Source organism: Ascidia mentula, chromosome 6 (assembly GCF_947561715.1).
Source record: "Ascidia mentula chromosome 6, kaAscMent1.1, whole genome shotgun sequence".
NCBI lineage: Eukaryota > Metazoa > Chordata > Ascidiacea > Phlebobranchia > Ascidiidae > Ascidia > Ascidia mentula.
The window spans coordinates 12,752,046-12,869,712 of NC_138571.1; the positions used below are offsets into that span (position 1 = coordinate 12,752,046).

The 117,667-nt window shown below is 38.2% G+C and overlaps 15 protein-coding genes across 18 annotated transcripts; 7 read left to right on the forward strand and 8 right to left on the reverse strand.

The window, feature by feature from the left end:
* Positions 1–3,729: 3,729 nt before the first annotated feature.
* On the reverse strand, positions 3,730–5,170 carry LOC145907219 (2-amino-3-ketobutyrate coenzyme A ligase, mitochondrial-like). Its single transcript, XM_082994649.1, has 5 exons — positions 5,109–5,170; positions 4,448–4,530; positions 4,217–4,388; positions 4,034–4,152; positions 3,730–3,848 (listed from the first exon to the last, which is right to left on the reverse strand). Exons 1-5 carry the CDS (start codon positions 5,168–5,170, stop codon positions 3,730–3,732), a joined length of 555 nt encoding a protein of 184 aa, XP_082850775.1.
* Positions 5,171–6,115: 945 nt separating this feature from the next.
* On the forward strand, positions 6,116–7,283 carry LOC145907220 (transient receptor potential cation channel subfamily M member 6-like). The gene is made up of 2 exons (XM_082994650.1): positions 6,116–6,194; positions 6,376–7,283. The coding sequence occupies exons 1-2, from the start codon at positions 6,116–6,118 to the stop codon at positions 7,281–7,283; spliced, it is 987 nt and encodes a 328-aa protein (XP_082850776.1).
* A 598-nt stretch (positions 7,284–7,881) lies between these two features.
* On the reverse strand, positions 7,882–9,696 carry LOC145907221 (uncharacterized). Its single transcript, XM_082994651.1, has 5 exons — positions 8,868–9,696; positions 8,688–8,797; positions 8,454–8,620; positions 8,179–8,383; positions 7,882–7,954 (listed from the first exon to the last, which is right to left on the reverse strand). The coding sequence occupies exons 1-5, from the start codon at positions 9,156–9,158 to the stop codon at positions 7,882–7,884; spliced, it is 846 nt and encodes a 281-aa protein (XP_082850777.1). The 5' UTR covers positions 9,159–9,696.
* Positions 9,697–10,741: 1,045 nt separating this feature from the next.
* LOC145905424 (2-amino-3-ketobutyrate coenzyme A ligase, mitochondrial-like) lies at positions 10,742–15,407 on the reverse strand. 2 transcript variants are annotated; one of them, XM_082992617.1, is made up of 10 exons: positions 14,367–15,405; positions 14,216–14,309; positions 13,844–14,056; positions 13,304–13,448; positions 13,087–13,222; positions 12,136–12,422; positions 11,768–11,850; positions 11,315–11,486; positions 11,128–11,246; positions 10,742–11,062 (listed from the first exon to the last, which is right to left on the reverse strand). In XM_082992617.1, the coding sequence occupies exons 1-10, from the start codon at positions 14,385–14,387 to the stop codon at positions 10,911–10,913; spliced, it is 1,422 nt and encodes a 473-aa protein (XP_082848743.1). In that variant the 5' UTR covers positions 14,388–15,405; the 3' UTR covers positions 10,742–10,910. The 2 variants fall into 2 exon arrangements, with proteins under 2 accessions (XP_082848743.1, XP_082848742.1); XM_082992616.1 differs by having other exon boundaries at positions 14,216–15,407.
* A 503-nt stretch (positions 15,408–15,910) lies between these two features.
* Positions 15,911–21,551, forward strand: LOC145906092 (uncharacterized). 2 transcript variants are annotated; one of them, XM_082993477.1, is made up of 13 exons: positions 15,911–16,368; positions 16,493–16,662; positions 16,920–17,067; positions 17,182–17,366; positions 17,434–17,581; positions 17,747–17,789; positions 18,538–18,706; positions 19,457–19,617; positions 20,120–20,300; positions 20,364–20,431; positions 20,561–20,744; positions 20,973–21,075; positions 21,153–21,551. In XM_082993477.1, the coding sequence occupies exons 1-13, from the start codon at positions 16,317–16,319 to the stop codon at positions 21,278–21,280; spliced, it is 1,740 nt and encodes a 579-aa protein (XP_082849603.1). In that variant the 5' UTR covers positions 15,911–16,316; the 3' UTR covers positions 21,281–21,551. The 2 variants fall into 2 exon arrangements, with proteins under 2 accessions (XP_082849603.1, XP_082849604.1); XM_082993478.1 differs by having other exon boundaries at positions 21,156–21,551.
* Positions 21,552–23,963: 2,412 nt separating this feature from the next.
* On the forward strand, positions 23,964–27,058 carry LOC145905350 (2-amino-3-ketobutyrate coenzyme A ligase, mitochondrial-like). Its single transcript, XM_082992525.1, has 8 exons — positions 23,964–24,178; positions 24,889–25,033; positions 25,209–25,344; positions 25,451–25,737; positions 25,909–25,991; positions 26,092–26,263; positions 26,450–26,571; positions 26,634–27,058. The coding sequence occupies exons 1-8, from the start codon at positions 23,992–23,994 to the stop codon at positions 26,783–26,785; spliced, it is 1,284 nt and encodes a 427-aa protein (XP_082848651.1). The 5' UTR covers positions 23,964–23,991; the 3' UTR covers positions 26,786–27,058.
* Positions 27,059–28,622: 1,564 nt separating this feature from the next.
* LOC145905818 (AN1-type zinc finger protein 5-like) lies at positions 28,623–37,701 on the forward strand. Of its 2 annotated transcripts, none has more exons than XM_082993112.1 (7): positions 28,623–28,710; positions 32,285–32,431; positions 34,201–34,243; positions 34,826–34,903; positions 35,522–35,612; positions 36,193–36,301; positions 36,631–37,701. In XM_082993112.1, exons 1-7 carry the CDS (start codon positions 28,638–28,640, stop codon positions 36,777–36,779), a joined length of 690 nt encoding a protein of 229 aa, XP_082849238.1. In that variant the 5' UTR covers positions 28,623–28,637; the 3' UTR covers positions 36,780–37,701. The 2 variants fall into 2 exon arrangements, with proteins under 2 accessions (XP_082849238.1, XP_082849239.1); XM_082993113.1 differs by lacking the exon at positions 28,623–28,710 and adding an exon at positions 31,491–31,626.
* A 1,181-nt stretch (positions 37,702–38,882) lies between these two features.
* Positions 38,883–45,397, reverse strand: LOC145907471 (nucleoporin 88-like). The gene is made up of 13 exons (XM_082994874.1): positions 45,150–45,397; positions 44,698–44,867; positions 44,118–44,357; positions 43,686–43,865; positions 43,074–43,275; positions 42,659–42,803; positions 42,221–42,360; positions 41,745–41,902; positions 41,291–41,443; positions 40,917–41,108; positions 40,490–40,622; positions 39,765–39,973; positions 38,883–39,286 (listed from the first exon to the last, which is right to left on the reverse strand). Exons 1-13 carry the CDS (start codon positions 45,363–45,365, stop codon positions 39,223–39,225), a joined length of 2,202 nt encoding a protein of 733 aa, XP_082851000.1. The 5' UTR covers positions 45,366–45,397; the 3' UTR covers positions 38,883–39,222.
* A 10-nt stretch (positions 45,398–45,407) lies between these two features.
* LOC145907473 (uncharacterized) lies at positions 45,408–46,844 on the reverse strand. The gene has a single exon (XM_082994876.1). It carries the CDS (start codon positions 46,474–46,476, stop codon positions 45,667–45,669), a length of 810 nt encoding a protein of 269 aa, XP_082851002.1. The 5' UTR covers positions 46,477–46,844; the 3' UTR covers positions 45,408–45,666.
* A 644-nt stretch (positions 46,845–47,488) lies between these two features.
* Positions 47,489–48,838, reverse strand: LOC145907472 (uncharacterized). Its single transcript, XM_082994875.1, has 2 exons — positions 47,785–48,838; positions 47,489–47,549 (listed from the first exon to the last, which is right to left on the reverse strand). Exon 1 carries the CDS (start codon positions 48,739–48,741, stop codon positions 47,845–47,847), a length of 897 nt encoding a protein of 298 aa, XP_082851001.1. The 5' UTR covers positions 48,742–48,838; the 3' UTR covers positions 47,489–47,549; positions 47,785–47,844.
* Positions 48,839–50,443: 1,605 nt separating this feature from the next.
* Positions 50,444–57,663, forward strand: LOC145905817 (centrosomal protein of 89 kDa-like). The gene is made up of 19 exons (XM_082993111.1): positions 50,444–50,483; positions 50,703–50,770; positions 50,959–51,103; positions 51,376–51,467; positions 51,559–51,628; positions 51,734–51,801; positions 51,961–52,074; positions 52,375–52,549; positions 52,757–52,837; positions 53,123–53,295; positions 53,526–53,636; positions 53,989–54,014; positions 54,076–54,191; positions 54,261–54,441; positions 54,515–54,578; positions 54,695–54,798; positions 55,203–55,434; positions 55,706–55,875; positions 56,328–57,663. Exons 2-19 carry the CDS (start codon positions 50,741–50,743, stop codon positions 56,422–56,424), a joined length of 2,049 nt encoding a protein of 682 aa, XP_082849237.1. The 5' UTR covers positions 50,444–50,483; positions 50,703–50,740; the 3' UTR covers positions 56,425–57,663.
* Positions 57,664–58,121: 458 nt separating this feature from the next.
* LOC145907222 (uncharacterized) lies at positions 58,122–72,816 on the reverse strand. Its single transcript, XM_082994652.1, has 27 exons — positions 72,563–72,816; positions 72,028–72,137; positions 71,662–71,770; positions 71,135–71,274; positions 70,318–70,472; positions 69,512–69,705; positions 68,650–68,805; positions 67,798–68,278; positions 67,406–67,502; positions 66,990–67,339; positions 66,645–66,788; positions 66,130–66,192; positions 65,868–65,981; positions 65,278–65,491; positions 64,851–64,932; positions 64,467–64,571; positions 63,869–64,062; positions 63,349–63,466; positions 62,781–62,880; positions 62,390–62,537; positions 61,993–62,155; positions 61,554–61,692; positions 60,929–61,053; positions 60,577–60,703; positions 60,125–60,245; positions 58,793–58,931; positions 58,122–58,227 (listed from the first exon to the last, which is right to left on the reverse strand). Exons 1-27 carry the CDS (start codon positions 72,814–72,816, stop codon positions 58,122–58,124), a joined length of 4,248 nt encoding a protein of 1,415 aa, XP_082850778.1.
* An 11,813-nt stretch (positions 72,817–84,629) lies between these two features.
* On the reverse strand, positions 84,630–99,870 carry LOC145905361 (ral GTPase-activating protein subunit beta-like). The gene is made up of 29 exons (XM_082992535.1): positions 99,654–99,870; positions 99,421–99,467; positions 98,976–99,181; positions 98,645–98,811; positions 97,941–98,127; positions 97,336–97,467; positions 96,983–97,146; positions 96,602–96,708; positions 95,815–96,073; positions 95,310–95,532; positions 94,305–94,463; positions 93,701–93,815; positions 93,401–93,548; positions 92,899–93,021; positions 92,669–92,787; positions 92,413–92,598; positions 91,493–91,650; positions 90,674–90,891; positions 90,384–90,465; positions 89,959–90,136; positions 89,439–89,509; positions 88,929–89,079; positions 88,607–88,735; positions 88,031–88,199; positions 87,211–87,458; positions 86,806–86,938; positions 86,253–86,316; positions 85,950–86,092; positions 84,630–85,637 (listed from the first exon to the last, which is right to left on the reverse strand). The coding sequence occupies exons 1-29, from the start codon at positions 99,790–99,792 to the stop codon at positions 85,396–85,398; spliced, it is 4,467 nt and encodes a 1,488-aa protein (XP_082848661.1). The 5' UTR covers positions 99,793–99,870; the 3' UTR covers positions 84,630–85,395.
* A 1,300-nt stretch (positions 99,871–101,170) lies between these two features.
* Positions 101,171–107,560, forward strand: LOC145906360 (gonadotropin-releasing hormone receptor-like). The gene is made up of 8 exons (XM_082993779.1): positions 101,171–101,892; positions 103,495–103,711; positions 103,941–104,047; positions 104,890–105,012; positions 105,396–105,615; positions 105,884–106,053; positions 106,688–106,818; positions 107,031–107,560. Exons 1-8 carry the CDS (start codon positions 101,755–101,757, stop codon positions 107,086–107,088), a joined length of 1,164 nt encoding a protein of 387 aa, XP_082849905.1. The 5' UTR covers positions 101,171–101,754; the 3' UTR covers positions 107,089–107,560.
* A 1,101-nt stretch (positions 107,561–108,661) lies between these two features.
* LOC145906329 (organic cation transporter protein-like) lies at positions 108,662–114,246 on the forward strand. Its single transcript, XM_082993748.1, has 12 exons — positions 108,662–108,700; positions 109,323–109,568; positions 109,705–109,781; positions 110,234–110,494; positions 111,076–111,230; positions 111,704–111,872; positions 112,038–112,174; positions 112,282–112,459; positions 112,707–112,921; positions 113,158–113,266; positions 113,741–113,871; positions 114,056–114,246. The coding sequence occupies exons 1-12, from the start codon at positions 108,662–108,664 to the stop codon at positions 114,244–114,246; spliced, it is 1,908 nt and encodes a 635-aa protein (XP_082849874.1).
* Positions 114,247–117,667: the final 3,421 nt, after the last annotated feature.

The following is a 117,667-nucleotide window of genomic DNA, read 5'->3' on the forward strand; positions in this document are numbered from 1 at the left end:
TTCATAGAGTTAAGAATTATGTAATGGATTTTGATATATGTAATTAGCCTCTTGTACCATATTAGTTTTGTGTATTTATAAACGGATCTGTATGTTAAAACCTGAAATTAAAACCTGTTTATCAAATTTTCAAAAACTGATTTTCTGGCACAAAAACCAACTTACATTGTAGTAAACCAAAAGTTTGTCTGCGATGCGGCGAGTCTTCATCAGGGCTGTGGCGCTGTGATTCAAAAATGGATTACACAAAACACCGAAAACACAAGGATAATGAGCGCACACACTTGCACGGACACAAGTTAGGGAAAATTGCACAAAGGCGAAACATTTGCAACAAGTTGTTGTAAAATACAGGAAAATAAACACATTCTTATTATGCCTGTTTTTTTGCTCTCCTATTTATAGAATTAATTTTTTTTTAGTACGCAATATTCATGATACAATTGCATATTGAAAAAGGCTTAGGTACGTTGTGCTCGTTGCATTGAACGAAAAGCAATTACCCTATTGTTGTCATGAGCAGTTTTGCACAATTGTTAGTCGTATATTAATACTAGACTGTCAGATTGTGGAACGGTACAACAGGACGAATTGGAAAGATGAAAATAATTATCAGCACAATATTATTGCTGATTGCGTTGACAGAAAAAATTAAGTACGTTTTCGCTAATACATTTTCGACTCACCGATTTGTAATGTTTAGTACATAAGGCTGCAAATGTCTAAAATGTAGTATTGCCTTCTTTGTGCAAAACGCTTTTGTGTTCCACTGAGCAAAAATATTAAACAGGTTCTTCCACGGTTTGTGAAATTCCTACAAGATATGCGTCCATGTGCTAAAACTGTTACGACTTGTGCAACCGTTCGATGGACTTTTAACAGCACCACAAGCAACAACGTTCGCGCTTCTATCCAGGATGGGGAAATGGCACCGGGGGATTATTGCAATGTAAGTTTTTAGTGCAGGTTCTCTTAACTTGTTAACTTTACAGATAAAAAGTTGTACTAAGCTGCATACAGTGCATACTATTTCGACCTGCGAGGCAATAACATGAATATCCTCTCAAGAGTTCGCAAACGTTTTACCTGTAGGTTTACGGCGCACCTGACGGAAACTTGCTCGGTCGACTCGAAGGTGACGGTTCAAATGTTGGTGCACTACTTTCTGATACCGGCATTGTGACGTTTCAATGCAACAATAGTCTCACAGCTGGGTTTTTCAGACTTATAGCATACCCATGTAAGTATGACAAATGATTTAGATTACGGTTTGTCAACTTGTTCGTACATTTTTGGGGAAAATCTTCTGGACTTCTTTGCTATAGACAAGTATGGAACTTATGTGTTCGCAGACGACCCAGAGGCCTGCGTCACACACGATCCTGTTGCATTCCAGAGTAATATTACCTCTCCTAACTACCCGCTAAATTACGAAAACCACTTATTATGCATTCGCAAAATATCAACGGGACGGCGACAAACCTTCCAATTTAATGTTATTGACATGGTATTGGAAGATGGTTATGATAACCTATACGTAAGTTCTGCTGATAGGAAAACCAGCGCAGCTGATACATATCTTGTTGTGTACATGTTTGTTACAGTTTATTTCTGACGAATCAGGTTCCAACTCGATAAAATTGACTGGGGAAGGCGCCTCTGTTTTTGAGATGACCTGTACTAATATTTCTGTGATGTCTACAACCGACCAGTATACTACAGACACCGGGTTTCGGCTTACTGTTAATACCGGTAACGTTTTGGGAGAACAATTGTGGTCTCCATATATGATACAAGCCGTTTTCTTTGGTTTAACATGGCTTTGAGCAGAAATATTTTTACAAATATTCAAGATGTTTGACTGTGGCGAAAAAACATATGCATGTACGTATATTGCCAGATACTGAAACAACAGCTGAATGTGCAGAGGAAATGACAATCAAGTAGGCACATATTGTTCTATTATTGTTACATATACAGTACGATTGTTTCAGAGAGCCTAATAGTTATCAAACAGTGGGTGTTAATGACTAATAATAAACCAATTCAAGCAAACATTTTACACCAGTGCAATCAGACACGTGGAACTTGATGTTTTTAAAAAGGTTAGACTACATGTCGTTGCTGCTTTGCAGTCACCGTTAATACAGTGGTAACTTACTGCGGATCATTCTGTATCAAACAATTACAACTAAAGATTATTATTGTCCAATAAGTGCCCTGCTTGCTCCTTATACTTCAAGGTCTAAACTAGATCTAGATCGTTCTACAAATGAGTTTTACCCCTAGTGGGTGAAGTACTTCAATAATCTTCAAGCCCGTCATGGATATGCTTCGGTATATGCAATCAATTGTTATAGCCATGCCAAAAAAGGCTTGGTATGTGTGTAAAATAAAACTTGAGCTTGCGTTTAGAATTGCAAACGCTCAAGACCTTGACTTACGAAAGTGGAGATTCTCTCTACATTTCGCCTCAACACAAAAGCAACCTCGATGACATTCTATCACGGTCAACAACGCCTTCTTTGCATCGACAAGTAATTCCTTCACAAGCTCTACTTTACTAATTTGTTGCTGTGTTCTTTAGTTTTTTTACACTAATGTTTGTTGAGAATGTTTTTTCGTAAACCTTTTTCACTGTAGCGAATTTGACGGCACACAAGGCGCTCGCGTCAAAAAAATGCATTGTTTACATAGGAGAATCCACAACTTACGTTACCTCAAAGGTCAGGACAAGGTTTTACATCATACAAAAATATGTCACTGTGACGTCACAAACCAAAGGCTTATTTGTCCCTGATTATCGGAAGACCATAGGGTATAGCAGCAACGACACTACCCTGCACTTTGATAAGACGGGAATGGTGCGTTTCTTTGCTCAGTGACATTACATGACGTCATTTTGGGTGTGATGTCATAACTTTAAGCTCACCTTTGTGTTGACTTTAATTTGATGATTCCAACATTTCTAGTTACAACTATATTGCGAAAAATACAGAATTGGTTGATTGTGGCGAATTAATCAAATCACTTATGACGCGAACTCGTAGGCAATGCTACTGCCAGGCAAAAAGTGGGATAATGACAGAATAACAGTGTTGCATAATCAGCTAACTTGGTCGGTTTTTCTCGGCGGTCTTTGCCAGCCTCAAAATTCAATTCTTTTGTCTTTTGCTGTGAGTGGACAAAACGGCAATGCTTAATTAACAGTTTGTCTCTGTCGTGTTTTCAGAATTTCATGCATCACGTTAGCGATCATAAATGCTTTAACAACAAGAACACCCTGCCCCAGTTACTGTTTTATCATTACGCAATAAAAAATAATTGGTCGAAACAGCGACCATCTGTCTGCAACTGAAATTAACATCAAAATCCGTTTCTTGCACTTGTTTACTTGTTGTCCCCTGTTTAATGCAATACTATACTAATCCAGTTTTACAGTGTTTTCCATTCCTACGCATAAGGCTTGCTGCCAGCACTCGCACGGCTAAAGCGCCTTATATGACGTCACGCAACAATAATTTCGCTTTCTCACGATTTCGTTTGCAGCGGTAAAAATACGACTTTAATCAGCTTTATCTCAGAAACCAGTCGCCGTGTCAAGCTACTTTTTTTGCCAAAAATGTTTTAAAGTTATGACCATCTCTTAGTTTAATTATTATTATGTTTTATTTTTCCGTGACACATGCACTTTAATACAGCACCAACGAGCACACGACATTGTCGAATTCATGGCACGACTCCATGTTTTCTTCCAGATTTGATGAATGTGCCAACAGCTTTGTCGATATCTTCCAATGTATGCAGCGCAGAGATTTGAACACGGACTCTCGACTCTCCTAGTGGAACTATCGGGTAACAGATGGCTCTTGTATAAATACCTAAACACACTGAAAACGTTTATAAATCTGACGATAAGGAAAATTACGCGCCGTTCGCATAAGTGACGCCTTTTGCAATAACAATACGCCAATATTTACTAAAAAAAGTTAAAACAAAATCACCACTAAAAATTCAAAAATTGAAGTCAAACCCTCGTTGTGTAGGTCGTTTATCACTTTCATAATTATTTTTTCATCAATCATCACTGGGCATATTGGATGACTACTACCGCGGATTGTAAATCCTGCTTCACTCATTTGGTGTCTAAACCTTTAAAACGATGCAAATATGAATAATTTTGCTTGCTTCAGGCCTGCCAACATTGAAATCCAACCTTTCGGCCTTTTCCAAAACATCTTTTGCAAGTTCCTGGTTTTCCATGAGTATGTCGATACTTTTGCTAGCACAAGCTGCGATTATCGGCGGCAGAGTGTTTGTGAAGAAATAGGATCGGGATTTTTTTCTCAAATACTCTATTATGGGCTGTGGTCCCGTTGTGTATCCGCCTAAGAGTAAATTTTACCTTGTGGCATATTGTGTTATGTCAACAGAACTCGGTTCCTACCCGCTCCGGAGCCGATAGCCTTTCCCAGAGTCGAATTGATTAAAGTTATTTTGTCATTAACGCCAAACAGTTCATGCGTCCCTCTGCAAAAAAAATGATGACCAAATTAAGTAAGTTTTTGCAACACTATGGAAAGAATGTTTTTAGCAAATTATACCAACAACATTTTGTTTCTACGATATTCTAAAAGAAAAAATTAAGTACGTTTTCGCACAAAGAAGGCAATACTACATTTTAGACATTTGCAGCCTTATGTACTAAACATTACAAATCGGTGAGTCGAAAATGTATTAGCGAAAACGTACTTAATTTTTTCTGTCAACGCAATCAGCAATAATATTGTGCTGATAATTATTTTCATCTTTCCAATTCGTCCTGTTGTACCGTTCCACAATCTGACAGTCTAGTATTAATATACGACTAACAATTGTGCAAAACTGCTCATGACAACAATAGGGTAATTGCTTTTCGTTCAATGCAACGAGCACAACGTACCTAAGCCTTTTTCAATATGCAATTGTATCATGAATATTGCGTACTAAAAAAAAATTAATTCTATAAATAGGAGAGCAAAAAACAGGCATAATAAGAATGTGTTTATTTTCCTGTATTTTACAACAACTTGTTGCAAATGTTTCGCCTTTGTGCAATTTTCCCTAACTTGTGTCCGTGCAAGTGTGTGCGCTCATTATCCTTGTGTTTTCGGTGTTTTGTGTAATCCATTTTTGAATCACAGCGCCACAGCCCTGATGAAGACTCGCCGCATCGCAGACAAACTTTTGGTTTACTACAATGTAAGTTGGTTTTTGTGCCAGAAAATCAGTTTTTGAAAATTTGATAAACAGGTTTTAATTTCAGGTTTTAACATACAGATCCGTTTATAAATACACAAAACTAATATGGTACAAGAGGCTAATTACATATATCAAAATCCATTACATAATTCTTAACTCTATGAAAATATCGGCTATGGAGGCTCATGTATGGTGGCCTATGAGTGCCACCCCCAAAAAACAACAATGGACATAAATACAAAATGAAAAATGATTTGCAAATGAAAAATAAATTGTAAATATCCAATTGCAAATGAAAAGTAATTCGCTAACGAAAAGTAATTTGCAAACAAAAATCAAATTGCAAATGAAAAGTAATTTGCCAACGAAAAGTAATTTGCAAATGAAAATCAAATTGCAAATGAAAAGTAATTTGAAAATGAAAATGATTTGCAAATGAAAAGTAATTTTTAAATGAAAATGATTTGCAAATGAAAAGTAATTTTTAAATGAAAATGATTTGCAAATGAAAAGTAATTTGAAAACGCAATGTGATTTGAATTTTTTTTTTCGCTGTCTCGACGTGGCCGAGACGTGCCAGTGCCAAGTGTTTCCCAATTCAAAACCCTCACTTGCCATTTTTCCCTTAAAGTCGAACAAGTTGGAAGTTTATTGAATGCGATATTTATTTGAACGAGCAGTGATAGCTATTAAAGTTAAAATATACAATTCAACATTTATTTATAATGTTTTTGTGCTGACTGTGCCTTAACCTTAACCTAAATCTAAAATAATTTGGAAACACGATATGGTGAAGTGCGTGTTACGCGCGAAGGTTATTTCTTGATTTTTCTACATCATCGTATGTATTTTTCTTCTGCTTAATTGTCTAAAAATGGCCAATGCATGGCATAAGTTTAAAGAAGAGATGAAGCAGAGGCGGTCGAAGGATCCCGAAAATAAGGCACCAAAGGGTAATTACGCACAGATTGTGGAACAGAAAATGTTTAACAGTACAAAGATGTAGCCCTGAAGTTTCGGGAAAAGCCCAAAAATATTCCAAGATTGGAGCTCGGGAATTTGTTCCTTACTTGTTCGACGAAATCACCATTGAAAACATTAAAGAGGCTTGTAACAGACATTTTTCCTTTGAAGATCAAGGTTTGACTTGTGACATTTTAGCTGGAGAGCAAGGCCCTTCATGTATATTGTTGAATCAACTTCCTAATTTTCGAGTTCTACACATAAGAGCAATTTGCAAGCAAACAAAGTTGTCCTGCAATGATGATGATGAAGTTTTAAACTTGTCATCAAATGACAGTGTAGAGTTACCAAGCATGAAAAGAAGGAAAATAGTAAGTGGGGCTACAAATAACCCTAAACCATGTGTGAAAAATGAATCTATCATTCCAAAAAGCCTCTCAGTATTAGATATGATCAAATTAGGTTGTGCAATGGAAGCAACCACCACTAGAATTAAACTTTCAGAATTCCATATTTCCAATTTCATGTGGAGTACCGAAAAGGAAGTTGATATTCAAGTTGAAAAAAATAGTTTTAGTGAAGGTGGCTTCAGAAAAACTTTTAAAGTTCATTCTCCAAGTGACATTTTGCCCGGGACTTGGGTTTTAAAAAAGTATCTGCCTGCCACTATAGAAGCAATAAAGGAAACAAATCAAACTCCTGAAGAACACACTCGTAAGATTGTGCAGTCCCATATGCTAGCAGCGAATTTTGCAGCACAACTTGCTCAAACAGTAAAAGGCTTGCCGACTTGTATTTTTGGATACGTGCCATCATACACAAAAATTTTCTTGGGTAAGATTTGTGAAAAAGATGAACAGTTTGTCACTTTGGAAGAGTACATTTCTGAAAACTTTCATAAGTACACATCAAATGATGGTACTGTATGTGGCAACAAGCAATTAATTGTCTGGCAAAAAGCTTGCAGCTTGGCTCATTACAGCTATCAACAGTCTGGTCAGCAGCTTCTTTTGACTGACATTCAAGGTGGAACACTAGTGTACACTGACCCAGAGATTGCATCACTTGAACAAACATGAAAATGGAGCTTGTTTGTTTTGCACTAGAAACTTATCAAAAGTAGCAATTTCAAATTTTATAGATCAGCAAGAGTGTAATGATTTTTGTAGGCTCCTAAATTTGTCAAATGTAAAATGATTCTTCGATTTGTCTTCACTTTTTGTTGTAGCATTTACAATTATCATGGAACTTCTTTGTACTCACTCACTGTATGTAAAGTAAATCCTGCCATCTTCAGTTTCAGTGTTTTTTGTAACCTAATTAGTATTTTTGGTACTAAAACAAATTTGTTAACTGTGAAGTATGATTAGTTAGTTTGGTATTAGCTTGTATATAGTGTTTTTACCTCACATGACAGCATATTTGTTGGTACAACAAAACTATAAATGTAGTACTTTACTTTTTGCCTGTGAGTGACCTTGCATGAAACCACTGCCTCATTGTGTACATTATTCATTGTCTAAAGACTTTATTTATCCTAGTTTGTAGCATGTTCCCTTTCTTGCTATTCCATTATCAACCAAGAAGCCCAACTTCAATGTTATACCCAATTACCCATGTAAATATATTTTGTACTTGCATGTTTCAGACCAACTTATGCAATATATTATTCAATGTTCACTCTCTCATTTCAGCGAATTCAATCATGTCATTCCTTCGACCGATTGGTCTGTTAGTGGTACAATATGATCTGATAGTGGTAGAATATGATTGATACTGGCAATATGAGTTAGACAATACTATATTAGCACAGTCAGTTGATGGTGACAGTGGCGCTTTTTATTGAGACAATACAAAAGATAATGTTTGCATTTAGCAATCAGTCGCAACCGATGGTCATATTAAAAAAAAACACTGTTGGTAGCAAATACCTCATTATAGTTCAATGCAACCTTGTACAAAGTTTAAAAACACAAAGGATCTCTGTTTAAATGAGAAACAATCTTTTCCTTCAAGAATAAGTATGCATCTGTGCAATCTGACGCATGCAACTTTTCAGGATTGGGTATATAAGTTTGTAGTAAATCCTGCTGGCGGGAAAGTAAATATTCTGTAGGAACATCCAGTACTCCTGATAACTCAGCAACTTCTTTTAGTTGTTGTTCACTTACAGTCAAGCCTGCAGATAGTTCCTTGTGGATTTGGATATATATATATAAGGAAATCCAAAACATTGATTGTTGCCTTACCACATTTTTCAAGCCCGTATTTTTCTGGAAAGTTATAAATGTGATCAGGAACACCATCAGGGAGATAGGTGTCTTTTTGGTATCGAATTCTATGTGTGTTCCAGTTTTCCACAAATATTTCCATTTCCTTTTTTAAGACAGGTATATACACAAATGCAAGTACATCTCTGTTAACACAACACACACAATTATTTTGTTTTTGTCACAAACAAAAACAACCAAGAATATCATTACCTATCCAAAGCCATTTCAGGGTTGTAATGACCCCTATCCTTCAAATACATTAACTGACTTTTGAAATATTTTTCAAGTCTCTCATGCAATTCTTTCCACCATCTCTCAATCTGTAATTAAATATATATATCACATGTCCATTTCATAAACTCTTAACCTAATTACAATGATAAATTTCACCTGATTGGAAGTTGATTTTCCATAAATGACAGTAGTACTTGCATCACTGATGTCACCATGAAAATTTCTTAGATATGCATGCATTGTTGCCATTATACCAGTCTCTGTACCTTTGTCAAGTCTAATATATGATGACATAGTTCTTGTTTCATACAAATAATCCAAATAAAAACGACCTATTAACTTAGGGTCACAATTATCAGTCCACACTCTGAGCCACAAAATTCTTCGACTTGCTGTGTCAATACAGCCATACACAGCTAAAGGAAAAGTGCTTCTTTGAAATCCCATTAACTTGCAATGTCCATCCAGAGAATGCACCCAATCAGATCATTTGCTTGTAAAATAACCTTTTTTTGTTTTTCTTCTTGCGTTACATGGATTCCTGGTTTGAAGACCTTCAGGATCTAATTCAGACATGGCAGCATACACTAAATCTCTAGGCACATTCATTCCATGTTGTTTCCTCAACTTCTGGTGCATGGCTCTATATCCCAAACACTTTCCTGGGCCACTTACTTCCATATTTACGGCTGTCACTACTTCATGTACACCAACTGAATGATCGGTGTAAGAAATGTCAAAATGCTTGAGTCTGCGACATAACGTTCGCAAGCTCCAAGCATATCGAGGAAAATCTCGTTTCACAAAATCTAGAATTTCTTCTCTTTTGATAGATTTTCTTACATAATCCTGCAACGTTTTTGCCAACACCGCGTTGTCTTTCCAATCATAATCTTGCGAAGACATTGTCAATTTTCCTTAATGACAGATAACCCGCAACATTAGTAAATCGCCAATAACTATATGTTTTGTATTTTCCAATATAACTGTGTCAAAGCGGTCAAAGTTTAAGCCCGACGCAACCGACCATAACGCGCGATAGTGTTTTCAAACTATTTTAGTCACAGACATCGTGAAGCTTTATCACTAAACGTTAAATTGTATATTTTCACTTATCAATCTTCTTTAACTTCAAATAAATATGACATTAAATACATTTTAAATTTTGTTGACTTTAGGGAAAAAGTGCAAGTGAGTGTTTTGCTTTGGGAAACACTTCTGGCACTGGCACGTCTCGGCCACGTCGAGACAGCGAAAAAAAAATTCAAATCACATTGCGTTTGCAAATCATTTTCATTTCAAAATTACTTTTCATTTGCAAATCATTTTCATTTTCAAATTACTTTTCATTTGCAAATCATTTTCATTTTCAAATTACTTTTCATTTGCAATTTGATTTTTGTTTGCAAATTACTTTTCGTTGGCAAATTACTTTTTATTTGCAATTTGATTTTTATTTGCAAATTACTTTTCGTTGGCAAATTACTTTTCATTTGCAATTTGATTTTTGTTTGCAAATTAATTTTTGTTTGCAAATCATTTCTCATTTTATTTTGATGTCCATTGCTGATTTTTTAGGTGGCACTCATAGGCCACCATACTCATGCGGCTCTTTCATCTTCCGTTTGGGCTCCATAAGGTGGTAGACTGAGTTAAAAAAAAACAACAATTTGACAATTAACGCTTTGCGTTTGGATGTACTTGAAGGTTTTGTGGGAATTTCATTAATTTTAGTCCTGAAAATGTAAAGCGACTAATATTTTGCTTCGCGTGCGTCAAAGGATCAAAATAGCCCCCGCCAAGTTTGGTTTTGCGGCAGCAAGTATGTTTCAGTAAAGACGTTGTTCACAGACTCTCTACCTTTCTTTTTTAAAAACGGTAGTTTATTTTAAAATTGGTCAAAACTGTTATCTCTGTGATTGGTTTTGGGTACGTATTCTTTGTACATGAGTTTAAACGGTTGTCTTCAAAACGTGTAACATGTTAAAAATAAGGATCCCCTTACAATTGCATATTTTGTCAAATTATCTGCAGCAAATCAGTTGTTTTAAACCTTTTTTGAGTTGTACAGATAAATACCAAGTTATTTTAAAATAAAGTGAAATGCGAGAATGCAAAAAAAATAATATACAACACTTTAACGTAGCACATTATGATGTACTTGCATGCTACGAAAAATCATAAAACAGGGGTTTAAGTTTATTTCAAGATTTCTTGATTTCTTCCAGCTTTAATAAAGGCCTCAATGACTTTGTCAATTTCTTCCGAAGTATGCAACGCTGAGATTTGGACACGGATTCTCGATTTACCAAGAGGTACAACAGGATAGGCCATTCCCACAACAAAAATACCTGCATATGATAAAACAGTGTTTTAAAGTACTTATTACTGATCGGATACAAACGTAAATACAAACCCTCGTTGTGGAGGTCGTTTATCACATCAACAATTTTCATTTCGTCAATTATCACCGGGCATATTGGATGATCTGCGCCGAGTATTGTGAATCCTGCTTTGGTCATGCGATGACGGAATCTTTACATATGAAAAAATCGTATTTACGATCCGCAGGTTTTCTTATGGCAATTTTTGCAGTAATTAACCTTTTAGAGTTTTCCATAATCACCCTTGCAAGTTCATTGTTATTCATGAGCAAGTCGACAGCTTTGCTCGCACAAGCAACCACCACGGGCGGCAAAGAGACTGTGTAGAAATACGAACGGGATCTTTTTCTTAAAAACTCTATGATTGGTTTAGGTCCCGTTGTGTATCCGCCTTCAAAAGATGTAATGTTTTTGTTTGTGTTAAGTAACATATCTGAATAAAAAGTCAAAGCTAGAATGTTGTTGATCATATTACATGAAGTAGTAGACGTTTTGAACTCTAACTGGGTTCATCATCAGTACTAGAATAAGCTACACGTAGCAAAGCGTCGAAAACGTCTATACTAGGCTGCTTCATGTAATATGATCAACAGCATATTAGCTTGGGTTTTTTTATTTAGATTAATTAACTCCATGTTTTTTGCACTTATGTAACATAATTTTGGCAGTAACCTGCTCCAGAACCAAATGACTTTCCCAAGGTCGAATTGATCAAACTTATTTTCCCATTAACACCAAATAGTTCGTCTGTACCCCTGCAATGAAAGCAGAAAATATTGGCCGGAAAGGGTATTATTTGAACTGTTTCATTTTCTGTTTGCACAAAATGTTACATTGTTCACCCAAAATTACGCTTGTAAAGTAATTTTCTTGTTTTGAAATAAATAACTTGTCTGAAACGGTTTTTGTTTTTGCAAATAGGATTTCATGTAACTCTAATAACTGGTTGTTACGACAAAATTAAGTACTTGTCAAATCACGTCACGAATCTTCAGAAATTTGGAAAACCCTCTCCCAAATCTTACAAACTTAACAATTACCTGCCAGTGTCTCCGACGAAACCGGTAGCGTGACATTCATCAATAAACACCAGAGCGTCATATTTTTCTGCCAAATTGCATATATCCACCAATGGAGCAAAATCACCATCCATAGAAAAAACACCATCAGTTGCAATTAGACGATGACTGCATTTTTCTGCATCCTTTAGTTTTTGTTCGAGATCCTCCATGTCGAGGTGCTTATATTTGTACTTGGTTGCCTTGCAAAGACGAATGCCATCGATGATGGATGCATGATTTAGCTCATCAGAAAAAACAGCATCTTCCTAATAATGATTTGCAACCGTAAAGTTTCTATTTTCTCTACGAGGGGCGATTACCATAAAAAAAACACTGTGACGCAAAAACACACTGTGACCCAGACAAAGTACGCTACTAATAAGCAAAATTCAATCTCAACACAACACTATACATGCAATGTGTTATGGCATATTTTAGGGTGATGATCGCCCCATTGGCCCCACATGGGGAAACACACACTACAAACATAGCTCAAGATACTGGATCGGATTACGGTCTAGTTTTGTCCTTGAAATAATAACATTCACATTTTATGGGATACATGAATAACGCTAGAAACCCGAATGTACATTTTTGTTTTACCCGCCGTATTAAGAGCTAATGATTCGTATTTCTGTCCCCAATTTTGGGCCCTACATAAAAGTGGCCAGAAATAAAAAAAAACGCAATGTTTTGAAACAATTCTCCGCACCTGTCCACCTGTTGGTTGACTCTCAGCCGTTTGATACTTACACTAACGATGAATACAGGTGTGTTTAAAACGTTTGCCTAACATTGTAAAGCTGCAGCATCTTGGTTTTGCCTTTTTTACATATACATACAGCGAAAACAAACTATGGTCTTGTTGACAAACAGAAAGGAAAATACAATCTCCCTCTTTAAAATGTTGTAGTCATCTAAACGCAATACCTTAGACAACAAAGCTTGAAACAATCCAACATTTGCTGAATAGCAGTTCATGTACAACATTGTGTCCTCTGTACCATGGAACTCGGAAATCTTTCCCTCCAACTCTTTGTGTATACGATGAGTTCCACCTGTAAGGCTACGAAGTGTAAATTTGGTTAAATTTATGTTTCTTATGAGGCCTATGAAATCACTTTACAAAAAACACTATCAGACTTACCGAGCAGAACTTGCACCAACCCCGTAATCTCTCCAAGCTTGTTCTCCAGCAGCCAATACATCAGGGTGGCAGGACAAACCCAGGTAGTCACTGCCACAAAAGTTCAAAAACTCACGGCCGCCATTTTCAAATCGCAATACCCCACCTGTAAATACGTTTTTCTTGCAATAATCAAGGTATTCGACTATTTGGTGATGCATATTGTGACGTAATAATAGAAGCAGGGCCCTTGGATTCAAAAATATACACTGGCATATATGTTTTATTTGGACATTCTCATAAAGTAACTGTATTAACTTTAAAGCACTTAAAGTTATTATCATTCGACGACTAGAGATCTGTCGTCTGAAAACCCGTCTTTTTTATTTCTGTAAATACCAATTTGCTGTAGTTTTTCCGCAGCTGATTCTGGAAACAAAAAGTCTGGCCCATATTGTCGAAAAAATGTGGATGCTTAATTTATTTAGTCTACAACTGATGCCATCATTAGTTCAATAAAATGGCTTGCTCTGTTGCACGGTTTTAACGTTTTGGATGTACCTTGTTTCCTTGTTGAAACATTCTCCTCAAATAACTGAACTTGGTTCATCTTTTTAAGAGAACTGCTGATCTGTCGTTTCAACTTTTCCTCACTCGCATTCGCCGGGTGGTGTTTTGATGAAGAAAAGCATCTCCGCAATGCACCAACTTTCCACAATATGCTGTTCCCAACAGTTTTGTTGAAAACCATGTCTCGAATTTCTACCTGCTGCCCTATGTAAGTTCACTTGTTAGCTTTGTAAGTGACCGTTATTTGCATTTTTTGTAAATAACGTCGGTGCCACCGGCCTACTTATGCATCTATTTGCATCTGCCTACTTGACACGTTCACGTAGTGTAAGTAAACTAATTAAGTATCGTGTGTAGCCTCACTTTTTAAACTTCTTTTGCGACGTCCGCAAGTAAGTTGAAGCGTGTTGTTGATCGCATACAAAGCATCAACACGTAGTGAAGCACGCACTTCCTTCTGGGGAAGCACCAACGAATGAAAGAGCCTTTCAGCACATATTTGCACATGACGTACTTGATGTATGTTTATAACCATATGCCAGAGGCTTGCGTGACTTGAAAAGCAGTCCGTCTCATCAAAATAAATATGTTTTGATTGATTTCTTATTCAGCGGAAAGCAACTTGTTTCAATGGTATTCGTTTGACAAGGATTTTTAATGTACAGATGTAGGCTAATCGGATAATTTACTTTGCTTATCCACGTTTGTCGCCATGAGATCTTTTTTTGCTATAATGCAGTGACTCTCATAGAGGGGCCTGAGGATTTCAAGCACACCCAAGTTGGTATATCGCCAACTGTGATATTTGTCTTAAATACTTTACTTGCTCTTGCTTGACGAGGTGGGTTCGCTAAACCGCAAGCGCCTTTGCTTTGACTATGGCATATACTTACTATAACCACTGCCTTAGCTGCGATGCCCAAAAAGCCTTAATGCCCAAAAAGCCCATGACCTCGAATCTTACAACTCAGTAACCAACATTAAGCGCAGTTTCATTGACATTATTAACGAGCAAAGCTGCAAGTTTTCACATAATCTGAGCGTGAATATTTCATACCAGATATAATTAATAACAATAGTGGGGTCGTGGTCATAATAGTTTGACAACAACTGGTCAAAGCATGTGCGAATGTGATTGCAAACCGGATCTGATGAACGCGTTTGATTCATTCGTCCCTATTACCACTAACACGAAAGCTTTGCGTTAATCAATCACTTGTACGTTTTGTTGTTTTTCGTGCGTAACCATGTCGTGATTTGAACCCCGGATATGCTTGCCACGAATTCCAAATCAGGCTTAATTGCACCGCCATCAATGCTTACGATACCAAGGGAAGATAGACACCGCGGTTTGAACGATTAACTTTCAAACCCGCTGAGGCATAACCACATCCACTGATGTACAACCTCAACCACTGCTGTATAACCTCAACCACTGCTTTATGCCTCAACCACTGCTGTCTAACCTCAGCCACTGCTTTATACCTCATCCACTGATGTATAACCTCAGCCACTGATGTGTAACCTCAACCACTGCTTTATACCTCAACCACTGCTGTATAACCTCAGCCACTGCTTTATACCTCAACCACTGCTGTGTAACCTCAGCCACTGCTTTATACCTCAACCACTGATGTATAACCTCAGCCACTGATGTGGAACCTCAGCCACTGCTGTATAACCTCATTACCACCAGCCTTTACACCACAGACTTGCCTTTACACCACAGACTTGTTTACAGGGAAAGTATTTTATTTACACCAAAAAGCAAAACCCATTGACAACTTGCATTTGTGACGTCTTACAAGTTGCGCGATCGTGTTTACAAACCGAGTCCACGCCGGCATATAGACCGCAAAAACTTTCCACCATAGTTATTGCCTTGTTACAACATGGGGACGCGTTGATCAATTCGGGCCTGGAAAAGGTTAGCGGCTCAGTTTCGTTAACTTAACACAATAAATCATAAGGTAACGTTGTAATTTATTCTTAGGCGGATATACGACGGGGCCACAGCCAATGATAAACGCTCTGCCGCCTGCAATCGCAGCTTGTGGTAGCAAAAGCAAAATTAAAACCTGTATATCAAATTTTGAAAAACTGATTTTCTGGCACAAAAATTAATTAGATTTGTAATCAACCAAAACCTCTCTTCAAGATTAGGAAAATTGCACCATGGCGAAACATTTGCAACAAGTTGTTGTATAAAATGCAGGAAAATAAACACATTCTTATCATGTCTGATGGTTTTGGCTCTTCTATTTACAGAAGCAAATCCTTTTAGTACGCAATATTCCTCATACAATTGCATAAATAATAAGGCTTTAGGTACGTTGTGCTCGTTGCATTGGAACGGAAACCAATTGTGCTATTGTTGTCTTGAGCGGTTTTGTACAATTATTAATCGCATATTAAATACTAGATTGTAGGATTGTGGAGCGGTTCAACAGGACGAATTGGAAAGATGAAAAGTATTTTCTGTACAATATTATTGCTAATTGCGTTGACAGAAATATGTAAGTACGTTTTAGCTAATACATGTTTAGTACATAAGGCTGCAAAGGTCTAAAATGTGGTATTGCCTTTTTTGTACAAAACGTGTTTGAACGCTATATACCCACTCTGCAAAATATTAAACAGGTTCTTCCACGGTTTGTGAAATTCCTACAAGACATGATACCATGTGCTCTACAACAACTGTAACGACTTCGACTTGTGCAACCTTTCGATGGACTTTTAACAGCACCTCCAACAACAATGTTCGCGCTTCTATCCGGGAAGGGCAAATGGCACCGGGAGATCATTGCGATGTAAATGTTTAGAGCAGGTCCTCTTAACTTGTTACATTTACAGAGAAAAAGTTATACTGAGCTGCAAACAATGTACACTATTTCAACCTGTGAGGTTTCATATGCTGTGCACTGTCTGCAACTTACTGATCTTCATGGCTCGTATGCTTCTATATCTACATAGTTATGTATCCCACTACTATAAAGCCTCGTTAGTTTATTGCGCTTGACAATAACATGAATATCCTCTCAATATTTCTCAAACGTTTTACCTGTAGGTTTACGACGCACCTGACGGAAACTTGCTTGGTCGACTGGAAGGTGACGGATCAAAAGTTGGTGCGCTACTTTCTGATACCAGCATTGTGACGTTTCAATGCAACAATAGTCTAACAACTGGGTTTTTTAGACTCATAGCATGCCCATGTAAGTATGACAAATGATTTAGATCAGGGTTCAATTTGTTCGTATTTGTTTTGAGGAAAATCTTGTGGACTCTTTTGCTACAGACAATTAAGTATGGAACTTTTGTGTTCGCAGACGACCCAGAGGCCTGCGTCACACGCAATCCTGTGGCTATTCCAACTAACATTTCCTCTCCTAATTACCCGCTAAATTACGAAAACCACTTACTATGCATTTGGAAAATATCAACGGGACGGCGACAAACCTTCCAATTTTATTTCATTGACATGGTATTGGAAGATGGTTATGATAACCTATACGTAAGTTCTGCTGATAGGATAACCAGCGCAGCTGATACATATCTTGTTGTGTACATGTTTGTTACAGTTTATTTCTGACGAATCAGGTTCCAACTCGATAAAATTGACTGGGGAAGGAGCTTCTGCCTTTGAGATGACCGGTACTAATATTACTGTGATGTTTACAACCGACCAGTATACTACAGACACCGGGTTTCAGCTCACAGTTAATACAGGTAACATTTGGGATTTAAAGAACAATTGTGGTCTCTCTCTCTCTATATATATATAATACAAGCCGTTTTATTTGGTGTAACATAGCTTTGAGTAAAATGTTTTTTTACAAATATTCAACATGTTTCACTCTGGCGTTAAACATATACACGTACGTATATTGCCAGATACTGAAACAACAGCTGAATGTACAGAGGAAATGACAATCAAGTAGGTTTAATCAGTTACCTATTGTTCTCGATTTACTATTTGTTCTCAAAACGATTGTTATAGAGAGCCTAATAGTTATTAATCAAACAGTAGGTGCTACTGACTAATAGTAAACCAATTCAAGCAAGCAATCAGACAAGTGGAACTAGATATTTTGAAAGACTACATGTCGTTGCGTCGCTGTTAATGCAGTTGGTAACAAGTTACCACAGCATCATCCCTGTATCAAACAAATCAAAACAATTACAACTAAAGATTATTATTGTCCAACAAGTGCTCTACCTGATACTCATACTTTAAACCAGGGGCGGGCAACTTCTCCAGTCGGCGGGCCTGATATGGATAAATGAAGTACTTGGCGGGCCGGATTCCTGAATCGATGCATTAATCGCGTATTTATCCACCTATACAAGGAATAAATCGTATTTAACTTTTAGTTAAAAGCATAGAGACCAAAAACAGTATTTTTTTGACGTAGTAAGCTAGTAGTGGGGGATTGAAGCAGACTGTGGCTGCGGGCCATGTAAGACCGGAAACTGTCTGCGGGCCGCTCAAAATCCGGTCGCGGGCCGTATGTTGCCCGCCCCTGCTTTAAGGTCTACCCCAGATCTAGACCGTTCTTCAAATAAATTCTACCACTGGGGGGTAAAGTACTTCATAAACCTTCGGTATATGGAGTCAATTGTTAGAGCCATGTCAAAGAAAGCTTGTTATAAGTGTTTAACATGAAACCTTTGCTTGCGTTTAGAATTGCAAACGCACAAGACCTGGTAGACTTGGCTTACGAAAGTGGAGATTCTCTCTATATTTCGCCACAACACGAAAGCAACCTCGATGACATTCCATCGGTTTGCAAGAGCAATGCTGATATTCCTTCCTTCCACTTCAACCTAACGGAATGCAAACACACCAGCGAGGTTCATACAGTTGTATTGCTTTATTTTTATTGCTTATTAGGTCTCCTGCGATGTAAGAACGGTCGTGATTTTTTGATGACTTATCGTTTTAATGGTGGGGGAAATAATATGCTACAGTTTAAATATTCAGAATAGGATAATATTCATTTTATTCGAATTTGTATATCTGGGGATTACGTTAATAATAGGGATGCACCGAAAGTTCGGTTTTCCGAATTTATTCGGCCGAAACTAAGGTTTTTGCAATTATTCGGTTTCGGCCGAATATTTCTGCAAAATTCGGCCGGAACCGAAACTTTTTTTACTGCATGTAACGCTGAAGTTTAGAAAAGGTTAATCATTGTTTAAACTGTACGAATGTGTTCGTTTCATTTGTTGACTTTCACAAAAACGATGAAAATCAACTTTAAGCAGTTGGCACTGAAGACGACATTATTCTTTATAAAGAATATAAGCACCAAAAAAGTCTGCATGATATAGGATTAGACCCAATCCAGTACATGTTTCGTTTAAATTTATTGCGTTTGAAGAGATGGATACCAAAATTAGTTTCGGTTTATTCGGCCGAATTGCCGAATATTCGGTTTCGGCCGAATATAAAAATAGCTGTTTCGGTGCATCACTAGTTAATAACTAAAAAATTAACTGAAAACGTGCGAATTTCTGGGACAGTTCTTATGTCTTCTTGCAACACCCTAATTTGTTGCAACTTAAATATTCAACAAAGTACTTTTTTTTCTAATTTGCCAGAATGGTGCAGATCACGTAAATATTACATTCACCGTTCGAAACGCAAAGGCACTGGATGTCAGCTCCCCGATACAAGTTTATTCGTCGCGCAGTATCGTCATTACCTGCAGATACAAGGGATCTTACACTATTACATCCGAAGGTTTAAAACCAGTTGTTGGGTGAGTTATATAACGCTGTTTCTTTTCCAAGTGTCTGTAATTTACGTAATGTATGCGATATGATCGTTTGTAGAGTTACTTGACATTCTTTGTGGTAGCAATAAAACATAAATAGTTTTAATGCAAGACCTGTGTTGGTATTTGGGGGGTAGGCTATAGTCAAAATTATTGCTAAGCTGCTGCCCATAGGCAAATCTGTCTGTTGCTCTTAGGCCAGTGGTTCTCAATCTTTTTTTCTCCCTACATAACACAAAAAAAATACAGCATAAAAAATGTTTTACTGATTTATTCACATATGTTAACGCACCATTTATATATTTTTTTTTACATCGCTCCAAATAATTAGCCTATATGGGGGTTGCGGTTTTTAGGGATCCAAAACTTTCCGGGCTATATTAAATTTCAAAACGACAATCTTATTGGCAGTTTGTTTGATAAGAGATATTAAAACTTGCAAACTTGTATTGGATCGTCGAAAGACAACATGTAAACAACCTTGCAGAACTCTCGAGGTCAACAAAAAGATCCAGGATGCCAGGTTTGATTTGACCCTAGCAGTCTACAGCGATGAAGCTTACAGTAGAACTTTGGATGAAAATACCCCCATAACTGTCCCAAATTACCTATTTGTCAAAGTCACGATGAACGGAAATTTTGAAGGAAATACTGACCTAATTGTGCAGGTAATCGACCTTTTCACCAACGAATATTTCAAGTTTAGAGATTAACCAAGCACTTTTTTAAAGGCCGAAGAGTGCTGGGCATCGCATTTGCAAAATTCCAACGATCCATTCTTCCCCATTATTGAAAACGGGTAATGATTGCATATCTTCACGTAAAACAGCTAACTCTGTGTTTCATACCCATTGAAATAAACACTTGTGTGTTAGTTTGGTTGTGTATCAACCGGAATTAAGACGATTGCCTCATGCTTCAATTGCAGGTGCAAAGCTACATCCATGGGAAGTCCCATCAACATAGTGGTAACACGCAACTACCAGGCCATCTATGCCACGTACAAACTACAAAGTTTTGTGTGGACAAATGTGTCAGACGACCAGCAAGAAACCTTCCTTCACTGCAACATCTCAATCTGTCAAAATTCGACCGGATCATGTCCTGAAAAGGTTATCATTGATTTAAAAAAGAATAGTTTAAAAGCATACGATGCATATGGAGTTTTTATAGTATTTCCCGCAATTGGTTTTTGTTGCATCGATACATCGTGCATTAGGTTAAAATGTAATACCTCTATTTTTTTGGTTTATCTACTCAAAACTTCTTCACATCGCCCTATAAGAAGATATTACGGGACGACTAAGAGCATTAAACAGACGGCGATATGTGTTTTGTAGATCTGCGACGCTCGCAAGAAACGATCTGTGTATGGAGATCACTACATACATGTTGGATCTGGACCTATTCGTCTGATTAAACCAGAGTCCATAGAGCTCGAAGGTACCGAAGCACTATATGATATAAGTGTGATTTTAAGCGGATTTCATTAGGTATTGCCTAACAAAATATGTTTGCAGAAGTAATGGAAAACGGGGTGGATGGCATAGAATCGGAGATCAGCATGTCCGTCGTGACCTTGTCGGTCATTTTTATGATGCTAGTGTTTCTTGTCGGGGTAGGAATGTACTGGAAGGTTGAGAATTAAAAGTAATCAACAGTTTTTCGCGTGGACACCCAACATCAGATTCACGTTCCTACAATTAAATAAATTACCAACTAACCAATACATTGTCGGATTCCGCAGGTTCCCAAACATTGCTAATTACCTTTCTGCAAACAATTGGTGTTTTAAATTTCTTGGAAACTTTATCGCCTTTAGAGATGGTTGGTTGTATGCGTGTATGTTTGTATATAAATTTGCGCAAAATGCCTATACTGGGGAACTTTTCAATGGGTATTTTGTCCAGAAGTTTCAAAACCTGACGGCCCAATAAACGGTATTAAATGTTGGTCCTGGTTTTTGGAAGTAGTGGTTTGCAGTTGTGTGGCCAAGGAGGGGCCAACTGGGCCATGCTGGCCCCTCCAATATAAATAAATTAAAGATTGACATGCTTGCGATTGGAGTTGAAAATTTGTGGGTAAAACTACCTGCCCCAAGTGCGCCAAATAACGGCAAAAATTGCAGGCATTTTCCTACTATCACTACAAATCTACACGCAACAATGTTTTTTACGAGTACCAAAATTGTGCAGCCCGGCGTCAACAAGTGTGTTTTGTCAAATACTAAAACAACATCTTAATACAGAGGAAATAACAATGAATTAGTTTTGACAATTACCTATTGTCTTCTTATTGTTCCAACTTTGATTGTTTTCAAAAAGCTGGGTAAACCAGTTATTGTTGATGATTAAGCAATTAGGAACAAATTTATCGTAATAAAAAGTGTCAAAATAAAGGTAGTTGTGATGAAAAAACATTGGACGTGGTTAAGTTTGTAGATTTACAACAGAAGTTTGAAAAATTACCCAATTTCGGAATATGGCATGCAAAAGAGGAGCTTGTATTCTGTGGTCGATGTTTAAACAAAAAACTAGTTTTCGTAATGGTTAAACTCAATACCACTGTTACGCTGCCCTCGGCAGTGCGGGTGAGCGTGACTCCTGCGCCCGGACACTGCAACAGGGGTTTTTCCACAATAGTCGCAACGCGCAACCCACTTCCGAGAAAACGAACAAATCCGCTTTATTTTGAAGGAGCTGCGGTTTCTACATAAACAGTTGTAGAATTAGCGACCAAAAAGCATACACAGAGAAATAAGCAAATTCTGCTTACCGAATTATAGCACCATGGCAGAGTCACAAATTTCGGGAGGTTTCAGATCAACCAGTCAGCGGAAAACAATGGCACTTGAATTATCCTTATGCAATAGGCTCATTCAAATAGAATATAAATTTACAATAGGTCAGCAGCACTGGCAGATCATAACAAGTAGACAGCAGTGGCAGGCAGCGGTGTTCCACTAAGACAAATGTTCGTGTGACGCAACAACGGCACATTGAGATGACGTCAAACTATCACAACATAGAAAACACACACACATCATACAAGTGGCGATGCAACAACCACCATTAAAACGCAAATATTATTTTGTAGATACCATACTACAGCATAAATTTAACTTCTCCGTTCAAAATTGCTATCACGTGTAACAAAGCCCATCTTTTGATCCGCCCGCAGACAATAAGATGACGTAACAATGATTCGCGACAACTCGACATTGTGTCGTTGAATGGAGATGCGCTTTCTCGGTGAAAACAAAGTTGCTGGATCTTGTCAACGGTTTGGCTACTAGCAAATGTATAGTCTACTGCTAAGTTTCAGCAAAATAACAAACAAACGTTTGAGAAATAATTATTCTTTGAGTCTTGCCAGCTGTTGATTAACTATTAGAAGAAACTGCCACAAAAAATTCAGTTAAAAGGTAGTGTCGCCTAATTGTTATAAAAAATGTGACACAGGGCAGTCCAGTGTAAAAATTGCAAGCCACTGTGGCCACCGCTTACTCATCATTTGTTTACACGCAGTGACGTACCTCTGACTATATGTAATGTTCAGTACGTTAAAGGAAGTTGTCGTTAGTAAAGCTTGCTCGCCTTTGCTACTGGTTGCTTCGTAGGTAAAAATGTGGTGAAATTTTCATGTGTATCTTTGGTGGAAAATCCTTTTAATAAGAAAAAGTACTGTAGGTTTCACTATTAAGGCTTTACTTGTATACTTAAGCTTTAGAAAAGGCTTTTTCTAAGTAGCAGGTTTAATGGGTTGCAATTTCTAGCACTTATTGCAGAGACTGCGATTAAAAGATAGCCTTGCACGAACATTTTCAGTTTTGTGCAAAAGCAAAACGCAAAAAACATGCGTCACTATGCGTGTGTGACAGAATTTCCGGCGTTACTCGAAGCGTACAACGAAACGTCTTCAGCAGCAAGACATTAAATTTACAATATGTGTAGTTCTTTGCAAAAACAAGCTATAATAAAATGATGAACTGACGACTATGTTATCTCAAATGCTGATTGGTCAGAGTAAATGGGCGTGTCCAGGTAACGGGAGGCGCGGAATTACAGCTTGGCGCGCCGGCGCGGTTTTGTCCTCAGTGAAAGCCTAGCTATCTTTTGTCAAAACAGCGTCCAAGACATTTAAACCCCGGAGCACTCAATACGTTTAGCCTCGAGCGAAATATGTGCGGTGGCATTTGCTACGGTGCCTGACGGTTATTGATAGATTTATATACTGAACTAAAAGTACCCGCAGTTATTGCCTTTGCAGGTGTTTTAAGAACGAAGCAATTTAAAGCGAAGTCAAATACAGACCTAATAGTAAACAGATATCTTGCAGGTTCAGGGTTACACAAGCATAATGATATCTCAAAAGTTGCTGCAAAACTTATTTCGTCGTGGATTCGTACATAGCCGCTGCTTTTCTGCAACTCCTTCTGCGTCGAATGCCAGTCTGGATAAGGTGCTGAGCCACGTAAAATCCGAGGTTGAAGCGATCAAAGAAGCCGGATTGTACAAATATGAGCGCGTAATCACCACAAAGCAAGGTTTGTCCGTTTTTTGAAAGCAAATCAAGTTGAATATTGTAGGCCTGTTATTGTTTTACTCACATGGGTGGGAAAATGCATAGTTTTGTTAGATCTACATGATTTCATACTCTACTGCTTGATTTCAAGAGTAGTGTTTTGAAAAAGATAAATGCTTTTTCTGCAAGAAAAAAACATTTTATACAACCTGGGGTCAAATGGACTGACGGCCATGGTTATACCCTTCCAGGGATAAAAATAACCTTTAATGCGTTGCAATGAGTTTTGGTCATTAACTGCACCCTCTAGAGCAGTGCTTCCCAACCAGTGGGTCGCGAAGCATTTCTTAGTGTTACAGTGTTCTATTAGATCATGAAATTATTGCATTATCATTACATAACATCGTTTTGGTCAGGGTCGCACAATAAACAATAAAAAACTTGCATTAAAAGTGGGTCGCGAACTAAAAAAGGTTGGGAAGCACTGCTCTAGGTAACCATTTGTGATTTACCGTATGCAAATTTTTCTGTGAGGTCCACATTAATTTATCCCAATAATTCAATTGCCACTCGTCTGCTAAACTATATTGTAAAAATAAAATTTTTTTGTAAATAAAAAATAATGAAAATGGTGTAGTAATCAGAAATGAATTATGGTGCTTAAAATGGTGTAGGTGCATAAAAAAATATTGAAAAAAGTTTTCTTTAATGTACATATGTTTTCTTTTATAGATACCCATATTAAAATAGAAAATACAGATTCTGATATAATTAATTTTTGTGCCAATAATTATCTTGGCCTTTCAAGTCATCCTGATGTTGTGGCTGCTGGTAAAAAATGCTTAGATGAATATGGTGCTGGATTAAGCTCTGTTCGGTGAGAAAAACAAATTTGTTTTTATTTTGTTTGAAAATAACAACAAAGTTAACAGCAGTGTACACAATTAGGTCTAATGAAACATTTTTTATCTCTTGGGATCTCTAGGTGTTAAAATATTTTTTGAAAATTGTGCCTGTTTTTATACCTAATTAACATAAATGAATTTTCACAGATTTATCTGTGGAACCCAAACCATCCACAAAGATCTTGAGGCTAGGATTTCCCAATTCCACGGCAGAGAAGACTCAATTTTATATGCCAGCTGTTTTGATGCCAATGCTGGGATTTTTGAAACTCTTCTGTCTCAGGTTAAATCTGATTAGTGAAGCAAATTAAATGGAATATCACTGTTTGATTCATTTCTAATAATTCTTTGTTTTAAATTTTTGTCACAGTTGAATTATGATTTTTCAGGAAGACGCAGTTTTATCTGATGAGCTAAATCATGCCTCCATTATCGATGGCATTCGTCTTTGCAAGGCAAACAAGTACAGATACAAGCACCTTGACATGGCTGACCTTGAACAAAAATTAAAAGATGCACAGAAATGCAGACATCGTCTAATTGCAACTGATGGTGTTTTTTCGATGGATGGTGATGTTGCTCCATTGGTGGAAATATGCAATTTGGCAGAGAAATATGATGCTTTAGTGTTCATAGATGAATGCCACGCTACAGGATTTCTTGGCAAAACTGGCAGGTCAGTGCTTCTTTCTTTCTTATCACATATTTTATTAAAAATGTCATCTGTTTATTAGAAGGGTATGTTTCCTTCTAAAACATTAATTTTGTCCCTAAGACGGTTTTTGATTTGGATTCTCTTAATAATCAAGTCAATAACTACAACTTACTATTCATTCACTGTGTTTAGAGGAACAGATGAACTACTAGGTGTCGAAGACAAAGTCGCATTAATCAACTCTACTCTTGGAAAGGCCCTTGGTGGAGCAGCTGGTATAAATATTTAGGAAGCATTGAGTAGTGCAGTATAAATTCACTTACCCTTGCAAAATTTCTTGTCGGAAAAGCCAATTTAATATACATTTGCTTACAGGTGGATACACAACAGGCCCAAAACCAATTATAGAACTGCTTAGGAACCGTTCAAGGCCGTACCTATTCTCAAATAGTTTACCGCCTGCAGTTGTTGCTTGTGCAACAAAAGTGTTTGATATTTTAATGGATGGAAGCCCTCTTGCACAAGAGATTAAGGATAAAACAGAAAGGTATTATATCAAAATATATAAAAAATCACAGGTCACTAAAATAGGCAAAGCATAATAAAGATTGATTATGCTTCGCCCTTTTGAATGTTTGGTATTTTTTAGAAAATTTTAAAATTAACACTTGGCCTTAATTCGATGTTTAAGACACAAATTTTAGATTTTTTTTTAATGGTTACTGTATCTTAGGTTCCGTGGACGCATGACTCAGGCAGGATTTAAAATATCAGGTGACAACCACCCAATATGTCCTGTAATGCTGGGTGATGCCAAACTTGCTGCTGATATGTCAAATGACTTGTTGAACATGGGTAAAAAATTTAAATTAAAGCACAAGTTGTTGCTGTTTACCAATGGTTACCTTTACGTGCAGGAATTTACGTAATTGGGTTTAGCTACCCTGTGGTCCCACTTGGCAAGTCCAGAATTCGGGTACAAATTTCAGCGGGTCACTCCATGGAAGATGTTGACAAGGCTGTTGATGCATTTATAGAAGTTGGAAAGAAACACAAATTCATATCATAAAGTTTTTTTGTTAACTGCAAAATCAGTTTATAAAGTCTGATGTTCACTTTACTGCTCGAAGCAAAATATTGTAGTATTACTTTTATTCCATTTTAAAAACATTTTTCTGCACTTATCTATTTCTTTTACTCCAAAAAGTTGCATTTGGTTATGTGTTGTTCCTAGCACTTACTTTTTGTGAATCATTGTCCCTTTTCATTGCATTAATAAACACAAGAATCATTTTTTGCAAAAAAAATTAACGTATTATCAGATAAGCAGATAAAAGTTGACCTTGCATGAAATGTTACCTTTACAAATTCACTGCTTTTGTTAACAACTGTTAAACTTCTATTTTATCATTTTACAATACAGTGCAGCAAGCCACTTTGTCTGAAAGTAAATTGCATTTATAAGATTAATTAAATTATATAGAAACCCATTACTTTTGAAAAAAAAACATCCATGAACTAGCTGGAGTTTGTATCGCTTTGCAAGAAGTCAAAATAATGTCACCGTATTTCAAATATTCGAAAACGTATTCCGAATAATCCAATATCATTAGTTTAAAAAGCGCCCTTGCAGTCAAAGCGTGATAAACCTGTCGCAACAATACCTTTTCAACAATTTATTCCTGACAAAATTTACAACAAAAACAGCTTTACCCACGTAAATACATTTACTTCACCAAAAGTACAGGGAATTATTGGTGATATTGCATAGTCAAGTACCAATTAATATGCGTTGCAACAAAATTAACGCTACAGGTATTGCGCGTTGTAACAAAATTGACGCAATGATAAAATTTTAAAGTGACGCAAGTTCGTCAAATGACCAGCAATGCGTATGTAGATCTTTCTTATTACGTCACAATGGAGTTTTAACACATACTACCTAGCACGTTGAATTCAACGCACATTTTGAGAATTGGATGGCTGTAACATGTGTTTCAAATGTGTTCCTTTGAAGACAAGTTATACCGATTTTCTGAAAGGTAAGCTGTGTGTGGTTTTGGTTATAGAGCAGTATCGTGACAATATATACGTCAATGTGTTGGGGTCAACAGAACTGTACATTAGATTAAGTTGATGAAACCAATGGTCAGTTTAAAATTTATCGATCGAAAACGTAGCGCAATTGCTAAAAATCGCCTTTTTTAGAAAAAGCAAGCCGGCGTTAGTTACCGTTTTTGGTTAAAACTAGAAATTATTAAACCCTCTACTAATCAGTGGTAGCTCTTATGTAAACCCATGCTGAGAAAGTCTGCTGTGTACAAAGAGAAGATGCGATATCTTTATGGTGTTGGTTTCATCGACTCTTTTAAGGGTCAAAATGGCCAGCCAAAGTGCTATGTCGGAAGGTTGCACCTCCTAAAATCTTCACCTCCGGGCTAGCTTGACATGCGTTCACAGGAGGCGCTGCGCAGAAGTTTTTTATAGTTTTTAAGTGAAAGTGTAATGCGACCTGCTGGGGTAGCAGTTGGGCCAACTGTTGTATTTCCGTTGGCTAGAAACCAACTTTGTGTTGAAAGTCAAATTGGTCCCTTTGTGCTCTTGCGGTAGCATTTCGTTTGATAACTATTTTACTTATCAAAACAACGCAATCAACGAACAAAATTGCGCCTTAGTAATATTGGCAAGATATTTAAGTATGATTATTTAATTCCAACATTTTTATACAAATACCGGTATTACATTTTCTTGCACAATAGTGGCTGAATTTCTCTCATCAGAAGCAAAATTACAGACTTTCTAAAAACGTCACGTTGATGTCAGTAACAAGTGCGTGGTAGATTTAAACAAAGGAACTATATTTTATATTAACGATATTGCTCTGTGTATTCACGCAGATTGATGGCGCGACAAACTGCGCAATGAAGCGATCATCCTCAGACGAAAATGACGTCACAGATGACGCGAAGCGCTCGCGGGAGAATTTAGCGGAAGGTTTGGACATACGCTATTTCAGAGCAAAGCTCTTGCAATAAAGTATTCTAAGCAACCTGTCGTTGCGCGTATTCGCCGTGCGGGTCGCTATCGTATTTTACAGCTTGGCGTTAACGTTCTCCCCGAAGGGCGTTGGTGTGTAATTGTTGCGCCAAAGAGCAGTATGAGATCGTTCCGTGAAGTGGTAAATGATGTATTATCACCTTCAGCTGACTCCCCTGTGCTAAATCGTTTCTGGATTATGGTTTGCGCTTGGACTGGCAAAGGAGTGTGTAGATTAGTCTGTCAGCGGTCAACGTCTGTTTCACAGCCAACAGATAAAATCGCGAGCTTTAATAGGACAGAGTGTTCAGGGCCAATAGAGTTATTGGCAGCAATGTGACTTTAAACAAGTCCAAGTTGCAATCAGACTTTGTAGAAACAGTGCTTTAGTAAAGCAATATACACTTGTTACTGCGGTATCCATACAAGGACTAAACAAAATCGATAATTCAAGTGAGCTGAACAAACAATGTACAGAAAATTGAGGCAAACTTACAAAATATTTATGCGATAATGGTTCAGTCATCTGCGATTACCACATTGTCGTGATGTATGGTAATTTTCAACAGATTTATATCACAGAAAAACGTGTCAGAACAAAGCAGTATCGCGGCAACACATTTGAAGGTCGAATTCGTGCCATACTGTGTTGGCTTGTACTTTGTACAGTGGCCAAAATAATTATCATGGCTGGAATAGGAACAGTATTTTTCATGTCATTTTCGACAAAACTGTGCTGTAAGCCAAGTATTTTTGCTGTATGCTAGCTTATAAGTTGCTGATTGTTTTCACGTGAGTCTCAAATGAAGTGAATGTGAAAACACTGAGTGAGTATTGGTTGGGAGGTTAGTAAAGTTACAGGCGATTATGACGTGTGATGTCTAATAACAGCTTTTGCTTCGTCATCAAAACTAAACTGCGACCAGGAACTCATATAATTGCATCACAAATGGCCTTTTCTTCGAACGCCATTACTCAGTGGCACATGACTCGCAGCAACTACGACAGTGGTATCGCCTACGTCAACATTAAAGTGAGGAGAACGTGCCGTGACGCTCCCGTCGAACGTGACGTAACTTTGCGCCAAACCATGCGTGACGACTCTGACACTAAAAGTCCAACTAAGTTATTTCCTTACTAACATGAAATAAAGGTAGCCTTTCAAGAATTTAGGTTGTTTTAAGTGCACACTAGGGTTTGCAAACGCCTTCTTAGCAAAATGAAGGGTCAGTTTAGTGCTAAACAGTCATCCGGCGACATCGATTCTCAATTACTTGCGGCGAAATGAATAGTGATAAATTGACACTGTGTGACGCTTCGGGACGCATTGTGACGTCACGGGACACAGCGACGGGTAGGCTGGGTTTCTTGAAACAAAGAAATTGTCAGCAAGAAGTCCGATTCTACCGGCGTTTCGCAAAGAAATTAGTTTTAACTGCGAAAACGGCTGCCTTTGCAGTACTGAGTTACTTTTTCAGTTTGGTTTGTTGTGTTTTTGACAAAGGATTCGGCCTTTTAACAATATTGAGGAAGTTTGTCTAAAAAATGTCTGTATTATGGGTATGTGAACTTCTGTAACTTATTGTCATCAGTGTGTATATTTGTGAGACTCAAATTGTAAGTTGTTATAGGCCTATATCTCTTTTAGGCAGGATTTTTATCAGTAGTTGTAGTTTCCTAAGCGAAAGCCTCGTACTGGCAAGTCAGTTATGTAACAAGAACAAAATTTAGGTTGGTCATTGATTCTGTAGTAAGATTGTTGCCTTCAACATACTAGTTTGTCTACATGATAATACTTGTTATTTGTTGATGTAATATATTTCTTTGGAATTTGTCATCTTCAATGTCATTATACTTATTCCCTTTAGTTGTTGTCAGCTGTCTTGTAACAAAGATTTTGCCTGCATTTGTATGATTATGTTAACAAAAAAATCTTTGAGTTAACTAATTTGTTGATCAAACATTTTGACTTATTTTTTAACTGACATCCTAACCGATGCTATTAAAATTGTGTGTTGTTTGGCAAAAGCCTTATGTAAAGTTGTGTTTTATTTTTTATACATGTTATTTTAATGATACATGTTGACTGTGCATCAAGCCGACAGTTTTTAGTAACTGTTCCCTTGGCCTCAAGTAATCATAGTGTATATGTGGGTGGTAAATACTGTCTTTTGATACTTTAAACTATAAAACGAACAACAAATTATCAACAGCTTAAATTTTTTAAAAAATATTTGTTCGATTCTCTCCAAAGTTTGTGCCGGTTTTCATACTCCTGATTACGTTAATAATGCTTATTGGTGTTCTGTAAAAAAATAACTTAAAGCAGTCCAGTGAGCAAGGTTTCCAATTTTCTTTAGTGTTGCAAATTTGCTTCAAAATCGTATAACTTCAAAATCAGTTTAAAATACTAAAAACAATGATTTATTTTGTCTTTGTAATTATTTATGTATTTACTATAGTTAATACTTGGTAAAAAAAATATAAAAAACGCAAAAAATGGTTACAAACCCTGTTACAAAATTGCTATAGTTACCAAACAGTGCATATTGTGTAACCATTTTACCTGAATTCATTTTTGCATACAATTTAATTTAATTTGCTGTGATGTGAATTATTATTGATAAATTTTTATGGGACCAGTAAGCTTTTAAACAGGTCTACACCAAATAATCACCCCGCTGGGTCAGCCATTCAGTTCGTAATATTTCGATTTGGTATATACCTTGTTTAAATTATTATCTGTGTATTCTGTACAGAACAGTTAGAGACACTTTGTGTAGCGTACAAATAGACAGGTTTTGTTTCTGCAATTTATTGTTTTGTTTATCATTGCCACCTGAATTCCTTGGGACTTGCTGGTCAACAATAAAGGTTTGTAAAATGTGTTTCTCTCGACTTTTAGGTATATGTGATTTGAAAGTTATTTCTTGTTTTGCTGGTTTTGTATTCCATCAACTAACCATAATATATGTTAAATAATCATCAAAGAAGAATATTGGGTGTATAGATGTATTTTGATTGATAGTTTACATTTATATAAATCAATTAAAAAAACTATATTTTGGGCGGTTTGTAGTGTTCAGTAATAATCAGGGATATTTTTATTGCTGTGAAATACCGAACTGAAAACTGTATTATGTACTTCGTACACGGAAATGTTTTAATAGAATTATATGTGACAAAATTGTCTTTTTTGCCTAAAATGGCATTTAAGTGTGGTTACACATATTAAATAACTTGAAGTTTTTAATTTGTTTAAACTGTTTGTTCCTCTTTTGTGGATAGAATCAAATGTCCCAATCTTGTAATGTATACTTTAAATTGTTGTGTTGTATGATAATTTTTTTGTCATTTGAATCAAATTTCTGCATATTTGTTTATCTTACAAATTGTGGTATGCATAAGGTTTGCTTTAAACGTCACACATCAATACCACCCAACAAATTTTGGAAGGTTGTCACTTACTGTCTAGTCCGATTCTGACATTTTCAAACATATAATAGATTGTGACACTCTTATGTTTGTGCAGAAATGGAAGGTCCAAGTCAGTCAAGTCAAGCACAGCGATGCAGAAACGGCTGTGGATTTTTTGGAAACCCCAAAACCGATGGAATGTGTTCTATTTGTTATAAAGACACAGTACAGAAAAAGAATAATTCTGGACGAAAATCACCAGGTACAAACTGCCTGAAGTTGTGTATAATGTTAACATTGACTTGTGTGGAAAAATAATCATCTTTTCATGATTTTAACAGGTTTTTGATGTGATGTGTTTGTTCGTATTCACGCGCATTCATTTGTTTCTTTTTAAACATAAATATCAGCGTTAAATATCAAACACATTGAAATTGCTGCTTGTTGACAAATTTTTTAGAAATTCCTTTGGCGAAGCAGACTTTTCTGTTTAAGTAGCTCTTCATTTGAATAATATAAACTTGCCATTACATGACTGATGGTGAAATGTTGCAGTGACTCATGTGCTATCCTCAATAACCATTTTTCATGATTTTTGTTCGAGCTTGGGTATTTTGAATGCAGTTATCTAAATATTGCCAGAAATTCACTTCCTTGTTCACAGCTGTAGCAATTCGTAACTTGGCTATTTAACTAGCAACATTATTGAAAGTCACACCAAAGCTGCACTGAAGAGACCTATCAGCTCCAAACAGTGTCCTTTATGCAGTTAACTTTAAAAAATATCATTGGCTCCATTGCTTATACCTAGTAACTTTGTTGCCAGGTTACAGTTGTTTGTTTCTGTGTAAATGTGCTTTTTTGGTGATACAAATTGACTCTTGATTGTTTATAACAGTGTCATTTAGCTATTATTTTGCAAATTTCAAACCTCAATTAGCCACAATTAAGCACTTGCCTCGAAACTGACTTAGCGTTATTATAGCATGCTGTGCTTGTCGTTACTCAAAAGTGGATGTAAATACCTGTGGTGTAATTTGCCGACTTCAGACACTGATACCATCTTTGCCACTTTTTGTGGGTTTTTAACAATGTCCAAGGTAATGCCAAGTAATTTGTGAGCAATGGCTTATGAGCAGGTTACTTGGTTTTCCTAATTCTTTTTTCGTAAAATTGAGAAAGACGTTTTACACATAGGACATAACTGGGTGGCACTTCACACAAGAAGTGGTGCAACATACTGGAGTGGACAGCCTGTGCCCCAGGCAGTACTCTGTGCTACCATGATAAATTATTTAACTGGTAAACACTGTAATTTACTGCTAGCACTGCAGTGCTGGGTGATAGCAAGGTCCTCCGGGCAGTACTGGTACAGTTTGTTTATTCAGCAAATATGTGCATGCGTGCCTGGCAGCTGATGTAAATGCCTGTCATTGACTTTCTTTGGTTCCAGTTTAAAGATCTGTTTTATGTACAGTCGAAACTTATCTTACCCACTGAGACCATTTAATTCCTTTTTTTTCTGAACAATATTTGTCAATGTTAAGGATTTTTTTGTTGCTTGTTGTTGGGCACATTCAGTCCAAGTTTTAAACGTTTTTTTTATGAATTAATTATCAAGAAAATAAAGTGCAACATAAACTATAGTTTGTTTAACATGAAATGAACGGAAAAATCAAAATGTTATTCATCCACTTTTATGAATGCTGATCATGTGAATAATTTCATGATTCAAGTAGTTAATGTTTAGATTATCATTGTCTGTGTGTGATTATAAAGTGTAAAAACATCAGGTTTTAAAAAGCAAAGGTTGAATATTAGCTGCTGTATTTTCTTTCCATCTGTGTTAAGAAAACATCATGTCTCAAAAGAAACAGATCTCAGTTGGTCCTACAGTAAGAGATGTTTTGAACTAAAAACAATTTCGTTTTGTGTGCCACATCTTTATGCAAGTAGTTCTTCTGTTTAGTAAATACCTCAATCTCCATATGTATGCTAATTTGTAAATTGTATATACTTCTGTTTTTACAGGCATCACCCACGTCGCAAGCAAACCTGTAGAAATGTCAACCAGGTAGGCTTTTAGTTTGTACACAGTTCCCACTCCCAGCATTATCCATTCATTAACAGTGCAATACGCTGTAATTGTGTTTTTAAGGCGAAACTTTTTCCGGTTACATGCCATTGACAAACAAAGTAACTGTGCAATGCCAGAGGTGTCACATGTCACACTATAGGCATAACAGTTGGCCAGCAAATGTGCCACTGTTGTTATGACAAAGTCTGCAAACAGACTAACTGTAACTGGATTGCTAGTATTGGGGTCAATCCCCAATCCAGACAGCCATGGACTCAGAAGTATTGACCAGAAATTCTGCCTTCGAAGGCTTTTTGCATTCAGTATGTGAAACAATATTGATTGTCAATAAATCCTTCTGTACAGCTTGATTTCACAGTGCTGCCTGTAGTTTTGTTGTTTTCAAGTCTGCAATTTTTTACCAACCCTGCACTTCACACTTATTTTTTATTTAAAGTTGAGACTAAAAATGCAGAATGTTTCCTGCAAGTCTGTTCTTACATGTTTTTGATAAGCTAGTTTTTTGTTACCTTAATTCCAAATAACGAGTTTTGTAAAGTATTTTCTCTTCTTTAATAGCCCCGTGACAAGCAGAAATGAAGTGGCCAACTCAATGGCTTCCCTTGCAACAAGTGATATCCCAGTAACCTCGATCAGGTAACACCACCTAATTGCATGACACACTACAGTTAAGTTCACTATTGCCAAACCAAGAACTTTATGCCCTATTCATCACCTAACCTATGCTATAAACCAGTTACCTTAACCAAAGCCCTAAAAGCATCATTTTTGTGGCTCAATCATTATGGTAAAAAAATCAATGCCCTTTTAAATGGAACAGACAAAAATTGCTTTCACTTTAAATTGCTCTGTGTAATTTTGTTGCATCTTTTTGAAACTCTCTAAGGTTTTATTTTAAACTAGTGTTGTTTTTCTGAGTCTTCGTTTGAACTTTCTGATACATGGTTTCACATTGGGCTCTCACACTAAAAAAGAAAATCACGGCTATAAAATTTTGTTATTACGCGCATCATAAAGTAATAAAAAGGTAAACTTTTTTGGTTCAATAACCAATATGGATCCTATACTTCTCAACAGGAATGATAGGTTTCTTTCAGATGTGTTATTTTCTGTTAGTCAATATTCTGAAAACTTTAACAAACCCACCTGTAAAAATAAGTTATCTTGTTAGGGGCATTTCGTAGCCAAGCAACCTCGTTTCTAATCTATCCTATCAAATAGTAGTTCATTTGCTTACCCTCAATTTTATTGCAGCCCGATCAAGGGCAGCAAACCGATGAGTTCGCCCATTGCCATTCCATCTGCTACAAATCCCAATATATCCCTTACATCCCCTTCACCAAAGGTAAGACCACTTCCCGCTACAATCCTCATCTGTTTTTTGTTTTTTTTATATTATAGTGGTGTTTTATATGTATATGTAGTCACCAGTATGTTTGGGCTGTAGAACTTTATGGTAACTTGTAACTTGCATAATACAGTATGTGGTGCAAGTTTGCCGCGTCCTTGTGGTTATGTAAAACTTGTTTTAGAGGCATGTTAACCATTGCTTCCTACCTGTTGGCCGTGATTTAATGCTTACATAGGTAATCAATTTCTAGTTATTTTTCACATAACCTGATGTTCCCATACAGAATTCCCATGAATTATCAGTTAGTTCTAAGCAAAAACTTTTGTTGTAAAGTTATGCAAGTTTTTACATAACGGTAGTGATGCATTGGGGTTTTGTCAACTTACATAACATTCCAGTGTACAGCAAAAAAGGTGAATGAACACTGTCACATGCTAACCTAAAAACTTCCCCTTTAAAACCCCCTTCACAGGGAAGTTAACTGTCCCTGGTATATGTTTAAAAAGTTTTGCGTACTTGGCTTGTTTTTTGTTCAACACGGGAGCAACAGTTTCATGCTTATTTTATTGTACAGAATTCCAGCTTTGACGAAGCGGGTACCTCGCTAGATGATAGCCAAGCCTCACCATCAAAACCCAAGAAAAACCGCTGTGCTTCTTGCAGAAAGAGGCTCGGCCTAACTGGTATGAATTTTTCATCAGTTAAATTTAATTTTGCCATAAGATATACTGTTTCGGTTTCAAGCAGTAGAAGAAAATTGAAAAAAAATAGATGCTATTGAATTAGCTGGCAATTGAAACAACCTATTTGCTTCCATCTTTTCATGTTAACCAAACATGTAAAGCAATAATTGATGCTCTTTGGCTTTTAATTAATATTAGTGTTTTTGATGTTTCCAATCTGTTTATTCAATCCTCGAAATGGCATTTGCTCGACCATTAAAAAAGTTTTTATCCAACGCAAAAAGTGCAATTCCTAGTTTGACTGATCAGTGATTTTCCGGTTTTAACAGGGTTCAACTGCCGTTGCGGGAAGGTTTTCTGCGGCCTCCACCGATACTCTGACCAACACCAATGCGAGTTCGACTACAAGGCCGACGGCCAAGCCAAAATCCGAAAAGAAAACCCGGTCATAGTCGGCGAAAAAATTAACAAAATCTAAACAAAGGAAAAAAACTCCCTAATTTTTACACGCGCCCCCGTAAAAAACCCTTACCCTTCTTATTTTGTCTTCTTAACCCCCCTCTTCATGATTTTTCGGGCTTTCGCACGGGTGCGCGTGGCTTTTTTTACGCCCGATAGAAAATGAACGCGAATAATAAACCTCGCGCATGTATTATCATTATTGTTATACCCTGTTGTCTTCGATGCTTACGATATGATTCTGAATTTTTTCGGCTCGCAAAAACGCACAGCGCGTATTATGAGGGAGTTGCGAAAAAAACAACACCGGCACCTGCAAGATGGTCGCTAACCAGTACTTACCGTTATTTATTTTTAGTGTCTTATAAGAGGCCGGTTAGCTGGCCCAGCGCGCAGGTGGACTTTCCCCGCACCCCTGTCCGTTTTTAGCTGTTTAATTTTGATTTCTATGTCGTCGTTTTGTTTGCCTGGTGTGCCGATAGGGTGGTTGGGCTTAGAACGGACCGTGTCAACGTCCCTTAAACTGAATGGTCCCCTTTTTTCTTTCGTTGTACGGCTGAAATATGCTTCCTTTTCTTTGCATGGTCGCGTCCCCCGCCTTTTGGGCTAGGATAATGATTTTATTCTGCATAGCGTGTTTGTTATTGTTCGTTCGTCTCCTTCTTCGTTTCTATATGTACAGGCCCCGCCACCCCAAAAGCACGTATTCCGTACCTTGATTACCCGGAAACCAATCAAAATTAATCCAAGATAGCATCCGCCCCTTAATGTTCCACTGCACCCGCGGTTCGAAACACACAAGTACAGAAAACATACGGCGCGTTTCGACCCGTCGACCCGCGTGACGTAAAGCCGCGTCACTTGTGACATCATAATTGCATGTACAGCGAGCGTGTGTATGGAGATGCTGAATACAATACGTGTAGAACAAAAGGCGTCCTCTGTGTTCTTGTCCAGTTGAAGATAGTATCCCAGTCAACTTTTCAATTACAGCAACAATTAGGGCAATATTTAACTAAGATTTTTACGGTTTCTGGTATGTGGGGATTTAAATTACCCAATCTGATTCTGTAATTTTTTGCTGATCTTCACTACGTACCAGAAATTAGATAAGTTTTGAGCAGTTGTCATTTAACAAGGCTCCGTCAGCGTATGCAGAAAATCAAATTGCGACGCAAATGTGGACTGGAGAATTCGGTTACGAATTTCTTCAAACCCGAAAATCCTGGCCCGGTTGAAAATGCGTGTAATATTCTTTGAATAATATTGTTAGTTTTGACAGGTAGAGAAACGCAACAGTAGTTTTTTCAAAATCTCTTATTTTCTTTTACGTTCACCAAAAAAACGCATCGAGCTGTCGCCAACCATTGTTACCGAACAGTTGCATGGTCACCGAACATGTGTAATTTTTCGTCAATACAAAACGAAATGCTTTCTTTTTCAGTGGGTTTGTCATGTCGTGCTAAACACGTTGCGAACATGAGGTTTTCAGGCTTGGCAGCCTAGCTGGATCAGCAACTTGTACCTGACGTTTAATAAATCAAGCTCCCGGTAAGGTTTGAACTCACTACCCTGGGCTAACTAGGTCCAACGCTCTACCAACTGAGCGACAGGAGGTCAGTGGTTTCACGGGGTATATTATGGCCAAGGTACGCTGGTGCGCTTTAACGCATATTCAATTCTTTTTTTTGATTATAAATATATTAAAGACCTATCTTCCAATGTAAAAGTAGTCAAACTACAGCACAAACACTCGCATTCGAGTGTTCCAAAAAGTTACGCAATCCGCTGTTTATGGAACGATTCGCGCAAATATGGGTGTTCGTATCAAGAAAAGATCGACCACAATGAACCTGAATTTACCAACGGTAAATGGAGGAATTCCCCTCAAATTTTCGACCCATCCAACTATGGTACGAAATACTGACGTTATACCGGGCTATGAGGAACCCATGCAAGGCGGCTGCACAATCACTTGAGAGTCGAATTTCCTGAAACTATTGCGTTCATTTTGCTCGGAAGTAATTTATGATTATGAAATTGAGACTGACTGCCAAAGTTAAGAACGTTTTTAATGATGATACCAAACTAAGATTCTTTGTATTTATCAATCAGTTGCAAATGTATTTAGTGGTCACTTCACTTTAGTTTGAAAATCTGCTATAACGATTTTTTGAAATTACTAAATCGATACTTGCATATGCCCATGCATATATTCCCCACTGTCATATTGGAAACCACAGTCCAGAAAAACTGCTGATTTGTTCAACAACACAGAAACCAAAAAAAGGGAAACAGGTGGGGGTCAATACGAAGGTAAATACAGGAATTGATTCGCGATTCCACAATCCGTCAATATCGCCACCTGGCAGTAGAAGCCGACATAACAAAGCTCTTTGCGACGCTTTCGCCAATTCTCATGGTCACTTAGAGGTCAGACTTTATGTAACAAGCCCGCCACGTCACAACCCAGCCTGCACGGTCAAATTATTCAGTTTTTTGATGAGCTCGTGGATTTTGTCACCCCTGCAACACAAAAAAAGGATCTTAAATAAGAAACCTGTGCGTCCTTTTTTACATAAGGTACTTTAGCATCAAGAGAATTTGATTCAGGTTATGCAATTTCAGCACCACCTAACACCAGTAAACTAAAGCATAAGGCAAGGTTTAATCGATTTTTTTTTAGATATCACGCCGTTTTAGGTGTTTGGTGAAGCAGTAAACCTTTTGTTTGCTACTCCACATTTTTGATTGTGATGCACTACTACGACTTTTATTCTTACTTATGCTAAGTAATTGGACCCGAATAATTTCAATAAATTCGCTTCTGGCTATATGTAACCTACCTACTTTTGTTTTATTATCTCTGGGTTACATAACATGTCACTTGTAACCTTGCAATGCGACATAGGTCGGCCACCCCTGGGTTAAACGTCTATGGGTCTGGATAGGGGATTGTTAACAATAAACTAAATGGCACGCGAGACGTACAAATAATACTTACTGGTCGATAATATTTTGTTTGAAATGATCGACTTGCACAGAGTGACTTGAACTTCCACCGCCAGCGGTAGGGTTTAAACCACCCTGGTTGGCCTTGGTCAACTGCTTCGCTTGATACTCATGCTTTACTTTGAGCTGCTTGATGCGGTTGTCGGTTTGCTGCAGTTTGTCATTGATAGATTTTAATTCCTTGCCCATCGTCACTTCTGCCTGTAATGTAAAAGTATTGGTGTGATATTGGCCATTAGTGAGTACGCTGAAATAACTGAACGTTTACATCAGTTGTTTTCAAGCTAGCAACGTCTGTTCCTGGGGTTCGAGAAATGGTTAGTGATTTTATAAGGATGTTAACTTTAATGAAGGTTAAAAATCACTGGCGTAATTGGATATGGTGAACTAATAAAAAAACACAAAAATTTTGGAAGAAATAAATTATGATTTGGAAATCAAGGTCTTTGAGGCGTAATCCAAACCCTAGTTTTGTGCAAAAGCGTGCAGTTTTAAAAACTTTTATATTTTTTCTTGATATTGTACATGAAATGGATCTAAATTTTTAGCCTATGGTTCCAAAATAAATAATCATCACAATAATTTAGTATTTTTTTTTCAAACAAAACAAAATAAAAAACAAGATTACACATCTTCTAAATGCAACTACAAAAAACATTTAACATGATTGATAAAAATATGCTGTCTTGTATGCTATATTCAAAATTACAGACTTACCCTTGACAAGACAGGATCACGATCCTTTATCAACTTGGTGACTTTCTCCAAGCGCGCCATAAGCATGTCCTGTTTATCTTTACATTCTTCATATTCTTCAGCGATGCTCTCCGCGCCCGCAGTTAGACTCCCTCTACAAGTGGAATTATTTTCAAATGTAAAAATACCACAGTTTTTGGTGAAAATTAACAATGTAAGTCCCAACAACATGGATGAGTGATATTGGTATGGTAAAAACTGCATAAGGTACACCGAGCCTTTTTTTTTACTCTTTAACATCAGATAATCTTAATGATCACATTTAACCCTATATGGTATGTATTATTAGAACATTTGAAAACTTTCTTTCACAATCTTCAAAAAGTGGAAATATACAATACAAAAACTGTTTTTTTTTTATAACACAAACACAGTCCTAGGAATCTACCTTAAACCATCCAATTCCTCCAAATCTTCCAGTTGTTGTTGCTTTTGATCGTTTAAAAGGGCAACTCGACGGAGGATGGCATCCTGTGCCAATTTTTGCTTTAGAAGATATTCACTGCGCAAAATTTGCGTCGCCCTGGTAACAAGCTGTAGACACTCACGCTCACTAGAGGCATTGTTCCAATCCCCGGCCCTAGGAAATTTGTGTAGGTTGCAAAAACAAACATATGCATACAGTGTATAAATTGTCGCACTCCTTTGATGTTTCTTAGTTTACTGTTTACATAAATCAAATAACCAGTGTTAGAAATGCTTTTCGATTAAACAAAATAATTTAATAACTAATATTTGTAATGTAATGAAAAAAATAGGCACCTTATAAGTGGTTGGGAGAGATCCCGCTTCAACAGAGAGCGGACATGTGATTCAAAATCAGTATCTCCAACCCGCTTTAGTGGTGACCCCGTCTCTGCATCATCATCCTGCTGAGCAGAGAGTAGAGGTGGTGCTTGTCCTACATGGGTGCTCCTGTCATAAATAGAGTTTGGAGATTTGTTTTATGTTGCAATGAATGAGAAGCAACATTTGTTGACAAGTGGCTGATGTTGTTGAATCAATGTTTCTCAAAAATGAATGAAAAATAGATTCATGGTTTTCAAAAGCTATGTGACTAACAAGAATTCCGACTGAAATTATAAACACACAATTACGAAGGTGTATTTATTCCAACAACAGAGAACATATTTTCCGTAAAACTAACCCAGACTCTTACAAGTAATTTTAAAATTTCAATTCGGCATTTGCCATATAATTTGCAAAACTAACTTACATCAATGGTAGAGAGGTACATTGGCCATCTGCTGTTAGACATAATAATGCAGGTCCAAACAGGGGATCGCTGGCAATGCTGAAACCTTTTATGAAGCATGGTGGTGCTGAAGATGTGCTTTTAGTACACAGGATGTGCTCAACAACGCAAGGCTCATCCTGCAAAATTGTTTTAACCAACACATGGGTCTAAAAAATACTTTACTACAAAATAAAACAGGCATATTCGTTTGTATTTGTTGTCTTTGGAAATGCATTTGTATGTAAGTGCAACACAACAGCCTGTCTGGGTACCTTGGTTCGGCAATATCAAAGTATTATAAACAGGCCAGCAAAATTTAACTACACTTACTGTAGTCCCCATGTATTAAAATCAAGATCAAACAGGCATCATTTAGGCAATTTGCACGCATTGTTTTCTAATAGTTCTACAGATAAATCAAGGAATATGTCAAATACAAAGTTGCAGCGTGATACCTGGGTGAGGTCTTGTGGCAGGCCATTGTTTTCATCATCACCCATTTGCAGAAATTCATCCATTTTTATCAGCCAGGGGAGGGCGATAGAGTGCACCCCAACAGATGTGCAACAGTGATAACGGGAAGGCAAGACTGGATCTACAAAAAATTAAACCACTGACATCACAATCTCATAAAAAATCTTACAGCTGTAAGCAATAGACAGACAGGGACACTATTAAGACCTATGCAGCTTAGTGACTGGTGATTGTTTGCAAGCTAAATAGCCAGACGAAGACTTGTGGTGGCTCTCACCTATTTGGTACCAAACTAGATTATATTTAAACAAACAAATTTTTACACATAATATAATATACATTCGTATTATAATAAACACACAAGAAAATGTTTGAAAACAAAAAAAACATGTGTACAACAACTGTTTAAAACAGAATACCTCTAAACAAATCAATGAGATGATTTTCAACGTCATCTTCCATAGTCAAGTCCATTTCCAACTCAACTGTCTCGTAAACATACAGTGTTGGTGGAGTGAGATCGTCGAGGATGTTTTTTATGCGGGTGGATCTTGACCGTAGAGACTGTGATAATTGAAGTGGTCAAGTTTTAGACAAACAATTAATTTCAAAACTTGCGCATGAACAAAATCAAATTTTTGCATGTCCAGTATAAAACAATGCAAAAAAGTATACATGTGATAAATGCTTTTCATTAAGAACTATACAAATTGTGAGTCTGAACTATACAAAATGTACAGCAAAAGTATAATTTGCCAAAAGTTTTACTTCGAAATGCTCAAAAAATTGTTTTCCTAACAAAACACACACTATTTAGTTGGTAACTTCTGCAACCTGTGTATCTATCATCGTATCTTCACTGTCTCTATCATTCGTCCACAGAGCGATGCAGTGGTGGAGAGTGCCTTGGGATGTTGCTATGACAACAGTTGTCGGTGTGGTGGACATGACATGAATGGAACAGGAGTCGACGCCGTAATTATCTTCGGCTGCAGGCAACATTATCAGTGGACCCTGCAGTTTGCCTTTGCTGAACCTGCATGAAAGGCAATAGTCATTGAGTTTTAATCACGTCTAACACATTTTTCAGTATATACAGTGGCCAATCTATGGGGGGGTGTTTAGGTGTCAGAACACCCCCCTCAACATGATAGTTGGTGTATTTTAGCCTAAGCAAAACGCGATAATTTGCGTGACCAAATTCGGACACCCCCACCTCATTTTTTTTCTAGATCCGCCTCTGGTTAAATATGTTAATATTAAAGTTGTATTCAGCAGAAGTTGTTTTGCTTGCAAGACCGATATTGTGGTGGTAAGAGTTTACCACTTTTGGCAGTTTAAACTAAGGTGTCCTATCCTACTGACAATCTGTAATCAGACCCTCACCAAAATGTTGGTCACTTTATATCCATAAATAAACATAACAGCAGCAAATTAAGGACCTACCGGTTGTTGGTGAGACAGGTAAATAGCAAAAGCACATCTCCATTTCCTTGCAAGAGGTAAACAGGCTGAAGTTGCACACTTTCTGTTTGTTTGGCAAACTTTTTCTTTGGCGTATAATCAAGCGTTGCACCGAAATCAAATGCGATTACTGTTTCTCCAAGTCCTGACGTGACTGAATACCTGGTAAAATGAATTAACAGTTGGTAGGCACAGCTACAAAATAGTCAATAGGAATGGTGCAAAAACTAAATGCAATCTCAAACATACATGATGCTCGGTGACACCAATTTTTTAAATAAATTTAAAAAATATCAACACATTGCTTCGCAAGCACATAATAAAAGAGCAAACACAAATTAAATCCATTACAAATATCTATCTAAAAAATTAAAAATATAAAAGCATTTGAGGTTTCTGTAACGCAAAACTCACATAGAGAGAAGGGATATCCTTGAAGCGTTCATGGACAAGTTGTTGTCAATGGGAGAAGTCAGTTTATGTGTCTGCAATGCTGTTTGTGGGTCTGCGTGGATGTTGTAGATGCGGAATGTGTTGTCGGATGTCAAGACACAGATGTGAGGAGAGGGACTGGTTGTCATGGGATACCATGATGCTTGCACCAGTTGCACAGAAATATTTGTAACAAAAAACCTCTCAGCAATTGGAAAGTTTCTGCAAATTGAACAACACTTTGTTAACCTAAGCATCATCTTGCTTAACACAGTATTATTTGCTGATATAATCCAGATTAGTATTAAAAATTACTAAGTATTTAAGTTTTGTTTTACTTGAAAAAATAACAAAATGCAAAGCTGACATCTAGTGATATGATTGTTAACATTAGAAAGTTGCCGAAATTGAAAAAAATCTGACAGTAGGTTAGTCACCAATACTTCATTTTACAATAGGGCAGACTGCAATATTAGCGATAGAGCTGGATCGAAGCCACATAAGCTCTTGGTAAAATCTGCACTTACAACCCAGAGAACACAACTAACAATGTAGTCCTCACTTGCAGATGATGTGATCTTTTCCTCCTTCGAATTCTGCATCTTTTCCCCATCTTGGTGGAAGAGCAAGTATCGAAACTCCTCTAGCTCCTATCAAAGCCACATGTCCACCTTGTGGGCTGAACAAGATTTTATGCACTTTGAACAAGGGAGGGTTTTGGCACATCAGGACCTGCACAAACAACATACGTAGCCACAAAGTTAGTTGCACCATATTGAAAAGTTTAGAAACCAAATTTTATTATGCTTATACTTAGCTGCATATCATACATAATTTATATATGCCGAAATCTAATGCTTGAATAAAAATAACTTCTTCGTTAACAAGTTAAAGGTCAACGTTATATTCAAAATCAATTTGTTTTTGGAAGAAAATAACCTACACCAAGGCATTAAATCATGTTTTTAAACAAAGATTTGGTTACTCAGGTCAGTAATAACTATACATTCTTACCTGCACATATTCAGACTCAGGTTCATTGAGTGTCGAGCGCAAATTAGTGACAAGGAGGCAGCTTTTTGGGTCATTCCAAATAAACAAATTCCCTCCATGTATGTGTAACAGCTGTTCGGTGCCTTCTAGGTCGACTTGGTCTCTGTCACGATCACTCACATGCTCGAAGATTTGGTGGTCGGCAAGCAATCGGTTTAACTTTTGTGCACCAAACATTTCTTTTAAATTAAGTAAACATGCCCCGAGAACCTTATGGAAAAAGCAAATGTAGAAGGAGGGACATGTATGTACTGTATCGACCATTACAAAATGACAGTAATTCACATTAATAGACAATAAGGTTAGTTTGTATTTCCACAAATGTTGTTGTAATAATTATATTTTAACTGATCAATTTCAAATATATGCAAAACATGCAAATATAGACATCTAAAATCTCCAGCTTCACCAGTGAGTGTTTACTGACATCAAGACATTCACGGTTAAATAAAATTTGCCGACAGATAACAAACGTAGCTTAATTTCCCCTGTCCGAGTTGTCTGACATTTTTAAACGGATGTAATCTTTGGACATTAGGTATAGCATTGCGACAGGGTGGTTAGGGTCTGTGCCATACAGAAAAGTGAATGTGATAACAGCCCCTGCAACCATAATGGCAAGACAGGCAAGGGCCACTAACTCAACTTTCCAGTACCGCTTTGGCTTTTGTTTATGGGTTGGAAGCTGTGGCCCCCCACCACCATGTTCTCTGGAATGTGACCAATATTCAGACCAAAATGATGAGTTGATATTTTCCCTCATGCGGCGTTTTGCTCTACTAGTGCCATAGGGGTTGTGGTAGTCTGTCCACCGATCAGCGACTTTGCGTGCTTCGTCATACTGTGCATAAGGGTTTTTATAGTCGTTCGATCTCATTGGATTATGCACATGGTCACCAGCTCTCATGTTGCCAATGCCACCTTCGTGTTTTGATTTGTCGAATACACTGGAGGATACAGGCAGGCCAGCATCATATAATCTTTTTAATCTGGGTTTGCTTAAGATTGAGTATGCCTCTCTGACAGCAATAAACTCAGCCTCGGTGTTCACATTTTGGGGTGCAGAGTCAGGGTGTAACTCTTTGGATTTCATTAGAAATGCATCCCTGAGCTGTTTTGTAGAGGCGTCCCTTGATACACCAAGAGTGCTGTAGTGGTCTTGCTTGGTTTGGTCAGTTTGAACTGAGACCCAACGAAGAACATCTACTTTGCTTGGGGTAAATGCATGCCGAGGTAACAGAAATGTTCGCAACATTGTTTTGAATACATCGTACTTAAAAATGTGCATTTCTGAAAGAAAATAAAACAAAATAGATCAGACGCAATTTTAATACAACCACCAATAGAGTATGCATATAAATATTGTGGTTGCTATAGATGCATTTATTTTTGTGGTTTGTGCCTGAGAAAAGGTAATAACTTAATGCATTGGGTGGATTAAATTAATTTTTACTTGAGCAACTTTGCTGGAGTAGATGGTGTATTACAATGACATGTCCCCTGTTATAAATATATGCAGATTTAACCCATAATAATAATATATTATGGTGACAAAACATTTTGCAAAAATGCAACAAATGTTCAATACGATTTGTGCATAGTAAACGTGTCATGAATTGCCTTTACATTCAGGCACCATAATGCAGAAATACTAATTTAAACTCTACCGAATGCAAAGCAGTCGCACACAGTGAATTAAGGGCGAGTAATATGACATAAATACCAGAAAAAGTTATTTCTTTTCGATGGTATTTTGTGCATGGAGTTGCTGACTTTCGCGAAATAATTTCAAGCGCTGCTGATTGCGCAAATAAGTTGAATATTCCTGTCTCATTAATTCTTCCTCGCTTGGGCGTTCAACTGGTGCCCTCCACAAGAAACGAATGAAGAATAGCATGTGTATGATAACAATTAATAGAGTGAGAGGAATTATTTTGTATTTTAACTCTTTCCGCAGTTGACGGTTTGAAGGCATTTTTGTCCATCCCATGCTGTTGAGCTCCTCATTCCGGGAGTAGTGAGTGTTTTTAAAGTTGATCCCAGATATTGATGGGTGGCTGTCATATATTCTTCGCGATTGGGGGTTGCTCAAAACCTTGTACGCTTGGTTTATTTTTACAAAGTCTTGATGGGAGTTGTCCTCTTGTTTACTGACATCAGGATGAATGATTTTACATTTTTCAATGTAGGCTCCCTTGATTTCGTCCATGCTGGCTGAGCTAGAGACACCGAGGGTATGATAATGGTTCATTAAAACCCAACAAATGCTTATGCTTCGTTGAGGAGAGTTATTTGAAGGCAGATTTAACAGCAATTTCATAACCTTCCATTTTTGCATCATTTTGTGTTTTTTTTCATTACCTGTTGTTCGAAAAAAAACAAGTTTGGCAAAAACATAGCACATAAATTTGGTAAAATCTACGTGAATCAATGTTTTGAATTTGGGTAGCACAAAAAGTACTTTCGTATTTGCAGGGAGCACATATTCAATTTTACTGATTTTCACTTGTTCAAACATACTGTTAATACAACAAACTGAATCAAAAGTACACTGGTTTGTTACTTGTTCCCAAAAATATGTGGACACAAAACTTACATGTAATGTTGCATGTTTTTACTAATATTTCCTAATACACCCACATCAGCTATAATAATGTCATGCTTCTTCAAAGTTTGTATCACCGCCATCTTTAGGGGGCCTTTTATTTTCAGGTTGAGTTTGTTTTTGTCGGACATCATAATATTCAAAATCATAGGGCCTGTTGTTGCTGCATAAACTGAGGTAGGCACGGATTGCAAGAACAAAAAATATTGTTAGAAGAAATACAGATATTAACGATCTCTCTTGCGCAGAAATAGATTTACTGTATGGATGTGAATTATGTTTATGGCTGTTCCGGCTTTGATTGTACACGGATTCCCAGTATTCGTTAAGGCGATCCCTGCGTACACGAGGGTCATTGTACACTCTGGAATTGTATGAACTTCGTCTTGATCCTGCTCCATAGTCTCTGCCATTGTAAGTTTGATACCCCTTGTGATATGAACTTTCATTGTTCTCATGCCATGAATGCCACCCTTCTTGTCTTGCCCTAGTATGAGCATTGTTTTGCCATGTCCTCCAAACATCTTCAGGTTTAGCCCGGGTGTGTGCGTTGTTCCAACTATATGTGGATTTTTCATGTCGAGCAAAACCTTGATTTCTCATATCACGATATTGCAGGCCATGGTCATAATCTTTTCTTGCCACTGGGTTGCTCAGGGTGCTGTAAGCTTCCCTAACCTGGACAAACTTTTCATGCATACCAGCATTTCCGTTATGTTTATCAGGATGGTACAGTTTACACTTTTCCAAATATAGTTGCTTTATTTCACTGGCAGAGGCATTTCTTTTTGCACCCAGTATCTCATAATGGTCCAATTTTACTTGTGAAGAGAGGTGCACAAGACGAACAAAATAATTTGATGTTAATAAAGCTTTTTCAATTGAAGCAGTAATTTTCCTTGCTGGATATGACGGTCCAAAGAGTTTTGCAGCCACATGTTGCATCATCAGTGAGCATGTTATTTGAGCCAATCAACCCAACTGTATAGAAATACCTAACACTACCACTTTTTAATGAGAAAAACAGTCCGCATGGTTGTTGTCCGTCCCTGGCCAATAAAGTACACCAAAAAATTAGAATGCTAAATCACAATGCTGTAGCCTACCATGTTTAATGTTATCATATAAAAGCAAGAACATATATTAGGGTAAACAAAAACTTGACTGCAAAAAAACGCAAACTTATAAACAGGCAAGTTAATTTACAACAAGAACGTTGTCCGTAAACCGATCTGCGTCTTTTAATAGTACTGCTGACCGACCTTCTCATTTCTCAACTCATGCCAAGTTTGTTTTGAACTAATCATGCATGACGTAGAACGAAGGCCGGGTGATCGTCTATGCTTACGGGCATTTGATAATTTGGATTAAATAAGCTGCTTGTTTGTTAGACACATTTGAGGCATAGTTTGGGAAGTTTTAGAAAGATCACTTAAAACCATTTTTGCATTTTGGAACTGAGGTCCACGAACGAGCGACACCACCCAGGACAGGGATATTGCGGGTCGGCAACCCCTTCAGCCATCACAATCTCTTTGCAAATAGTAGTAGTTATTTGACTCGCTGGGTGCTATTGCAGTATGAAATAAGAACAAATTGCATAAAATGTCCCCAATTAGTTCACTAACAGTCATGGAAACAAACGGCCAACCATCAACTTTCAGAGTTTGGCTTCGGGTCGCGGCTAATGAAAGGTTACCGACTACTGATTTAGAATGCTCTATTGACAAACTAGAAAATCGGAATAGGGCCCATACATACATCGTCTGAATAACCTTCACAATATTACTATGCAGCTACACGGGCAGGGTCCTAGGAATTGTAGTGCGGCCCGATTAGATAAAACTGTAGGGAATTCGGTTTGTCATAATTGGAAACATTTTTGATATTTTTTTTGAACTTGGTCTTCCGAAACCGCTTTCCACTCTGTGACGAGCATAATAGCAGCAATTAATTATCTCTTTGTTTTTGCCTCGTCCTTAATATCGCCCTATATATTTGCGACAACGGTGTCAGAATGTTACTTTCTTGACAGACTTGATGTTAGGTCGCAGTGGTGCAATTCAAAACATTCCAACAAACCATCTGTGTCCCTTCAAAACAATACGTGGCCCAGTGGACACCCGTAGTCTAAATATGATGCTTCATCTGACAACAATGTCATTACAATTTTCCAAAACATAGTCAGAGATGTGGCCTTTTTTGATATCCGTGATAAATTGCGAGCTGCCTTGTTTGGCTGCGCAGAGCCCACTTTCCATTTGGTCATCGGTCAAATGTTTCAAATACGTTACTAGATATAAGCTCGTGACTTTCTGTTACCTTCTGTGGTTGGTTTACGGATTAGTTTGCGTACTCAAAACACATCTGTGACAATTTGCAATGCCATTACCTGACTTTCAATTGCTGGTTCCATTCCGTAAATATTTAACTATTGAAGCAATTTATTGAATGCATTTCCAGAAAAATACCGCCAAAACATTACTTTTTTGAGCAAACCGCAATATTAAAGCTTATCAATAAAAATAATACTAAAATATTGTTTAGCATTGTTAACAGCTGGAAATAGGGCGTTCCTGAAATTACGTCACAGTATCCAATGACGCTATGCGTAAGAAAATATTTCAGAGGCTTGGAATGCGAAGAACTTAGTTGGTATTTTGTGAACACAACAGTGCGCAGAGACTTTGGTAACGTTTAAAGTTTTGCTCGATATGTCTGTTTAAAGTTTTTTTTAAGCCAGCTGTCGGGTAACCATGTACACAATAAATTATTTATTGTTTGTTAAATATACCTATACAGAAAAAGAAACAGATGTGCAGTTTTTTTCTAGTCACAGCCTGTCACAGGCCATCTAGTTGTATTCGCATAAGCATTACATGATTTAAATATTTGAAAATTGTCTTTAGGTCTTGTCGGTGCTATTAGTTATATCTACTTCAAGGTGATGTCTATATTCAAAAAGAAAGAGCAATATGTAAGTAACTATGGACTAGTTTTGTTACTTTTAATATAGCCCAAGTCAAACAATTTTTTCTGGGCAAATTACAGTTGGATATTTTGTATCCTGCCAGCCACTCTGTAGTTAATTTTGTGTTGTACACTTTACATTAGTGTCAAATTCTAAGTTTACAGTAGGCATTTAGCCATTTTTGTATGTTCCAGAGGCACATTGGTGGTGCGCTGGTGCCACCTGCTGCATTTGTGGCAGTTCCTGACAGCCCAGGGCCCGTGCTTCCATCCAAGAAAAAGAAAACAAAGGTTGTTGCATCACCTGTGGTTCCCATGGCTCTGTTTGCCCACAAGACAGGTAAAGACATACTCTAACGTACAGGTTTTGGCTATTTGACAAAATAATGAACCAGCAATACCAACATTATATCACTGTAGGCTACATACCAGTACTATTACTACAACAATGCAATGGTTTCAGGTAATTTGTTTAAAATCAAAGGTTTACAGGTAATATAAGATTTCAGGTTATGTTTATAAGAAAGTGGTACTAAAAAAAAATTTTTTTAAGCTTCAAGTCCTTGTTAAAGCATTCGTCTTTCAAATAGGCATATTTGGCATGTTTTTCAGTTTCAGCAATAGCAATGGGCAAAAGTGCAGCCGATGAGTTTGAAGTAGCATATGAGCAGATGAAACAAGCTCCTGGCACTTCAACCCATGAGGTAATGAACTGGGGAAGTTTGCTTCATCATGTCACAGTACTGTAGGGTGTTGTTAGTTGGCTTAACTGTGTACAATGCTTTGTTTGTTTAGGGGGAGGTTTACGCCAGCATCAAGAAAAAGTCACAAAGACAGAAGAAGGAAGAGCCTCATTTCATAGAGGGTAAGGGTAAACTAGTAGTTTTTTTTATAACTATTGTTGTATGTTATGAAACATTGCTGCAGGATAATATTCGTTGACTAATAAATTTAAATTAAATTGTTTTAGAACATGTTGTTCCAACCCGTATTGATTCAGCCCACCACCTACCACTCCATTATTCTCCTTCAGAACACGTAAGTGGTGAATGTAAGTTCAAAACAAAGCAGACACATCCATAACACAGTTTGATCATTGCAGTATTGTGATTGCTGACTTATTGTCTATGAAAGTGTGGATCGCAGTGTAAAAGACCAGCATCAAATTGTTTTCAAAATTTTTGCATTTCTGTTTAGGACACTCGTCACAGTTTTAACAAACCACCAAAGCAAGGTGGCAGATCAATAAGTCGCAAGAAACTGCTTCCGAAGGAGGCAGAGTTTCCCCTACAATCGCCATCACCTGAAGATGTAAGTTGTGTTTTTTGTGGTAGAATGAAAAAAAAATACTGTACAATTCGAAGTTGTTGTTACACTTTCCACCGAAATGTTGACGTATTTTGTAGTTTATTTAACATAGAATGAAATTTATTTGTTCAAATGCATTAAACATTAAATTAAACTATGAGGGTAATGAGTCAGATATGCACCTCAGGTTAAATTCACCCTTTTGTGCCTAACTTTGTACAAACCACGCTCCACACATGGCATTGGGATGAAACCAGTACTTATAGAACTAGGATATCAAATGTAAAAATTTATATTTTACAGGACTACTTTACTGATGAACAACCCATCAGCAGTTTGTCTGGCTCTCCTAGGGGTGTAAAAGATGTTGTAGAACGGCAAGAGGCTCTGGAGGAAGAAATGCGACTTCGGGATGAGCAAAATAGAGAAATGATCCTGCAACTTATGCGAAACCAGCAGGAGTCTTCTTCCATGAGAGGTAAGCGGACATACTTTCTCGTTAGAGTTTTTTGTGTTCCCACTGTAGCTGCCAGATGTTAAAAGCTTTACTGTGAGGTTTGTAAAACGTTGGTTACACTAAAAAAAGCTTGTTGCCAAATGGGCGGTACCTGGTAAGTTTTTTGAGCGTTGCTGTAATACCGTATGACCTACGCATACTAAATGACTGTTTGATTGAAATGTTTAGATCATGATGGGACACTGGAAGACTCAAAACATCAAAGAGAGACGGATAAGTCTCGTGTTGGCGATTATCTAAAAGACCACAGTAAGAATGATTAGGATGATAAGTTTAGATAAAGTCTTACATTTAGATTCGTTTTATTATGGTTGACTGGACCGCATGTTCAACTGGCAAAGTGTGTTGAATTTTATTGATAATATTTCAAAACGGCAGAGTTCCCAACTCTTTCAAAAGCCACCACGATATACAACTTTTTTATCCAAAAACTTTAATCAAGCTTTGCTTGGTGAACTGGAAAATAATTTACTTAATTTTTTAATAGTTTTATTTCGCAGAAAAATTCATCGTAATAATAACTTGGTCTTGCAGGTTTCGCAAGTGCCGAGGAGGTGGTTCTGAAAGACAACTTGCAGGAACTCGTAGACGAAAATCAGGTTCTCAAGGAGGCCGTACACCGCCTTAACTCCGAATTAGGAAAATATGTGGACAAAAATGCCACCATGAGATTCACCGACCAATTGTCATTCGACAATGAAAATTTGGTAAGAACAAATTGGTTTTATGTAGTCTATGGCCTTCGCGAATTTTCTTTTTAAACCCATTAGTAATGGATATTTTCACACGAGCAGTTTTAAAAAATACAACATTACTTCCATTACTGATTGTATGGAAAAACAGACAACATATGACGGTCTTTAAGACTGATATTTTATACACAAAAAGGAATTATGATTTTGTAGCGAATCAAGACCCATAACTTAATCTTTTCCAGTCGGATTATCGACAGCTGTTGCCGCTCTTTGCAAGCTACGATAAAAATCTGAAAGACAAGGATGAGAAGATAGCTGGCTACGAAGCGAAAATGGGGATTATCCGCAAACAGGTTCGATCCTTTAGTGACCCACGACATTTGGTCTGAATATTTCGTTTCACGTTTTCCCGAAACTGTTTTCTTTCTCCTGCTGCTAATATTAAACAGACATCTACAACTTTTACTTCTGCAGTTAAAAAGTTTTTAGAGAATAACGATTGTGGCCCAGTGTTATATCTACAGTTATTGCACAACTAAATATTGTGCCATAAAACCTAAATGTTGCGCAATAAAACCTAAATATTGCGCAATAAAACCTAAATGTTGTGCAATATGTTTTTTGGTGAAAAAATTTGCTAAAAACTAGTAAAACTTCCTAACAACAAAAAAATATTTTGCTTACGAGTGTTCGCTTTTTTACCAGGTTGGTTCGGATGCACCAGAAACACTGTAAGTTGCTTTAAAACATCACACAATGCAACTTATTTGACGAGCTTCCAAATGTATACAGGGCGAATCTGAAGGACCAGAACAACCTGATGGTGGAGGAAATCCACCTGCTCATGGAACAACTTGAAATGATGCAAAAACAAGCGAAGGACATGCACGTAAAGCACGTGGACGAAGGTAAAGAACACATTGTCCAATAACACTGCTCCAAACAAGTGTTAAACTTTGTATATTACGAAAAAACAGTCGCTCGGCTATCGAAGAGGCTTGCACACACCGACGCGGAGCTGGAACAGGCAGAGCAAGATCGGAAGGTACTCAAGGAAGAGCTCTTCGACCTCCAGGAAAAATTCGACAAGCTGAAGATCGAGAGCAGCGAAAAAGTACCGGCCCGCGACCACGTGTCAGCTCTTGCCAGATGCAAAACGTAAGACCTGAACTTCGGCGACCGGCAAAGGTTAAATTGAGATTTTGTAGTCTTAAAACAACGTTTTGCGCAGAGAAATTGAAGATCTCAACGAGATGCACATTAAAGAGATGAAAGAAATGCTAATCAAACTAAAGGTAATAATTTAAGGCCCTTTTGTTTTCCATAGAAACAGACAAATGTACAACCTCTATTTTCAGCCTATTTTAAACGATTACGCTATAGCCTTGACGTTTACTTTCAAATTGTCCAGGAGGCACACAAGGAGAAGAGCGAGTCATCGCTCCGAGAAGCGGAGGAAAAAGCCGAAGTTAAACGTCTTGAGGGAGAACTGGACGCACAAAAAGCTGCCAGAATGTATGAAATATTCTTGCCTAATTTTTAAACAAAGAACAACACATTCGCCAAGCAGTGAAAGATGTAGTGTAAATATAACCGACTATTGTGCAAAGAATGTGGATTTAATGACTGACGCTGTCCCTAGACTTGTTTGGTTGCGATTTCAGGCATGTTAGTGTAGCCTCTTTGCCGGTTTAAGGGTTATTCCAGCGAAAAATCTCTTGCTAAACACTTTATTGGCAGTGCTACCAGACATGTTACGCATCTTAAGGACCAGAATTATCAAAATAGGTTCCCTGAAGAGCCCTTTGCTCCAAAACCTCTTGCTAATGTACATGTATCGTGCGGCATATGCAACAAAACGTCAAGGGGCTGTTGACCTTTTCTGTGAACTCGTCTGACGATATGCTCTTTATGTGCAGGAAATTAAACTTTGAAATCGAACAACTTCGCGCTTCTCTTGAAGCTACCGAGACCCGTGAGATGGAATGTCAGCTGCACCTTGCTAACGTCATAAGAGTGGCCGAAAGAGCGAGTTGCGAGAGAGCCACCATCGCGTCGTTGGCTGAAAGGGAACAGAAAACGGCCCACAATGCACTGCGGCAGTCCATGCGTGAAAAATGGGAACTCGGTAAAATGGAGCAGACATTAAAGGTCGGTGGAATTGCGGTGAAGTTTGTTGGGGGTGCAACCCTTTAAATAATATAGGATTGAAGTTAGTTAAAGTTATGTAGCATTTGGACTTTCGCCTTTTTCGTAAAAGTGTATTTTTTTGTACCACACCGGGGTTTGAACCCAGGACATCCTGGGCACGAATCCCGACCAGGTTTTCTTCTTAGTGTGTGTGTGGGGCGCTTGACCAATGCTGTCAATCACCTGCCTTTGTTTTTATTATAAAAAAAAAAGTATTTTTCAATTTCGCCAGCAATGCAAGGTTGAACTAGCGACGAGAAACAAAGATATCAATGACCGCTTGAGGGAAGTGGAGGACACGCATGCCGGCCACATGATGGAGCACGAGTTGGAGGTGGCTCGCCTGCGAAAGTTGCTGCAGAAGAAGCAGAGTGACCTGGAGACTATTGCCCGGAGCAAAAAGTAAGGCGTTTTAGGCATTTTGGATAGAACTGATTTATTTACGGATGTTGGGTTTGTGCAAAATGAAATGTTTTTTGTGTTTTTCACGCATTGGAGATTAGTAGAACTTTTGCGTTTTGTCTTAATTAGATTAAAAAAAATAATAACTTCCTATCTTATGAATATGCAATCACTTTTTAGCATCAGCATCGACCATATTGTAGTTAATTTGCTTGTACAGATTTTAAACACTTTCAGCAAAATGTCTACGCTAAATTAATATCACGATGGCTTGTTACGTAATATACCATGCCTTGTTTTGCAAGACGAGTGCTACATGCTACAAACAACCTTTATTTAAAATTGCTATAGTTGCCGTGGCAGAAAAAACAACATCGCAAAATAGTAACTGAATATGAACATAACTAGATCAAAACAAATATTAACTTCAAATCACGTTAATTTTTTTGCAGACAAATGGAGACGGAATTAGAAAACGTTTGGCAAGCAGCTCAAAATGAGAACAAGCGAATGATGGAGTCTCTTCACAAGTCGAAAGTCGTCTTTTAAGTTTGTACCATTGAGCTGACCTTGAAAACCACATCCCTCATATATGTGTATATTGTGCGGTGCAGTCTTTTTTCGCTTCGGCCGTTACTTAAAGCAAGTTTGGCATCCAAATTTTGATTAACTTGGCCGAACAGACATTTTATCCAAGCAAACAATGTTGTCTACACTCTATTGGCATATATTTTAGCAGTATATGTTAGACTTATTAAATGGTAAAATGGCCTCTAGGATTATTTTAAGGTATAGAAAACTGTCGTTTGAGGTGCGAGAAAACAGCATCAGGTGGTTTCAAAATATGTTTTGCTCAAAACTTGCGTCCAACCCATTGTTAAAACCGCCCATGTGAACTTTTTAAACGGAGTCCAAATTTTGTTCCTCATTATTTTGTAACCTCCAATTCTTCACCCGTACTGAAACAAACACTTGTGATTCGGTGTTGTACAGTTAACTGCTTGCAGCTCGTAATATTCGCGCTTACTTGCTCTCCGAGATTATTTTATATCCGTAGCTATTGGCTAATTTTTTTCGCTCGTTGTTCAGCAGTGTATTTTTCGCACACCCAGTTCGGCATCCTGATGGTCCACCCGCAAAATGTATGTATGTTTTTTTTACATATTGCTCCCCACTAAATTTTATAATTGTTCACTGTAGGTTCCTTAAAAGTACCCTTAGAGGTCATGTGATTTTACGCTCCGTCGATCGCGTCGTTTGCACTGCGCCCAAATCGCAATCATATTTTAACGCCGCTCGTTTAGTTTTCGTCTTGCTATTGCACACTTGTAAATTTTGATTCACTCGCAAATTTTTTGTAGTTAATCTTCGGCGTTTCGTCCAATTTTGATTGTAGTGTTTGCATTGGCGAGGCTTATACGAAAAATCCCCAGCCTTTTTAATTCCGCCCAATTCATTTTCGTGAACAACAAAATTGCAGTCGACTGCAGCACTTTTACGCAGTTACCGCAAAAATGCACCCATTCTAATACATACAGTGTATGTAAAACAATAATACAGCTTAACTTTTTGCACATCACCAATGATATAATTCCCAAACTTACTGGTTTTATACTGATTCGCCAATACTTGTTGTTTTCACTGTAAAACGTCGTTTTGCTGTGTTTCTGAACTCCGCTGTGATTGTATTCGTTATTTACGCTGAAGAAATGCAGTCGTCTTGTTACTTTGGTCGTACGTTACTGTATGTCTGCGGCGCTGTCACTTGATGCTTGCGTTTTTAATAAACTTAAATTACTTTTAAGTGTGCTGGGTACCTGAAAATAATCAAAACACTTAAAATAAGCAAAACATCAGCAGAAATGTACAACAAGACCTCTTGATCACTACAATGTTCCATCACGCCTTGCTCAAAAAACTTTGTTTAAATAGTTTATCGCAGTGATTCCCAACCTTTATGTGGTTGCGTACCACTTGGAGGTAAAATAATTTCGACGCGTACCACCTAGTTAAGTGTTACAAAGTAACATAGGGGATGAAGTAACGAACATTTTGAGATTTTAACATACGATTTTAAAATTCGAACTAGATCCGCAAATTACTGAAAAGTGCTCGCGTACCACCTGGTGGGAAACACTGGTTTAACCCCTTGTTACGCCGTATAGTTAGCAAAAGACGCCGTATTGTCGACAAAAATAAGGTTACAAAAACAACAACTGGGAAAAAAGAATAAAAATTTATTGGCATTATTCGATCAAATCGCATTTGACTCGGAACGCTTTTTTTCTCTCTTCAAGATCGATTAACTTCGGATCCGAACCTTCCCGAATGACGTTGACGACCTTCGCCCCCCTGTCACGAAAAAACACGACATTTTTTAGGTGCTATTGCCAGATATATTGTAACCCGTCGTCCATCCGATACTGCTTTATGCTTTATGTCTTTGTGATACGCGGCTATATAGGGGAATAAAAAGCTATTCACCATATTTTCATAATGTGAGCTCTGTATCTAAACAGCGTTAAAAAAATTTTTTTATCGAAACTTCTTGTTTTGTAGAAGTTAAAATTCTGCGACTTTTATCCGATAAACGCACAACTAAAGATTTTTTTTTAATAATGCTTGAGTGAGCTACCGACAAGGCCATAGTTTCGAAATATTTAGTCTCATCAGTGCAGCTCAGTGACCGGCGCCGGACTTCTAAGCAGCCAGGCGACGACTTTTAGACCTAATAGGTCAAAATAGTGGCCTTGCCTGCATCTCACTCATCATAACAATCACTTTAGTCCGGAACGGTTGGAAACAAGTCATTAAAGTTTGTCTTGTATACCTTATAGCTCAATTGCAACGAAGTGCTTAGATTTGAACGAGTTAAGTTTAAATCACCGGTAAAAACATGTTTGTTCGGTCTCACTACCTCGTCCACACGTTCATGAAGAGTTCTGCGTCATCGTCGGTCTCAGGGTCTCCCAACCTTTCTACCAGTCTTCTTCTCGGAGGGAGAATCAATTTCAAGCCGTGTTCCAGCGTGAAGTGGAGCGTGGGCGGATCGCTGTCTGTTGAACAAAAAATATAAAAAAAATTTAGAGAAATGCTTTTCAAAGAATTGGTCATGGAAATTGTTCTCTGTTATAATTGTTTGTTTTTTGTTTAAAAAAATGTTGTAAAATGTTTTTACTTCACGAAATCAAAACCTGAACATCAGCAACAATCTTTTGACGTGACACAAGTGAAATTTCAATGACAATTTCAAATATTACTTTTATAACGTTGAACGCTACTGTTTTTAGAATACATGTTTCGCATTATGCTTGATGTTGCTCAATAAAGCAAAACACGTATTCGAAGCATGTATTCTTAAAACTGTTATAATTAGAAACTAAATTTAAAAGTTAGTTTGTTTCATTTGTCAATATATACACTGAATGTAGCAATAAAATGTTTTTACTTCATGAAATCTACCTAACCAGCAGCACTTCTTTCACGTGACACAAGTTAACCATCAATTCAATTTTAAATGTTACTAGAACAACTTTGTGTCCACGCTTCTAGTTTTAGAAAACATGTTTCGCTTTTTATTAAAGCATCTTCAGTTCTACAAACAAAATAAACAGAAAAGACATAGTTAGACGCTAAAAATGATAAAACGATAAAAACTGGCCGAACAGTAGAAACCTCTGGTGCTAACATACTGCACGACGCTCTGATCAGAGCGGTTTCTACTGTTCGGCCAGTTTTTATCGTTTTATCATTTTTAGCGTCTAACTATGTCTTTTCTGTTTATTTTGTTTGTAGAACTGAAGATGCTTTAATAAAAAGCGAAACATGTTTTCTAAAACTAGAAGCGTGGACACAAAGTTGTTCTAGTAACATTTAAAATTACACTGAATGTACTTTGAGGGTGCGGAATATCCAGTCAGCCTTCTTATAATCAACAATCTATAAAATACAAGAGTCAATCGAAGTTTTTGTTTCGCCTGGTACAATATTTCACATAGAACGGAATAAAGTGTCAAACGCTCGCTTTGCAGAGTCGGTGCTGCATCAATAGCATTTTTTCAGCCGGACTGAAACAAACGTCACCGCAATAAAAAAAAGCAGTAGAAAAAACTAGGCCACTCACAAGGTACATAATGTGTAGGTGGTAACTCTACACATTATACCAATCTTTGATAAGGGTGAGAAGGGTTTAGCCAAAGGGGTTACCGAGTCAGGCTGAACGCATTGACGAGACGTAACAGTTACTTACGGAGAAGTCCTTTCACACGTTCATAGGGCTCGCGCGTCTTTGACAACCCGTTCACATAATCGGGAAATCGAGAACTGCTGCTCTCACGGGGAACCACCGATTCAATAGACGTGGTCGAAATCTGCATGAAATCATTCTTTGCAAAAAGCGCCAGATTCGAAAAATTATTTGAAAAATTATGTATTTAAAAGAGTGAAGCATTATGATTACAGTTGTTTTGCCATAAAAATCTTTAATTTGGCTGTGAAAATTCTTGCAAACAAAGGTATACAGTACTCAGTAGTCAGCAATTTCAAAAAAAAGAATTAGGAAACTAATTACCACATGAAAATTCTGCCATAAACTATTTATCGATACACAATACACATCACATGGTAAGTTTATAGACCGTATAAAAGAAAACCTGCATGTTACACCTGCCAACATCTTTTGCTAGCAAACATTTTCCAAACCTGCAGTGACTTCCGTCTTTTTTTCGCGTTGTGTCTGGCAACTTTCTTCGCCCTTTGTAGAACGGATTTACGTCGTTTGTCTCGTAAGACCTTCTTGGAAACGTAGCGGAACTTTTCGTAGCAGTACCTCGCAAATAATACGTAAGAATAAGTGAGAAATTAAACTATTTCATAGCCGTTAAAAACTTGGCCTTAGGTTTAACATGCCACGTGTGAAAATAATATGTCCCTTGCAAAGACTAAACATGGGCATTGTTGCACGATAAATACATACCATCCGTAAGAATTAATGGAATTATTAAAAAAGCAACACTGATTCTTATGGATTATTATCATACACGGCTTAACTCACTGTTTCCAAAAGTAAAGTAAAATTGGAAATATGCTGAGAACAGCTTCGTGAAATATTCCCCGCTCTTTCGTACCACTTTGCACGTTTTTGGTAATGGCTGTTGCTACCTCCTTGTCCACATTCACCTGTTTCCAAAACGTTAAACTTTCACACTGTCTATAAATGTCCACATATTGCCACAAACGTCCAAAGAAGTATCACAATTTCTTCGTATTTGCAAATGAATTTTAATACGTGTTTATCAAGCAGGCATCAATGCCTGGAAAATTTTCACATCCTGTAGCTATTTATTTAATTTGAAACTTGCTGTAGGATCAACAATCGACTTGTTATAAACTGCTACGAAAATGTACATTCGGCCCTTTACCTGGTTTACCATTGGCCTATATTTGACGCAAATTTAGGATGGTAAATTTGAAGCATGTAATATTAGATCACAACGCCCCTTTTGGACAAAATAAACTAATTTCGATTCTGACTACCCAACAAACATAAGCGCGATTTCTTTGGAAGCAACAAAAGGTTCGAATCTCAAACCTTTGCATCCAAATTTTTAGTAAAGTCAGCAAACAGAGCGAATGTGCCAAATAGGTCATCTGGTGGTTTACGGTAAAAGAGTTTTCACCCTTGTTTGCGGAGGAACGTAGGAGTCAAGGAAGCACTTCACGATCCTTTCCGACTTCTCTGCCACCAGTTGGTTGTCATACTCCTCATAGCAACCGTGCAAAATTAACTGCCGAACGTTGTCACACATCGAAACATACCTAAAAGGATGCAAGTTTCGGTTTAAAATCCAACTATTAACCTCAGTCAGCTTGACCAATTTTCAAGGCCTAAATACATTTTTTTGATATCCATACACATTACATACACAAAAAGTGGACTTAATTAATACACGTGACTCGCCGAGCGCAATTGGAGGAATTACGCGAATTAAATCATCAAGAATTACCAATGAAAATTTCGGACAGTTAAGGTGTTTTACCAAGTGTCCTTGTTGCCGCAGATTCGAACGCAACAAAATCCAGGCATGTTAGGGAACATCCTGACGTATTGCAATTTACCTGTCTGCTTCTTGCCAGAAGGCCAAGTCATTTGGTAGAAAATCGAGCGTGATTTTTCGACCGAACAACTTCTTGTTTGTGTATTTGTAAGTGACGTCGGTATTCATGTGTTTGTACACGACCGTCTGAAACCTCCTGAACGCCATAGCTGTATTGCTAGCATCTACACACCGTAAAATACGTCAAGGACAAAACAACTGTTCACGCGTTATTTGTTGTTTGTTTGAAAGTTATATTTTGACTAATTAAAAAATACACCGAAGCTTTTCTTAACTAAAAGTTTTTTACATCAAAAATATTCTTGTAATGTTGTTAAAAAATGAACCGACAATTTTTTACTTTAGGCTTGTAGCAAGTATTTTTTTTTTTTTGTTCTACAAAGAATATATTCACCGACCTCCACCAGCAGCATTTGTGTCGTATTTTCGCTTCGGTAGCGTGGTGAGATATTTCCTGAACTGGTCAAACTGCCTGACATCACGCATACAAGAAATAAAACGAGCAGCTCGTCGCATAAACTCAGTGAAAACCTCCCATATGTGGAGCTGTGTACAAACAACGGTTTTCACCAAAAAGAATAAAACTAACGATAATGGTAAGTTATTTTACATTTAAATTGATTTAAGTGTTTTTCTAGTTCAGCTGTTTTATTCGAATCCAGCTATCTGAAATCAATCACAGACAATTAAGGAATCGAATACCCCAAAATAACAGTTTTATTCCAATGCTACAGATTCGCATAAAGTTTTCCAACAAATTATCCTTCCCCCATGGCTTCCTAAGCTCACCAGTTTAGTTTTAATTCCGTGCAATCCCAGCCTTCCATCCAGTGCGTCCAGTTCTTCTTCAGCATCTGGTTCGGGAAAGGTGGCAAAGTACCGGTTAGCCCTGTTTAAAACGAAATTAAAACGATAATTTAGTAGCAGATAGACGTTGGCGGGTGGCCTTCTAAGTCCGATGCATAAACACTACAGGAATCAGACCGTGCAGATTAATCGTAACCCACGGGTTTGCCGTTTCATGCCGATATACAAATAGTCCCCTGAGAAGAGACGATCAGCGCTAGTTATACGCTAGTATCATCGTTTTGCCATGTTATCTGTTGGGTGACACTAATATTATAAAATTTTTGCCAGAAAAGACGTACTGCATTAAATAAATCATGCCTGGCAGCATCAGCAGTAATTTATGACACTGATTTTTTGAGTACTTTTTTCAATATACATTGCTTTTGTTTGGGTGTTCGTGGAATGTTTACCACTTGCTGATCAAAAAAGATGTTCGACAATATTTTTTTACCGCGAACATTCACATTTTCACAGTATTTTAGGATGATTTCGCGATCAAGCATCTTACCAGTTCTTCTCCATGCTCTTGTAAACTTCACGCGACGCTTGTACCAGCATGGAAGTAGTGACGGTATCAACCACAGCTATTTCCTGGATCACCCCAGAGTCGCACTGTAGCATCATACCTAAATTACCATGGACGGATATTTTTAATACCAGCGAAAGACACGGTTTCGTGTTTCCCTCATAAATACCACCGTGCATTAGTATATTGGGCAATACAATTATTTCAGTTGTTAGAGCGTCGGGCCTGGTTAGCCCAGAGTCGTGACCTCAATGTGAGCTTGGGTTTTCAAATCTCTCTCCGACTGGAAAAGTGGCTGATCCAGCTAGGCTGCAATGCCTGGCCTGTAAACCTACTACCGGGGATTTATTCCAACACAGTTTTAATCACGTAGTTACGTTATTTCAGAACGTACACCTAATATACACAGCCTTTTTTGCGAGAATCAGTTAATATTGACCAGAATGCGAAGGTCTACCATCTATTCTATGTCAAGCACAGTTGTGGCATAATTACTCCGTACCTCCACCAGCGAGACGACCAAAGAACTTCTTGAGGATCTGCTGAGCCTTTTGTTGCCTGGAGATCGGGTTTTCCGTCCTCCTGAGGAGCTCGACCGACTTCCAGAAAAGCAAAGGCGCTTCCGACTTGTGCATTTTCATGTAGCGCTTGAAAAACTCGAAGTGAAGAGGATCCCGGAGGACTTCGAGGAGATTTCTACGTTAAAAGCGGATGAGTGGAGTGGATATGTATTTGTAAGGCACGGTTAATGATTAAGCGTTTTTTCCTCTTTGACCAGTGGTTCCCAACCCTTTTGTATGGTCACGGAACCCTTTTATAAAGTTTGTCTGCAGACCTCCACATAAAAGAAAACTGTATAGTTCTTCAAACAAACGAGTGGATGTGACGTAATAGACAAGAAAGATTAGAAACCAAACTTTGAATGGAAGTGCACCGAAAACAACTAAAAGAGAGGAACAGAAAAAAAATAAACTGTACTCAAATTTTAAATTCCTCAAGGTTGTTTTTGCTCAACCATGGACCTCAGCGAACCCCCAGGTTGGGAACCACTGCTTCAGCATTTAAACATGTAAATGAAATTAAGTTAACAACGGGCGTACTTTGGGGGCACGGAGGGCCTTCGTAACATGACCCCATGTTTCTTGATTGGACGCATGTACACTGGCCTCGTGTCCACTGTGTGGCGCTTTACCACCCGGAAAAATCTAAAATGAAATAATTTTCGATCACGGCTGTAGATGCGACAGCAAAGACAGATTTTCTTCGACCACAACGGGATTCCAAATATATTTTTATTTTTTCATTCTTGAGGCTTGCTACACAGTTTTTGAATATTTATTTAAATTCCAGAGTCAAAAATTTGTAAGAATTTTATGAGATATAATAATAGGGAAAGTTACAGTGATATAGGATATTGTGAGGAAAACGATAGCAATTAGAACTTTTCCCAATGTTACGTAAAAACTGCCATTGACAAAACTCACTTGTAAAGTCCGTAATCGACTCCCTGTCTCGGATATTCTTTGGCGCTGTGCTCTGCCACCGTCTTTGGCTTGATATCAGGCACTTGATATAATGTAAAAGAATGGTTACCCTCTCGCGTATACCTCCAACCCAAGTTATGATTAATGTGCATTATTCGACAATTGCCGCCATTGTTTTCAACTGCAATTAAACATAAACGCTAACGGACCCGAGAATATTCCTGACCATATATCGTTACACAATATACTCCCTTCAATTTACTTTTACATGCAAGAATAAACTTCACGATAAACCAACGTTACGTCGCCAAACAAAGACAGCATCCTGTTACAACCTTATGCTCCCTTTTAAATCCACAAACTCAGTTTCCAGATGCGTTTCGCGCATTAATTACAGTAATAGCAAATAACTACACAAAATGCTTACATTTCGCAAAGACCTTCGGCTTGAGCGGGGGCATATTTCCTTCTTCGTCACTGCTCTCCTCGCCGACGTATTCGCTGTAGCGAACATCTTGGCCGAGTGTACGGTCGCATGACGTCATCAGGAGACGGTAAGCACGTGACACTCGGTATCTCATTTGACCTTCTCCTCTGTAACCGAGGGTTGACAAATATCGCTGCGGATTTCGGTCCTGGACCTAAAGGAATACGCCATATATCGTTTCATAAATAAATTGTTACTGACGCTGCCAGGCATATATTATTGCTAAATACTGCTCTTCTGACAAGCTTTATTTTTATCGACGTTTCGGCTGACTTCTATAGGAGGTACAAAACGTAAATGAAGCATTTTATAAGTTTCGTGTTTGAATAAATGTGGTATTTGGCGACTGATATAGTATGGACAATAGCATTGCTGTGTTTACGCGTCTTTCGGCTACGGAATAGCATGAAATATTTTAACACGTAACTTTTTCTGTTGTGGATCCTTGTATCTGATTAATGAGGTACAACATAACGTAATATCGACACTTAAAAGTTTAAACCAACTTCAAATAAGAATCAAATAAATGCCTTGAATTCTTCAGTGTCCGCGATCGGAGATCTCAGTATCGGCTGAACCCGAACTTCTGACGGCAAATTTGGGAAAGAATGATGGCGGGGATATTTTCGTTGCTCGGTGGTGAACTGAGCAAAAAAGTATAAAAAAAGTATGGAAAAAAGGCATTTGAGTTTGTGAAAGAGAAGATATTATATGAGTGGCTGTTATTTGTATTCTGAGAATTTGTCATCCTGCGGGTTATGTTCTTAATGGTTTATGTTTTCTTCTACTCACGGTTGAATACTTGAAATCCAACTGGTCCTTTGCGGCAAACGCCACCCAGCGGCTCTCCAAGACCTCAAGAACGTACAGAAAAGTAAGAAAATAGTGAACAATAAGTACAATATATATGTACGTGCATATATATGTACGTGCATATATATTGAAATACTGTTAATTAGAAGCTCTTCTACACCTGTTCTTACCATCAGGCCACAGAAAATATACAATGTGTTGGAATTTTCCTTTTTAAAATGACCGTATGCCATTCAGATGATAAGTTTTTATGGATGACTAACACAATTACAATATGCACGTGTTAATGTACATCTCTTTTTATAAACATTCCAATACTTAATTGCAAGACATGTCATCATGTACATGTCAAATAAAATGCCTTGTTATTGACAGTAGGGATGAAATGACGGTTTCTAAATTTTTTAGGAATGCGCAAAAAGTGAATTGGTACAAATAATTGCACACAAAAGCGGCCATTAGGGAATATCCTCGTAAATTAAACAAAAAATCACCTTTTCGATTCTTCGTTGAAAATCTGCCCACACATCCGGAAAAATCGAATCGTTGTAAAAGTTGGTGAGGACTGAAACCAACAAGGTGACGTCATCACGGCTCAACTCGTCGTATTGGTGGAAGGCTTGACGCAACCTTCGTACCTGCGAAAGTTTTTGTGCAACAAGTGGAATGAAGGTTATGTGCAAGTTGGTTCCGGGCCTTTTTTTGCATCAACTAATAAAAGAAAGTGTTGTTTCAAGTTTAACCGTTTTCCACTTATAGTTTTTACGAACCTCAATTTTACCTAATGAACTGAAACAATTCTTTAAATGAAGACTTTTATCAAAACCCTTACAAAATACCCTTTGTGCAAGGTCGTCCGCATCGAGTTTAAAATAGGTCAGGCGTATCTCTTCCAGACTCCGCCACAGGTCCAGCATCCGCGGGCTGGCGGGCAACAATTTCCCGCCGGCGTCGCCATGCGCAGCCCGATCTGCGTCATCATCGTGGGTAAGAAATTTGCGAAACGGAAATCCAGCAGGCTCGTCGGACGCCAAAACCTCGGAAAACTCCAGTCCTTGTTCGACCCTTCGTAAAAATTCATCTCTCACTTCCCTGCACAGCGCACTACCTGTCGAACTGGCTATGAGGTCACTGTGTGATGACGCGGCGGAATTGGTCGCTAACGTGCAGGAGGTGTCGTAGTCGCTGGCTGCGGGTTACGAGTAATTTGTTGATTAAAAAGCAAAACTTCGGTTTTTAAACTTTTTGTTATTACCGGGATCAGAACTGGTGCACAAACTGGAACTGTTGTCACTTAAGTCGAATTGAGACGGTAGGGACGGCAAGGAGCAGGTCGAGGTCTTGGACACTCTCTGCATTTAAACGCGACAAAGGGTAATTGCGGCGCAAAAAGTTCTTCCATAGCGTTTTAAATAAGAATAAATAGAATTATACGGATTCGGATTAAAATAATTCACAATAGTATTTTAACGATTGGTATTGGAAATTGCCTTCCTTTGGCCACCGTCAAGGTCATGCCCTAAACGTTTTGCTACACCAGGATTCAGCCCAACAGTAAGCTGTGCAAGAATCACGATTCTGTTGCGCAATCACGTCTTATCCTTTTGTCCATAGCTCCTTTACAACACATCATTGAATACGACTTACGTGCGACTTAACGCTGCCACCAGGCGAGTGCCTCTGTGATATTCTTGTGTTGCTAGGTGTCGCCACAACAACATCACTTTTGTTCTTCTTCGGGGAAGAGTTTGTGAGATGAGGAGCAGTGTGGTGCTGTATTATGTTATCCGAAGGAATTGCGAACGAACGATTACGGAATCGCTGAATTAAGTCCTCTTCCTCTTCATCATCAAGATGAAGCAAACTTTTCGCCCCCCTCTCGACGTCAGAGAGTCCGGGCGTCATTTCCTGTACATCTGTGCTCGACTGCGTCACTTCCACCGTCCAAAGGGGCATTTCAGGGGAACCAGATTTTTGACTCCCGTTCGGGGAGGTTACCAGAGTCACTTCCGGCAATGTGACATCACGAGAAACGCTGTCGTCACTTCCTTCGGTCTTCACCGACACCATCCTACCAGGAAATAGCTGATAAGTGTCTTTGGTCCCCGCCTCCACGTCTGGCTCAAAGCTGTGGAAGTAATGAATGCGAAAATGTCATTAAGACAACAGGAATCACCCTGTTTGTGACGGATCTGTCTTCGCTTGTCAGAAATCCAAAATAACTCACAAAGATTGATGGACGATGAGCCTATAGGTGTTAACGTTGAACTTCGCGTTTGTGCATTTAATCCCAAATAAAGATTTGGCGGCGGGAGTTTAAATGCCCTATGGCTTAAAATGTACCGACAAATATTTATCTATTTCCTGCACAGAAGCTTCAACGCATTTTAATCATTGAAACCTAATTTAAAGATGATCTAAACAGGAATTGAAGCATGGCAGTTTGCGCCAAAAATAGCTTTATTTGCTAACAATGCGTTTTAGCCTGCTATCTCTAACCTCTCTTCATTTTGCGGACGACTTTTCGAGTGTTCTTTGCCAAAAATGTGTTCGTGGATGAACTCGATGTTTTCGGATCCGAGCATTTCCGAACCATGCCGACCTCTGTGATCCTGCATGGCGCGAAGAAGTTGGTTTTCTCCCTCCCATATCTCACTGCGCGAGAGGCAAAAATGCTGTTGGTGGATTTCGAAAGAAATGTTGCAAATAGCGTTTCCTTCTCATCGCTTTTATTAGCTTTATGAAGTTTTGTGCAAGCTTATATTTGATCATAGTTTGCCAACGCCGCAACAGGACGTTTCACTACATATGGTCTTTACTACTGATTGTCAATTTGTAAGAATTTATTTATGTAAGTTTATGTATAGGTTTTAAACTGCGTTGTTCTAAATTTTAGCGTTACAGATGATGCCTACGTAAGTTGGGATTTTCTACAACGAAATGGGATTTTGTACAGAAGTCATTTGAAGAGCGGTTGTAGTTGACAAAAACACACCTTATAGATTCAGCGACTTCATATTAATAATAAGAAATGACTAAAATAAATATACATGAAAATCTGTTAGAGCCGAAGGCAAATAAGTACATTCATTTAGACAAGTGGCTAATCCAGCTATAGGCTGTACTGGGCAGCAAAGCCTGTAAACCTAGTGATCTTGATACGATAGCTGTGATCGCCAGGTAAGGACCTGTGTAGTGAGATTGCACGAAACATTGGTTCATTAAAATAACAATTTATTCCTCAGTTAGACTCCATAGAGTACTTGTTTTACGTCTGCTGTCCATGCTATTACACATACATGCAAATGCCAATGACAAGCATTATATGATCCAATCAAATTCATTTCCATACGTTCCTTACACTTCGCTCTGGTCCTTGACGAGGATGTTTTCACGTTCCTCCTCCATCTCGGATGTGTAATCAATGGCCTTGTAGTTATCCAGCGCTTCCTTGAAAGCCACGTCTGGATCAGCCACGAGGTGGGTGTATGGCGAGTGATGAAGAGCCTTTGTCGCGACGTTCGCTTCGTATCGAAGTCCCCACATTGCAGCGATCTGCGCAAGAATATTTACAAGGTAACACGTCTGCAAATTTAAACAAAGCTAAAGCTAATATGCTGTTATACATTATCCAACCCCGCACTGCGTCCATTATCAATGCAATTTGGGAATGAGCTGCAACCAAGAGAGCGCTGAGGTAGACAGACAACTGAACAGGCACATAATGTATAGCAGCATATTAGCTTTGGCTTCTTGTTTGAATTATTAAACTCAAAGTTTTAGAAACCTGCACCTAAAAATGACGTCACTAATGTCATAGGCAACTCTCATCATACATTTCCAAAATGCTAAACCAGGTACTAAACAATTAACAATAGAATATTGAGCACAATTTATTACAGGTGGAACAGGTTTTATTCACGAATATTAAGTAGTTTTAAAAGACATTAATCGTAATTCGATTCATAGCATTTCAGCATATTGAATAAGTTGACTCTGTCGTAAGTCGTTTTAAATTCTTACTTTCATTTTCAGCCTATATAGTCTTTGTTGCAAAAAGTTTAGGTTGTTTTTGCACCGGTCACAATTTTGCGATACTAACACACAAAGCAACCAGTTCGAAAAATGGTATAAGAGTTGCAAACACACACTCCCTAACCATGGCACCTTTTTCAGGTTGTCCTGTTCCCTTGCTCCCAAGTCGTTGCGTGTAGCCACCAGATATGTAGGCAGCCAATACCCGTGCAATCTACGTAACACGAGATCTTTCAAACGTCGAGTTCGTTTTAAGTCAAATCCTCGACAATCGTTGACTGTGCGATCTTCACATAAACAAGATTAAATTTGCAGCACCTGAGGAAGCGAGATTAAGCTCGCGAAAGCTCGTGCAAACAGAATTGTTTACCAGTCAGTCTCAAAACAGTGCACCAGTACTATAGTTATAGACCAGAGACTGACACGGTGCATTAAAGAAACAAACAAGCTTGTTGCTGATGATGTTCAGTTACTCATGCGAAAAAAGCGACTCTTTTGAAGAAAAGTCCAGTTTATGCCACAGAGTTAGGCTGTACTTCAGGTAGAAAGCGTTACAAAGATGACAATATCGTTGCGTTGAGTAAGAAAGGCAAACTTTTGGTTATTTAGATTAGTTTAAATTTTAGTTAACCTGGGTAATTTGGATTACACAAAAGCCTGTATTTATTCTAAGAACATAAATTTGAAAAAGCTACATTAGCTCTGTATAAAACCTATTGTCCTTTTGATGCTCCAAGTCTAACACAATGGCTATGTTAAAAATGTAACGAACCAACATTTTTTGTGCGTTTTTGCGCAACACACTACGAGTGATATGTTTTCATTTGGTTTAATCCATTTGTCCTTAAAATAGGACTTTGATCATGAAAAGTCATGCCATATGCCGTGCGCACGCTTGTACACATAGCGTATATACACGTTTGTGTTGGAAAAAAAGGTAAATTCCCACCAGGGTAAACGGCATCAAGGAACACACTGGGCAGACAGTAGGGACTTGATTTCGCGTAGTACTTTAGCTGGATTTCGCGAAGAATCAGATTCCTCTGCGTTTCGTCGCCCAAACGCAATCGATCGGCGTCGATCCAAAAACTAAAAATCGAATCGATATAAAATCATAATCGTTTGATCGCAAATATTAACCCACACTGCTTAGAATAACAACCAAGTCGAAAATGTGCTTTAGAACCTTTACTTAGTGACATGAAGAATTTGTATTAGTTATAAAAGCTGCAAGTGAGCAAGCCTGTGTGTGCTCGCTGATCCTGTTTAAAAGCTAGTGCTTTGAGTGTGTATTATTACGGAAACAATCGCCAGGTTAGCATCTGCAGTCTATATGGTTCAGATCGTCATTTTCCATACTCGAAGCAATTTTATAACAAAATATTTTTTGCAGAGTTAATTCGAACACCAAAATGGTAAAGTATAGCTATTTTAGCTTGTTAAAATCGTCGATACGTTTCTATTGCAGTCATATACCTAATTATGCACTTGTCGATCTTCGAGTTCGAGACAATGCAGACGAATTTTCGAAAATCCGTGACCTTGCGAAGTTTCTGCTTTCGCAAACGATCCAGCAATTCATCATCTGTTTGAAGATGTCACTTTATACGTTAGGTGCGCATTATATTCTGCTATTAATCTTATTTAGCCAGGAGTGTATTTCGTCGGAAAATTCGTAAGATCGGTAAATGAGAAATTTAGAGGTCCGCCATTAATATTATGGATAATGATGACAACTCACATTATTGAGCATGACCCAAAGAAAACAGGACTTTGAAATTTCTTTAATGCAGCAATTATTGTTAATTTACAAATCACATTGTTAAAGTAAATCGGTTTTACCAAATATTTCTTCTGGTGAATTTCGGTCAGCAGGATTCGCTCGGGCGCTGCGGGAAAACTTCATGTCCAGAAGGTGGCGACAGAGAGAATACTCGGACCAAACAGAAGACCTGGACAAGCAGAAAATGCACAAATAAATGATTGAAAATTAAAGTGACAAACCATTGCCTGTAGGCCAGAGGAAGTCCCTAAGAGGCCAAACTCAAGGCAGTTAATTGTTTTTGTCAATATGTAGAAAGCAGTAGAGCATTTGCTTTTTTTCGGCAAGGTTTTTTAGCTAGTGTGGTGTAACATTGCAATATAACAGAATAATGTAGTTCCACAAATGTATGATAACGTAGGGTTGTCAAAGCTATGGTTACAAATAGGTTATCATATCTGTGTCAAAAACAGTCTTTGACCGATGAAAGAAAGTCACTTTGACATACATTTAAGTTTTCCTCAAATAGAAACTATTTCTGTTTTTAAAACAGTCATTGCTTGAATTAATTGTAGTGGTGTTTTCAATTGGAAAATAACTTATATGGATACTTACTTTAGAAACAGTCCCATGCGGTTGCAAACGGCCCAAATCCACACATGCTCATTCGAAATTTTAGTCTTGTGGTTTGCGCCCCTCAGTGGCGGCGGGTCGAACATGAACTTGTTGTTTTCTTTCAGAAAAGCCATTTTTTGTCCGAAAATTGGCAAGCAACAAAATTTGTTGAAGAAATCACGAAATATTGGATCGTACCAAACAGCTCCACTTAGGTCGGCCCAATGCATCTCTGCAGATCTGCCTGGCTCCATGTCTAATCGGTAAAGGATTCAAAAGCCACAAGTTTATACACACAGACGCATTACAGTATTGACGTCCATAGCCTACTCCGAAAGCATTCATTCAAAAAACGGACAATTTATTTGTTATCTATTTAGATTAGGCACTAACGTTTATTTATCAATGCCAGCTGGCAATTTAAAAATCAGACATATCCAGCAGCCTCTGGAAATGTTCACATGGCACTATACTATTTCTACAGTATTATACAAAATTAAAGACATGCCAACCTGTAAGCTATGACACGAGCTTTAAACAACCAGGGCAGTACAATAAATTATAAACGTTTCTTGACTTCCGTGCATTACTTTGCCCCAATAAAATAATGAGAATTGTCCACTGAATTGCTGGCAGCAAATGTCGCCATGACGAAGACAATGCCATTTGTCAACTGACATTCATACATATGGTGACTACACAATTAATTAAACCTACTGTCTACAATGCTTTGTTGCCTATTATGTTTGTACCAGCAATCGGGTTTTTAACGTTCAGTTTTATTGCAACCTGTTAATGGAAAAAAATTCTGCGCTTGTTTTTACAACGAAGATATGTTTTAGGGCTGCATTTGAATAACGCACAGGTTTAGACAGTCGTTTTGATGTTTCTATTTTAGCTAAATTAACAGTGTTAGTATTCCTACAATAATCGAAACGACAGATATACATATAATCTACCCAATTACTACCAATATTAACATAGAATTTTGTTTTTCTTTATTTTAACCCAAAGTTCTAACGATAAGAGAAGCTTTGCTGAATAAGTATTGTAAATTAAGAACGTTCCCTATGTTACTGTTGAATAAAAAGAAACACTCATTTTAATTATTTATTTGCTTGTTATTTGAAGCAACTTCATGCACAATCGTTTTCGACAACATTGTACAGAACTTAAACGTCTTCTTCTCTGAAAATTTCGTTTGCAGCTTCTTGAATTGCCATCATCTCGTCAATTTCCTGCTGTCGCATTGCTACAACACATGTACAAATTCGTGAAAATGATTAAAGTTAGTTAGAAACATAAATACTGTAGTTTCGGTTTTTGGGCCTACCGATGCTTTCTTCAGGCATTCCTCCGGTACCTCTCCTGCGTCGCCAAGCGTCAGTGGTTTTCGAGCACATCAACATAACACATGCAAAGAGCACAAAAAATGTTACTTTGTTCATGTTCACAGCTTACACAGGCCTGTTTTGCTGATCAAAAAAATGCTGAGTTAATTTTGTTTTACGCTGTGCTGTTATACTGCATATTTTAATTAGCAATAAATTAACTTAAAACAGTGTTACTCTTTTTCCTGTAGCCTCCACATAATCAGCTTATTGATTTAAGAACGACTCACTCAAAACCGATGAAAAATATGACGTACACTTTTTTGCCCTATTACACTGCGTTTGAATTAAGATTCTTCGACTAAGACTTTGTGACTATAGCTTTGCCCATTGCGTAAAATGGATAAACAAGTTTTTTTCTGTTGGTTAAATACCACGTTTTGAACACACTTGGACATTGTGTCTAAATTTAGTTGCAGTTGACACTATTTAACGCCGGTTCTCACACATATAGGAAATTTCTCCATTGTTTCATTTCCTACCATACGGTTTGGAAAGGCATCCATATGTGAAATTTGATGTCCATGATATCAGTGTTTCTTTGAATATCTCGTCCGCCAAACCCAATATAACTTAAGTTTAAACCAACAAACCGTCACGGAAACATATACATTTTCAACCTAAATTCTCAAATATATCATATGATTTTCTCCAACTACTACCACCACGTTTGGACTCTCCTCGGGGCGTTTAAGGTCTGTCGATGTGGATCAAAGGAAACGTTCTGAGAACCGAGTTGGCGTTTGCGTTTCGATGGGTTTTGCGTTGGCCATCAGCACAGCCGCGTGGCCAACTTTCGTCACATGCAACTTGTCGCAAACCCATCACCTCCCCAGTGCGACTGGCTGTGATCCTACTGCAGACGGTGATTCTCCGTGAGGAAATAACCTTTACATGGGCGCCTGACTCAATAACCTTTATGATTTTATCGGTGACCATATCATTTTATTTTTTTGTATATTTTTCATCCGCTAGTTTCTTTTTTTTTGCAAAATAACCATGATAAACATGATTTGCTGCACTTTCACTACAATTTTCTAACTAAACATAGCATTGTTAAATGAAGTATTCAAACCCCTGATGGATTCAATTTAAACAAAACGGCATGAAGGTGTTATTGGGAAATTTGCTCATATATATTCCATTTCTGTAGTTTATGAAAGTTCTTCTCTAAACTGTTACGCCACCAAACCGACATATATCTAAATTATTCATTTTCTTGTTGTTTGAATGAAATTCATGCACAATTGTTTTCAAAACCATGGTGCAGAATTTAACAGATATTCTTCTATAAGAATTTCATTTCAACTGTAGACGCCACAGTATCTTGAAATGCCATCATTCCGCCCATTCCGTGTTGTCTCATTGCTGCACAAAACATAGCATAGGGAAATGCTTTAACCAAGGGTTGTTTTTAAACGTAGTTACTTTCGCAATTTATGAAAACGTTTTTTCGACGTATTATGTTCAACAATGGCATTTAAAAACATATATCCTTTAGGTTTTGGTGCTTACCGGTGCTTTCGTCAGAGCTTGATGCGACACCAGAACGTCGCCTGGGGCTCTTGCGCCGCCAAGCTTCAGTGGTCTTCGAGCACATCAACATAACAAATGCAAAGAGTACAACAATTTTTACTTTGTTCATGGTCACATCTCGCACAGCCCTGTTTTGTTGGTCAAAAAAAGCTGAGTTAATTCTATGGCTAACGAAGACTCAGGTTAAAGCTAAACAGACGTACGGATTATTTATAATATTTTTTGCTGATCTGTTACTGAGTCTCCGTTGGCCATAGAGACAACAGGCGATTCAAGTAAATGAACTTTCATTTGGGGTATCTTTGCTGTGCTGTTATACTGCATATTTTAATTAGCAACAAATTTGATTTGAAAACAGTGAATCTCAAATTCCTTTCCTGTAAGCTCCGCATGAACAGCTTAAATTAGTACTAGTTTAGCGAAATACAGATTATTAGCCAACGCGTTTGGGCTACAATTTTTGGACTTTGCAACTACAGTTCCTCCCATTGCGCAAAACTGTTAATGGAGTTTTTCCATCTGCACTTTAAACAACGTTTTGAATGCATGTGCTACGCTACTTCGAATACACTTGGTCATTTTGTTAAAGCCAAATTTAGTTGTTGCCATTGATTGATTACTGGCGGTTCTGAAATAGATAAGAAGTTCATTACATCAGTTTTTTCGAAGCCGACAGTAGCTTAGGGAAATCTCAATATTTAGTGATGGAAACCTAGAGTTCCACAAAATCCCACGAAACAAACGTTGAAGATTTTACATGTGTATATTTACGCGAAAGAACAAGACAAACTGAATTGCACAATCAAGACCACGCGAATACTCAAAACATGTATTTTTATGTTATCACGCACCACATTTAGTTCCAAATAGAAGAGCTGAGCAGTAGGGGACACACGTTTGTAGTCCAAGCAACGAATTGAAATGACCTGGTATATCAGCAGCTAGTACCAATAAATATCACATTTAACAGTACATTAGGTGGTTTAAATTGAAAGCTAGGTATTTAGAAATATACGCCATTAGGGAGAAAAACTCGGGATTGATAAAGTTTTCAAAACTTGAAGCAGAACGAATTGGGGAATTCGTGATAGGACACAGATGGGGCAATATACTCAGACACGTTGGCTACATAAAATCACGAATAACTGTTTAATCAGATTAATTACCGTGCCTTATCAATCTTTATATGTATACAAGCTAAATTCTCTTGAATTTGACTTCTTTCTTCGACCGCCTTGAGCTTGTTTTTTTTGTATTGCATTGTGTTTATTTTAACCTGACGAAGCAAGGGGAACTCGAGAAAGCTAGTGTAATTTTTGTAATACAAAAGTTAGTCTTTTACAAAAGAGTGCCTGTTCAAGAGAATTTAGCTTGTGTTTAGTCAGAGCCTTTTTTAATTTCGCTTGCTTGGATCATCGCAACGGAATTTTCCTATTTTCTGCAGCAGGACAGGATGCCGCCAGCGTAAAATTAAACTTTACGAAAGTTTTCAAGCCATCTGGTTTTGTGTAGAAAAATTAGGAACTTATTTGTGTCTAACACATATATATAATCTAGCGACCTGAAAATGGCACGATGGAAGTAAAAGAATATAGAAAAAATCTGTTGCAGAAATTCGCCGCTGATTCTTTCTAAATGTAGCGCTAGTGGGTGAAATTCTACATACTGAATAAAACTGCAACAAAAGCAAACAAATCAACGTAGCACAAGCAACGAATTTGTTTGGAGCTGTACTATTTTGCTCCATATTGGTTTGGTCTTGCGTGAAGGTCCTTTCCTTTGAGCGAAATACAGATCATTAGCCAACGGTTATGGGTTACGATTCTTCGGCTCCAACTTGGTAACTACTTCAAAAAAAAAAGAAAATGCTTGCAGTCCTATTTTAACGTAATGATAGGTGTTTTAAATGCTCCCAAAGTTCTAACGAAAAGAAAAGCTTTGCTGAATAAGTATTGTAAATTAACAACGTTCCCTATGGTACTGTTGAATAAAAAGAAACTCATTTAATTCTTTTATTTGCTTGTTATTTGAAGCAACTCCATGCACAATCGTTTTCGACAACATTGCACAGAACTTAAACGTCTTCTTCTCTGAAAATTTCGTTTGCAGCTTCTTGAATTGCCATCATCTCGTCAATTTCCTGCTGCCGCATTACTACAACACATGTACAAATTGGTGAAAATGATTAAAGTTAGTTAAAAACATAGATACTGTAGTTTCGGTTTTTGGGCATACCGGTGCTTTCTTCTGAGATTGATGCTTCATTAGAACGTCTCCTGTTCCACCAAGCGGCAGTGTTATTCAAGCACATCAACATAACACATGCAAAGAGCACCAAAAATGTTACTTTGTTCATGGTCACAGCTTACACAGGCCTGTTTTGCTGATCAAAATGCTGAGTACAACACAGCTGCATTGTTTACATTTTTCTGGGAACTGAAACGTAATATACAATTTTCTTTTTATCTGGCAAGGTTCGCAAACCGACCGATTACTGTGGCCAAAACATCCATCATTAATAACATTCTGCCTCGTATCAGGGACAGTAAGCGTTGTTCATAGATTCTTCGCAACCAATACATTGAAATGCTGCCATATATGTGCTGTTGTATTATTTTGGCGGCAAAGTTTGTTGCTAACGATAAGAAGCTCTTTCATGGTAGGCTGCATCTACGCCCACGATGGGTAAAATAGCACGTGGGCAAAGATTTAACGGAAATCGTTATAAAAATGTTTGTTGATAATTTTTGCGTTTGTGTTGTGTGATATCAGAATGATTTCACGTTTGGAAATTTTCAGTTTTGAAAATACTGTATATATCATTTACCCTTACCGGAGAGTTATGTTATGTCAATGCTTATGCAGAAAACTTGCAGCTTCTCGATGAAGCAAACCAAGGCGTAAATGGCGCAATTCAGTCTGCATTGGCCCTATTGCTAATACCGTGGTGCAATAGCTTGACGGAAGTCAGTATCGAACCCACGTTCCGCTGCATTGTGTGCGCATCGCGGCTATAATGTGGCAGCAAGCAAGCATATATCTAATGAGTTAATTTCGGACGCCACGGAAAGATTTTGACCCACCGAACAGAACTCCTAATATGTTAACATTGAAAAATTGATCCAAACTAAATTGAAAATATGCTTATTATGAACAAAACACATTTCTAGATTGTAACATATTGCTCTTTAAAATCTGAGAAATAAACACGTAATGGTAACCTTGCTTAGTAACTACGGGTTTGCTTCTTATTCGTACAAGAATGTGTTTTCTGCATCTCGACATCAATCGTTTTCACAAAATTTAGTTTTGGCTGGCTTAAAATTCAGTGGCAGGTATAGATGTTATTCTAATGCACCTGAAGAAATGCTTATAAATGACTTGAATCAATAATGGTTCTTTGTTATTAAAGCCCCAAAGTAACTAAGGACTGGACAACTGTTTGAGGTTTTGCGTTTAATTGTTTTTGTCTCAAATGTTTTCAGAATAATATTCAAAATTTCATACGTAGCCTATAAGTTCCATTAATTTTTCAGCTATTGTGTTGTTTTCTTTTCTATAATGGTGTACGTAAGTCAACATAATTAAAATATAAAAGTCAAATTTGTCATCTAGCATAAATCTTTATAGTAACGTCGTTTTTATATCATGTGGCAGATCGATTGGCAAAACTGTAACCTATACTGTGTGCCGCTAAGTATTAAGGAAATTGGCACCGAACACACGCAGCATTGTAGCTGCTGCAGAAATCTGGTTTTTGACACCGACTTGGTTTGGAAAACGTGCTGGTACCAAGTTTAATCCGGTAACATATTTTTCAAATAACTCTTAAAGCACTCGATCCTGTAATCCCAACTCTGTGCCATTAATTTTCATTTTTATAATATTTAAAAACCATTTCCCATTGAAAACAAAGTTCAAGTCGGCATCTGGTATCGTAATATTAACACACCTTTAGCCTACAATGTTTAAACTTTGAAGGTAGACAATGTTTGTTTCATCACGTTTGTTTCCAGTAAAAAGAAAGTATACGGTTTCACAATTCTTACATAGCGTGCTGCATTTTGAATGTATGTTATCCGCTATTCCTTTATGTTTTCACGCATGTATATTTGCTCCATGTAAATACCTTACATAAACTGATTTCTTTCTGATAGATATTCAACACCCTCAGTAAGGAAACAAAACGTTGTTGGAATATGAATGATGTTTATGTTCAAAAGTAACTTAACACTTGATGTTTCCCTGATACTTGTTAATGAGTGCCCTAAGTTTACCTGCTGAGAACTGCTTCGAAAGAAAGTTGTTTGTACCGGAATATTTGTTTAGGATTCTTTTTACAATTGATCCATTTTATAGTAAAGACCAGTTCAGCCACCTCTTATGCCACAACCGCTTTGACTTTTTTTGCTTTAATTTCTGAAAATTCAAAGAAAAAAAAGACGCAGGTGGTACCCGATATTAAAATGTTGCCATATGTGTTGATGTAGGGTTGATATGGAGACAAAATTTATTGTTTTAACAATAAGAAGCTCTTTCCTGGTAGGCTGCATCTACGCCCACGATGGGCAAAAAATAACACGTGGGCAATGAATTAACGGAAATCATTATCAAAGCGTTGCAGTAAGTTTTGCACTGTTAGGTTTTTCAGAAACTCGAAATTTTATGGTATCCTTGATTATGGCAACTAAAGTAAGAAGAACCAAGGAAATTAGTTTTATACTGGGATTTTAATTCGTCTTACCTGGATTGGAGTGAATGCTGTAACTGCATTACAAAATACATGTCCCGTCACGTCATTATTGCGCAATGGTGCTGCTTGTTCGAGTCTTAACTTGGATGGATAACCAAGCAAGAAGATTTTGCAAAACAAGCAATTCACACATTTTTTAAAACCATTTTGGGGGTGATTTGTAATTACAAATAGTTTATGTTTCTTAGATATCTTGGACATTGCATGCTGTAACTTGAACCTCGCGGTTTATTGATATTAATGCCAAGGAAACAAGGTTTTAGATATACATATATATATATATATATACCTACATGGCGTCACTGGTGGTCAAGCAACTTCATGGTTTTGCCCAAAATTCGTCGCTTATTTTTCTGTTTGGCTTTGTTGTCATGCCCAACCACTAGTTTGTTTAGCTTATTTTGCTTATGAAAACCAGATAGTAGCTTATATCAGTATTTTGTGATGCAACTCTAGTCCAGGGTTCCGCGAAATAACCTTTGGAAAACACTGCAACACACGAAGCAAACATTGAAGATTTTACATTTGTATATTTACGTGAAAGAACAAGACTAACTGAATTGCACAATCAAGATCACGCGAATACTCAAAACATGTAATATTTATGCAATCACGCACCACATACAGTTCCAACATAAGGAAATGTGCAGTAAGCGAAACACGCTAGGAGCCCTGGTTCGATGCGCAATATATCAACTGCCCGTACCAATATAAAATGGCTAACATTTAACATTACATGGGGATGGGTTAAATTGAAACCTCAGTATTCAGAAATATACGGTTACCATTATTTAGAACTCGGGTTGATAATGTTTCAACAAATTGAAGAGGAATAAATTGAGGAATTTGTAACAGAACACATATATAGGGCAACATAATCAGACACGTACAATTACAAATAACTATTTCAAATCGCTTGATGTGATTATCGCAATTGAATTCTGCTACATTCTACAGCACGAAAAGGAAATTTAAAGCTTGTGAAAGCCATCTGGTTTTGTGTAGAAATATTAGGAACTTATTTGTGTCGAACACATATAGAATCTTGCGACCTGAAAATGACAGGATGAAAATAACAGAACATAGAGAAAATCTGCTGCAGAAAGTCGCTGTTGATTCTTAATAAATATATCGCTACTTGAAAATAACCTACATGCTCAATAAAACTTCACAACTGTTGTTGATTCTATCTACCATGGAAAAAAACAAAGCCAGCGAAATTTAATACTGCCCGCACATATAACTACCTCATACGTCACTCCCTCAGGTAGCAATAGGAACCGGTTTGAGAGTTGCCCCGGCGTTGGTCGCGTCCGCGTGTGCTTCGTTTCTACGACAGTCGGCAAAGACCGCGGTGAAGAATTCGGGCTCCGTACTACGCCTCTGGTACTTGCTGAAGAGTTCGTTAACGCGTTGCTTGCGTCGGACGTGAGGTGGTGAATAGGCGTCGCTGGCGAGCCTCCGGCGCCGGCATACGTTCATAGCTGTCATACGAACCGCCGTGCCTGCGGATGAATACGATTCGGTGATTATATCGCATCGCATGTGGATTCCAAAGGGAAGATTTTGATAAAATCTTTCTTTCTTTTTGATGGAATTCACTAAATTTCGGCGTTAGTAATGACTGTCGAATTTGGTTAGCGTCAACTGCGAGTTCGCAATAAAAAAAAACATTTATTGAGACATTAGAATTCTGAAAATTTCAAGTCAAGTTCAACTCCTACTCAATGTGTTTTTGACATCAACGCATTGCATGACACGTTCGAAGTGGCATTAGATTGAAAACAAGCAATCAATTACGACCAGACTTACCCAGCGCACGTCTGCTTACAACCATTCCAGACACCAAGGGAACTGCTACACCCCCTTTGCTGCCATTCTGTCCGTGAACGAACATACGAAACAGGCCGCTGTCGAGTGGATGAATTACTATCACCACCAAACCGTCCTTGCTTCTGTAATAATTGAATCAGGAGGTTACACAGAATATTTTTTTCAGCAATAAAATTTCTTTTCTTTTTTTTAAATTTTTATTTTGAACATTTTTTAAACTATTGTTTTTTTTTTTATCAACATCTCGCACGGTAACGTTTAGCGCGTACAGTCAGTAGTAGTAACTTGCCTGCTCAGGGAAACAGTTGACTCCGTTTTCATTTCGCTTTCCAATTTCTCGTACGAAAAGTTGTCTGCAAGCGGATATTTAGTTACATGAAGTTCTGAGTAAGTTTGTTTAACTGAACACAGGTAAGTTTGGCAAATTTTTGTTACATGGGTTGCTCTCAAGCCTAATACAACGCTTAAAGAGGCCGAATTAAAAACACGGTGTAGGCTTCTCAATACATAAATACACAACACATACATATATATATGTTTAGGTGGAAAAAACTTGGCAGTTTAATAATTTAAGCTAATATGCTGCTATACAATATATGTCGTTCAGTTTCCTGTCTACCTCAGCGCTCTCTTGCTTGCAACTCATTCTCAAATTGCACTGATAATGTACGCAGTCGAGTTCAAAACGTAAGCACGTGATGTATAGCAGCATATTAGCATGGGCTTCCTTGTTCAAACATACGTATATTATTCACAAATCGACATTTTCATTAAAATCGAGTCATGGGCTTAAGGCCCGACCACCAGAAGGAGAGAAGTTTTGAGTGAACTCTACTCACCGAAACTGTCATAACTCTCACACCACATGAGCGCAACGCGTGTATCCGGACTGAACTGGGTGTTGGGCCGTGAAGCCGTGGTCGATGTTTTTCGTCGGCTGGGTTGGGAACCCGTCGGGCTTGTTGGGCTCTCCTATGACGTCATAGTTAAGGTTTCATCGGGTAAAAATAAGAGTGATACGTCACATTTCATAATATGATGAATTATTTCTTTCTTAGATTCTGTAAACATGGTAGTGCTGACTCTTTGAACGCTGCTTTTGTGTGACATACAAAAATATTGTCAGAACGATGAGTTACAAACAACAATTTTTTTATTAGATTTGCTTGTGTGGCCAACGTTGGCTAAAGCAACTCATTGCTGAGATCAGGCTCATACTGTGATGCAATAGCTTGATGGAAATCAATATCGAACCCACGTTCCGCAGTATTGTGTGCGCATCGCGGCTATATAATGTGGCAAGTAGCAAGCAAGCATATATCTAATGAGTTAATTTCGGACGCCACGAAACGTTTTTGCACTAACGAACACAATTTCAGATACAGGCCAAATTCCATTAATTTTTTTCGCTTCTGTGTTGTTGTTTTTTTCTATAATGGTGCACGAATGTCAACATAAACAAAAATACATGTCCAATGTTGTTTTTTTTGTTAATTTATTAGCAAATATTTTTCTCAAAACGTCATTTTTATATGATGTTGCAGATCGATCTGTTAAAGCACTACCATTAAATGCCCATTAAATACTGGACGCAACAAACACGAAATATTATGACATTGACTAACGGTGGTAATCCGTTACAAGATTTAAAAAACTGTGCTTTTCTTACTGAAATTATCAGGTGTCATCTAGTTGTTACAACACAGCCGCATTGTTTACATATTTCTGGGAACAGAAACGTAATATACAATTTTCTTTTTATCTGGCAAGGTTCGCAAACCGACCGATTACTGTGGCCAAAACATCCATCATTAATAACATTCTGCCTCGTATCAGGGACAGTAAGTGTTGTTCATAGATTCTTCGCAATCAAATACATTGAAATGCTGCCATATGTGCTGTTGTAATATTTTGGCGGCAAAGTTTGTTGCTAACGATAAGAAGCTCTTTCATGGTAGGCTGCATCTACGCCCACGATGGGTAAAATAACACGTGGGCAAAGATTTAACGGAAATCGTTATAAAAATGTTTGTTGAAAATTTTTGCGTTTGTATTGTGTGATATCAGAATGATTTCACGTTTGAAAATTTTCAGTTTTGAAAATACTCTATATATCATTTGCCCTTACCGGAGAGTTATGTAATGTCAATGCTTATGCAGAAAACTTGCAGCTTCTCGATGAAGCAAACCGAGGCGTAAATGGCGCAATTAAGTCTTCATTGGCCCTATTGCTAATACCGTGGTGCAATAGCTTGGCGGAAGTCAGTATCGAACCCACGTTCCGCTGCATTGTGTGCGCATCGCGGCTATAATGTGGCAGCAAGCAAGCATGTATCTAATGAGTTAATTTCGGACGCCATTTTGGTTTTGCCCAAAATTCGTCGTTTATTTTTCTGTTTGGCTTTGTTGTCATGCTCAACCACTTAACAAGTTTGTTTAGCTTATTTTACTTATGAAAACCAGACAGTGCTTATATCAGTATTTTGTGATAAAACTCTAGTCCAGGGTTCCGCGAAATGGAAAACACTGCAACACACGAAGCAAACCTTGAGGATTCTACATTTGTATATTTACGCGAAAGAACAAGACAAACTGAATTGCACAATCAAGATCACGCGAATACTCAAAACATGTAATATTTATGTAATCACGCACCACATACAGTTCCAACATAAGGAACTGTGCAGTAACCGACACACGCTAGGAGTCCTGGTTCGATGCGCAATATATCAACTGCCCGTACCATTATAAAATGGCTAACATTTAACATTACATGGGGATGGGATAAATTGAGACCTCAGTATTCAGAAATATACGGTTACCATTATTTAGAACTCGGGTTGATATTGCATCCACAAATTGAAGAGGAATAAATTGAGGAGTTTGTAACAGAACACATATATAGGGCAACATAATCAGACACGTACAATCACAAATAACTATTTCAAATCGCTTGCTATGATTATCGCAATTGAATTCTGCTACATTCTACAGCACGAAAAGGATATCGCCAATAAAATTTAAAGCTTGTGAAAGTTTTTAAGCCATCTGGTATTGTGTAGAAATATTAGGAACTTATTTGTGTCGAACACACATAGAATCTTGCGACCTGAAAATGGAAGGATGAAAATAACAGAACAGAGAGAAAATCTGCTGCAGAAAGTCGCTGTTGATTGTTTATAAATATAGCTATACTTGGAAATAACCTACATGCTCAATAAATAATCGCAACTGTTATCGATTCTATCTACCTTGGAAAAAAACAAAGCCAGCGAAATTTAATACTGCCCGCACATATAACTACCTCATACGTCACTCCCTCAGGTAGCAATAGGAACCGGTTTGAGAGTTGCACCGGCGTTGGTCGCGTCCGCGTGTGTTTCGTTTCTACGACAGTCGGCAAAGACCGCGGTGAAGAATTCGGGCTCCGTATTGCGCCTCTGGTACTTGCTGAAGAGTTCGTTAACGCGTTGCTTGCGTCGGACGTGAGGAGGTGAATATGCGTCGCTGGCGAGCCTCCGGCGCCGGCATACGTTCATGGCTGTCATACGAACCGCCGTGCCTGCGGATGAATACGATTCGGTGATTATATCACATCGGGGTATGTGGATTCCAAAGGGAAGATTTTGATAAAATCTTTCTTTCTTTTTAATAGAATTCTCTAAATTTCGGCGTTAGTCATCACTGTCGAATTTGGTTAGCGTCAACTGCGAGTTCGCAATAATAAAAAAAACATTTATTGAAACATTAGAATTCTGAAAATTTCCAGTCAAGATCAACTCCTACTCAATGTGTTTTTGACATCAACGCATTGCATGACACGTTCGAAGTGGCATTAGATTGAAAACAAGCAACCAATTACGGCCACACTTACCCAACGCACGTCTGCTTACAACCATACCAGACACCAAGGGAACTGCTACACCCCCTTTGCTGCCATTCTGTCCGTGAACGAACATACGAAACAGGCCGCTGTCAAGTGGGTGAATCACTATCACCACCAAACCGTCCTTGCCTCTGTAATAATTGAATCAAGAGGTTACACAGAATGATTTTTTCAGCAATAAAATTTCTTTTCTTTTTTTAAATTTTTTTTTGAACATTTTTTAAACTTGCTTTTTTTATCAAGATCTCGCGCGGTAATATTTAGCGCGTACAGCCAGTAGTAGTAACTTGCCTGCTCAGGGAAACTGTTGACTCCGTTTTCATTTCGCTTTCCAATTTCTCGTACGAAAAGTTGTCTGTAAGCGCATATTTAGTTACATAAAGTTCTGAGTAAGTTTGTTTAACTGAACACAGGTAAGTTTGACAAATTTTTGTTACATAGGTTGCTTTCAAGCTTAATACAACGCTTAAAGAGGCCGAATACAAAAACACGGTGTACGCATCTCATTACATAAATACACAACACATACACATATTTAGGTGGAAAAAAACTTGGGAGTTTATTAATTTAAGAAACCCAAAGCTAATACGCTGCTATACATTATGTGCAAACGTTTCGTGTCTACCTCAGCGCTCTCTTGGTTACAGCTCATTTTCAAATTGCACTGATAATAGACGCATTCGTGTTCGAAACGTTAGCACATGATGTATAGCAACATATTAGCATAGGCTTCCTTGTTCAAACATACGTATATTTTTCACAAATCGACATTTTCATTAATATCGAGTCATGGGTTAAGGCCCGACCACCAGAAGGGGAGAAGTTTTGAGTGAAATCCACTCACCGAAACTGTCATAACTCTCACACCACATGAGCGCAACGCGTGTATCCGGACTGAACTGGGTGTTGGGCCGTGAAGCTGTGGTCGATGTTTTTCGTCGGCTGGGTTGGGAGCCGGTCGGGCTTGTTGGGCTCTCCTATGACGTCATAGTTAAGGTTTGGAAAAAGCAACGAAAAGCGGGGTACACCAATTTATCTAACTCATAAAATTGCTTGTTTCTTAAAGCGACCCGAAGGTTATGTCCGGAGGCAAGTGTTGAACAGTTTCGTTCAAAACAGCGTTCTTGTGGATAAAATAATAGTTTGATAATGAAAGATTTAAGGAATGTTATGCGAAAAAAGTGCATTGTTGTCGTTTTGCCAAAATATATTAGTTATCATTCACGTGCCTTCAAACATATCAACTGACCTGGTTCAAACCAGATGCATTTGCACCAGCTGCCGCTGATAGGTCGAGGGTCATTTCGGGCCTATTTCCTGAGTTAGCGGCGTTTCCATCCGTTTCAGTCGCTTCGGCAATAAGGGACAGATTGGTGGGCGTGGCGGGGGCGGGGCTGGGAACAACGAAGGCAACTTCTGTCATTGCGTCAGCGTAGTAGAGGATGTACGGGTCGCCATTGAACGTGGAGGGCGGGTCACTGTTCATGTCGATAGTGTCTGCATTGTGGGAAAAATGCACAAAGCCGGTCTTATACTGATGGGAAAATGATTTACAGTGTTTATAAAGTATTCTTCTGCACTGTTTTCCCAATAATAACTACTGCATTTTGCGATAAAATAAAGATTATGATCTATCTCACTGACGAGTTGTAAGGTTGACTTCGTTTTTCGTAACACATTGTAATGAGTAGGCTTAACGACCCGAGGTTATGGCATTTTAGCTGGGCAATGTTTTGTTACACGATTTTTCCGGCGGTGAATTATAGACATTAGAAGAGTTGTTGGCATAATTAGAAATAATTTTGGAAACACTGCTGGGTTGCAATACGCGTATCAGTATTTTAAAAATCAACATTTTTACACAATAATGTACGTTGATTGGTTAAACTGGGGTTACTTGCAACTCATTTAAAAGGTATAATATTAATTACAAATCATGAACAAAACATAGGTAATCACGCATAGTAAGTTGCCAGGTCCCAACACTTAATCACAGCTGATAGTCGATTTCATGTGTTTACGTGTGTTTATGACCGGTCCTGGTGTGTTTAACATTTTATAACACGTACTTTGTGTAACACTTTCGTCTCGTCTCAACTTCCGCATGTCGTTCAGCCTTCCGTTCCAACCTGGGTGACGTCGGGTGTCTACAGGCCAACCCAGAGATCGCAGAAATTCAGTGAAGGCGGGTTGGACACTGGAGGCGCTATTGTGCACGCCGCTCACGTTTGAGAGGATCTTGATTTGCATTAAAAATATAAGTTTTGCCATATTTTAGGTTGTTTTACGTTGTTGTTTACAGACACTGATGATGCTTTTCGGCTAAATATATTTGTCTCACACGAAAGTCGACAGATTTTAACCACGAAAAAATATTTTTCCCAAAATGTTGCCATATCTTTCCAAAAAGGGTGGAAATCATTGCAACCATAACAGGGCTAGAATGGGGAGTTATTAAGCATACTAAAATCGTTTGTTTCATTTGCAGCAAGTATAAGTGTGCAATACATAGGCCATATAGTGTAACTTGAACGCTATATCGACTTGGCCACACTAAACAAGGGTATAATGAACAGTTTCAAGTTCTTTTGTTGTGGTCAGTACGATTTTGCAACCCAATAATGCGCTAAATTGATTTCACAAACCTGTTCCATTTCGGTTTGCCCCTGTTTCAGGTAGAAAATAAAAACCGTATCGTGGTTTCGGGTAGGAATCGAATCCAGAGCCTCGAGGTCGGAGGCGAATGTCGTCTCATTCGAATTCAGCATAACCAACTAAAAACAGGAGACTTTCGGGTACCCGTTTCGGTGAATCGAATCTAATTCGATTCTGTATCGTGAATAAGCGGTAAAAAATTGGTAAAAACCTTTTAGTAATCTTTTCTATCTTTTTTTCGAAAATTATCTGATATTCAGTGTTTTTTAACCAAATTTGTGTTATTTTACTGAACAAAACCACTGCGCTTACGTCAGGGCCGAGTCTGGCTTTAGGCTGAGGTTTCACGGAGTCCAGCGTGAGTAGGTTCATATGAGAGAGGAAGAGACGAGCCGCGTGAAATTCGTGAGTTGGGTGAGCGGGAATGCACTCGGGCATTTGAAGCGGGCTTTCACGACATTCGCTGTGAAGTCAAATCGTGAATATCCATGAAACGATACAGTTTGCGTGAATTACTTGAAAATACAATTAATACGCCAGTCTTTTTAACCAGGAACGCCCAGGCCCAGTAGTTGTTTGTAGTGTCTTATTTAAAGTTTTTGGTAACTGTTTTGGTAACTGTACGACAGTACACGGAATGACTTCAATACAGGTTACGATATTATGCATAGTATCGTCCAGGCACAGAGTAAATCTGATTAGCAAAAAGGATAGTATCGATAGTCTGTTGCTATAATAGCTACTATAACATGCTAAACTGAAGCAAAGCTTTAAAAATTTGGTAGCTATTGTTAAAAAACACGTTGTATATTTAACCGTTACCTGGTAACGCCGTCGTCGTACTTTTTCTGCAGTTCTATGAGATTTCGAAGTACCTCGACCCGTGCGGCTTGCTGCAAGAAAAATTGATCTTTTTAATTGTTTTGTTGATCGGCGGTAGGCGCCTTTATTCCGCACAGTTCTATGGCAGTTCAGTATGACATTTGGAAAATATAGGAAACATTCACATGCAATGGTTTGGTAAAAAAATCGTTTTTGGTTCCACGATAATAAAAAACTTAAATATGTTGATGATATTGACGTGCATTTAGAAACCTCAGGGCAGTCAATAGGGTAAACGCAGTATATATTCAAATCCGCTGGTTAAAGAAAATTGCTCAAACAGTTACGGAAAACTGAGTAAAGATAACCTCAGGTAACACAATCCAGTAAAATACTGTTTTATTAAATAAACAGCGCAATTTTAAGCAGCAAATTCCGCCATATTGTTTGCGTTTTTCCACTACTATGTACCCAAACATTTCCACGGGTAAAGTACTTTTTTTTAATGTAAAATCCGTACCTCAGCATCTGGGACATCGGTCAACAGTGGAATGCTGCAGTCAGCTTTGACCAAAGGAATACGGTCAACTTCTTCGGGAAAAGTTCTGCACTTTGCGCGTTGATATGCTTCAGCTATTTCGTTTGGCGGTGGTCGGTCAGGTCGTGAAAGGTAAGCACTGGGCGGCAATGGATCTTTCCTGCAGGACGAGGAACTGGTTCAGGACTCCGTGAATTTATTCGCATTAAGAGGCATACGCCTTTAACCGTGGGTCACTGGTTATCATATGGTGCGTTTAACGCAAACTGCCATTTACTTTGACAAGAAAGGATTGAACGGTAATCATGAGGTAAAGTTAGGATTTGGACTGTAACTTTAAATATTGAGGTATAAAGTTCGGAATAAAAGCGGGAACTTAGGATTTTAATTTGAAAGGGCAAACTAACCTTGGAGTTTGTCTCAGCTTCATGGTCCACACTTTCCTGCCTGATGGCCCTCGTATAACAACCGTAACAGTCGGGACAGGTTCTATAAGGTAAAAGTTGAAATTACGGTAAAATTAAGGAAAAGAAGGAAATGTATGGTAAAAAAACAAAAATAATTGCAATCGCTCTTTTGTTATCCCACAGTCCTATAGGAACAGCGGTATGTGGTGTGTCATAGATAATTCTTAAAATACCAAGCCTTACAAAATACAGCAACAGCAAATACGTAACAAGGGGCAATGGCCGCTGACCTTGCTCGTTGCCCAGGCTTTGTTCAAGGATTCCCAACAACAAGCCGTTGTGAAGACCGAAATAACGGAAAGATTTAACCGCAGTGTTCATATCCAGTGTGGAGGTTGGTGAGTCGTCATTCCAATCGGCAAAACGGAGAAGCGAACATTCGTCCAATAAACTGCATGAGGTGCTTGGGGAGCACGGGCTTGGAAATGCTCCCAGATGCTCGAAAACCCTTGGACAATATTGAGTTTGATAATAAAGGAAGAACTTTATATTCCCGTTTTGTTAGGGCAGTGTTTCCCAACCGGTGGTACGCGTACCACTAGTAATACGCGACGGCATTCCAGGTGGCTCGCGAGCACTTTTCCGTAATTAGCGTGTATAGTTCGAATTGAAAAAATCGTAAGTGATCTCAAAATGTTCGTTACTTCATCCCCTAGGTTACTTTGTAACATTCAACTAGGTGGTACGCGTCGAAATTGTTGTACCTCCAAGTGGTCGCAACCACAAAAAGGTTGGGAATCACTGGGTTAGGGTATCATGGACTTGAAAAGCGTCCAATTTAAAAAAAACTTGAATTTAAATATTTTTAGAGCATTGATATACAGGACAGATATTGCTTAAAATTATTTAAATGTCAGACACACTTGAAAGTAACCGCGAAATTTAACAGCCAAAACGGTGCAATACTGCCACAGTTTTGAGATTTTCAGTTAAATGTTTCTTTTTTTACGCTTACAAAACAACACGACAATAGAGGACAAAGGTAAAAACATGCAAAAAAAATTGGTCAACCAGGTAATTTCTATGCCATTGAACTGATATGAACTTACAGTAGCAGCAAACTTTCTGCCGCTTCCATAACACGCATGGATACAGGCGTCAGCTCCTTGTCCGCTTTCATGACTGGCGGAGAACCGGCTGAAACCGGTTTGGACTTGCTGCCAGAAATGCCAAGTTCGATGATTTCAAGCACTTCGTACAGACAATCCTAAATTGAAATTCCTCAGTTATTTGTTGATAAAAAAACCTGCATATTTTCATTTGGGCATAACACACCGATTTACTACACTAGAATTTTATGTTGATACCAATCTTGAACAAAATGGTTGTATATATAGTTTAGTTTTGTTGCAGTTGCCAAAGTAATAGCTTAATTTTTGTCCCAAAAAACGCCACATCTATCTTAGTATGACATTAAAAATCGCGGATTCCAATCCGAAAATCTTTGGACGGAATTTCCAAATATGTGATCCAACTTTGCTAAACCTTAACCCGTTGGGTTTACAGGCTTCGCAGCCAAGGCATTGCAGCCAAGCTGGATCAGCCACTTTTCCCGACAAGTCGGAGCAAGATCAGAAAAATCAAGCTACCGGTGAGGTTTGAACTTACGACCCTGGGCTAACCAGGCCCAACGCTCTACCAACTGAGCTACAGGAGCTCAGTGGTTTCACGGGGTATATTGTGGCCAAGGTACACTGGTGCGCAAGCGCACAACTTGTCAGGCAACCTTCACATCCGACTTGTCGGGAAAAGTGGCTGATCCAGCTTGGCTGCAATGCCTTGGCTGCGAAGCCTGTGAGCCTTATGATCAGAATATTAGAGCTGTGGTCGCTTAATATAAAGGGTCTGCGCAGTGGGGCGATCCTGTCTTTCTATGCGAAAGCATGGCATTACTTCTGCGTTGCCTTAACCCGTTGTATAGATTTCTGTGTATATTACCCACTGGTTTTCAGTCAACAGCTCGTCTAACCTTGTCGTCCATGAGGTACGGGTGCTCCAGCAGCCAATTTGCCAAGGTGTGAAACGCCGTGACGATCATAGAGTGCAATTCGCGCTTATGTTGCGGAGGCGGTCGTTCGCATTGGTGGACTATGTACTGACACAGCTCGTGAACCGCCGCTCTGCATTCGTGTCTGTCTTGCAGGTTTACAGGCGCCTGTCGAAGGATTGAAATTAGCGCTTTGTATAGGAACGGAGATTTTTAGAGAGTTTGGCGGGATTTTTACCTGCGCGAGTCCGCTGAGAAGTTCGAGGGCTGCAAGGGATATTGCAACGTCCGACTTCCAACTGTCCAATTTCTGGGTGACGAGGTGGACGATATGCACGAACAAGCCGTAAGCCGTGTCTGCAATGAGTTGGAATTACTTGCTTATTCCCAGAAACTTGGTGGTGAAACTTGTCAAATGCCCATACAGTCAGCATGGGCGTCTATGCTGTGACTTTATATAATCCCTACCTATGGGCACGTTCTCGTTTTCTGCTGGTTGGACAATTCCTGCTACCTTGCCATCCCGTGACGTCACGTTCTCACCAACTGCCTCAAATAGTGCTGAGTCATGCAGAGCGAGGAGTAAGGCGCCTGGTGAGTCAGGAAAAAGTTAGGGGTTTTCAGCAAAGCGTTTATGTGGTAATAATTGCACAAAAGGATTCTTTGTGGTACAAAACTAGGCACATCAACAAATACGAGATATGTACCAATGGCACAAAATGTGCTTTACTTTTAAAATTTTCTGGTGTTTAACAAGTAGGCCTACTGGAGACACTTTATCATCAAAGTTACACATGTGTCTTTTTGTAGGAATTAAGAAAAAGTAAAACGTAAAAAAATACTTTTCACTATTACTTTGGCACTAATACTTGTTTGTGGTCATTTTAGGCAAGAAAAATGTAAGTTCAATTTAAATAAATCTTAGTGCAAAATCATAAATCACATCATGAACTGCACATAGAAATCATACCGAGAATCATCTGGGTGTTAATGGGGTCCGACTCGCATTGTAGAGTTCCGATCAACAGATCCAGGAGTCTGTGCTTCATCGACTGGAACGTGATCCTCGACATAGGGCTGACGTTGGTGTTCGGCCCGGCCCACTGCTCCTCTATATCCTAAAATGTTGCAACATTCAAACACTTGCTCCCGGCGAGGTTTGAACTCATAACCTTCGGCGTAACGGGTCAAGTTACAACCGTGATCAAATACACTATTACCCTCAACATTAGAGGATCTCTGTGACGCAAAAGTTTGAAACAAGACTTACCGCAACTTGGAGTGTGGTGTAGTGCAGTGCGAGGGGCATCATTGAAACGAGGAGATGAGTGGACGCACGTCTGAGTTCCGTCACATTCAAGTAAGGCTTGAACTGCTGGAGTTCCCTTGAGGAAATAGACAAAAAGGATATTATTGGTGCGATTTTTGCATGAATGATTACAGGTAAAGGAAAACGACCGTGTGCTATTAAAATAAATTAAGTTATGAAATTCGTAGCAAAACAATAAACACCGAATTATTGGAAAAAAAATGTAACCTCTTTCAATAGCTGAGTAAAGCCTTTTTAAACCGATCTTTTAGACTGCTTATTTAAAGATGTTTTTACCTCTTTCAATATGTACAAAAATAGACTCATAAACCAGTTTTAGTTTCTTTAGAACAAGCACACTAAGAAATCGTTTTTTTTTTTAACAGATTGCTTTGTCATTTATTCAATTTGCCAGTATGACTCGCTGGGCAAGTGTAAAACCTTATTTGCATCCAAATAAATGTAACATAGAAATTATACGAAGCCGGTTGCCCAGACAACATACATTAGCACTTTACTCACGGGATCACGCATTTCAAATGCTCAACACCCTGCGATGACTTACTTGTCTGGTAGGATTGATTCAAGGGCTGTCAGAAGAGTGGGAAGAAGGCAAGTGACTCCAGGGAGGTCGAGTCTCATCAGGTCCACTGAGTTGAGTAGAATGCTCGCAAGCACTTGTTTACTGTCACCGCGGAGTCCCTGGCTCATTACTAGATAAAACCTAAAATATAAATGTTGCGATTTATGGTTTTGTAAAAGGAATTGTTTCGACTTTGATTGTAATTAGAGTGAGGTCAAGTATGAGGTGAATGAAACCTCGATAAAATTGTCATAACAACGGCTGAAATGGGACAAAAAAAGAAATGTTAATTTCGCCAAATTAACGTCGTGGAACACTACACCACACTGCAGGATTAATTTGTGGGCAACATTCAGAACAGGGGCGGGCAACTTCTCCAGTCGGCGGGCCTGATATGGGAAAATCAAGTACTTGGCGGGCCGAATTCCAAAGAAAACAAAGAACTAAAGAATAACTAACAATCACTATAATTTGACGTAGTAAGCAAGTAGTGGGGCATTGCGGCAGACTGTGGCCGCGGGTCACATTATCATGAAAGACCGGAAACTGTCTGCGGGCCGGATCCGGCCCACGGGCCGTATGTGGCCCGCCCCTGATTTAGAATGTTAGCAGAACGAATCAAGATAAACCGAAGCCTTGTGAAAGCGTTTCTAATCATGCGCTATCGACCGAGCTATTATACTGGACGAGGTTTGCCATCAAGTTATTGGTGTAATGTTATCCCGAAGCATTTAAACTTATATAATGTGGTACAGCAGTGCAACGACAGTAATGTTTTTGAAAACCTCCCAAATCATGTCGCCAAATAAATGTAAATCATATTTAAAAGCAGTATGGAGCCGATAATATGAACTATGAGCAATTCGGTCTGACCAGTGCAGCTATAGGTCGACACAGTGGCCGTCTTTCAACAGCTCACGCAAAATATATAGCAACAAAAAAATGATAAGAAAATTCTCACACTGAGAAGACAAAAAAAAATCAAACCTTGAAAGATACACAGGCAGAATGTGCTCGCCAGTCTTTTTGCACATTATGATGCGACAGAGGGTGGCACAGGCTTCGGCTCGACCGGCGTCAGAAGATTCTGGAAATTCGGAAGTGTCGAACATGGGGTTCGAGACCATGTTGTCACTTGAGGGCGCCACGTTCAATAGACTTCCTGATGTGGAGTAGGGAATACTTGTGGAACGAGCACGACCCTCGACCCCTGTACAAGCATATAGTTATACAGATGAGGAATTGACAATGCACTAATGTGCATGTGTATATGTGTAAGGCATTTGCCTCAATATATTTACATAGGAATAAAATGGAACAATTCAGTTTTTGAGTCTTTTTCAATCTTCAAGTGAGTAAAGCAGTTGGTAAAGATTAGTATTTACGTTAGTGCATGACAACTATGCCCTAAAATGTTCAAAAGAACAATGGAAAATGTAGCAAGAATCATTAAAAAACAAAAGAATATATGCCCCGAAAAATGCAACCTTACCTCCTTTGTCTTTGCCATAGAGAGGTTCGAATTTGCATCCAGCAAGCGCAGCGTTAAAAATCCACTCGCCGAACAAGTGTAGCACGGAGTTGCATTGTGGTCTATTCGGAGCTGGATGGGGTCGCATGTCCAAAGAAGAAGTGGGAGCGGAGTGAGAGGATGCTGATGGAGGAGTGAGTGAGGATGTAGAGGAGCTTGGACTGGTGGTGGATGTTCCTGGAGAAGCTGGAGGACGTGACATTGCAGCTGATGCAGCTCCCTGATTGCAAAAAAATTATTAAAAATTAAGTAAATTGTGGGACTGGTTCCTAAATCTATGCAATAAGCAAACTATGTTTAAAATAAAACAGTCAAGGAATCCATACTTATGTATAGGACATAAATACAATACAAACATTCACAATTAAATAGAAATGTCCAACTATGAGATTCATTGAGATAGCCTACAAAAGTTATGAGAGTTTGATTGGGTTTTGAACAGCATAGCATATAGATATTAAACTAAAATTAGTTCAAGTCTACTCAATGAGAAGCATAATAGATTTGGCATTTATATTAAAATCAATAGCATATGCGACTAATGAAAAAAAAATAAGTATGCAGACTAAAAACTGCACAAAAATGTTGTTCTTCATACATAATGTCCTCCAACACACATACAGATTGCAAAGCATTAAATATGCACTAGTTGGTAACTATTTAAAAAAGCATGAAATTGTAAATGTAAAACAAGCAAATGTTTCTAATAATGGTTGTCATGTTCAGTGTAAAATATACTTGTAATCACCTTTTTTGCTTTCCCAGACTTTCTGGCATTTGTCGGCGTGATGGGGGTTGAAATTTGGAGCATAACATTTGAATATGTCACTTCATATTTCTTTTGACTGCTTAAACCTGTATGAAATGCACTATACAATTATGTAATGCTACAAAAGATGTAATTTAAACTGTGCACTTGTGCATAATTTATCAGGAAGAGCTAATCTGATATTCTACAGACATGAGTGTGGCATTGAAGTTGCATTAATGTATGTAGATCGGGATTAAAAACTGTCTGAAAGCATTATACCACACCTGTGATGCAAGCAACCAAGGTCACAAAGTCCTTATTGATTAAGTTGCATTCTACTACTATCCAAAAAATTCATATATTGGTTTGTTGCCATACCTAGGAATCCGTCCACTATAGACGATACCCCCTTCATAGCTTTGAGGAATATATAGGGCAGCATTCGGAGACTTGGGTCGAAAAGTCCTTCACCTTTGAGTGCAAGTTCGACAAACTTGCCACTCTTAGTGATGAAGTTTGTGTTGCTCAACTCAACCGGATCACTGCAAATAACAAATTTACATAAGATTCTGTAATACATCAAGATACACAACATTGGAACAGGCTTTATTTCAATGAAAAAACCCTCTTTGCGCCACAAACATGATATTATACTAAAGGACGGTGAACTGTGGCAAACATTTTATTTACGTATGTATATGTGTTTTCATACAAAGGTTTGCATTACATACCTTATCAGATGTAGAATTCTGTACCAAGACTGGGCAACTTCCTCGTTGTTCATTTCTTTAGGAATAAACTTCATATCTTCATCTGGAACTTTGTATGGAGGAAAGTTTGGTCCGTACATGAAGGTCAGCAATCTGTTGTATTAAGGATTTGCATATAAGTTGTAATAGTGGAGAAGGAATGGGGTAATATAGTACATGTTAAACATAATGCCATATTTTGCAAGAATTTTGTTACAGTATAACAGTGTGATTTAATAGAACAAAAACACCCCAGTACAGAGTAACTACAAAAAGGTGTGCAAAACAGGTTTGTGTATGTATTAAGAGAGCATCCGATGCAAATCATGTACAAGTGCCCACACACTTATACACACAGGATATTCCTATTAACTTAATTGATTCTATGCACAAACCATCTGAGCACTTGATCAACATAAAGAGTTTCAAAAAATGGGGTTGTTGTGAAAAATACAAAGCAAACTGCCTAAATAAACTTACACATTTACTTCATTTTACCGCCTATAGCAGTGATGGTTATGTTAACAATAAAAACTACAAAAAGAAACTTCAGTATTTTCAGCACCTATTGGTAATATTGTAAGTACCTTGACGTCAAAGCTGAGGATATTCTGCTCCACCAATCCACCACTGGAGGGTGGTGTCTCCATTGTGACATGAGATCTCTTGCCGTCTTCCACAAAGAAGGTGTGGGGAAGCATCTCGCACATGCGAGCATCCAAACATCAAAAAAAGTTTGCATCAGTTGCTCACACATTTGCTCGGAGAAGCTGTCTGTGAAAATTATTGTAAATAGTCAAGAGATCAATTTTCATGTTGGTTGTCTTGTGGGTGAAAATCAAAGGGCCTATGTTGCCAATCAGTTCTGGTTGTTGAAAATGTGAAAATAGATCGTAACAGTATTTCTATTGATAGACTGGAAATGTCAGTATTGAAATGATTGTAAAAAAATTTATTAGTTTTAACTTTGTAAGTTACCAGGTTTCAAAACACAATATTAGAAGTATTGATTTTAAAAAGGGAATGTAATGCAAGGGTTTGCAAATACTTTTTGGTGCGACCTGCCAAAAAATATTCCAATATTCCACTTGCCTAATGAGAGCAGTTTTACTGCCACTAGTTCTCCTTGCGGCAAACTCAATATTATGTAACAGTGCCATGACTATCGAATCATTGTGTGACAACATAATGCACCAAATGATGGTAAGAAAAAGAAATAGACTCTTGATAATGGCTAACCTGCCTGTGTGATCTAAAACCACAAACACACACATAACAAAATAATACATACTTGGTTGAGATGGTGGAGACAAGATGGTATCACACACTTTCAATACAAACTTCAGCACTGACTCCCAAGTAGCTCTGTCGAACACTTTAGCCTCGTGGGATAATGATTGGACACTCTTTAAAACCGTTTGACACAAAGAAAGTTGGTTTGCAGTTGTACCATCAGACCTAAGTAACAAGATAATGTTAAATCAATCTCTTAAAATCTCCAATTTTGATTGTCAACAATTGCAATAAGCTTGTTACAAGAGCCGGACAATGACGTAATAATAGTAGAAAATGTTAGGAAAAGTCATATAACCAAATTGAAATTGTCAAAAAAAACAACACACCTTGGGGTAAACAAATTTTCTAAGTGACAAATCATCTTCTGGACGTAAGGCAGTGGTTCTCGTAAAATCGGTGCAGGAATGTTTGGTTTTGGAACTGTGACCACTGTAAGCCAGTCCAAGTACAAGTGAACGCTGGCTTTTAGCGTTTCATATTCCAGTAAAGTTAGGCTGAGGCCAAAGCACACCACTTCCATTGTCCATTTAACCTAAAAATATTGTACAATGTTAGCCAATTTTGCAAAGGACAACATGAATGTAAAGCATGGATCATATGTATTTAACTTTTTAAATAAATTGTTGAAAAATTCATGGTTACTTACGAAGTCGTCGTCAACTTGCCTTGAATGGTTTTTGCAGATTTAAGTTATGATATTGTTTTGGTGGTGATAAATCATTACTATTTCTATAGCATTTAAAAGAGCTCATAGTCATAAGATCACATTACCTGTGTGTCTGTTTGAAGTGCAGGTACTTGTAGGGACATGGAATGACCTAATGAATAAACAAAATATGCAATGTTTGTTTGTTTAAACCCTGCAGTTATACAAAGGCATTTGTGTGATGCTGAATACCATGTTTTTCGATACATTTACACGCCTTCCTCATGTCATTTTTACGTGCTTTCAGTTACTAAAAACACGTGAATATATCCTACAAAACCGCCGTTGGGTTGAGTACCTGCTGCAGACGAGGGAAGGCTGAGCACAACAGATTTTGCAACCTCTTTTCCCACAAGTGATGGATAGGTATGCAGCACACTGCGACATTTTTCAATGTCAACCACCTCTTTCTCGATAGAGGGCCACTCTGCATACATTTTTCACCTTCAAATCAAAACTTATTGTACATTTAAAGCGTTTACACGACCAACATTAATTTCGGAAAACTCTGCTGCAGCTACACCAAAACAAATACGTGGCCAATCAAGCGTGAAATATATCCGTCAATCAAATTTTATTTCTGTGTTTGGTCAAAATCATATGCTTAGGTTCAAATACTGTACTGTAAACCTAACTATGCTGTGCATTCTTTTCTACCTCATTTGAATTCATTTTCGTATTTATTCGGTTTAAATTTATCAAAATGTTTAATTTTTTTAAATCCGTTTTCCAAGAAAAGTTGTCGAGGCATAGTAGTACCAACCCATCGCAAAACTATGGGCAAAGCTATTCCAGTGTTTTGTGTCCAATGTTACGTCGGTCAAATCATTTATTGTAATGCAATTTAAGAACAAAAACTGTAAATTCCAGATCGATTTGTAGGTTTTTTGACCAACAGCTTGTCGAACAACTATTTTATTGTTGTGGCTTTGGTGGACTCAGCGGTAGGTCCGGTGTTTTTGTTTGTCAACAAAGGTTTGAGGGTAGCTGGGATTGTCCAGCTAAGGTATTTTTATGAAGACATATTTTTATTAGCAATCTAGCGTGCTTTTGGTCAGCAGTTCTATAGATCTACCGCAAGTTTAATTTAACGGCAGACAGCTAATCATTTCACTTTGAGGAATTTAATTAAAAAAAATTTACTCAAGACGGACACCTATAAAGAATAATACCGTACAGGGGTACCGGAGACGGTTGGGACCAACGAAATATACTCGCGTCAGCGTTTTTCAATTGAAGTATAAGGGATGTATAGTTCGTACGTGGAAAAGCCACTGACGAGTTTCAGGTCAAATTTCACTTCCAGCTGTGTGCATTATGGCGCTCTGCAGTTGCAGTTAAGCTTGCTGTCATCGATAGCACAACCAAAGCAAGGTAGAAAACCAGTGGAAAGCCCAATGAATACATGCTTAGCATCGATTGCTCTGCAGTGCCTTAAAAGTGATGTTCATTTTAGTGTTCTGGCCTTTCTAGAATGGTATTAATTATTAATACAGAAGCGTGATGCCACGAAACTTCCATTAATAATAATGCCTCTGCAGTTTGTGGTGATATATATGTTTTGTCGGTCGTTCCGTTAGTTCTGAGACAGCACTTTCAGTCGTTCGACGAGCCTGGCTATATATCAGACTGAAATTTGAAAAGATATTACGAAGAGTCAAACGTAATAAAAACACAGCCTTAAGGGGTTAAATCATCTGCTACTATATTTCTAGAATATTTAAAATGTAAACTCAATATGTATACAAAGAACACCTGTTTTTTATCGTATATTCCGTAAAAAGGTTTTCGTATATTCCTTTAGAAAGCTCGTATTTATGTGTCAGAATAACAATCTAATGACGAGGGGTCATAATGCGGGATGTGACGTTCATTGCAGCAGGAAGGCAGACAAGAGTCTATAGACTGTATGCACATTAAGACGACACCCAAGTTTATCCAGTCTGCTATCTTGACAGTTGCACCAGTTTGCCCGGCGAGCACATGTCTTGTTCATGTAATAACAGTCACAAAAGCAGACACGGGCATTTGGAAGTTCGGATTTAATCTACAGCTTTACAGTGTATACACAAGATTTTGGATTGAGCATTGTTCCTTACAACAACAATGGCCTGTAGCATTGCGCAATGGACGCAATTTTGTTACCAATTTTTGTAATAGATATTTTTGTAAGTTTCAAAAGAAACTTTATTGCGACAGCCCAACTGTTAACAATAGGAAACTGCAATAATTTTACGATCCATCGTCAATTCTATACAAATCTAATCGCTTTGTTTACAAGGAAATATTTCAGAATGCATATATTTACACGTTTAATCGAATTCGCAAAGGTTTTCTCCACTGTTGTCCCATTTTGAACGCATTAGTTTTGAAAGCATCTCTGCATTCTGCAGCCAGGAATGATGCAAACAACGCAATCTTTGCTCATTTTAAACGAGGTCGTCCAACCCAACCTAACGTTCGAATGCTACCCGCAGTGGGAAGCGGAATCGAACAGCATTTATCCATTGCCAGAACCCTGCCAGTCAGGATTAAGGGTAAGTATATGAGATGCAAATGCAAAACAATACGTTGGAAACAGGTAACTGAGTTGCGGAAATGCGTCAATACATTGTATAGGCGAGCAACAACAACAAGGAGCGGACTGGTGCGCTTATACGTGGAACCCGATAGTAGTACTGTAACGATTGCGGTCTGCTTTAAAAGAAATAAGACGGGCAAAACTCTTGATCTTAAAGGAAAGGTGTAAATGAATTGTTTCGGCAAGATGTCCGTTTTATTTCGTTGTAAATTTTTCGGGAACTAACGATTCCATTTGTCGAAACGTCTCGATTTTTTAGATCCGGGCTTCGCGGGGTTGTTTTTGCAAATAGAAGGTATTTAAGATTTTGTGGTACGATCTCTTTTAAGAGATAAAACATGATTTCTATAGTCTGTATTTGTTTTTTTACAATGTAACGCATGCACGCTCACAACACTCAATGACTTTAACTACACAGTTATAACATCATAATCAAGGCATTCTTTAAAAATAGGGTGCAAAATACTTTTTCAAGCTCACACGGCGTAAAAAAAGAAAAAATCGGTTGAGAACCCCTATTTAGATCAACAGATCTACCCTTTCTGCAATATTAGCAAATGCCGCAACGATTTCTTTTGATGTTGCTTCGTTTTGTGCAGTAAAGTAATTTCAAATGTCAAAATTCCCGCCTATTTTACGCCTCTGGCGCCACAATCGAATTTTGTGGTATACGACCCATCGTATATTGACCAGCATCTGATTATGCGCCAGCATAAGCATATCGATTTTCCAAGCCGCTGACATGCAACAAAAACCATGATCCCTGGTTTAAAAATCATGTGACGCGAATTGACGAGTGGAATCCCGTGACAGCGCAATCGTCCTATGGTCAGCACTGATCTTGCAAATTTTTCTTCCATAATATACGGTAACACAACAATTTCTTCCAGTTCTTAATTAGGTGTAGATTTCATGACAGAAAATGTTTTGTACGCTAAAATACATTTCAAAGTATTAAATCGTTTGCAAATGATTTGGCACTTGATTTTGATGAATCTGAAAAAGACAACGCATGGCATTTAATTTCAGCTGTTAAAGAGCATTATGCATTATGCATGCACGCATTGGTTCAGACGATTTACCACAGCTTCCGACATATTGACACTCTTAATGAGATTAATTACTCGTAACAAGAAAAAGGCCAAGACAAAATAAATGTTTGTACAGCAGTGCTGATTGCTACAGGATACACGATTTTTGTTGTTGTATTGTATTGCCGCTGTAGTCACATTGAACTACATTGCATTTCACAGTTCACTTGCGTATAATACACGTTGTATTTGTTAATTAGCAATAACAAAGTGACTTCTATTTAAAACTAAGTACTGTCTAATATTTGTGATGGTCTACGGCAACTGTGGAGAAGATTTATGACGTCATAATAACAACAGTTCAATACGAAACAAACTGTTAACCGAAATGGTGGAACTGGGTAAAGCTATAAACAATAAAAAGTAATTCACAATGGCTTCGGTTGCACTGGCGCTTGCATTTGCATCATCAGTGTAAGCAAGCAGTCATGCATAGCACAAAGCCTGACAAGACATTTCAATTACAGGAAGCACTACTCGATCTGGGTCTCATATTTGACAGCCTACAGCTGACAAGGGTGATCATCACGTGGATCTGCTTTCTCCTGTCATGCGTGGGCAACTTTGCGGTGCTCGCGTGCGTCACCATGTGGCGCGATACAGCTCACATGACTTACTGCCAGTTGATCATCACAAACATAAGCATCGCCAATCTCTGCTTCACATTTTTCGTATTGCCTATGGGTAAGTACTGGCATCTAAAACTGTTGATAGTATAGTTAAAGTCGCGGGAAAACTTCTATCAACGAGACTGGCGTCAAACAGAATAAAAAAATCATATTTTACTTGCGTATAGGTATAAGGCCATTGCTGTACACAATTCACTAAAATCTGTCATTTCAAAATTTATTTTTTGGCATCTGCACAAATCGTTCGCAGAAATTAAATAAAATCTTGTTTTTCCCATTTTCAGACGGAGTTTGGAACGTCACTATGATGTGGTATGGCGGTGAACTTGCCTGTCGAGTTTTGAACATGTGCAAACAGTTTTCCATGTACATTTCATCCGTTGTGGTTTTGGTTAGTTCATGTTATCATCTGCATGTAAAAAAGAATTGCTGAATTTAATATTGGTGAACGCAATTTTTCCCAATAGTTATAGAATATAACTAATTTTGCATAAAATGGCTTACAATTCTCTAATCACCGGATTATTTACGAATCGCGTGGGCATCGCGTTAATTAAGTTTTACTTTGTTAGAAAAGACTTCCGTGTTGTCTGTGGTAAGAGCACCTATATGTTTGTGTATTATTACCCTATGATTGCGGTGGTAAGATCACCTATACGTAAATGTGGAGGTCGCCTGGCAGGTTCGCTTCAGTGTACTTTGACCACAACCCGCTACGTTTCCGTAGTTCTGTATGTAGAGCAGTGGGTCTGGTTAGTCTTTGGTCGCGAGTTCAAACCTCACCGGGAGCATTTTCATGCTTGTAGGGAAATGGTTTTGTTCTAGCTTGGCTGTGATGCCAAGCACAAACCATTGATGTAAAGGTGTTTTTCTGATAATTTTCACACGTGTCTATATGACCAAAATTAAAAACCACTTGACAAGACCAAGAAATAAGCACACCAGTCGATAAAAAACCTTTATTAAAACATTTTGTTGGTTTTGTCGAGATTGTCGGGTTTTTAAAACATTTAATTGACGCATTCTATCAAGTTAAATAACAAAGAATCAACCAAAAGTAATATAAAACCAAACACACATTTCTATTTACTATTTATTTTTTTCTATTTAAGCCCAAATTTCAGAAATTAACACGAAATTGGACCCTGATTACAACTAAAAAAATGTCAACACTTTTTATGCGGTTATAGAATTGTAGTTTCCAGGAAAGAGAGCAACGTGTCATCTTTGCAGGTGATGACAGTTGACAAAGTAGTTTGTCTGCTCCTAACCAACTCGGCCAACGGCACGAAACCGTTCATGAAACGAGTGATGGCCGCAGCTTGGATCTACAGTTTTCTCAACTCTGTCCCTGCTGTAAGTAGCAGCGGCTGTTGATTTAGTCGGGTTATCGATTTTTGGTGTTCTTTCGTTAAAAGTATATGGATATGAGTGTGTGCATGATTCAGTTTAATATAAAGTTTCTTTAATTTGAAAAAAAAATAATTAAAATAGCTTTAAACTCTCCCAAAATACTGAAAATACGAAGAAATAATTGGATGCATAAAACTTGGGGTCAAGTAATTTGAACAGGAATTAAATTTGAGCAAATTCGCGGAGAACATGGTGCATCATATCCTTGACTATGGAAAAGAGTCGCCACAGCGTACTAATTTCTAACCTTCGTGTTATAGTTAGCACTGTATATGAAAATACAAATGTACCAAGCAAAAACGGCATTGCCTCACTTTCTTTTACAGAGCTTCATCTTCTCAGTGGAGAAGATCACAGTGTACAACGAAAATTGTCCGAACATTAACATCCCACAATGCACTGACAACTGCCTGCTTGACGACAAGGCCAAGACCTGCTACTTCCTCTACACTATGGCCATGTCATTTTTTATTCCTGTTTTCATCATTATTGCTTGCTACGGTCTCATTACCTTGGCCCTCGCGCGCATGAAGAAAAATGCCAAAGGTACAAGAAAAACATATATGTACAAAATAGCCATAATAATAAATGAGTGCAAAAGGTAGCCAAGTGCCATAGTCACCAGCTGCACTGATGAGACCTTGCAGGTCGAAACAGTGTGTACACTTGTGTGCAGCTCTCGCACAAGAAGAACGTTTTGAAATTTATATATGTGTGTTTTAGATGTTTATAGCCTATACGCCTGTAGGGAATCTACATCACCTTTTGTGTAACGTGCTATAAACAGACAGCCCAACTTGTGCACTTATTGCAGAATCACACCAATGGAAACGTAGCAGTCTGACACGGAAAAAAATTCAGCAAGTCCGAAGGTCTTGGCAGATCGTCACAGGACTATTGACGGCGTCCTTTTTCATCAGTTGGGGCCCGTACTATCTAACTGGAATGATTTACTACTTCAACGAAAATGTGATGAGCCCAACGGTAAAAACCTATTTGCTTGTTTTGTTTTTATAGACTTGAACTTTAGTGTTACTACAGCGATTGTCAGGTATAACGTTGTGTACAGTAACATCGAATAGCTGCTCGTTTTGGAATTCTGAAGTTTAAAATCACTCATGATATTTTGTGTTAACATTAAGGCTATTTAGGTATGCCAAGACAACCCATTACCAATGGTGTGCCAACACAAATTAAATTAGGATTTGACCGAATCCAAATACCAGTAGCCATTATTCAGTCGAATCAATAAATTTACGTAATAGTGGTACGCAGAGTTTGAATTTCCACTGTACCGACATAATTATACCCTATACTGTCCTTATTTTGCTCTTAATTCGCTGTTTGCGCTAACGTACAATCCCTTTTCGTGCAAAATTTCAAAAAAACATCGCGCGATTTCAAGCACCCTTGTTTACGGAAAATGTATAGGATTCGCGGTCAATATTTGGAATCAGTGTCCATATTTGGAAAAATTACATATACCTACTGATAGGTCGGATTTTCAGATTCGGGGTATAACCTTATCGACATATTCGTGCTCTACATACTATACCGTATACGGATTCAAATCCCGGCGCACTTTTCTGGTCACTAATGCTTAATTGCTTGTGTGCAGACGAGGACGGTGTTGTACACGTCTATGTATTTTTACCCGTGCATTCAACCGTTCGTCACACTGGTACAGATGAAAGACGTTCGCACCACCATGCGGACAAACACGATTCAACGAGTCACGTCTATATTCAGGTACAGTCACAGTCTATTTTGCATGGTTTTGGGTGGTTGTAGAGCACACCGCATGTATTTAAATTTTGGTCAACCGAAAACATATATGCGATGCACTGTCGAATATCATTGACAAATTTGTCACCGAAGAACAGCGATCTGGTTTTATATTTTACAGTTGATTTTTTGTATTTCAATTTGCTGCATATTTCATAAACTTTATATTTACACAGTCACGACAAACCAGCGAGCCCCCGGCATAGACCAAACGACGAAATTGAACTGTTTTAATGACCTTCCTTTTCCGCTACATAGCGGCATACGCAACTGTTGCAAGACTACCACCAAGCGGCAGATCTTATGGCAAGACACAAACCATTGGTGGGTGAGCGATTGTGGCATCAGCCAAAGCGCCAGAGGCCAGACACATACACCAACTTATCCACATTCTATAGCGAAGGGTATGTTTGGTTTGAAATCCCTGTTGGAAACAGCAATCAACTGAACGCGAAGCAGAAAAGATACTTGGGATTTGATCGCAAGAAAACTGAATTTGGTTTTCCCGTGCGCTGCCATTACATATCAATTTATTTTCCACTTTAAGAGTAAGCTTACATACGTGTGCCGATGTTGTTGCGTTTACCGTCAAAGGCGGTTTCAAAGCTACTTGATCGCCTTTAGAATCGGTTAAAATCGAAATACGTAACCCCCATTGTAAAAGTTTTCAATGTGTATATTCGTCAAACATTTTATGGGTATCGATTGTATGCTGTGTGACTATGAATGACAGGAAAGGGAAGCAGTAAAATTACAGTTTATTTAGAGTTTCCTTCAAAAATATACTTGTTTCTGAAACGTAAATTAACTGACTGCATAATCAAATGTTGTTTGAAACCTTTATCCATTAATAATACAGAAGTATTTCATGCAACCGCGCGCTTGGCACGATCGCCCTAGTGCGCGGGCGATCACAGCTATCGGTTGCATGAAACGCTTCTGCGTTGCGTGATTGCAGTGGTAGAGATTCCCCATACGTATATGTGGAGGTCGCCTGGCAGGTTCGCGCCAGTGTACCTTGACGAATATATACCCTTCCCCCCTCTATGCTTCCGTAGCTCAGTTCCGTATAGCTTATTGTCGCCCGACAGGTTGTGCGCTTGCCCACAAGTGTACGTTTGGCCACAATACAATAAGGTCATGTAGCTCGGTTGGTAGAGCGTTGGGCGTAAGCCCAGGGTCGTGGGTTCAAACCTCATCGGGTGCCTAAGTTTCTAGATCTGGCTCCGAGTTGTCAGGAAAAAGGCTGCAATGCCAAGGCAGCTAAGCCAATAAACAATCAAGTAGTCCTATGATAATATTGACAATTGTTGATCCCGTTGACCAAAATATGCAGCCATGCAGTGTTTTCACAAAAAGTATTTACTATTGCCTAAGCCTCCTTTTTGCCAAAGCCTCCTTAGAACCCAGTTGCCACCGTAATTAGGGCAACGAGAAACTCCAAACTTGGTATGTCGAGTGCATCTTGGCCTCACCTGCCTTACGTGCAGCTAAAAAAAATGCATTACATTTTACGGGAAAAAAGCCACTGGGTCAGCAGAACAGTAGCATGCTGCAGCAATTACTAGGTAGAACAAAATTTGCCGAGAAGTTTATTTTGGACTCGCAGTCTGTTTTGGACTTGGGGAGGATTCTTGAACTAAAAAATATTAACAACAAACTGTCAAAAATCGCAAATGTGGGTCAACCGCTTGTGTGTTACAACTGCTCTTATTGCAGTATTCCGGACGTTGATTACATTTGGACAGAAACCTTGAATTTGAAACTGAGAATGTGATTTTCAGGCATTTAGCGTTGAACTAAGATAATGGCAAAGTTGGTTCTACTTCGAATTAAATGTTGTTGCGTATCTGCATTACTTAGTGTTATTTCAAACAGCTTTATTCAAAAGTTAAACAGACTTCTAGTCTAGAGGACACAAGGTGGGCCGCGACCCAAAATAGTTTGCCAACCATTAGTGAATCGTTGTAATGTCTGGTAGAACGGAGTTGAACAAAGATTTCAATGCATTTCTTTGCAGTTTAGTCAGCGAAAAAGATTTTTGGCTGCAGGCATGCGGTTTGCAAACAATTTCGCGGGTCATTTGGCGAGGAATTTATGTTCTTATTTTCACAACATGTTGGTACAAAACAAAAAAAAGAAACGCAGCGAAATTTTTACTGCAGGAAGTTTTTTCAGGATGTGGGTTTGCTAGATGAATCGAGTTTTAAACAATCATGCTGACGGAACAGTCATCGTATACAGGATACAATACTGATGAATTCGTTTATGGTGTATTATACGCCATCAAAATTTAATCTATTGTGCCACGAAAGAAACGTTCCAGCTTATACGGATTTTTTAGGTATATAAACTACTGTGCGGTATAAATGATTTATGGGTTAAACAATATGGGGATTTGCGCATAAATAAAGTATTAAATATCACCAGCTTAGTCAAAATTTTACTCAGGGAAACTATAGTGGCAGATTAGTTTGCAAGCTCCTAGAGAAAAAAAAACTGTGGAAAGTCCAATGGGAAAACCAAAAGTGACGGATAACACTGTGGAAAATGCACTGGAAGAGGCTGGCGACTGTGGACTTTACCACATATGGTTGATGATGTTGGTCGTTGTTCCCTGCATCATGGTGGGAGCAAATGTGGCCACCTCTGTGTTTGAAGACATGATACCGTCATACCGTTGTGACGTAAACTACACCGATTGGTTGAATCAGGTAGGACGTCATCGGCCAGCAGTCCATCCCTTAATTGTTATTTTCTATTCTTCTGGTGTGTGGTGGAGACTGTTGTCACTACGCTTATTTTCTTGCGGATTACAATAATTTTTATTATTTTGATTATATTTTGCAGACGTGCAATATTACAGTCAACGACGGAAGGCCTAAATTTCAACATTCTCCGAACGACAAAAATCCTGAGTGCTACAGGTGAACTTCTGTTTTGACATTTACAAAACCGTACAGAAACAGAGTTAAGGGGTTAATTTTACGGAATGTAGGCTACTCAACTTACACGATAAATGGTCAGAAATAATATTATTTCAAAAACATGGTTTGAGGGCGTTCGCCTAATCTGACAACTCTAATAGTTTGTGCTATTGTTGTTGCTATTATAATTTCTAGGATAGGACTGGAACAACTTGATTATAACGATTTTATTGTATTTGAAACCTAATGAAATCTCGTTGTATAACTGATAAACGTTGGTAAATATAATGTACATCTGTATGTGTCACAATGTAAGTTCCCATAAGTTATTACATAAACATCATTTGCAGAACATAGTGTATAAATGGTTACAACACATTTGTGTGTACTTTACACATTGTACGATCAACTCCTTGAACCCAGCAGCGTTACATACAACTTCCGCGTTGCAGGTACAGCTTCACGAACGTCTCTACGGTCGACTGCCACCAGTGGCAAAGCCAATTGACTAAAAACAACAGCCGCATATCTTTAACCGAATCAGACTTTGAAACCTGCGACCGCTGGACTTACGACCGGTCGGATATGCGCGAAACCACGGTAACGGAGTTTTCATTGGTCTGCGGAAGCACGTGGGCTGGATATATTTCCCAATCATCGTTTATGTTCGGCGTGCTGATGGGAAGCGTTGCAATGGGATGGATTGCAGAGAGGTTGGCAACTTTTTCCTGGTTTTGAGCAGACGCGAAGTGTGATTACATGCCTGCGCAAGCATATGAGACGAATGTGTTCCCTTTATTGGTTGACCTACATTTGATTTTGTTTTAAAAAAACTAAGCCAGTTGTTACTACTGTTACCCAAAACTCTGTTGCACAAAACAAAGTTTTTTTTGCAATACTAGAGCATTGCAATACTTACAACAGAAGCATATATTCGTTTTACAAATAACTGTGTTTATTTAAACAAATGGGGCGTGTATGTATTTCTGTTAGACATCCGCCTGTCCTACTGGAAATGCGGGACCAATAAATAAAAACTGCGGAACCCGGCACATATCTGTGCTTTACCCAAAATAGCTTCAAATACTGAAGGCATAATTCATGGATGTGACCTTTTTTGGTTTACCTGGATGCGCGTGGCCTCTTTTTCAACTGCGAGGCCCCATTTTCAGCGCGGGACATTTTTAGTCAAATCGGCTGAGTACTGGTCCTGACTGCATGAGTCTGTAGGAAAATAATCAACAAAACTAACCACATATTTAGAACCAAACCCAATATGCAACCACTGTTTCAGATGGGGACGACGGCGTACCTTCCTCCTGTTTGGAATCGGTTCCTTTGCATTTGGAGTTGCGACGGCATTCGTTCGAACTTACGTCGAATATGTTGTGTTGAGATGTCTTTTCGGATTTTTTCTGTACAACACCTTTCCCATCTTGTTTATACTGGGTATATATCGATATAGAGTTTTTCTTTTTAATGTTTATTGTTGTCAAGTGGTCAGTAACCCGTCCAATCAGAAATCACTATACCTGATCATTCGCCTTAATAAAATAAGTATTATTGAAAAAGTCATTATATACGAATACGACATACACATTGAATCCAAAAAAATACAATGTACTCCAGGTGCTTAGTGTTGTACATTCCACTCGATAAAAGAGTCACTGCTATTCACGGGGCATCGACTTACCAACACCGCACGCATTTCGGGTAACCAATGAAATTACAGGCACCGAGGCCAGAAATTGGCAAGAAATTACCCAATGAATAGATATTTATGTAAAACTTAAAAATATTTAGGTAAAAATCTTTTGGTTCAAATTAGGCACCACCAACTAGCGGATTAACACGTACATTACAACGCGATGCCCGAGCAATCAAGTAAAATGTGATAATCTTACCAGCGTTGTAAATTTCAGTATCGGAACTCATCGTAGCACGTCGCCGGGCAGTCCTCGCACAATACGCCCAATTTTTATTTGCTGTTGGTTACATGGTGCTCACTGCCATGGCGTTCATCACCCGACACTGGAGGTCGCTACAACTTTGTCTTTCCATTCCGTGTGGACTTTCGATTATATTGTGGTGGTGAGTGATTTTAAACTATGTTGGTGTCCACCCGCTAGACAGAAGATTAGATAATCGGGCACTAATGCCAAATTTGGCATGTCTTTGGTTGGAATGTGAAGCACTGCGCTGTGCTTTGTTCGGATTCGTATAAAGGTCAGACGGCCACGTTAAATTTGTTGCAAGGTTTCTTCCGGAGTCGCCAAGATGGCTGATTGCCAACAGAAAACGAAGAGAAGCTTTGAAAGTGGTGACAAAGATACAACGAGTGAATACAACCTCATTGTGCGGTTATTCCGGCAGCAGCAATGGTGCTGTACAGGGTAAGACGAACCGATAAATATTTTGAAAAAAAAACAAGGAAAAAAACTAATAAAAAACAAAATATACAAAAAACAAACATTAGTACGAATATTACTCTACCTTGCAGTTGGGGCACAAGAAGTTCCACTTACGGAGCGAGATGAGAGGGAGAAAGATGGATGTGATGGATCTTCAACAAAAAACAACCAAGCAAAAAATGAAGACAACACCGATCGTGTTGGGTCATTGGATATGTACAGACGCAAGAAACTGCGGTCTATGTCAATGGTTGTTTCCTTCCAGTGGTAAGCAGACATTTACTGAACGATTTTGAGACTTATTGCGAGATGCGGGTATGATCTCTGTAAACAAAAAAAAGCCGGTAACTAACAGCTCTCTATGATAAAAAGACATTTTTTTAGAAATGTCACATTATTTCACACAATGTTTTAGAATACAATCTGATAAACTTAAACATAACCTGTTCGATTTATTTGAGTCTTAAATTTCAAATCCGATTAAGGACTCCGTTTCCAATCACCTTCTGTTCAGGTTTTCCGTTTCGTGCGTTTACTACGGACTGACGTTAAACGCGGCTCAATTAGGCGGGGACCCATTTCTAAACATGTTTTTCAACGGTTTGGCCGAGTCGGTATCAGTACTGCTGGTAATTCCGGTCTTGAACTGTGCCGGTAGAAGATTTCTAGCGGTTTCGAGTCAGATCGTGGCTGGGATTTTCTGCATCATTTTGTTTGTTATTCCTGGCGGTAAGAAAAGCAGATTGTTGCGAAAAGCATTTTTCCAAGTACAAAGCTAGAAATACAGTGTGTTTCAAAGTTTTGTACATTATAAGTGCCTTTCTGTGTGTGAGTAACAGTCGCTCGTATTGTTGGCCAGATTTGCCATTCACCTTTGACTTGTGTCGCGCAAAAGAAGTGTTGCTGGAACAAGTTGATTTCGTGAAAAAGATATTTTCATTGATTTCAAATTAATTTGTTTACAGACACCGGATGGCTCCTAATCGTTTGTTCCATAATCGGGAAGTTCGCGATTGCGTCATCGTTCAGTGTAATGTATCTGCACACAGGAGAACTTTACCCAACAACCATGAGGTAATACAACATCAGGACATTGACATTTTGAACTTTGCTGATATTGGTTTGTATCGATTTGAGTACACATGCACAAACAATCTTGTATTTCACTATTTTTCACTAAGCCTGACTGAAAGACGTTCTTTTTTATCATTTTAAACCCTTTTAAAATAGTTCCAGGTAAATTTACAGCAATGATACACCCTCACATAACACGACTTACCCGGTTCATAGTCCCAGTAACATATACAACTTAAAAACACCTTAAAACATGGTTTCGAAATTTCCTATGCTTGTTTGTTTGTTTTCATGTAAGGCCTCTAAACAAAAAACATATACTGCGAACACCAACTTACCATGGACTCTAAACAAGCATTTTGCTTTTAACCTTTTCTCGTCAACGTTCAGAGAATAACTGATATAATGCTGCATAGCTTATTTACACTTTTCTCGTGAACATTTTGGATTAATTCAAATGGTAAAATTTTTCAGAAGTGTGGCCATCGGTGTATGCAACGCTTGGGCTCGTCTTGGTGGGATTGCGTCACCACTGATAGCAATGATTGGTCTCCTAGCCCCCAGTCTACCATACGCCATATTTGCCACAGTGTCTATTGTATCTGGTAAGCCCACATTTTTGGCGGTGTTATTGAATGGGTAACAACGTTTTTTTGACGTCTTTTTAGCTTTTTCCTTAAAAGCAAAACTAGTTACAGTGGTGTGAAGTAAGAAATTCCTTGATATTATTTCCCATTAAACATCTCGTACATAGAAATCATGTTTATAAGTTTCAAACGATGTGATTAGGGGTACTGATGTTCACTGTGCCCGAGACCACGAACCATCCGTTGTTGGAAACGATAGAAGAAGGAGAGGAATTTATCGCCAAACACTCCAGATCACTAGGGACCCTTATCGGCCGACTGTGCAAGAGCAAATCCTCGAGGGCCACAGAAGTGCAGACAAACCAACCAATTTCGGTCGGCGCAACGTTGTAAAATTAAAAGAAAACCTAAAATTGTAACATTCATCAACTTTGTTCGATGTCATCATTACTACAAGGAAAGAGCTCCATGAAATACGTCGAACTATAGTTTGTTTTCGTGATCACTGTCATCTTTGCTACAAAGTGAATTCGTTTTTTGCGCCTTTGCAATGTTCGCAAGTCCATGGTAATGTAGACTATGAACACGTGTAACATCAAGGCACATCGGCGATTGTGTTCGCTGCGAGCTTGCGATATCGAAATAAACAAATATTCGATCAGTCGCAAACATTTGAGCACACTAAATGTTTGCGCGAGCAATAAGCGGCAGTGAGCTGAGCAAGGTATGTGCGCTCATCTCTGCAATGTTTGCCGTGAAATGCGCACTCTCTGCCGTTGTGTTGCAAAAAACGATTTTTGTGTTAAGCGCCAAATTACTCCGTGAATGTTCCATTTCTACTTCGGGTCGTTTGAAATGAATCACAGTTCATACATGATAGTGACGTCATTCGGAAAAAGTCTCCGTAAATCATGAAGTTTTTAGACAATTTTTTAGACATTCTTGGTGTTCAAAATTTTAAGGCTGATTGTCTCGCCCGATTTCGCAAACCGTCTCTGATACGACGCTGCGATGGCGCATGCACACTGGTACGATCGTATGTTGTGCTTCGGTGTGTTTTATATATAGTTCCAGTAAAGTTAAAAGTTCGCGTGCAAAACTACTTCAAACATCTTGTTTATAGAGAAATAATTGATAGAGCTCCAAAACCACAATGTTGTTGCATTCAAAGTTTATTCACGCTTTCAAAACACATGATCAACAATATGAAACAATTGTAAATTAATTTGTTGGTTTTTGAATATGAGGGTCCTTACAGAACATTCTTTACGTGAAAAACAACCCAATTACGAGCCTATTAAGTGGGTCACTTCACTGTCAACTGCTTGAAAATACAATCTGTTACAATCTAAATTATGGGTATTCTGCTAACAATCACTGTGCCACAAGATAATTTATTTTTTTGAATTGAAAGAATATATAAAAATATATTTTTTTTGAGTTGAGATATTACTGACAAACCACAGCTTTGTGGAAAACCACAAAAAGCTACTGACAGTACAATATTAAACTTTATGTAACTTGAGCAAAACTATACTCACATTCTGTGTCAAAAGTTCAATTACAGGTATATGTAATGGATGCATAAAAGACAAATTCCTGATCCTAGTGATAGCAAAGACTGTAACAAAAGTACTTTTTGTTAAACTACTGCTGCTGCATACTAACATCTTGTACATATTCTCTCTTACATATATCGAGTCCTAAAATTGCATTTATTTGTAGCTAATACAATTGTTATAATGATAGTTGTTTTAATATAACAATCACACATGAATCATCACAAATTTGCTGTAAATGTCATGAAAAATGAGGAACAAATTCATTTTTTTTATATAAACTTGAATCATTATTCACCAGTAGTGAGCATTACAACAATCCTAAATCACTTGTGAACAGCACAGCGAATCATATTTTGAACTCAACGACAAGCTATTTCATTACGATGTGCTTACGACGTACGACGGAGTAGAACTCAACTCTACTCGAACGTAGCGTCGTTAGATTGACTACTTTCGTCGTAAGCGGCGCCGCCGCCGAATGCTTCTCCCACGACGCTCCGACGCAGCGGGCATACAACTGCTCCGACTGTCGCAACCATTGTATCGTAAGGCCCTTATGACGCGCTTACGACGGCAGACGGCAGATTTGTGTGTACACAACGAGACGATGTGAAGTTAGTGAATTATTGATGAGTTTTAATTAATTAGTGCCGATGTGCTGATGTGTGCCTGATAGTCGGAACTACAAGGGGTATTCAGGTGTTTGGAACGAAATGTTTTGCGATAATTGTAGGCATTGAGACAGCATCAGCCAACTGTTATTTAGTGTCTTCCACAGGGGTGGACAAACGGCTCGCAGGTCAGAAATCATTGAAAATTTGACAGACGGACAAACGGTCCATGCGGGTAAAAATTGGACAATGCACGTTCACAACATAGTTTATGCGACTAACTTATTTACAACAATCAATGTTTAAATACTGCAACAGAGAAGCCAAAATAACGTGCAACAAAAAGAATTGTAAGTGGTGAAAGAACTGGTGATCTTCATAGAAACATTTGAAACAAGCTGTTGAACTTATTGTATTCCATTTGATGGGTACACAAACATGTGCAACGATGTGTGGGGGGCGTGGCAAATTGTTTGACGCCCATAATGGCTAACGATGTGACGTATGGAAAAATGTGTACATGGTTGTGACGTGTTATATTTGCGTTTGTTAAACTGATGTATCAAGTGGAAAGAGTGGTGCAGTCCGTTATAGAATTTTTTCAACACGAATTGGTGTAATTTACTGAAAACATCCCGTGTATGTTCATGAGCAATCTTGAATGTTGACCCATTTGGCAGTAAGCGGTGTAGAAAAGTTTGTTAAATTTACATTGGCAGGGCTTCCTTGCTGCGAATTGTCTCAAACCCTGTGACGTAAACCAAAACAAATTGGCAACGGCGGTTAAACCAGCTAGCCTACATGTCTGAACCCGCTAAATAACAAAGTAGGCGGATCCAAGTGCTTTAAATTGTCTATACATCCTCTGTCTTCTGCTTCTAATGTCCAGTAAACTTCATCGCAATTCGGCTAGACATCGGTGGTTGAATTGAGCAACTTTATACTGATGATTCTTTAATGTTGCAAATATAACGATGCAAACATGTTCAAGGAATATTTGACCAACAAAAATCCGAGGGTATTAGGAGATGACTTCTAAGCCACGAAACATGGATGACCCTGTGTGTTGTTTGACTAACAAGGACCTTGAATTTCAATACGACAAACTGGCTTCAATCATCGAAAAGTCGAACCTGCTTGATGTTCCAATCGTTATTTATTCCATTGCTGGACCCGAGCGAACTGGAAAATCGTTTCTTCTCAACGTTTTCTGGCACTTATTGAAGGTTGATGGTGATGATTCTAAGGAGGTAATTTTATCTGAAAGTTAAGTTAACATTTTACAAATTTTGCATGTCTGGAATTTTTTTTTTCTGACGCAAACAAACCTGATTTCAGGTGACAGATAAGCAAACTCCACTTCCGCGAATATTTGAACACAATTTCCGCACAAAAGCTTTGACTAGAGGCATTTATATGACAACCAAACCCATCATATTGACAGAAAATAAGACTGAGGTAAGTTTTGTAGTGCCAGAGTTACACGGGGTAGGCTTTTAGAGTCGAGGTGGAGCTTAAGTTTAAAAATAATCCGGAATTTTGACCCGAATTTACATCCAGCTGCATCTGGATCTTACCAGTGAAAGATAAAACGATTTGTATTTCTTTCTTTTTGCATTTGTTAAGTTCAGTCATGTCAAC

Bases quoted from the DNA above. Each gene is read 5' to 3' on its own strand.
- LOC145907219 (XM_082994649.1), bottom strand. From the start codon at position 5,170: ATGGATTACACAAAACACCGAAAACACAAGGATAATGAGCGCACACAC. The intron at 4,531-5,108 runs GTTAGGGAAAAT...TTTTTTTTGCAG, and splicing joins ACACACTTGCACGGACACAA to AGGGACGCATGAACTGTTTG. The intron at 3,849-4,033 runs GTTTGACTTCAA...GTTACCCGATAG, and splicing joins AAACGACCTACACAACGAGG to TTCCACTAGGAGAGTCGAGA.
- LOC145907220 (XM_082994650.1), top strand. From the start codon at position 6,116: ATGGCCAATGCATGGCATAAGTTTAAAGAAGAGATGAAGCAGAGGCGG. The intron at 6,195-6,375 runs GTAATTACGCAC...TTTCCTTTGAAG, and splicing joins CGAAAATAAGGCACCAAAGG to ATCAAGGTTTGACTTGTGAC.
- LOC145907221 (XM_082994651.1), bottom strand. From the start codon at position 9,158: ATGGGATTTCAAAGAAGCACTTTTCCTTTAGCTGTGTATGGCTGTATT. The intron at 8,798-8,867 runs GTGAAATTTATC...ATTTAATTACAG, and splicing joins GAAAATCAACTTCCAATCAG to ATTGAGAGATGGTGGAAAGA. The intron at 8,621-8,687 runs GTAATGATATTC...TTGTGTTAACAG, and splicing joins CCTGAAATGGCTTTGGATAG to AGATGTACTTGCATTTGTGT.
- LOC145905424 (XM_082992616.1), bottom strand. From the start codon at position 14,387: ATGGTTATAAACATACATCAAGTACGTCATGTGCAAATATGTGCTGAA. The intron at 13,449-13,843 runs GTACATCCAAAA...ACGTATTTACAG, and splicing joins TGTTTCAACAAGGAAACAAG to GTGGGGTATTGCGATTTGAA. The intron at 12,423-13,086 runs GTATTGCGTTTA...AATCATTATTAG, and splicing joins TTCAAGCTTTGTTGTCTAAG to GAAGATGCTGTTTTTTCTGA.
- LOC145906092 (XM_082993477.1), top strand. From the start codon at position 16,317: ATGAAAAGTATTTTCTGTACAATATTATTGCTAATTGCGTTGACAGAA. The intron at 17,790-18,537 runs GTAGGTTTAATC...GCTTGCGTTTAG, and splicing joins ACAGAGGAAATGACAATCAA to AATTGCAAACGCACAAGACC. The intron at 21,076-21,152 runs GTACCGAAGCAC...ATATGTTTGCAG, and splicing joins AGAGTCCATAGAGCTCGAAG to AAGTAATGGAAAACGGGGTG.
- LOC145905350 (XM_082992525.1), top strand. From the start codon at position 23,992: ATGATATCTCAAAAGTTGCTGCAAAACTTATTTCGTCGTGGATTCGTA. The intron at 25,738-25,908 runs GTCAGTGCTTCT...CACTGTGTTTAG, and splicing joins TTTCTTGGCAAAACTGGCAG to AGGAACAGATGAACTACTAG. The intron at 26,264-26,449 runs GTATTATATCAA...ACTGTATCTTAG, and splicing joins ATTAAGGATAAAACAGAAAG to GTTCCGTGGACGCATGACTC.
- LOC145905818 (XM_082993112.1), top strand. From the start codon at position 28,638: ATGAAGCGATCATCCTCAGACGAAAATGACGTCACAGATGACGCGAAG. The intron at 35,613-36,192 runs GTAAGACCACTT...TTTATTGTACAG, and splicing joins TTACATCCCCTTCACCAAAG to AATTCCAGCTTTGACGAAGC. The intron at 36,302-36,630 runs GTATGAATTTTT...CGGTTTTAACAG, and splicing joins AAAGAGGCTCGGCCTAACTG to GGTTCAACTGCCGTTGCGGG.
- LOC145907471 (XM_082994874.1), bottom strand. From the start codon at position 45,365: ATGTTTGGTGCACAAAAGTTAAACCGATTGCTTGCCGACCACCAAATC. The intron at 39,974-40,489 runs GTAAGTCTGTAA...TTTACATTACAG, and splicing joins GTGATCCTGTCTTGTCAAGG to GCAGAAGTGACGATGGGCAA. The intron at 39,287-39,764 runs GTAAGTATTATT...TTTGTGTTGCAG, and splicing joins AAACAAAATATTATCGACCA to GGGTGACAAAATCCACGAGC.
- LOC145907473 (XM_082994876.1), bottom strand. From the start codon at position 46,476: ATGCACATTTTTAAGTACGATGTATTCAAAACAATGTTGCGAACATTT.
- LOC145907472 (XM_082994875.1), bottom strand. From the start codon at position 48,741: ATGATGCAACATGTGGCTGCAAAACTCTTTGGACCGTCATATCCAGCA.
- LOC145905817 (XM_082993111.1), top strand. From the start codon at position 50,741: ATGTCTATATTCAAAAAGAAAGAGCAATAT. The intron at 51,802-51,960 runs GTAAGTGGTGAA...ATTTCTGTTTAG, and splicing joins ATTATTCTCCTTCAGAACAC to GACACTCGTCACAGTTTTAA. The intron at 55,435-55,705 runs GTCGGTGGAATT...CAATTTCGCCAG, and splicing joins AAATGGAGCAGACATTAAAG to CAATGCAAGGTTGAACTAGC.
- LOC145907222 (XM_082994652.1), bottom strand. From the start codon at position 72,816: ATGGAGCCAGGCAGATCTGCAGAGATGCATTGGGCCGACCTAAGTGGA. The intron at 65,982-66,129 runs GTGAGTAGAAGA...TTTTTTGCTCAG, and splicing joins TGGATTTCAAGTATTCAACC to TTCACCACCGAGCAACGAAA. The intron at 60,704-60,928 runs GTGAGTTAAGCC...ATTATTTGCGAG, and splicing joins TTACTTTACTTTTGGAAACA to GTACTGCTACGAAAAGTTCC.
- LOC145905361 (XM_082992535.1), bottom strand. From the start codon at position 99,792: ATGTATGCAGAGTGGCCCTCTATCGAGAAAGAGGTGGTTGACATTGAA. The intron at 96,074-96,601 runs GTGATTACAAGT...TTTTGCAATCAG, and splicing joins AGTCTGGGAAAGCAAAAAAG to GGAGCTGCATCAGCTGCAAT. The intron at 92,788-92,898 runs GTAGGGATTATA...AACTCATTGCAG, and splicing joins AAACGAGAACGTGCCCATAG to ACACGGCTTACGGCTTGTTC.
- LOC145906360 (XM_082993779.1), top strand. From the start codon at position 101,755: ATGATGCAAACAACGCAATCTTTGCTCATTTTAAACGAGGTCGTCCAA. The intron at 101,893-103,494 runs GTAAGTATATGA...TTTCAATTACAG, and splicing joins CCTGCCAGTCAGGATTAAGG to GAAGCACTACTCGATCTGGG. The intron at 106,819-107,030 runs GTACAGTCACAG...ATATTTACACAG, and splicing joins CGAGTCACGTCTATATTCAG to TCACGACAAACCAGCGAGCC.
- LOC145906329 (XM_082993748.1), top strand. From the start codon at position 108,662: ATGGCAAAGTTGGTTCTACTTCGAATTAAATGTTGTTGC. The intron at 112,175-112,281 runs GTAAGACGAACC...TCTACCTTGCAG, and splicing joins CAGCAATGGTGCTGTACAGG to TTGGGGCACAAGAAGTTCCA. The intron at 113,872-114,055 runs GTAAGCCCACAT...CGATGTGATTAG, and splicing joins CACAGTGTCTATTGTATCTG to GGGTACTGATGTTCACTGTG.